Raw genomic sequence first — 144,179 nt, forward strand, 5'->3', positions numbered from 1 at the left:
TCCTAGCTTGTAGTTTGGCACAGGTTTCCGTCTGTGGTGACCAAAGCAGTGCCAGAACTCAAAATATTACAGCTCTCAAGTCCATCACAGCTGTATGTTACACTTGGTCTTGTAGTTACTGTCATTGTTTACAGGAGAGACAGTTATTCCCAATGCATAGATTTCAGTATAAGATCATTGAGAACTGCTTTAAACTCAGGTGGAAAAAAGAGAGTTCTTTAAATGACCATCTACAAAGATAAAGGATAGGCCAAAACATATATTGAATGTAGCAGCAGATGCATGTGTTAGTGTGCGCGTGAGAGAGAAATCCAGAATTATGATGACTGGGAATATGAAATCTCCTCCTCCCTCCCCTGCCCCAGTTAAAAGGGGAAGGATATCCTGAGAGATGCTTAATGTACAAGACAATGAGCAGAGTATAATTCCATTACTGTAAAGCAGAATGGTGACCATTCCAAAATCTTCTCAGAAAAATACATTTGCAGAGTGGCATTGTTATGGAAGTTCGGACATGGTCTGGCACTTTCAGAGATGAAGAAACTCCTCCTCTCCCCACTTCCACACCCCATTCTTCTTTTCTCCCCAGGAATACACAGGCACACACAAAAGCAGGCCTGTGTATTCCCTCATGTGTGAATGCACCCATCTCCTGTCTTCCTGTCAGCATCAGCATGGCCATAATGTTCAGATATGCTTAAGGAGAAAATGGCGGCTGTAAGTGAAAGGAAGGGAGACAGCCCCCACTACAATATATTCATTGTTTCCCAGAAGACTCCCCTGATCAAGTTTCTGGCCACATGTACACTGTACATTTAAAGCACTAATGAATTATGGGAGCTGTAGTTTGTTAAGGGTGCTGAGAGTTGCTGTGAGACCCTTATTCTGCTTCCACAGCTACAATTCTCAAAGGGATTTAACCATCAATCCCTTGTTATAGCGAACTGTGGGAATTGTAGCTCTGTGAGGGGAATAGGGGTCTCCTAGCAACTCTCAGCAAACTACAGTTCTCACACAAAAATTGGGGGGTTCCATGGCAGTTTAAAGTGGTATCAGAGCACTGTAAGCGTAAACTGCTTGTTTTCCTTAAGGCACACCTACGTGGCAGCAGGCTGCACACAGCTGAAAGCATAGGAAGCATTCATAGAAAGCCTCATGTGAAGACTTGTTAGCTAGAGAGAGAGCAGAATCTGCCAAGTTTGTTTTCTGTCTGTTTCTCGTTTTCCAAGTCTCAAATTCGGTTCTGCCCATTTCCACATCAGCTTGTGTGGTTTTTTAAAGTCCTTACCGAAATTCACCAGCGTTTTAGTACAAGTTGCAGTTTAGGTATGCAGTTTTCATGGCAATATATGGAAAAAACAATACATGAATTACTTGAGTGGAGAATGGCATTGTAAAATTTGGAGAAGTGCAAATTTCAAAGGGTAGCTGAATTTCGCTTCACGTGTTGTTTTGGGAAGTACAAATTAGGTAAGTATGAGTTAAAATATGATCCGAATCTCCACCCCACCCCACCCCTACTATCATTTATGAATAAAGGGGAAGGGGGCAATGCTAATGGTTCATTGGATTCTAAAACATGGATGTAATATAGCTGGTATCCGGTAGGTTCATTGAACTGGAGTCTGAAAGCAATGGGCTAGAAGGGAATGGACTAACTCAAGGATGACAATGCTGAGATGTTGTTGATGTGAAGCCTAGTAGAGGCTTGGTGTTACGTAGGCCCTTGAGATACTCTTAACCATCATGCTTACAGTCTTGGGGTGCCCTTAGATCTATCTTTGCTTCTGGATTCTCAGTTGACACCATTGACAAGGAGAGCCATAATTTAGATCTGTCCATTGTGTACATTATGCAACCCTTTCTCTCAGCCTAAATTCCTCATCTGTAAATGAATCTACTACTTACTCCCCCCCCCCAAAACACCACCTCAGGGGCTGTTGTCGAAGGCAAATGTAATGGTTGGAGAGACATATAAATGCCACTCAAAGATTGTGATACCCTGAATATTATTGTTTAGCTCTGGCTGGGTCCTTCTACAGATATCCTGGTATATATTTAGGGTATGTGTGATATTTAGGAAATGCTTTTGCCAAACTGAATGAGCCCTGATGACAGAAAAACAGCAAACAGTCTTGGATGGTTAGTCCTCTTTGTAGATTAATTGTGAACTTGGGAGGTCCATAAAGATCAACTTCCAAAGGAAGTGATGTGTTTTGTCCACATACGAGAAAATACAGCGGGGACTGAAATGTTGTGATCCTTCCCGCACAGATTGCATCTGTGTATCTGAAGAAGTGTGCATGCACACAAAAGCTTATACCCAGAACAAACTTAGTTGGTCTCTAAGGTGCTACTGGACAATTTTTTAATTTTTTGATATATTTTGACTGTGTCAGACCAACGTGGCTACCTACCTGAATGCAGACATTGGTTAGATGTGTAGAAAGAGCTTATGCAGACGTCAATTGCCCCGTACTCTCCAACAGACAGAGAGCACTCATGCAATGTGTCAATGAGCCTGCCTCCTCCATTGGAATGAACAATGAAGAATCAGTGGATGGGTCAGTTGTAGCCACATGTTGGAACTCTGGTGTGTTCAAGCATGGCTTCAGTTCGATCAATATGTATTTGACAAAACTTGCATGAAACACATCTCAAGCCGAGTTTATCTGACACTGATCACTTCGCTTCGTTGACCCATTCTTAAATAACTGGTGTCTACACCTGGAAGCAGCTTGTTTCAAATACACAGAAGATGGTCCCAGCGTTGCTGTAAGCTCCAGCATGCATATCTAGAATGTTTACATATGTCTGATGTGCAACCAGGAAACTACACAAGGGAAAGAGATTAGAATTCAACTGAAACTCTCCAAACCTTGAATGTTTGAAGTGGGAATTAAAAATCTGCAGCATGTATCCGAAGTTTCCATCTGGATAAGAGAGGTATCCAATATGAAAGAGATCTTCTCCACACAGATGGATACCAGCACAAGAAAAGTCATGGACTTCTTATCGCTCAGAAAGTAATCCATATTCTACCAGACACAAATGATTTCTATCACAGAAGGACTGCTGGACACACACATTCAAATTCTGCATGTTCATAATTTTCAGTGAAGGCCGTTCTGTGAAATACATGGGTGAACATTCAATCCCACAAACTCTGCTTAGAGCTAATGAAACTTCGGACATGAATTTTGGTGTTTTAAGCATACCTAAACTTTGAATGTTTAGTTCCAATGAAATGAACACTCCAGTGCAGTTAGTTTTGTACCTGGATCTGATGTACTGTATTCTTTCCAATTGTTCTACTGATGATTTGATTCTTAAGATTTTAATCGCTGAAAAATTTATGTTGGTCACATTCGAATCTTTACTGTAAGCTACTTTGAACAGATTGTTGTAAAAACAGGATATAAATTGCTAAATGAATATTATAGCACCCAAACTACCCAACCTAATTAGCTATAACAGAGATAGACCAGACATTTTTATGTAATTAAAGGAGATACATATTTTTTCTAGGACTGCCATAATGATATACTGTTACTCTAAGGAAATGTTGTTGAGATCTTTTGCGATATTCTACATGCTTTCATTCCTGCACACTTTCTGCACTCTGCACAGGAAGGACATCACACTTTTGGAAATCATGAATATAAGTCATGAGTGCACTCTTTGTGAATGTGCAGGGAACAGCTTGCACAATTTTTATAAGCTTCCATATATTTAAAAACTTTGATCGTCACCATGAATGATATATATATATAGAAGCAGTTTAATGGTACAGTATAAATTCAAGAAATATACAGTTTTTAATAAATACCACTGTTTAATGAAGTATGGCTCCTCTGTTTCATATAACTACAGCCTGCTAGGAGTCCACAGAAAATTGATGGATGGGGGCCTTCCATGTAGATTTGATCAGCGTTCTACAATATAGCAGGGCCCATCTGCTGGTGTTCTTACAGATGGAACTTCATTAATGATTTCCCTATTCCAAACTTCCAGTTTCTAACTAGTATTTAATACAGAGCAGGCCAATGTGAAGCAGCCTGCCTACTTAAGTATGCAGCAAAATACCCCCCCCCCCTCCATCCCCTACGACTTTCTGCTTCCCTGTGGCTGAACGGGTTCCGGGAAACTTCTCTATGTGACTGCAAAACTGACTACACAGACACTGACATTCATATTACACATACAAGAACAACACTTGATTGTCTTAAGAAGTCGAGCGTCATTTCTATAGAAGTAGGGTTGCCACATTTCAAACAGTGGCAAAGTTGTTGAGCTATTTTTATATGGGATCAGCAAAAATGGCACTGTTGCCATGGGCTGCCATACATCCGGATTTCCCCAGACATTTGTCCAATTTCTGCCCAGACACTGCTGCCGACTGCAGTATTCCGGATATATGGCAACTCTAATAGAACATAGGCCTTGTTTTGAATAAGACCAGCCTTTCCTAGCTTGATGTCCTCTAGGCGTTTTGAACTACAGCTCTCATCCATCGCAGCCAGCATTGCCACTGGTCAGGGATGATGGCAGCACTGGTGTATGGTCCGTAGACTAAGGGGACTAGGCTAGACCCCTAAATGTTCCCCTAGCGCCTCCTTCCCAAAGCCCGGGAAGCTTCTGCCTGGTTTAGGGAGGGAAGCAATGCTCATGCACATGTCACACACATGTCCCCCTTTCCATCGCCCTTACAAGCTGGTGGCTCTGGCCCTAACTGTCCCCCTACAAAAAAATTCACCACATGCCACCAGATGGGAGTTATAGGCCAAAACATTAGAAGGGGTCAGGTTAGAGATGGCCATGGGCGTAGCCAGAGGGGAGCAGCTGCCACCCCTCAAAATCAAGTAAATAAATAAAAAATACTTAGCTGACCAATTGTATCACAATTCTGCCCCTGCCCAACAAAAGTCCTGCCTCCCCCAACATAAATCCTACGGAGATGGCTGAATTTGAAATGAACTTCTTCCAAGATGCACACTAGTAGAAGAGAGTCTGTTTTTATTCTGAATCTGAAACACAATTGCCTCTAATGGAAAGAATGCTAATCCAGGATCCAGCTAGAGAAGAGCAGATTTTCGTAGGTTTGTTTAAAAGATGAATTTGTGGTGACATCTTAAGGTCAATGTTGTCTTCTCTAGGCTAAGCATTTATGCTAAGTCTCATAGGTTCGCTCCCACCCCGTTTTTTTTGTTTGTTTACCAGCACAGAGACCTTGTGTGTGGTGGTTTTAAACAATCCTACTCTCGAGAAGCTATGAAACATTTACTTGATGCTCAGGGAGAGATTACCTTCAATATCTCCAGGAATTTTATCCACCTTTTTCTTGGGATGGCTCAAGTTTAAGTTAGTTAATCTTGGGTCCCACTGAAATAGCTATTTAGGACTCATTTCCTGTTGATTTCAGTGAGACCTGAGCGCAACTCACCAACGTTCCTAACCTGTACACACCCGCTTGGGTGTACACCCCATTTGAATGTAGTTCTGATTAGACATTTATGTGTGGTATTGAACTACTAGTCTTGATCAAATCACCTATGATCTAAGAAAGGTTGTCCACTGCTATTGACCCCATCACTGTGAAGCCCAAGATCTAGAGATCTCTGCAACAGTGTGTCCTCTCTTTGTTCATCCTATGTACACTTACCTGGGAGTATGCATCACTCAACTAAAAGTGACTTTCTTACGTGAGTAAACATGCACAGGATTAGGCAGCAAGTATCACAGCAGCTATTCCTGACCACCTAGCAGTTCGAAAGCACGTCAAAGTGCAAGTAGATAAATATCGGTACGTACCGCTCCGGCGGGAAGGTAAACGGCATTTCCATGCGCTGCTCTGGTTCGCAAGAAGCGGCTTAGTCATGCTGGCCACATGAAAAGCTGTCTGCAGACAAACGCCGGCTCCCTCGGCCAGTAGAGTGAGATGAGCGCCGCAACCCCAGAGACGTCCGCGACTGGACCTAACAGTCAGGGGTACCTGTACTTTTATCACAGCAGCTATAGGCTAATTCAGCCACTGGTTTTATTTGTATCCCATTCCATCCCAGTAAACAGTATGTGCTTGAATTTATTCACATAATTCCAGTTTATTTCTCTAATCAGAACTAGTGTCTGAAAGATCCACATTTTCTGATTCTGAACTTCCTTGTACAGGTAATTTTGTCCCTCAACTCTGTGTTATTTCACTTGATGCAGAAGATGAGGAGAATCTGAGACAAGTGAGCAGCAAGAAGAATCCAAGGAGCAAAATGCCAGGCATACTCACAAAAGTGTCAGATCTCTGTCCCTTTCCCCTATTTTCTTAAAAAGCTTTTGTGGCTATATGCACTGCCGGGTGCAGTGCTGATGAGACCCCCCACCCAACATCTTAACTGAGTCAGTGGCACATATATTAGCACATGCAAATGTTATGTAAATTCATGTCATGGGCCCGTGCCCACAGCTCTTTAAGCACCCAGCACCTCCCCAGTGCCGCAGCAAGTTGCAAGTGCTTTTCCATAATCACAATCCAAGAGTGTTGCTTGTTTAACAATCCAGTCAAATGCAGCTGCAATTCTATCATCGCTAACATTAATCTATACTTGAATCTGGGATCTTAAAGAGATTTATAGTACAATGAACTGTCTGCAACAGTATTATTATTATTAAATCTGCTGCAAGAAGTGTTCCACTAATCCTTCTGAAAAAGAAAATATTTCATTTTTTTATTAAAAAAATCCCCACATTTCCCCACATATATATAGCATGTTTACTTGTAAGTAAGCCTCACTGTGTTCCAAGTGTGTGTGCAGGATTATAAGTAAGAGAACTAGTACATAGTACTGCGCTATTTTATTTCACATGAAAACCATTTAACATGCCATTCCCTCACCTACAAACAGGGCCCTGTTCCTGAGATTATAAGGTATGGTACCTATAATCACTAACCATCTTTTTACAAGGAGATTGGGTCAAGGCTGAAACACAGAGGAGAAGATTTGCACCTCCACTATTGCCAATCCCTGAGTTTAACAGCAGGTGTCATGTCTGCACAGGTTTCTGTCGCACTGTAGAACACAGCAGTGGAATTGTCCCCCGTGGCAATTCGTTTTCAGCGTGCAAACGTGGCAATGTCTGCTCTCACAGCCCTGGCCAGGCGAAAGGCAGATACCATTAAACGAGAGGCAAAGAAGTCTTTAGAACGGAGGGGCTCTGGAGCATGTAAGCTCCCAAGCAAGTGAATTACTGCAGGCGGTGTATATGAAATCATTATATAAGGTAGCATGGCTACATCACGGCGGCACTGCAATTGAAGGCATTTGTATCACCCTTACTCCTCTGAATAAATTCAGATGACAGCTCCATTTCATTTCTTCATTCACTTTGGAGGCCAGATGGCATTAGAATCATTTACTTCACCTTGTTGTGTTTAATTACTACAATCAACACACTATTTTCCAAATTAATCATAACAAAGTAATTTCATTAGTAACACAGCAGGCTGCTGAATTATTAGCATCATAACAGTTTGCAAACAATTAAACTTTATTTGAACCTTAAAAATTTGCAGCGTGGAACATTATTGTAAGATCTAATGGCGGCAGAGTACAAACCCACGGTACAGAGCAAATAATCAAGCAAAATGCTGCATAAAATATGACTTACGAAACAGCTCTCTCAGTATTCCAAGGAACGCAAAGGAAATATAAGTAAACAATGAGAACAAAGCAATTAGCATATATTGCAACGTTTTCTTCTGTTTGAGACACATTAATGGGGGATTCTCCCACCCCCCCTAAAAAGGTTATGGTATTTGTCAAGATTTCAAAGCAAACATTTCACCCCTTTTATTTTGCAGGGTTATTCCAAGGCATGCCTACTTAAAAGGTGGGGATGCGGTACCTTTGAAATATCTTCATTTGCAATGTGTGTGTGTGTTTGCTAAATATATCACTTTATACTGCATGGGGGGGGAAGGTTATGGAAATAATAAAACTGCTGCTGTCTATATTCTCCTATCAATAGGAAAAATTGTCTGAAGATCTGTCATTCATCAGCTGGCTAAGGACTCCCTCTCCTGGATTTACATGAAAAGGGGAAGGGAGTCCTCCAAATATTTTAAGTCGCAAAAGATTCATCTGAGCGTCATGGTGGGGGATGGGTTTTCCCAGAAGCCCAATATGCTGTGAAAGTCTACTGCCATCTACTGGCAAACATTGGCAGTACAGAGAAGTCTATTTCTCCCCCTTCAGATCAGTGCTAAGCAGCACTGATGTAATTTCTGGTTTGTTTGACTAGCACTGCTTCTCGGGGATTTAAGCCAGCTCCTCCACTAACCTGAGGAAGCCTTTAGTCCTTTGGACTGGATTGGAAGACAATGCTTTGGCTTGTAAAGCAGACATGTTTGAATGCTCCCCACCCAGCCCCCGGGGAGGGAAATCTCGCAAACAAGAGAGTTGGATCCAGAAAAACAGCGCATGTCTACTTAGAAGTAAGCCCCTTTCTTTTTTCAATTTTTCAATTGATTTTCCAAAAGATTTTTTTAAACAAACAAACAAACATAAATCTCAACCGTATTAAACCAATCTTAGTGACATTGTTAAGTGACTTCCTCGTATCCCCCTAGTTGAATTCCAGTGTATATCATTTTAACAGTTTTCCAAAACCAATTTTCTTATAAAATTAACTTAATCACTTAACATCTTTCTGTCTTTCTATTTGAGTTCAGTGTGGGACTTGCTCCCTCATATGTGAGTGTAGCAAAGCGTACCAAGTTAGTCACGTTTAGGTCACAATTAGCTACTCACTTGTGACCATTCGTTTCGGTGGGAACATTTTTTTGCTTCTTTTTGGAACGATTCCGGAAGGGGGACTTTTTGCAAATATGTTCAGGAGTGAGAGCGCACAAAATCTTTTTCATGGTTTTGCAGGGGTTGCTCCCCCCCCCCCCGCATGGCTCGCACTCTCAGTTGGTTTTATGACATGTCTCAATGAGATGTTGGTACATCATTACACAATCCCTCTATTACTCAAATCCTGGTTTTCTGAGGATCATCTATAGGACTTACCGAGGAAAGGAAATGTGAAGACAACAGAACCAGAAAGAGGAAGAAAAGACGGTAATCTCCCCCCTCCCTTCAAAAAAAGAGGAAAAGCAAAGATTCACAATATTCAGGGTTGCTGGTGGGGGTTGTTGTTGAAAACTCTACAAAGGCACTGTATCTGGCATGAGGATATGTAAGAATGTATCCTAGAAAGTGCAACATAAAGCATCTATAATCAAAGACTGCTATCTATCTATATCTATCATCTATCTATCTATCTATCTATCTATCTATCTATCTATCATCTATCTATCTATCTATATCTATCATCTATCTATATCTATCTATCTATCTATCTACAGTGGTACCTCGCAAGACAAATGCCTCGCAAGACAAAAAACTCGCTATACGAAAGGGTTTTTTGTTTTTTGAGCTGCTTCGCAAGACGAATTTCCCTATGGGCTTGCTTCGCAAGATGGAAACGTCTTGCAAGTTTGTTTCCTTTTTCTTAACACTGTTAATACAGTTGCGACTTGACTTTGAGGAGCAACTCATAGAACGAGGTGTGGTAGCCTTTTTTGAGGTTTTTAAAGACTTTGGTGATTTTTGAAGCTTTTCCAAAACTTTCCCGACACCGTGCTTCGCAAGACGAAAAAAATCGCAAGACGGCAAAACTCGCGGAACGAATTAATTTCGTCTTGCGAGGCACCACTGTATCTATCTATCTATCTATCATCTATCTAATTTCACATCATATACAATTTTCTACCACAGTGTCGTCGACTTTTGCATTTTAAAAGAATGTGAAAATAATTAAAAATGTAAAATACCACTAAAGTAAAATGTACCATTAGGAAAAAGAAAGAAAGAAACCAGAGGAATATTTCACATCCAAGATCCTTTGCTGTGTATAAAACGTTGAAGCTTAATTTTTGGAGATGTCTTCTGCGTCACTTGTGTTGAAATGAATGCGAGACGGTCCAGAATCTCTTGTAGATTTCCCTGACATTCATTTCAGCTGCAGCTGCTGAGGATACATATCCTGTGTGTGATGCCCGTTTTGCAAAAGTATAACAAATGCCTGAATGCAACAGTTTTAAAAAATGACTCCAATGCAAAATAATTTGAGTCCTACAATAAGCAGAGATTTTCTTTTAAAAAAAGTTTAGCTTAACTTATACGTCAACACTCACAATAAACATTAAATATAAAAATACAGCATTAGAATCAATATGTAGAAGTGCAATATATTAGGGTTAATGCTCTTGCTAAAATCTAGGCAACTGCAGATCTGCATTGGCATATGTCTATGCCTGGCTTCACGTAATTTGTAGAATCCACCTAATAGAAAGAAAGAAAGAAAGAAAGAAAGAAAGAAAGAAAGAAAGAAAGAAAGAAAGAAAGAAAGAAGCCCACAGTTAATGCGTAAGAAAATACTCACACCACTTTGAAATGAATGGCAATCCTTGAATACTATACCTAGCACCAGTGAATTAGTTTTCCTCATGGATGCGGATGAGCACATGCAAAACTGCACAAACCAATCAGGCAGACATGGGCCTTTTGTTCTATGATCAGTCACCAACGATCCAGACTACAAAAACTAAAGGTAAGAAGACGCAGACAGAATGCTGTGTTTGTTCTGCATCATTTATCCGCAGCGTTCAGAATTTAAAAGAAAAGATAGGGCAGGGCCTTAATAAAATTCACAAGCCCCACCTTCCCCAATTTTAGCCAGATTGTGCCCATTACAGACTTCTAAAAACCATAGATCAGGAGGTCAGACACGAAAGGTAAGGGGGCTAGGTCACTTTGCTCTACTGTACTTATTTCCTCCAGGAACATAAATTCTGCCCATCCCTTGTATTGCTTGGCCAACAGTAGCCATTGATGGCAAGCTGGGAATCTCCCTATAAAAGCTCTTGTGGCAACTATCCCACCAATGCAGAATAACTTCCCTACATGGGGCCATCTGATTGGCTGCATTTGCCTTATCACGGAGTGAAACCCAGAGCTGAATTAATTTAAAACGGCAGAGTCCAGGAATAATCGGGAGCTGTTTTGCCTTGGGATAATAATATAAAGAGGAGAAACATTCACAGACAAGTGGTATTTGCGATTTGAAGCAAGCCATGACCCCAAGCTAGCGTTAGCATTACTGGCGAGGTAAAGAAATCCTAGGAAGCAGCACTTTCTGTTCTCTGAATGGCCTGAAAGCCATTCATATAAGACCATTCCTATAATATGGCATTTGGAAACATGGAAGCACCCTGACAGTATCATCATCATCATCAGGCTGTTGTGTATACGGAATGTGGCTAACAGAGCTTGCCATAATGGGAATTCTAAAGCAAAATAATAATAATTTTAAAAATCACTTTGACTGGATCACGCTCAGAATTTGCCTTAAGATAGTTCCAGGGCGTATATAGACACCACATTATTTGAGCCACCGTTTGCTGCACTGGGAGAGCAACCTCACCAACTTGTTCAAACAAATGGGTGTGTGTTTTTTTTCATACTGGTTTTACTCAGGAAAAAGCAGTTCTGAGTGTCTGAAGCAGAACCACAAGTGCACACAGCATCTGATGGGCTTTGTGCAGCAGCAGCACACGCCCCCCCCCCAACCTGGTGCCTTCCAGATATTTTGGACTACAACTCTCTTCAGCCACAGCCAGGCCTGCAGCAGTGGATATTTGCAGTCCAAAATATCTAGGCTACCACCTGATATCATAAAACCCCCTTTGCCCCCTGTCCCATCCTGGAAGCAGTTTTGTGCTCCTGGGTATGATATTGTTACAACTAGAAATATTAACACTAGTTCCTTTGAGAAGAAGTGGGGAATAGAATTATGATTACTGTTGTGGTTACCATTATTAGAATTAAAGTTTACTAAATTTACAGGTGATGCTTCTTCCTCTGTTTAAAAAGGGAACCTCTGTGGAAAATAAGGAGAAGGACAAGACTGGGTAGTGAATTAAGTGTTCAGCTTACTGGTCTGTATGCCACTTATGTTGTGGCAGAAAGAGCCTCAACCTGCAGAAAGAAAATCCATTGCGATTCCTGCTTCAATGTTACATCTGTAGGCACCCTCAAAAAACTGAGGCTGAAATATGGTGAGTCACCCGGGAAGGATGGTACGCATTGTGGAAGACTTATTTCCTCCCATTATACAATAGTTTATTTTATTTCACTTAAAACTACACTACGGGTCCATTTTTTATTTTGTTTTATTTGCTGCAGTCTTTATTAACAGAACTCCAGCGAAGATTCCTGGAAAAGAAATCTGTATGAAACAGAGAGCAAGGAACATATAAGCCATTACAGAAGATTGAATTAAAATGTACTTACCCGGGCCTCTCAAATATCATACATCTCCATTATGTAGGCTCTAGGCACCAAGCCAATGGTTCCTTTCATTTCTCCTACCCACCAGCCAAATCTACCGTACTCCTAATTGAAAACAATATGCAATATTAACCTTTAGTCTGATATAAATGCAATAGAGTTTTTGCATGTGACTCCTTAGGTTTCCTCCTTATATACAGTTACAAAAGCATGAATGGAAAATTAAAACATTAAGGAATTGCGTGTGTATGTGTTTCTGAAGCACTTGAAATGCAGTTAAGCAAAACAGGAAATTACATTTTTAAAGACTATCTGTTACTACGTCCTAGAGAGAGAGACAGCGAGAAAGAGAGACGAGAGAGAGAGAAATACTAACTACCTATAGCAAGCCAAAATTCACTCAATGAGCAATACAGAATGTGATTGTACTAATGTCTTGTTTTGTAGAGTTTGTATATACGTCTAGTTGTTGTTTTTAACAGTAATATCCAAACCATGCAGTCTTCACTGGCCTTATTTCATTCCTGGTTACCCAACTTTGCTTTTCCTCATTTAATGGTTCACCTTGAACTTGCTGGTTTCGCCTGCTTCGCTTCTCCCTGCTACTCTGAAGGAGAAATAAACCAATGATCTCTGGCTCAGTATTATGTCTAAATCAAGGATCGTGGCTCATTTCACGCCAAACACATCACGATCTGGAGCCATGGTTTGTTCTTGGCTTACTAACTGTGGTTGGAACAAAACATACTAAAAACCCAGGATTGGATGAACACAATACAAACCAAGAGATCATGGTTTGTGTCTCCCACACTCAAATGGGGAGCAAAGTGAGCAAGATCAGGAAATCATTAACTGTGGTTTACTGTATCGTGTGAACTGGGTCATTGTGTGTTGTGGGTTTTGGTTTGGTATTATCACTGGTATACTTATTATTATTATTATTTTGAAATACAGGTCATGAGGCTCATGGGGTGAATTCCCCTACAGCCAAGAGAGCCTTACTCTGCCTTCTTTTTACATTCTTTCACCCAAAACCGTATCAACAGCTGACATTTGAAAACTAATACTTTATAATAAGGTATGGAGATCAGCTGGGAGCCATTCAGTAACGCAGCCTTGAGCCGTAAAGAACCTTGGTTAGTTAAGTTCACATATATGCCAAGTTAAGTTGACGTAGAGGGGCGATGCTCCCCACACACACAGCCTCTATCCCTTCTCAGAATTCACCATTGCTTTATGCGGAAAATTCTATCACAGTTCTCATATGCCTGACAGGTGACTAATGCATTTTGGTATGAAATTTGCTTAGGCGTAGCGAGATAAATCTGGAACAAAACAAGTATATGATAGTTTAAGGAAATAATATTTTCCAAAAGCAATACCAAGTAAGAGCATTGTGGGATCCAAATTTAATTTCTGTCCCTCTGAGGTAAATATTGTTAAGATCAATCCTAACAGCAGCTCAATAACTTCCAGCTGCTGAAATTGCCCCTTCGTACGCTGCGTGGAGCAGGCAACAGTATGAAAACAGAGAGCTCATTCCAAAATCAGGCTGACAGTGACCACATGAGGGACGAGGAAAGGAGAAACGCAGAGAGACTTTGATATAGGAGAGAGAATCAACCTTCTGCTGCAAATGTAGAGAATTTCTGCAGAATAAAGTAAGCTGTTTTCTACCTGAATCTAAGCACTGGTGGCAGTCTGAATGGATTCCGGCATGTATGTGAGATGCAAATTTTACCTGTCCTTTTCTACAGATTATATGAAAAGGATCAAAATTATACCCAACCCTTACAGGGATTTCTTCAACAACCTGGTTCACTCATGCTATATATATTATCCCCAAAGCCCATAAACTTCCCACCCCAACTCCTCCATCTCTCATAAATGTACGTCTCCCAGTCACTTCCACCCATTAGCCTGGATTGTGCTGTTCAAACAATCCAAACTACACCTTGCTTCCTGAAATATGTCACACCTTTTTCTTTTCATTTTTCAAAGGGCTTCTCCTTAATTTATAATTTGACATTAACTGTTTAGTGTGAAAGCAGAATTTCTTCTGCAGGTAAATCAACAATGGCGGATCGTGGATCTGTCAAGTCTGAATCTGTCAAGATAAGATCCTGGTGCCTCTTTGTAAATTTAAAAATTTAGTGGGGTGGGGGAGAGAATCAATGAAATCAAGGCTATTAATGGCTACTCAGGTCGGTGGGTAGAGTGCAATGCTCAGATTCTGCTTTGGGGCTTCTTATGGGCATCTGGTTGGCTACTGTGGGAAGAGCATGTTGGAATAGATGGGCCATTGGCCTCATCCAGCAGGATCTTCCTTTGCTCTCAGATAAAAAGATGTACCGTATTTTTCATTCTATGAGACGCACCAGACCACAAGACGCACCTAGTTTTTGGAGGAGGAAAACAAGGGAAAAAAAAATATTCTGAATCTCAGAAGCCAGAACAGCAAGAGTGATTGCTGTGCAGTGAAAACAGCAATCCCTCTTGCTGTTCTGGCTTCTGGGATAGCTGCGCAGCCTGCATTCGCTCCATAAGACGCATGCACATTTCCCCCTTGCTTTTTAGGAGGGAAAAAGTGAGTCTTATAGAGCAAAAAATATGGTAATCTGGCTAGGATGTAGCCAGTGTGGTGTAGTGGTTAAGAGCGGTAGTCTCGTAATCTGGGGAACCAGGTTCGTGTCTCCGCTCCTCCACATGCAGCTGCTGGGTGACCTTGGGCTAGTCTCGCTTCTCTGAAGTCTCTCAGCCCCACTCACCTCACAGAGTGTTTGTTGTGGGGGAGGAAGGGAAAGGAGAATGTTAGCCGCTTTGAGACTCCTTAAAGGAAGTGAAAGGCGGGATATCAAATCCAAACTCCTCCTCCTCTTCTTCTTCTTCTTCTTCTTCTTCTTCTTCTTCTTCTTCTTCTACTACTATACAGGATGTCTTACACATCTTACACATGTGTAAGTGTGTGTATGGCTCTGTGTGCGTGCATGCGAGCCCACACAGTAATACCCTAACATAAACAAGATGGCAGAGTTTTCATGACGGACACAATCTTTTATTTTACGCCTAACTTCGCCTGGATATTAAAAACAAAGGCCATGAGATACGCTAAGCACATTAGTTTAACTGAGCACCTACAGCGAGAAGCATGCCCAGGCTCTGCTTCAAAAGCCCTGCACCTTCAGGGGAACAAGAGAAGTCCCAAGGAAGAAGTGGGATTTCCCCTTTGCCCACTGGAGTGAATGGTGCTGGTTCATCAGCACATACAGCAACCAGGCCAACGACTCTCCTGCTGCAGTTTCGAAACGATTGTTCTGGGGCCAAAACCCTTAAAGGCAAAGAGGAGCTTTGCCGCCGCACCAAGGGTTCAGATGTTCCAGCTGTGTGTGTGTGTTTAATAAACACATGTTTCATCCCACATTAGGCTGCTTAAATATACAATCCATGTCCCTGCAGACTTAAAGAGCGAGCAATCACTCACGGTGCCAGCCCTCACCTGTGCGGGAGGGAATGGTGCCAAGAAAGCTTTCCCAAAAAATAAGAGAAAGAAGAGAAAGTCGGGGGGGCACTTTCTGAACACTAGCCGCAGAAATCGTTCATAGATGGGGCAGGGAGCAAAACAACGTGAGGTTTGCGGAAGGCTGCTTTAGTTAAGTGATCATTAAAGGCTTTTACGACTAATGGCAGAGAATAAAAGCAGTCTCCTAAATTACAGAATGGAAATATCCCATGCAGACATTTCAGGAACTTGGAAATAACACGTATTTTGCGGTGGGCGGGCGGAGAGAAGGCTGCTTCAGAAGAATCCAATTAAATTAAATTTAAAACCAAATTTCTCCTCCTTTTCGAAAACAATTTCTAGCTGCTAGGAATATACAGTTTAATGCACTTGCATGAAGCTAAACCTGAAGATGAAGTGGCTGGTGATGCAACAGTCTAGTAAGCTAATTTATGGATTGGCTGCAGACATCGGCCCAGGAAGAGGCAGAAGCCTGCAACCCAGATGCTTTTATTTTATCATTACTATTCTTGGTATGAGCCTCACGAGCAACATGAATCCCAATTAGAGCATTTGTAGTATAAGCAAGTAGGAATGAAAACACAGGCCCCGCGTGTGTTGTGGGAAGGCCATATTTTAACCTTCGGCTGGAGTCGTTATTGCAGAGAGACCTCTTTCTAACCGGTTAATGTATTTACATCTCTCTCTTCTTTTTTTAAAAGAGTGCTTCTGACTTTCATATGCACACAAAAACCAATTTGATCCTGCTCTTAGAGCTCTGTTACAGATACATTACTTACAAGTGACTCTAAAGGTAATTGATTCGGGCTACTCTGAGAGTCATATATGCTAGTTATTGAACTAGCACGCACATATGGAATAAAAAGCCTTAACATTCACCTCCAGGGAAAATATAAGCATTAGGGCAATTCATATATTCTAGGTTCCCTGAAAACCAACAAGCTGCCATACATTTTGATTCACGGCTCGGGGGTCCTGCGTAAGTGGAAAAGCACATACGCTTGTGCAAGGCAGCCCCACCTTGTTCTCCTGTGCCACAAATCCCACTGTGAGGGTCTGTCGCGGGCAGGAATGCAGTGATGGTGAGCCAGCAAAGCTCTGTTGCACAATCAGAGATCAGCTCAATCTACTCCGGATTCAGCCATTTATTATTTGTACATCAACTCGGCATCAACAGCAAAATATGACTGACCGCATTATATCATAATGCAGGTAAGACGCATGTAGCCACTCCTTCATAACTAAATGCTAGGAGACAAAATAATTTATGCTATGGAACAGCTCCATCTCATTCAGGAGATTGCAAAGATTCTTGCAACACTGCCAACAGCAACGCTCTGTTCATTACAGGGAGGTCTCTCAAATTTAAAAGCCGGTCTTTATCCTACAGCCAGTGAACGACAGCATCAATCAGCAAATTATTTAATATTTGTGGGGAAACAGCACCGTGAGAGCCTGTTGTGTAAGCTGCTTATTTATACCTTATTCAGGTATGAATAAGCCTACTATCTGGTATTCCTCAGCATATGAAGGTGGAGTGTGTATTCTTCCCACCAGCTCCAGCTTGGGCAATTGACTCCACTTCAGAGAGACTGATAAAATAATGAAGAGTCCTTTAATCTGCAGGAAACCATTCCAGTCAATTTATAAGAAATATTGCATTCCTTTGTAGGATGTGTAATTATTTTCTATTAATCATGCGCTATAAAGCTACATGATGTGGTTATTCTGTTATCGCTAGGAAGAGGCCTGCAGTCAGCTCCTGACAATGTTAGGTAATTATGAACACAAAGCTTCTTTCTCTTTCTGTAGAAATGCTATCAAGATCCAGGAGCACTGTAATGCTTTATTGTATGAAAATAACACTCGGAAGAAATTAAAGAGCCACATAATGAATGGCTTAAAGGCAAATGTGTGCATGGCCGGGAAACGAGGAGGGAGGAAGAGAAGGCAGAAAAAAAATACTTTAAAATTTTGTGGAAGGAAAACTATAAAGGGACAACCAACAGTGACGTTTTCAAAATAAGCCATGCACCCAAATTTCATCTGGAACTATTAGCCATCCTTCCCGAAGCACTTAATGCAAGTATCTGGCTACCTGAAATTATAGCTGTGACTCAGAACACAGTTACAGCTGCTTAAATCACAGTGACATCTATTTATTGGTTTATTTAAAGATCAATTTATTTCTACACCTGCGGCTCAGCCCAAAAAAGGTTCCCAGAGCAGCTCACAAAGATCAGTAATCTGTCAGCCCTTGCTTATCATTAGACAGAAGACAGAAGGAAAGGATTGGGAGGAAAGCAAATTTAGGCCCTGGATCTTAAGTACAACCTTATACCTGGAATGGAAACAGTTCAAAAGAAGAGGAGGAGCCAAAGGTTGCTGGTCTTTGGGCAGAGCCAATAGGATGATCCTGCTTCCCTCCTCTTGCTCAGAGGCTGCCCAATGAAAAACGGCTGATGCAAGTGACAAGGGAGTTTTTAGCTGGCTTAAGTTGGTGTAGGATTTTGCCGCAAACTTCAGTACAATCAGAATCTCGCTAATATAACAGAACTAAATAAAAAAGCAACACTAACGGTAAAGTAGCTGAGAACTTTTAAAGAAAGAAATGGCATGTGCTTTTTTAGTATAATAGAAATTGCAGGTTTTCTACAATTACCACCCAAAAATAATAATAAAAAAATGGTTCAAATGGATGAATATGGGAAGATTTACGTAGCAACTCTTTAACATAAAAATAAAATGTGCACTTACTCCAACTAGGCAACAGAGACCCTGATCTTACTAAGGTTACCCAAGTAGATAAAATGAATTATCTGTGGAGAACTTGTCCCGGACGCACAAAATCCCATCATTTGCCTTCGTAATATGAATTTCCAGGGCCTTCTCTCTGCAGGCAGGTGTGAGGGTGTTTATAACAGCAAAATGCAGAACACGACATTTTATGTTACTAAGTTGCTGAAGTCACAAGTAGCTTAAGTTAATATACTCAGTTTGTGATTCAAACTATACTGTGGTTTGAAATGCATGGGAAAAGAGCTGCTGGGTGGACAGCCCTGACTTCCAGCCAAGGCACTGGTTTAGATTGCCTTTTCAAACTGTCTAACTCTTTGATGCTGTGACTCAAAGAGAGCTCATCAAAAGCTTTTTGATTATACAACCCTCTCACACCCGAGTATGAACTCGCCCATCAAAAACTTCCTAAACTTGAGATGCCCATGACAGAATACAGAGGTTCTGGCCTTCCCTTCTCCTTGTTTTGTAAACTTTCTACTTTAAACTTTTCTACTTCCAAGCATGAATCTCTGGTGGTACAGAGGACTGCTAAACAGTAGCATACCAGACACAGTGAGTTTGAATGGAATCTAAATGGCTAAGCTTGAGGTTGAAGCGATTTACAGCTACGATTCAAACTCATACAGGAGCCCCGGAAAAGTTGGTTGCTCTATTATTATTATTATTATTATTATTAAGAGCAGCGGAAACAGAGAGATCGCAACAACACAATTGAATCACTCCGTGGCTGAGTGGCACTGAAGTTTTAAACCAGGTCCAGGGGAAACCCTGTCCACTGACATGCACTAGATTCTGTGCTGAACTATTTTGATACAAAGTCATCCCAAGTCTAGATTGGATTTAGTAAAGCAACACATTAAGATCAACTCTAAGTATCTTTTTACAGTTTATAGAAGTATCTTTCTGCAACGTGTGATTTGTACACAGTTGTTTTTAACAAAGTTTCAAACCAGCAGTCAGTTCAATAGCACAGAAATATCAAATACTATCTATGTATATATTTAAAAAAAAAAGTTGATGAAATACGTAACCTACAGATATATTCCAGAGTAAGTGGATAATGGGCATTATATGATACAAAGCTGGATTTCTAGCTCTGATATAACTGGAAGTGAAAGACTGTAAACTATTTTAATAGATTTCTGTTTGCTTGCTGGACAAAGTTGCTGGTTAAGAGAAGGGTTTTGTTTTTCCCTAAAACTACTTTGGTCATTACTGTGTACTTCTACTACTACAAACAGGAAGACAATGTTGAGCGTATTTTCCGTTTATAAGCAAAAGCTCCAAAAAGATGTTCAAGCAGAGCTGAGCCTATACTTCATTTTTTAAGGACTGCTAGCCTTGTGGTGCATGGACATGTGCTGAATTAGAAACAGGAAATAAGCAGCGATAATAATCTCTGAACTACGGCACACATCATCCCAGTAAATGTTATTGATTGCTCTGAAAATAGGAGTGTATAAGTCTGGGTTGGCAGAATATCTGGCTATAAGGCTATATTCTGCCAGAATCCAGATTTGTGTTATAAAAATAATAAGGAGGGGCCTGCTAATATACTCAACATAATCATTTGCACCTGGCACATGAAATTATGCCATTCTACAACATGAAATTATCTCATAGCAAGATAGCTCACACCCTCCTTACTGCATAATGTGGGCCACAGTGTCCCTAACAAAGGCTTGGAGCAAAATGAAGACTTGCACATTTCTATCAAAAGTTTATGTTTAAAGCTGAAGAGTCCATGCTGCAGGTATTTTGGAGCATGCAGCTTGCGAAAAGAACAACAGGGTCTGGTACTAAGCAATCTTTTTCTAAATGAAAAGTTTTTTATTCCTAAAACGGTGTTATTTTAGGGTCCCCAAAACCTACATTTATATTCCTATTTTTATTCCTATTTTAAACCTGGTTTTAAAATTTAGCCAACAGTAGGGGAGAAAGTTTCCTTTAAAAATAAAAAAAAGTTAGTTACAATATTTCAAAAGTGAATACTGATCCTTCCCCCCTTGTTAGAATCCTCAGTACTGAAAACAACAAATTATATTATGAAGGTAGGAAACCACCTGAAGATTTTTTTTTCTTGCATAAAAGTCAGGATAAAGCAAACACAAAGTATTAACAAACAACACAACACTTTGTGGTACTGGGCATGAGATCAGAAACGTATGGGAGCCTGCGTGCAGTCAGAATGTGCCTATATAATATTGCTATTAAGTTTAAAATCAAAAAGATGATAGGGGAAGGAGGAGACTATAACCCTGCGAACTTTACACATACAGGAAATATATGTGAAAAAACAGAATATAAACCTCTGTACTACTAAAAAGCATTTAAGATCAGTCTTGTGCCCTGTTGCAGTTGCCACTGTTTGCAATAAGATATGAGAAACAAGATGCACAAACAAGAGTCAAAAGTTGAAGTGTGCGATCCATTTCAAAACCTATGTAAGATCCTACTGTTCTTAAAGTGAAGTTGTTTCCAAATATTTCTTTTAGGGAAGGGAGGAATTTGTCAAGACATGGTTAGGAAAAATAATTCTGTTGATCATATTTTAGGAACAACACCCACCCACAAAGTTGTTACTGGCAGAAGCACCAAAGGTATGTTTCGGCTCGTTTCATAACTGGTCTTGCTGTTATTTAAATTTCCTCTGCTGAAATGCTTTCTGCCTTCACATGTACTTTATCTTTCAGCTCACATTGCATTCTTCCCACAACATATAATACTTACCTTTAATTCCTTATCAGCAGAATAAGATTTCCTGAGGATTAATGTCAAGGGGGGCTGATATACGATCAGAAAGTAATAAGCAATAGCTGAGATCAAGCCAAAGTTGAAATTTATGACACCATTTTGGAACTGCAGACATTAGCGTCTCCCAACACCTGCATCTCTCATTTTCAACCACTAGATGGTGTAAAAAATGTTTCTTTAAAAAACAAAAAACTGCCAAAGAATCATCCAAGTGCCATAAAACTAAAGCACCAATTTAGAGGGTTAAGAAGCATTTGTTCAAATCCTTCAGCTTAAGAGGTTGTGGATTATATTTTACTGTGTTTATATTCTTAACAAACCCCTTCTCTGGCTGGTAACAGTCAGTTAGACCTTGAACAGTAGAGGCAGATTATTCCCTAGTGTTTTACTTTCCAAAGTTCCTGAATTCAATGCTGACTAGAGACCTTACTTTGCTGAAATAGCTGCAGTCAACAGCCAAAGGCGTGTTGAATTTTCATCAACTTTCTTTAGGGCAAATTCTGAACATAAAACATAGATCGGGAGCAGCTACAACTGATCAAAACCAAGGTGTAAACTTTTTCAGCAGGGGGCCGGTCCACTGTCCCTCAGACATTGTGGGGGGCCAGACTATATTTTGGAGAAAAAAATGAACAAATTCCTATGCCCCACAAATAACCCAGAGATCCATTTTAAATAAAAGCACACATTCTACTCATGTAAAAACACCAGGCAGGCCCCACAAATAACCCAGAGTTGCATTTTGAATAAAAGGACACATTCTACTGAAGTAAAAACACACTGGTTCCCAGACTGTCCGCAGGCTGGATTTACAAAGCGATTGGGCCGGATCTGGCCCCCGGGCCTTAGTTTGCCTACTCATGGTGTAGAAGATGATAGATAGATAGATAGATAGATAGATAGATAGATAGATAGATAGATGATAGATAGATAGATAGATGATAGATAGATAGATAGATAGATAGATAGATAGATAGATAGATAGACAGATGATAGATAGATGATACATAGGTAGGTAGGTAGGTAGGTAGGTAGGTAGGTAGGTAGGTAGATTAATCAAGATACTATATAGGATTGAAGGGAAAGAGAAGGCATGTTTGCTCCACCTTGTGTTTCTTTGCAAAGTGGAATGCTTTCAGTTCTGGGTCAAATGAACCACAAATTTGACTGGTGAAAATCAAGATGCGATTCCTTGTAGGAATGTTTAAAGAGCTGTAGCTGTTTAACATGTTAGTTAACACACTTAAGAGAAAAGTACAGTAAGACAGTGCTATAAAATAAAAGTGTAAGGCTGCAATAGTGCACCCTTTCTTGGGAATAAGCTCTGTTGGAATACAATGGGCCTTACTTCCAGAAAAGCATGGACAGGATTGCAGAGCATGGCCACATACCTGGAAGCTAGCTACTGCATTTAACAAAGCAAAAAGAGTGGCTTAGATATGCCAGGTCTGGATTTTGGGGAGCTAAATTCCTGCTGTGCCAAGGACTTAGAAGGTGGGCCTGGGAAAGAACCAGTTCCCCATCTGTAAAATGGGAATAAGGATGACCTAACTCTCATAGTGTTCTGAGGGCAGCTGTGAAACAGAGATATTGTAAATCATTATTATTAAGTTATTTTGTTACATCAATAACAAAGCAGAAGAGGTACACTTAGTTCTAATGAAACACATCTATTTAATTAGAGATACTTTGCACTTTACAGGCGTGGGAAAGGCATGGCAGGGTTGCCACTTTTGTTCTGGCAAAATACAGGGCAGGGCAGTTGGGAGGCATTTATTATTATTATTATCTGGTGCTGAAGTGACTTCAAAGCAATCTATTACAATATACTGCAGCCTATCACAATGGCCCCTCTGGAATTTATCTGTCTGTCTGTCTCTCTCACACACATACACACAAATTTGTAAATCTGTCTGTACTTGGCTACCCAGAACTTAAATACATGACCTTTCACACACCCTTTCAAAAATATACATTTGGAGAGGTTCCCTAACCTGGGGTGGGAGAGAGAGAGACGACATGAAATACAGGACAAAACTGTATCAATACAGGACGTAACATTTTACATTGAAATACGGGACAACCCTGTATTATACAGGAAGAGGTGGCAACCCTAGCAAGAGTATGCCATGAACACTGGCTTGCCAACTCTACAGACAGCAAGGATGGGGTTCAAGAAGCAATTGCTCAAAGTATTGCCAGGTATCCAGGCCACAGCCGTGGTTCATTGTCAGGGTTGCCCCTCTAGTTTCTGCAGAGCAAGAACTGAACATTTTCTGGAAAGGGGGCCTGCTCATTTGTGGAGGAATTGAGGGGGGAAACGAGTCTTAAGTGAGACTAACAACATAATTCCGTACACGGCTCAAAAATAAAGTCCTGTTGTGTTTGCAACTTAGAGGCGCTGTTACAGTGATCTACTTTCCAGAATAGTTCAATGTTGTAAGAATGAAATATTAGTCAGTTGCATACTGACGTTAATTCTGCCTCCTTCAGTAAATGCAAAGGGGAAATTGCACTTTTGCAGAGTGATTAACAGAAAAGAGAGGGAGGGGAAGCAATGTTGGGAAAGTCAACTGAATCTGTAAACACACACACACAGCCGCTGGTTACTGCTGAGGCCAAAAACTGTGATATGAAAACAATTCCAAAAATTCCGAGTTCAGCACGTGCAAGAACTGCCAAGGAAGAGGATGTAACGTGTACGCACACAGGAGTTGACAAAGCTAACTTTTACATGCAATTAAGTGCATTGTCTCCGAGGGAAGCAGAGATAAACATGCTTTAAAGACAATTCCTGTTGCACAATACCACTTCAGATGTGATTACATTCCATTGACAAAATAATTAATGGGCAAGGAACTTCTGACGGAACGTGAAGGATGTAAAGGAAATGCCAATTTCCTGACACCCTTGAAGGCCACACACTTTCTTTCTTTTTTCTTTACTTCAGCTATCTCCTCGTACCTATCTATTCTCGGTAGGATACAGTACCTTGCTGAGAATGTAGATAGCGTCTCCACGTTTGAATGTCAGCTCATCAGGAACATCACCGGTACAGTCCCACATACCTTGATAGAAATTAGCATAATCGGTTTTTTTACTGCCTGGGGAAGGAAGAGGTGAATACATTAGATTTGTCAGCATATGTGATCTGGGGTTTTGTTATCAAGGTTACGAATACACCACCGCTCAAAAAAAAACACCAAAGATCGACCGAGAAACATTTTCCAACTTTCTTTTCTGTCGTAGGAAACCCCCCCCCCCTTCGTCCTGTAAGTGCTATAGCAAGGATGAAAAACAAGTTCCATTTCTTGCAGTCGTCAAACATGTAGTCACATTTATTTATCTTTTTTTTTTAAAAAAAAAAAACAAGTTATTGCCATGGAGTTGCACATCACAGATCTGCTACTTTATTTCACGCAAGCAACTATGTGTTTTCCCATAGAATAAGGGTAAGATGGCTGCTGACATTAAGAAAACCTATGACAACAGGGCAAACCAAGCACTTTGCAGCTCTCCATGTCTTTCTCCTGAAAAAGACAAACTTCCCCTCTGAAAACTTCTCCCTTTTCTGAGGGCTAAAGCTGAAATATTGTCACGTCGGTAGAGCTAACCTTGCTGAAGTTGCATTTTAAAAAAATATTTGTGTCAGCACCAGCTTAGGACATTAAGTTCCGGCTAAATATGCAACACACACTACAGCCGTAAACTCATCCTTCTAAGAACATAAGCACAATGAATGTGCTGTGTTCAAACTGCCATACAGACCATTAACTGATTGATTATTTTAGCACTGTTTGCTCTGTAATGCCACCATAACACAGTAATAAATGCTTTGTCATATGCTTGCCATACAGAGAAGCACTTACTGGAGCACAGAAATTCCATGCGGTTGAAATACTTGGGAAGCTTCTGTGAACACAGGAAGCTATTTCCTGTTTGCGATTCTGTAAGAAGCGCATCGGCCGAGTTTAACACAGCAAGAATGCAAGAAGCCCCGATGAGGCAAGCGGGGAACATTATGCTCACAAGACCCACAACAGATGCGAGTGTGCTAATAATCTGCATCTTTCAATTCAGAGATAAGCACTCCAGATTTAATCAGATTAAGGGAACGCTGTCTTCATTTTGTTACAGATGCAACAAAACTGCCATACTGAGAATCACGAAAGCGATCCAGCGACACTTTCACGGTATTAGAACTCAAAAATCATTATTTATATCCCTCCACATACAATCGTGTATAATTAATGGTTATCACATCTGTAAAAAAAAAAAAAAAAGCCTCGCCAAATTTAAGCTGCGCACTGCATTTCAGAAAACAGGGAGGTTTTCTAATCATGACGGTGATCTACATTTAATCCCCTCCAGTATTAAGATGTCATAATAATATCTTCCAATGCTACATTCAGCTCAGCTCATGGAAAGTCATAGGCAGATGTTTCCCTGATCTGCATTCGACTCGAGGCAGCATTTCCATTTTCATCACGTGGCCTGAATTCTAAACAGAACCGGCTTAACTTCTGTTGTAAAACGCTAGAGGGCACTCGGGGCGGCAGTCTGCACAGTGAGTGGGATTGTGCATGCACCACTTATTTTTAGCCATTTCTTTTTTTCTCCGCCCCCCACCCCCATAAGCAATTTGCTTGTTCTGTGTTAAATACCTATATCATATTTCATTAGGATATTTTAATAGCTTATAAATGTAGGGGGGGGGGGAGAAATCTGATTTGTGGAATGTAGTTCCTATTCCCCGCCTCGCCAAAATTGTAAAATAAGAGTCTTAAAAATAAGGTGGTTGGGCTTGATAACGCCTGCATTTATTATCTTGCATTTAATCATTCCCAACAGGGTTCTAGAGCTGCTGCAATATGCCGTTGCTTTCCACACAAAATGTCTCACAGCGATGCACGCTTGCAAAAGCGTACGTACAAATTAACATCAAAAAGATAAAAACAACGCCAGTAACTAAAAATACTCAACCTAAAATATTTTAAGAAGGGAGAATCCTATCCTACTATAATAAGGTGAACACCAATACAGATAAGGGTATATCTGTATTGATAGATAATGAACAAGGGGTTTGATATCGAGATCAGTATCAACTAGTTCTTATCTGAAATCAGAATACAGAATCATAGAGCTACCCTGAGGGTCATCCAGTCCAACTAAATGTAAACTTGGCTCCATGAATGTAACAATATTATTAACTGCAGCTTTATCATTTTGAAATTTTTATTATTTTAAATTTGTTCTGCCCTTTATCATGATTTAAGGTGATTTTGGATACAGCCGTCAAATGCTTAATAATGATTTTTTAAAAAATCTTTTTTATCTTCAACATCGTACCCTTCTGTACAGAGATTGCAAGGCATTTACCTATTAAGAATGTAAAAAAATTGCTCTCAGTAAATTGAATTCTGACAGAGAGTTAGAATTCAGTGCCAAAACCGGAGACCAAAGCTGCTGTACAGTTATTTGGATTGTAGCCTTAACATTAACAGGATTTGACAGTGAAAACCTATGCTTGTCTACTCAAGAGGGCCAGAGTTCAGTGAGAATTACTCCCAGAGAAGTGTGTACAGGATCACAACCTTAGATATGAAAATAAGGTATGTGAAGAAACAACTTTTCCCCGCGTGCCTATCTAAAAGCCACATTTGTGCATGAGGGGACTGTAGACCAAGTAAGGTATTGCTTGTGATCAACACATGATGCCTGCTTGTTCAAGCCACACCGGTATACAAATAGAAAACTCTCTATATATTATTGTTGGAAGGTGGGGGGAGTTTTAATGTGAAAAACATCTTACATTCTTAAGTAAGGTTAGAACAAGTTCATGTCATGTGATCCGTAGTAAGGCCGAAATATTCTTTGCCAATTCACGACCCTACGTAACAAACAAACTTCTAGCATTACAAATTTAACCGTCCAGAGAGGATCAGAGGTCACTGCCGTACTAAAGTGTTAGTACCATTGCTTGAAATGAATTTCACGTCAGGGAATAATTATTATGGTGTTTTATTTCAAGGATATTGTATGAAACATACTTATATTTATAGGTTCGCTCATAAAAATTTAAGACCATGCTAACAAAGAAAAACAGTAATATTTCACGATGGGGGCAGGTCACTTTTTCAGCACAGAGACTGCTGGAAACATGAACTACGCTGTCTATTATTTATGTGCAATAGCCGTCATTTGCATAGAATTTGCATGACTGTCAGGGCACAGCTGTTGCAGAAACTGCCACTCTGGGACAATTGTACAATTTCTGACGTGGGAGTTAAAAGCTCTGAGGATGCTTTGTAAGTTACAATCACTTTGGAAAGATTAAAGTTTCAACTCCTTAAAGACTTAGCAAGTGGGGGGGGGGAATGTTTTGCCCCCATATATACACAAAGAGACTTGTGAGGAAGAGCTCAAAGCATTGTGGAGGGTAGTTGGTGAGGAAAAGGCAAGGGGAGTTCATGACCAAAGTTAATAAAATTATGTATAGTGAGGAGGGAGGGGAGAAAACTTTTTCATCCTCTCTCAAAGCTAGAGCAGAACCTGAAGCCAGAAAATGAAATGAACAGCAGGTTTAGGACAGGCAACAGAATGTCATCACTCGGACATCACACTAAACTGTAGTTTAGCATGAAAAGAATGAAGCATGGCATATGCTGGTCTCACGTGCTCCTCTGCTGTGCCTACAAGATGTTCACTACCGATTTAGATTAACCCTAGTTTGTTGTGTTGCCTGAACCTGACAAATGGTGCTTAATCTTAACTATGGTCTGTTAAAACAAGTTAACTTCAAACCATGGTTTATGAAGGTAGCTTGTCTAATCAAACAATAACTTAACATTAACCACGGCTTTTGGTGTTTGGAAAATAAGATGAACTGACGCTTACAGGACAGCTTGCTTGGGCGAAGCATTATCTAGACCTATTTCAATCTGGGTAACACCACAGGAAGACTATCGCTTTTATGCCCTGTTGCTGGAAGCTACTGTGGGAAACAAGACCCTGGATTAGGCTTTGATCTGATCCAGCAGGGCTTTCTAATGTGAGCAAAGAAAAGGTAATTTGGCCACATGTTGCAAGAAATATGTGCTAATCCCATCCTTTCCCACTGTCAAATCCCTTTGGACTGTTCCCAGTGCTATAGTTCACGTCAACAAAACCCAAATGTAAAGAAGAAATCCTAAAAGGTTCTCAAAATAATCCAGCTGCAAGGAATAGATTGCATTCAAGTTTGGGCCTACTACGCATGCCAGCACCTTTAATATTCTTCAACTTTGCGGGTTCTAGAAACAAACTTTTAACTTGAGAACTTGAGAGCTTTATCAGGATTCATTTGAACAAACATCCTGAACGTTGCATACAGAGCCTAGAAGTTAAGAGGCAATTGTGGTATGGCAGTTTCCCAGCATAGCCTTCATGAGAAAGGGATCGCATTGTATTATTAAAGTGATTTGTGTTCAAAGTTTACTAAGGATCTAAGCCCTAGGAGTCCAGGCATCTGACCATTGGGCCCATCCAACTCAATATTGTCTACACAACTCAATATCGTCCACCCTGATTGGTAGCAGCTCTGAAGGGTTTCAGGGAGGAGTCTTTCCCAGCCCAACTTGAAGATGCACCTTTACGAGGGAGTAAGCCCTGTCGAACTTGTTGTGACTTCCTTATGAGTAAACATGTATAGGAGAGGCTACAGTTTTAGAAAAGATTCTGGCACTCACTTTCTAATGGCTGAGAAACGGGGCTGGCCTACATCGCATTAATTTGGGAACGTGTCTGTTTACTGGAAAGCTTCCGTGATCCCGTTGCCAAGGTTACACTGAGAATTATGATTTTTTTTAATGCTTGTTTTGTAGTGGTCCACTCTGACAGCAACATCTGATGACTCACCCCCTTGTTTCCTGTGCACGGCAAACCCAAACCCAAACTGTCTACAACAACCTGCTCAGATAGCTTCCTGTGAGAGGCCGGAAATCAGGCCTGCTTCCTCTCCACACACTATATGAGGAAGGGCACAGTCAAGACGCTTCCTGAACACACTCCTCGTCCACCCTTTCTGTGACAGCAGTGGAAGAATGATGTGGAGCAAATATGACGAGAAAGATAACCCTAGGGCTCATTCCTTTGTAGGGCCCAGCTGCAACCCTGAGCCACTTGCTCAGCTGGTGTCTGGGGCGTAAAGAACTGTCCTGATAAGGGACAAGCTCTGGTTTTCGAAGTTAAAAACAACACTGAGCTCAAAGTGGCAAGAGAGTGAGCTCCCAAAGTAGAGGTTAAGTTGATTTTTAAGAGCGGCAAAGAAGGCTGCTCCTAACCCAAAGGCTTCATTTGCCGTGTCCAGTCCCCACCCTGCTCTCCCGAATGTAGTGCTAATTTGCACGGGGCAAGTTGCCAAGGCACAGCGGAGAGAGGCCATTCTTCACGGCACTTCATGTCCTTTTCTGATTATTTTATGCTGCCGTCACTTTTCCATTCTGCTGTCACCGAGCACCGGCATTTCTTAGCCCAGTTCATTTGCTTTCTGTGGTATAATCATATGCAATGAAGATATGCATGGCCAACATTTAAACAGGCTGCAGATCAATTAGTGGTCTTAAGTTTATCTGATTTTTATCAAAGAAGACAGAGCTGTGGGTCGATTGTCAGAGCCTGTGTCAAGACGACCTTTTCAGAGACGTCTACATTGCTGGTCCCCTGGGCAACTTGTTGTCCCCTGTTAGTCTCTGAATGACAGAAGTCTGTTCTGCTCAAGCACAAAGTATACACAGATGTCTATATTACATTCTTATAGGTTTGACAGGAACTGCATGTTGTATCTATAAACTGTCCTTTAGCAGTGACACTTCCTCAATGATGATAAGCTAATTTATGCAGCTAAATCTCCTTTGTGAAGAAATGAAAGCTAATTGAGTCATTACAAAGTAATTCAGGAAGGAATACCTTGTATAAATTGGCTTACTTTATAAATCCTTCTCAAGCGATTTTCATGCATCCTAAATGGTGCTATTCAGATTCCGCCGCCCCCCACCTTTCTCCTGCCATAAGAAATCAGTTAAACTTTCAGAAACTTCAAGGCTTTTTATCTGTGCCAAGGGCTGGGATGGGCGAGAGGCAAACGCCGGAAAGTAAACGTAAAGCAATGGAGGCAAAACACAGGCTGGGAATCCAAAAGGTACCTGAAGGATTGCTAAGGTTCTCTTGGCTCGGTTTCCTTGACTCTTCAGCCTTCACTGGCACTTTGGCCGGTGCTTCTTCTTCTTCTGCAGACACAAGCAATACGTTGAACAAACATGTTAGTCTACAGGAATTATAGCCCACGACAGTTTAGAAAATACAGAGTGTGGCTGAGGCGGCGTAAATTTTGCCTGTCAAGGAGGCCACAAAGTCAGCACACACAGCAGGGTTGAAATACGGTCAAGCACTTGGATGTCCCTCTTAAAAACAAACACCCCAGTTTTGAACTAGAAATATAACTCGAGTGGCTTTAGATCCAATCCTTGTCCTATGAAGGAAAGAGAAGGCGCCTTGAAGCGTCATTATCGCTGGTTGGCTTCTCTAGTTCCAACGCTGACACAGGTTTTTGATGTAATGAAGTTCCCCACAAGGCGATACTTCTCACATCGTTTTCACAACGCCACCATATTGCCATTAAGTTCGCCTTCATACAGTGAAAGCTAGTAGCATATCAAGGCCAAGTCATTTTCCCACCAGAAGCAGAGCTCACATAGCACCCTCTGCACTGAGGGAAAACCAATTCAGTGGACCAATTCAGACACTCATTCCTGACCCTTCTCTATTCCCCACACTGCCACGGCCCCATTGTGCTCCCTGAAGGAGGTTGCTTTAGCCTGCTATATGGCAGGGCCTATCCCGCATCAAGGAGACAGGCTTGAAAATCACAGTTCTCCCTGATAAAATCTAAGGTATCACCAGAAGCAACAAGGTTCACCACATAAAGAGTATGCAATTAAGTCAACATGAGCTAACATTTTCATTTCAAGAGGGAAAGCCTAAAAGCTTAATGGGTTCTAAGCAAACAAAAAACAAAGCAAAAGCGGTTGAAACTAATTTACTCTTTTTTGTGCCACTGATTCATACATTCTCAAAGCAATTTAGATGCTGCTAAACTATGGCCACATCCACACCATTTTAAGCATTTTATTCTATTTAACACGGCCCGATTGATTAAACATAACCACAGCAGAAATCCTAGAACTCAGAAAACAAAGCAGCAAGTATTCTGACCAAATAATAATAATAATAATAATAATAATAATAATAATAATAATAATAATAATTTATTATTTCTACGCCGCCCATCTGGCTGGGTCTCCCCAGCCACTCTGGGCAGCTTCCAACAGGTTAAAAATACATTAAAACATCAGTTATTAAAAACTTCCCTAAACATGGCTGCATCTTTACACCAAGCCTGAAACTCAATAAGGAAGGAGCCAACCATACCTTTAGGATGGTTTTAGCCAATGTGGTCCTCAGATGATGTTGTTGGACTCCAGCTCCCATCAGCCACAGCCAATATGGCCAATGCTTAAGGAAGAAGGAAGTGGTAGTCCAACAAAATATGGGGACACCGTGGCTGCTCTTGCATAAGCCTCAGCCTGGGATGCCAGGAGCAGTGTGCACACACCACACACATACCTAATGCTTCAGGGGTAAGAAGACCCCATCGTTCAGAAGTACCCCAATTACTTCAGATCACAAGGTTGCTTTAACTATCACTACAACCTCTGCACCCAGATTCATTTTGTTGAACCCTACGTACCCAACCACAGCTACCGAACACTGTCTCATGACACAACCCTACTCCTGGATTGACAGAGGATTAAAAAAAAAAAGTAAATTGGGTGACAGCATGTTGTTGACTTCTCATTTCAAACTGATGAATAGAGATTTTTAGCAGCCATGAGACCACTCATCTATTTAGACATGTTTCACACTTGTCAAATGCACGCAAGGCAGAGTACCAGTTCATAATACCTGCTCCACAACACCCCACGAAGAAGAAGAAGAAGAAGAAGAAGAAGAAGAAGAAGAAGAAGAAGAAGAGGAGGAGGAGGAGGAGGAGGAGGAGGAAGAGGAGTTTGGATTTGATATCCCGCTTTATCACTACCCGAAGGAGTCTCAAAGCAGCTAACATTCTCTTTTCCCTTCTTCCCCCACAACAAACACTCTGTGAGCTGAGTGGAGCTGAGAGACTTCAAAGAAGTGTGACCAGCCCAAGGTCACCCAGCAGCTGCATTTGGTGGAGCGGAGACATAAACCCGGTTCCCCAGATTACGAATCTACCGCTCTTAACCACTACACCACACTGGCTCTCAAGAGGCTGTTTATGTGCTGCTTACCCACAGAAAGTAGCAATTGTAGTTTGGATGTTAAGGGCACAGTTTACTCAACATAGCAGCTTTGTAGATCTCAATTCCACTATCCAACGTAGACAGATTTTATGTTGGAACAAGACTCCACAAGAAAGCCGGAATGGGTAGATTTGTTATGGAAACCATATTTAGACTGACATAGCACATTCAAGGTTCAGCTGGGGCCAATATGTTGTCCTGGGATTTGGAAATAAACCCATTTGCAATTGCCGTTCGGCCACAAAGCTCACTGGGTGGCCAAGGGCAAGCGAACAACTAGATAAGGATTTTGTACAGATAAAATGACATCATCACTTCATACAAGGGAAAGTGCCAGGGAAATGCCGAAGAGTGGATACAGTTTCCTGTTACCACACATTTTAGAAGGCTAAGTAGGAACACAAAGACAAGAAAAGAAATGTCTTTCTATATACTGTTAGGGGCACCAGGAGGCACTCTCATCCTATGGCTTACATCCAAGGAACAAACATGCCCTGTTAGTTATCTCTCCTTTCCACTGGGTATCACTGCTCCTAATTATGTTACACTGCATAAGCATCTGTTAATATGCAGCACACTGGAGGGAAAAAGCTTTTGCTAATAAACCCTATAAAACTATTCTACTGCGGTATCAAGGCCAACAGTTCTCACCAGCTTTAAGTTTCTCCAAAATTGGAGAGGGTAAAAACTTTTCCAATATTTGAATTTAACTAAGGAGACTAGTCTTTCAAAAATGCTGATCTAGCCCTCTCCTCCACTGCCCCAATTCACCCTAAATAATAATAATAATAATAATAATAATAATAATAATAATAATAATTTATTATTTATTATTTATACCCCGCCCATCTGGCTGAGTTTCCCCAGCCACTCTGGGCGGCTTCCAATCGAGTGTTAAAAACAATACAGCAGTAAATATTAAAAATAGGGCTGCCTTCAGATATCTTTTAAAGATAAGATAGCTACTTATTTCCTTCACATCTGAAGGGAGGGCGTTCCACAGGGCGGGCGCCACTACCGAGAAGGCCCTCTATCTGGTTCCCTGTAACCTCACTTCTCACAGTGAGGGAACCGTCAGAAGGTCCTCGGAGCTGGACCTCATTGTCCGGGCTGGACGAGAGGATTGGAGACGCTCCTTCAGGTATACTGGGCCAAGGCCATTTAGGGCTTTAAAGGTCAGCACCAACACTTTGAATTGTGCCTGGAAATGTACTGGGACCCAATGCAGATCTCTCAGGACCGGTGTTATGTGGTCCTGGCGGCCACTCCCAGTCACCGGTCTAGCTCCCGCATTCTGGATTAATTGCAGTTTCTGGGTCACCTTCAAAGGTAGCCCCACGTAGAGCACATTGCAGTAGTCCAAGCGGGAGATAACTAGAGCATGCACCACTCTGGCACGACAGTCCGCGGGCAGGTAGGGTCTCAGCCTGCGTACCAGCAACTTTTAAACAAATTAGTGCAGATTTCTCAGGTGTTAGATTCCAACTCGCCTCGCCCCTGCCAGAATGCTCAAAAATCAGGGATGATATGAGCTCAACATCCTGTAGGGGTCCCTCTCCCTGACATAGATGGTGATTTTCAGTTCAACACAAGGAACTGTAGATGACTACATAAAGGACAATGGGTCTCTTCCTATTTTATGAGAAAAATTATATGATCTAAATTTTGATAGAGGCTAGCAGATCATGGACTATGTTGCTTTTTTCATCAGATGCATGAATCCCATCTTCCTGGGTACAGTACTGTAGTTATAAACAGGGGAGCAAAACTACCATGAAAGACAAGTAGAAATATCTTATGACTATGGATGGGAAAAGAATTTGTTTGGTCCGCTTTCTGCAATAGACTAAACCCAATCTGATACTCCAGAATTTGCTTGCAGATTGGAATGTAGCTCCCAGCTGGATTGCAGACTTTTCCAGATTTTGCAATGCATTTTTGGCAGACCAAACAGGTATTTTATTTATTTAGTGCATAAACTGTATATACCACTTGGCTGTAGAAAAGAACTCAGAGTGGTATACAAGATGCATATTTTACTGGTGAATGTGCTGAGAAGCATCTATTTCATGCAAAAAGTGTGCACAAAATGCATATAATGGGACTGAATGACTGGAATGCTATGAATACAGTTAACTAAAATAAAAAGCAAAAATCATATCAGGTAGTTGTTGTTTTGTTAATGTCCCAAGTTAGCTTTCTAGAGCGTACTTCTGTCACGAGATCAGTTATGCCCAAGATAAAGATGTATTTGAAGTAAGCAATTCAGTTTAGATTCCCGTCAAAAGCTCTAGGATTCATTACTAAGATACCTCCATTAGCCCTTATTAATAACACGGCTAATCACAAACAAGCACTGTATTGTGCTACGCTAGCTAAGAGACACCATGTCATTGCACAATATTAATTAATACCTTAGATAACAACAGTTTGTGGGTTAATATATTCTACTCAATACTTTTAGCAACAGTAAACACAAACAGCTGAGCTATGCAGTAAAATCCATCAAGCAACGCAGATGGTTATAAGGTTTTCATTATGTGGTTTCCATAGCAATCATCTTGCAAATCTGGAAGATCCTAGCAAATAAGCAGCTTGTATTTACATGCCTTTCAGCTGCACTGTGGAAGTCTTCAACACATAGAGTTGCTATTCCGATAGCATTAGAAGGGTCATTGGGATAAATTTTGATCAGCCACTACTACTGCAAATTCTTAAGACAATTTCCCTTTGTAAGAAAAATGCATTGGTCAATAATTTCATGCCTGTAGTGTATAAGGGTGCATTTTTATTTGAAAGCTCAGTGTCATCTCAGCCACTTTAAGAAGTACTCATTTTTTTGTTTCAAAACTGATCATACTAGAGAAGGGAGAGCCTTCTCGGGAGTGGCACCCTAGCTTTGTAATTCCCTCCACTCTGAGATACAGCTGGCACAGATGTTGCTGAGTTAAAGATCTGGTCATTTGTCCAGATTCTGCTTTGCTGGAGCTCTGGGTAGTGCCTGAAAACAGAAGCGTGACCAAGACTGCCTCTCTCGTGTCCTCATTGAACAAACTGTTTGCATGGGCAACACTTCCAAGAGCTAACTGCAAAGACTTCTGGGGGTGGGTGGGGGAGAGCAGACAGGTGCTACCTTGGTAAATAAGTACAAAACCTTCTGAATTACATGAAAGGTGATACAGCAGGACACACCTAAATCTATTTTATGTCAGGTCCAATGCAACAGCAGCTATTTCATAGCTGCAGTTAAAAATATTGTGCTTGTTTACTCTCAAGTTGTAATTTTCTGGATGGCTGTTATGACAAAAGGCTATTGGAAAAGTGCTTTTGCTCGTCCTGTAAAAGAGTTGTAGAGGATATTATCCTCACTGTATCAGTAGCTTTTTACAAAAAAATCAAGTGTATTTAGGATAAAAGGATAAAATACTACAGATAAAAGCAAAAAACAGAATATTTAAAGCAATGAATAATGCAATGTAACTAAAATGCTCATCCAATAACATAATAATGAGGAGGAGTCCAACTCACCCCACTAAAAGATCAGTACCACCATAGAGGCCATTTTAGTTAGCCAAGGCCTAAATGAATAGAAATCTCTTAGTCTAGTGCCTAAACCCCAGCCTGTTTTCCTCAGGAGAGCATTCCACATTGTTCACTACATCAATTTTTACAAAGATCCTCATAACAAATATTTCTCACACCTACTGAGTTTCTGTAATTTTTGCTATTTGACCATGAAAACTATGTTGCTTTGCAATTATACCTCATTTGCATTGGCAGGCAGTTTATGAAGGACTAAATTTGTGGTTCGAATCCCAATGCTCTTGATGTTATGTTATGGCTAAACAAATACAAACTATCGCCCACAAGAAAGCCAGAGTCTCCTCATTCTTCCCTAATTTCCAAGGTAATAAAATACTTCCTCAATATTTCAGACATTGATTTCCCCTCTAAGGAAAGTTAAATTACATATATAAATATGTAACATTAAACCGCCATTTAGAATTAAGTTTCATTGCCACTCTTGTTTTGTGGATAAATTAACAAAAATTTAATCCTGTTAGTGTAAATAGATTTGAGAGTCCACTTAGTTACGTGTGTGTATATATATGTATATATATATATATATATATCAAACACATAAGCATCTACACAACATTTGTTTGATGTGTTCCGATTTAAGTGGGATTATTTCTAGGCTTGCATACTCTAACTGTTCAGAAACCAATGGTTTTATTTTGTGTACCTAAGTAAAAGGGACATTAAATTTTATCATCTTGTTTTAAAAAGGCCCTGAACGTGTTAGAGTTATAAATCTAGACACACACACACACTTATGGTTCTCTGTCTCTTTCATTTCCAAGGGGTAAAGAGGACGAGTGTGTGGCAAAATGTAGGAGGCTCAGGAAACACTAAACTTCAGAGTGACTGCCACAGCTCTCTGTGGGTGGCCAGAGATCTGCAACATTTCCATGGACAACTTAGACCATCAGCAGGCATGGTTAGTCTCAACTCCTGCTGGCTTCGCAGGGTGGCACATCTTTTGAAAAAGCAATCAGCGGGGCTTAGAATAAAGCATTTCCTGGCACTTCCTGAAATGATTTCCCCCTGTAAGACAGTAATTTGGTCCAACATAAGGAAAGCAGAGTTAATTAAACAAAGTCAAGAATAAGGTGACTGCTGAGAGAGGTCAGATGGGGTGGGTGGGTTGGATTAAAATAAGAAAAAAAATAAAGAAGAGGAAACCTGCCATGTAGTAATTATTTACCCATGAAACAGCTTTAGGTAAAATGCCTTTGTTCAGTTCTTCTATGTTGTACACACTTGAAGAAAGAAAGCACCCATAAAATTAAGTCAAAGCAAACACCTGTTCTTTGAGCACACTTCCCCTCTCCTCGTTTAATGCAAAAAAAATTGGAGAAGCAAATTCATGAAAAATGAAATTAGTCTTGACCTTACTACTTTCAGAAGACATCTCAGCATTTGCAGCAGCTTTTAAGAAATCTTGTAGAACTCATTATTTTATGCTGAACATCTCAGAGTTAAAGTGAACACTCATGTGAAAAATGTGAACTAAGCCGAAGAAAAAACAAATTGAAGTCCCTTTGGTTCCGATGATACAGAGAGGGAAGCACCATTTTTGAACTTCCTTATTAAAATCAAAAGTAAAATCATGTTAATAGCTTATAGTGAGCTCATGCCAAACAATTACAGTGGTACCTTGGTTTACAAACTTAATCCATTCTTAAACCAAAGCATTCTTAAACCAAGGCATGCGTTCCTATAGCAGCGGGGGACTCAATTTACAAATGAAACACACTCAACATGTTCTGCTTCCAAGGCAAAGTTCACAAACCAAAACACCTACTTCTGGGTTTGCAACATTCTTAATCCAAGTTGTTCATAAACTAAGCTGTTCTTAAACCAAGGTACCAGTGTAGTCTGTAGCAGTCTGTTGCAGCAAGCAACAAATTCTTGTGGCACCTTAAAGTCTGAACTAATTTATTGTGGCATTAGTCTAAAGCAGAAGGAAGAAGATGTACGCCCACACAAAATGGAAAACAGTTGCCTCTGTTATTGTTGGTGTGGACAACAAAATACATTCTGAGGCAAACAAGGACGTTAGAAGAGAGAATATATACTTATTGAAGCATACTGACAATTGAAAAGACCTGAGGCAACAGGTCTTTGCCTCGACTCTTTTTGAGCATCCTTATCAACACCTTCTGCTAGAGACAGACCAGCAAGACTGAGCTGAATAAAGAATGGCTCCTGTCTGAGTTCTAGAAAGACCACACATGGAAACAGATCAAGCCACAAAGAACTGGAGGTACCACAAGTAACACCGGGGACTCTCAGCTAGGTAAAGGTAAAGGTAAAGGTACCCCTGCCCGTACGGGCCAGTCTTGACAGACTCTAGGGTTGTGCGCCCATCTCACTCAAGAGGCCAGGGGCCAGCGCTGTCCGGAGACACTTCCGGGTCACGTGGCCAGCGTGACATCGCTGCTCTGGCGAGCCAGAGCCGCACACGGAAACGCCGTTTACCTTCCCGCTAGTAAGCGGTCCCTATTTATCTACTTGCACCCGGGAGTGCTTTCGAACTGCTAGGTTGGCAGGCGCTGGGACCGAACAACGGGAGCGCACCCCGCCGCGGGGATTCGAACTGCCGACCTTTCGATCGGCAAGCCCTAGGCACTGAGGCTTTTACCCACAGCGCCACCCGCGTCCCGCAACTCTCAGCTAACATGCACACAAATCCTAATCTAAACACTTCCTAAATCAATAGGGACCATAAACGCTTAACTTCAGAGGGCTGTGGAACTGCCTGAATGGCAAAAGGCAATTAAGCAGATCTCTGAATCATTGTTAAAAGAAGTTCCAAAATGCCTGCATGTAATGGCCGATTCTAGTACTATGGATACTTTCAGACACTTTTTTAAAGCACACGATGCTTAGCTGTAGTACAGGTTGGGTTTCGATTTGACCTTTATAATGCCCTCTTGAGATAACTCCCTCTAACTTATTAGCTTCATCAGCTAAAGGTCATGAACACAGGGGTGATTATATGCACACAATTATAAGGGAGAATGTGGCGTAACAGCTTGTAACGAAACCTTAAAAGCAAAGTTCTTTTTACGCATTATGGAGATTTAAACAGAATTTTTCACAGGAATAAATAACATCACGGACAACCAAATCTCCACCAGGACCTACTTGGTCAAAGACTTGCACAGGCTTTGCTCACTTCAGATTGTGGCGATAATAGATAAGAGTGGTCATTCCACAAGGTGAACACACACAACATTTTCCTAAGCAGATTTCCTAAGCGCTTAGTGTGTTTGAGCAATGTTTTGTTCTTGCTGATATTTCCCACTTAGGTCAGTTATCTGAGTTGCAAATACACTGAGCAACCAAAAAGTCATTTTCATACATGCTTGGTCGGTCTCCGGCTGCAAACACGCTTTACATTTAAAGCACATCCCATCAAGAAAAACAAAGAATCATGGGTACTGTAGCATGTTAGGGGTGTTGGGAGTTGTAGCTCTGTAAACCAGAGTTCCCAGATTGTTTTGGGGGGGGGGGTTTGCAATAAAATAAAATAAAATAGCTCAGCCAAGAAGCTGCCTTATTCATATATTGCATTAGAGAAAATTTCAGTTCTGCCATCCAATCTGAACAGAGGTTCCTGTATCGTGATTTCACCTTTATAGATTCCATTACAGGGTCAGTATTCAGAGAACTGCGAAAACTAATTCTGCAAGTCTAAAGGGAGCTCTTGCACTCGTTTCCTTCCAACTGCAGCTCTGTCTCCTGTAGTCAATGCCACATGGCAAATCGCTCTGGAAGCTGACGCAACACTCTCAAGCAGTTTGTGACATGGCATAGAGATGGGCAATTCAGTCTTGTTGTTTTAACACTCATTGATCCAGTGCAAACACCTTTGGTGAGCCTAAGCAGGTCTTTGGATACTAGCCCAGGATATGCAAGCACAGCGTAGTCATTCTCCTTCTTGCTTCCTAGAATGCCTCCAGCTCATATTCCATATACCATTGGCTCCCGGTGCTTGGCATTTCAGCCAAATCTATATGGCATGATCAAAACTGGCAGCCGCAATTGCTGGATGCGCTGCCAAGCATTCCTTCTTGGGACTCAGTCCATTCACAAATCAGAAATGCAAACAGCATACGGTCATATATGTGCCAAGCCTCTGCATTTGTTAGGCTCATGGCGAGAGGAACCATTGATTTTTCATACAGATAGATGAATTCCCTACTGGATGCCTGCCAAACCGCAAACTATAAAGAGTCCGCCATCTCAGTAATGTTTTGCCTCAACTTTAAACTAACTTTGGCCCAACTTCTCAAACATCTGTTTCCCTTGATGCCTGGCATTTGCAATCCACACTCCTAATGTGTAGACGAAGCGACTGCAAATGTGGACTTCTGTGTGCACTTTGCGGCAAGGCAGAGTGTATAAATAAATGAGAAGGTTCTGTGGGTGGTGGGACTCCACACACACACACACACACACACACACACACACACACACTGCAGCCCTTGTACCTGCAAGTAATCAGTGTGTTGGCACAAACAGATTGGCACCTGTCCAAAATGGCTTACCATTTAAAATAGCGGACATCAAGCAGGTGGAAACCGTAAGGCAAAAGGAGGAACAAAATGGCTCTTATTAATTTTAACTGCTCCTCTCACAAACAGCTACTCCCAAAGATTTATGACCAGCGATTTTTCACATGTTTAGAATCACCTGGGTCAAGCCCATATGTTTCGATTTTTTAAAGTGTTTTGAAACCCTGACAGAAGACAGCATTCTACCTTGGACCTGCAAAGAACACAAGAACACTGGAAGTCAAAACCCCTTTTAACTGAAATGCATTCTACAGGTTCAAAACAAAAGGGCATGAATCCAATGGATCCATAAAGAAACAAGGCGTATATAAAATGTAGTTCAAATGTTAGGGTTAACTCCTGACCTCTGGGTGTCATTCACACATGGCAACACAAAGCAAAGCACAACAAGTTCTGCTTGACTATGGACTGAAAACTAAATTATTCACCCCTGTGTCTCCACATCATACCCTATACTCAGATTTGCAGCAATTTAGAAATGTTTGCTCACCAAGTAATTCAACAGATTTACATTACGAACTATAAGCTTCATGCTAAAATATAGCTAAGAATGACAAGGGCAAATAGTTTTCATCAATATATGGCCAAGCACGCCCCCATGCACACGCACACACACACACAAAAGCCTGCAATAAAAAGTTGCCCTACTTTAAGAACAATTTGTCATACACAATATTCTGTGCCTTAAGCATAATATTAGCAGAAACTAATCATGTCATGTGACATCTCCCACACACATCTATCGGGAGGGAGGGATCTTGATTTAAGAGTCATTCATGGAAACTAAATATCTCTAATTGTGACAAATGTGACGGCAACATAGATTGCATCAGAATGAGCCACTGTACCTCCTACTTTGTGAATAATTTGTGTGTTTAGAACACTGGATTTTGTTTCCTGTTCTTTGGGTAGATTCATTTCTGAATTCAGGGGAGAGAGAAACCCAAAGCAAGTTGTTTCAGTGTGACTTACTACAGTAAAGGAAACACAATGCAGCTTTTTGGAATGGTTCCACAGGAAAGGTCTGGTTCCCAGATGTTTCTCTCCTAGCCGCTTTAGCCATTTTAAGTAACTAATGTTTATGCATTCCCTGCACAGACAGCACAGGGACAAGAGATTCAACCAGAGAGATCATTTGCCATACTTTCATTCAGTGTCAATATAATTAGACACCGCTGCCGTTTTCTGCCTGCTTGAAATTGGCATCACCACGTCCTACAAATTAGCTTGCCCCCCCCTGCCCGGTTTGTACTAAAAAAGTCCAGTTTATAAACTAGCTAAAGGTTGACTCAACAAAAGCAAGAAGTAAGAATACATCATCGACAGCAAAAGAGCTGCTGGCCAGCACTCGACAATAATTTCAGTCTAAATTCTTCTGCAACCCAGTCTTGTGATCCCCATCTGAACCCACATACTAAGAACATATGCTTGCACTATACCATCCCAGTTGTGGAGGCAAGACACATATCCACAGAAAAGGGGTATCTTTTCTTTCTCTTACAGCACAAGTTCAGGTATCTGCCAAGTGGTTCCTGCCACTTTAAAACATGCAACTCTTTGTGGTGGAGCAAAAATTGCACTGCTGTGTTATTAGGTAGCGGCTATTCCCCTTCAGACTATTTCCAGCACTTGAAAAGCCATTAGCTTAATCTAACCCTTTTTGTGTTTACTGTCCCCTAGAAAGGCACTTAGCAATTTCCTTCCCAGCGGATCCCTTAAGCTGCCTCCCCTTCACAGACATACAAAAGGAAAAAAACCTGAAGCAGAGAGCTTCTAAAATATCAGGTGTACATTCTCATTCCTCCCTGCATGCATACTGAAAGACATGGCAAGTGGTGATGCCACGATCTGCAGAGAGCTAAACGACAGAAGTGGACTGTGGTGGTTTTAAGGCTTCGGGTATGGCAGTGTTGAGTATGCTAATCTAGATGGGCCCATGGTCTGATTCAGTACAGAACAGGATCCTATCTTAATCATTTGTTGATTTTATGCACCACCCTTCCTCCCTATGGACCCCAGGGCTTAGTATTATGGATTCGGGAACACTCTGTGGGGCTAGCTTTTTTGGCGGTAGCTTTGTTCAAGGTGCTCTTTCATGTGCCTCCTGTCACTCAAATTTGTCACCTCCTGTCCTCCAGTGTTTTGTTTAGGTAAGGTGCTAACTGTACCCATGCAATAGATCCCTGATGTGGGTTTTCTCATTGGTTTAATAAAGCAAGAGTGGGGAAATTTTTTGGCTCCATGGGCCACATCATGAGCAGGATTGGCCTCACAGGCCAAATCTGACAGGTCAGCAGGGTTGCCAAAATCCCCTCTGCAGCTTTGCAAAGGAAGGCTGGTTCAAAGAGCATTTTGCTCGGTTTCTCCTTTAAATGGGTGAGCAGCAGCACTGGTGCACCCCACCCACTTAAAGGAAAAGAGATTAAATTCTGCTGCCTAGGCTGTGCAGTCCTGTTCCCTGCTTGGAACAGGGTGGCACATACTATACATGATTTAACCCTGCCTTCCTCTTATTCCATGACAGCTAAGCTTACTCAGGAGTATTCAGTGAGGTAGTATGTCAAAGGCTTTTCAGAAATCTAAGCGCATGCCAAGTTAATTGCCTCTATCTATGTGCTTGCTGGCACTCTCAAGGAACTCTAAAAAGTTTATGAGACATGACTTGCCCTTGCAAAAGCCATGCTGGTTCTGCTTGGGCAAGACTTGTTCTTCTACATGCTTGGTAATTCTGTCTTTGAACAATGCTTTCCACCAGTTTCAACAAAAATATATTGCTTGGTCTTTGTTTTAATTTTTTTTAAGTCTGATATTCTGGAGCACTAATGTTCAAGTTTAAGACTGTTTCGTTGCATTGCTTCTTAATCACAAGACAGCTTTGCTTGCATATGGAGAAATATTCTATTTTGGGCACATAGTGTGCCAAAGCTATTCATGAATAAACAAAGTGTTGTTAATGTGTAACATGAAGCCAGCTGTCAAAAATGTAGTCAACAGTGAAAAGGCTTCAATATAAGGAAAATTACTTTTGTCTCTCTAGAATGACAAGATTCTCCAACTTGGGATTCTCCCCCCTCAATAAAACAGCCAACTTCTGTCACACAGCATTCACATCATATTGGTTTTACAAATCTATAGTGTCAAAAATGTTTTCGCGTTGGTCCATTCGAAGCAGTAAAAAGGATGACTGATCAGAACGAGTAATAAGCAATCTTATTTTAATAGGAAGCAAATGTGTGGGAATATGATGCTTGATCGTTTCTCTTTTTTTACGGTTCCTTCAAAAGTTGAACTGCATGCTTATGAAGAAACCTCTCTTTTTATTGTGCAAGGGGATCGCTTTCAAAAATTACAGGAAATAAGTATTACCAAAATGCTTTAAAATGATAAAAAGCTAAATGGTGTTAATTTGAACATTAAAATGCTCGTCTGCAGACAAAAGCTGCTTATGCAGGGGTCTTCCCCCTAACCATTCAGAGGTCATGCAGAATGGCCACGAGTAGCTCACCTTGCTGCTCCTCCCCATAGTGGCGTTGCTCTAGTTTCTGGTTGCTCTAGGAACAACACTGCTTTGGGGAAGGGCTGCTGCAACATCCTCCCACATGGCCTGGGGAGGTCAACTGAGCAGCACATGGCAGCTCCCATGCATCAGTAAAAATGCAAATTGGGAAACCAGAATCCTGAAAAAGTTTCACACAACAACTGTGTATGCAGTGTTAAGTAGCTAGATTCCGTTCTAAAAGGGAAAAGCTTAAAGCTATCCTGCCATGTAAGGAATTGTATTGGAAAAGCAATATGATCCTTGTTCTGGATATTAATAATTGGGGTGGGGTGGGGGATAACAAGCCACTATTACTCAGCCTAACCCACCTCACAGGGGATGTGGGTGGCACTGTGGTCTAAACCACTGAGCCTCTTGGGCTTGCCGATCAGAAGGTCGGCGGTTCGAATCCCCGCAATGGGGTGAGCTCCCATTGCTGGGTCCCAGCTCCTGCCAACCTAGCAGTTTGAAAGCACTCTAGTGCAAGTAGATAAATAGGTACCACTCCGGCGGGAAGGTAAATGGCGTTTCCGTGCGCTGCTCTAGTTTCAGTGTTCCGTTGCACCAGAAGCGGCTTAGTCGTGCTGGCCACATGATCCAGAAAATCTGTCTGCGGACAAACGCCGGCTCCCTCAGCCTGTAAAGCGAGATGAGCACCACAACCCCAGTGTCATCTGCGACTGGTCTTAACTGTCAGGTGTCCTTTACCTTTACCTTTTTAATCCACCTTCCAGTGTTATTGTAAGGGTGAACTGGAATAAGGGGACATAAGCAACCATGAGCTCCTTGGTCAGTAGCCGGGGGGGGGGGGGGAGTTGGATGAGATGATCCTCAGGGTCCCTTCTAAATTGTATGATTCTATTATTCTAAGCTACGTCACAAAGGTTTTTTGGATACTACAAAAAGCACAAGAAATGCGGTTTATTGTATCACAAGTTAGGAAAAGCTACTTTTTTTCAGGGGGTAGGATGATTATGCCATTGCATCACTTGGCAGCAAGATGCTTTGGAGCCAAACACGCTTATGGACTGAAGCTGCAAATGTCACAGGTTTTATTACATTTGTGACTGATACCAAAGTCCAATTATTGCTGACATTTGGGGTTTGGGGCTGAAATCTTGCAAAGGTCAGTGTGAACAGTGAAGTAATACTCCCTTGGAACATTTCTTAAAAGGAAAGCTGAACGGGACTCCCCCAGGCATAGAGCAGCTTATGATGGCTACTCTGTGTATTACTTAGCAAAACCCAGGACAAAAGCGATAGGATATAATCTGCAACAAATGGGGCAATTATTGTATTATCTGAGCAAGCAGTTCAAATTATACATGTTGGGAGAAGGGCAAATCTTGGGACGATCGCCGCAAGTAGAAAATCAAATCTGAGTCTGTGCTGTGTTTTACAGTTTAATTGTAATGCTTTTTATTCAATATTTAAACAGAACATTGAGTGCTTTAGGTGGAAGAGATGCTTTTAAGTACACCTAGGGGGCTTTAACATGCCTGGTGTAATGTTCTCCCCTTAAAGGACAGACACCTCACCCCACCCAAAACTCCCGTCTCAATATGCAACATCACAATTTGTTTCGAAAAGTTCTATCCCAAAACAGGTTTGCTGTGTAAATGTGGGGTGGGGCTGCTGTTCAAAAAGGGAAGGAATCCATTTGGCATGGCCAGTGCTCCCTCCGATGCATTAAGTAAGTTGCACAGTTCTTTGAATCCAGGCCAAAACAAGCTATGTTGCGTCAAGACTGGAGTCTGTGCTTCAATATTCAATTTCTTTGCAAGCCTTTTAACCCAGCGTAATTCAATTCCATCCAAGAGAATGTCCTTTTTAACTTTCCTTAACAAAACCTAAGAACATCAGAAGAGACTGCTAGATGAGGCCAGTGGTCCATCTAGTCCAGCCTCACCGTGGCCAACCAGATGCTTAAGAGAAGCCTGCAATGCAAGGCCTGAGCACAACAGCACTCTGCCCACCTGCAATTCCCAGCAACTGGAATATGGCCTCTGACAGTGGAGGTATGACATGGCCGTTGTGGCTCTCAGCTACTGATAACCTTATCCTTCTTGGGCTTGTTGAATCTTCTTCTGAAGACATTCAAGTTAGTGGCCATCACTGTCTCCTGTGGGAGCGAGTTCTATCATTTAACTATGTGCTGCATGAAATAGCACATTGTTTCACTCTGCCCCAAATCTACCAATATTCAGCTGCATTGGATGCCCACGAGTTCTAATACTATATAAGAGATGGAGAAGAACTTTTCTCTATCCACTTTCTCTATGCTGTGTATAATTTTGTAAACGTCTATCATGTCACCTCTTTCTTGCCTTTTCTCTAAACTAAAAAAATACTCAAATGCTGCAGCCTTTCCTCCTAGGGGAGCGGCTCCAACTCGTTGCTTGTTTTACCCTAAACCAGCCTTTCTCAACCTGTTGTTGAACTACAACTCCCATCACCCCTAGCTAGCAAGGCCAGAACTCAGGGTTGATGGGAGTTGTAGTCCAACAACATCTGGGGACCCACAGGTTGAGAACCGCTGCCCTAACTGGAACTGGGCACACTTTGTACTTTCTGAGATGTTAAGCAGAGGGAACTCAGCTGACTGCAGGTACACCAACTCTGTGGAGGAAGCAAACACCTGACCACAAAGCAAAACCTGGAAGGAAATGAAATTATGCCTCCTAATTCTCTAAAAACTGAGAAAAGGCTCAGAGCAGCCCAAATGCAGTCTGCTTGCAAATTACTGGTGTTAGTCCAAGTGAGCTCAAGGGAACTCTGGAATGCAACTTTGGCTGAGAAGCAGAGGCAGCCCAGAATCCTGGTGCTGTTGAGAATAATATTAGTCAACTGCAATAAATTTACTCTGTTACCAGAAAATAAATTAGTCATCTTCCCCCTTGTAAAAACAGATTTATGGCGCAAGGTATCAATAGATTAGTCTCCCCTAAGCAATAAACAGCTCCTTACTTAGCAAGAGAATTGCAACACAATCCTATGCAAGTCTATTCAGAAGTCCCATTGAGTTCTGTGGCATTTACTCCCAGGTAAGTGTGTAAGGACTGAGGACTTATCAATCTACAAGACAAGCTAAAGATTTTAACGAACCAACAAACTGGTACTATGCATCAGTCTGAAACTATTCTGCTCTATTCAAGGAAAACAATCGTTTCTACAGAACATCCTGGTATTATTAGAAAGAACCATAATATCTGGAAAATGTGGCACAACTCTGGGTTCTCTCTAGTGCTGAGTACCCATGTTTTAAAAAATGAATTGAAAGATTCCCCCACCTCCTTGTTTTGGCAGGAGGCTATCTTTGAAATCTATATTCCATTCTCAGCCAAGCTTGGTGCAAAAGTATGACTTAGCTGTGATGAAGGTGACAGGGAGAGTGTCATTTTGTAAAAAATAATAATGATGGCCCTTTTTACCTTTTACCTGGGTTAAGTGGGCCAATACTCATTGCTTTAAACCTACTTTAAAGAGCTAGAGAAGTTCAAAAGTAATGTGCACAGGACAACAGCATGGTCAATTATAGTAGAAGGGTGAGACTAAAGGAAGCAAGTCAAAATTAAATTAATGTCAATATGGATGCTAGGATCAAACATTAGGAAGAACTTCCTGGTGGTCCAAGTTGTTTGACAGTGGAACAGTCTGCCTTAGAAGGCGCTGTGCCCTTGGTTAGAAGTTTTTAAGGCGGATGGCTACCTATCAAGAGTGCTGTAGTAGTGAGTTTCCTGCACTGGCAAGGATTTGGTTGGACTAGATAACCTTTTGAGGTCATTCTTTGATTCTGCAAGAAAGTGAGGAAGATGCAAGACACCTGCCACCACGAGAACTGCAGTAGTGATTGGACAATTGAGGAAAGACAGGGCAAATGCCCCTGTGAGGAATGGGTACTAACAGTAATGGAAAATCATGTCCAAAAAACATGGAGTAAATTTGCACGTGATGTTTGACAGCACCAGCCCAAATTGCTTACATTTGGGTAAATTTTATTCAGTCTTGAAGCTTGTTGAATGTAATGTGGTATATGTAAAATACTGTGTATTTTTTCACATCCACTTCCATAATTGATCAGGGATTTACTTTAATAAATCTGCCTCCCATTATACCTGGCATTTATTTATTTTTTCACTGTTTCTGAATTAGAGCTAGTTTTGTAAATTGGACCTAATACTCCTCCTGTTAGGCCAACAGCTGGCATTAACTTTTCAAACTTTGCACAGTCTCTTAAGTGATACATATCATGTCAATAAATAGTTTAATATCTGTCTTACTTGGCAATACTGGAGGGAAAGGATCAGTGCTCAACCCATATCCTATTGGATAGCATGACTTAATTATGCCTTCTTTTGATATTTTTCAAAGTTCAACCATTCCAAAACAGTCCCAAAGCTTCATATTACCCAACAGCTCTTTCCTTTCAAACTGTGCATTACTGCCTTGTGGTCAGTGGTGAGAATTCTGGGCTCTGCCTATCTTGAAACTTTCCCCAAAATAAGTTAAGCATCTCTAATGCAAAGATTAATCTTAATAATTGATACATTCCAACCATTGGGTAGATTTCAAATTTGCAACATTCCCTGTATTATTATTGTTGTTGTTGTTGTTGTTGTTGCTGAATTTATATTCTGTCCTATACCCAGGGGTCTGTTTGAGATCTGTTACTGTGTTTCTCATTAACCAAGTTTTAAAATGAGCTAACATAGCAGCACACCACTTGATAACCTGCTGATGCAAAGTCTACAATAGTTTTCAGTCTGTGTCTTTCCTTATGCACTGAACTTATTACAGCTATATTTTCTAGAGAACCAAAATATCTGAAACACATCAGATGGAAGTAATTTTTATTTACCAACTTACCTTCTGATAGCATTCTTTTATTCTAGAGCAGGCATGGCCAAACTTGGCCCTCCAGGTGTTTTGAGACTACAATCCCCATCATCCCTGACCACTGGTCCTGTTAGCTAGGGATGATGGGAGTTGTAGTCCCAAAACATCTGGAGGGCCAAGTTTGGCCAAGCCTGTTCTAGAGCTATACCCCCCACTCCCCATTACATTTACAGTAATAAGTGTTGCAGTTCTCTGTATTCAAGATCTCTTTAAACTGCAGAAGGAGGACAGCTCATTTCCATGTATTTACATCCCTACAGACCATGTCCTGCCACTTTCTTCTTACAGGGTAAAGTTCAGCACTAGGTGCCAAAAGGAAGGTTTGAATGAGATTTACATCTGGGTGTCAAGATGCAGAAAAACTTTTCCATAACTGAAAAATCCAGAGAAGAAATCATGGCACGATCAGATTCATGCTGCATGCAAATAGAAAAAAAGTCAAGCCAAACCCCACAAGTACCTTTGTTGACAGTTCCTCTCTACAACCCCAGAAATCAAACCAAAACACACACTCACATCCTGTGCTTATATGCAGGGATTATGAGATCATAGTATGAGGGAACATACTGATAAAAACAGAGAGTGTGAAGAAAAATGGTTAACGCAAGTGACACAGCGAATAAAGTGGGGAGGAATGAGTGACTGCGTTGGTGAGACAAAGCTGTAAGGCACGTCAACGTTTTAATTAAAAAATTATGTAGCAGAGATGATGCTAATGAGCCAATAATCTCAAGAGACCATTTCTACAATTCCTGTCTAGTTTCAATGCCCTTATTAGCCCGAAGTGAATAGTTCTTTTTTTAAACCTAGTAGAAAACAAGCCTACCACACTTCTTTAAATACCACAAGCGTCTGGCATTAATCATGGAAGACCATGTGGAACTGAGGCTGACACACTATGACTCACCTAAGACCAGACAGTTGAGCTTGGTTCAGGTCTGCCATAGCCAAGAACTATCTGCTAGAATCAATTCTTTCCACCAACCCCTTCTGTCCCTTCAGAGATGTACACGGCATCTCCACTATGCAACCCAGGCTCTCCCCACCCCAATACCTGGGAGTTCTTCATAAATATCTTCGTCTGGCTCTGTGCTTGGTTGTTGAGAAGGAACGCCACTTTCCTCAATGTCATCATATTCTTCTTCATCCTCCTCAAGAATATCTTCAGATCCCATGTCTGTTCAGAAGAATGCAAGAGCTATTCAACAGGTACCCACCCAGTGAACACAGCCATAAGGAATGCGAAAGAAAAGCAAAATAATTCTGATGCTTCCATTTTAAATCCAAGGAAATTCAATGCCCCAGTTCTAGCTTATTAAGAGATGCCTCTGAAATACAGATGTGACTGTTTTTATTTAGCTAGCACCAGCTGAATAAAAACAGACACATCTTTATTTCAGTGCAATTTAACTCAGTAGCATGTCCTCAGCTTATTACGATGTATATTTCTTTGGAAGCAAGTCCAACCGAGTCTAGGAGAACTTATACCCAAGTGCGCAAAGGATTCCTTATTCACACTCACACAGAAAGCTGAAAACAGAAAACGTGTTACACAAAAATGGCCACAATGAAACTCCAAGATCAATAAACAGAAAATCTATTAGAAAGCGATAACGATTGGAATTCCAACATGCACTGTAAACAAAGGCTCTTTTCAACAACTGGCTCACCTCGTATTGCGTGTCTCAACGTCCGCACCCATTCCCCAGCTTCCTTGGAAGTAGCAGCTGTGAACTGTTCAAAAAGTTGATTTTACTAGTAGGAATCATGAGCATAAAAATACAGCCAGCACGGTATCAGGAATGAAAAGAAAGTAACATTCTTGTCACTTCTTCAAGGCACCATTAGCAATTCTTTACATGTCTTCTGGTACTTTTCTTGCAAGGATGCTTCTTATAATGTACAGTTAATTTTGACAAATTTACGTAATTGAAGCAGAGGATGATGGATTTGGAACTCTGATCAGCAGCTGGCAGCTGTGCAGAAAAAAAAGCTGCTTCTCTTCATCAATGTCAAAAGCAGGACTGATGAACAAAATTCGCCCTTGACAATTAGAAGACACCCATGAATTTCTTTAGACTGCTGGGTACAGTTTTCTTAAAAATGTTCTTGTCAGATTCCAACACAGTACCTGACAACTTAATTAACTGGCTTTCAACTGCAATCTCAGATATTTAAAACTTATTAAACTTACATTCCACACTGATGCCTAGCTGATAGATCTTGAATCACATAGCTGATATGTGCCTTTAACTTACATTTCCTTCCCCGTCCTCTAAGCAATACAAGATATGTTGAACATTTGGGGGTTTTATATATATATTAATATTATATTATATATATTTTTTATATATATATATATATATATATATATATATATATATATATATGCTTTCGTAGATTTTCACGGGTATAGGTATGCAGGTTTTGGTGTCCTCGGGTGTCTTCCCGTGTAAAAGTTGGGGTGTCTAGGCGACGTTTCGACGAGGTCTCACTCGTCATCTTCAGGCTGGTGCTTTCGGCTTCTTGTTACTGGAACAGAGCAGGATCTCAGTGTTTGAGTTCCTATAAATACTGTTGAGGGGTGTGGTGTATAGCCTCCAATGTTCTGGGCCGAGAGGAAGTTCCCAGGCTAGTGTGCCTTTTCTTCTTTTGTTCCTTAGTTGCTTGAGGGATATCTTGAGTGATTTCTTGAGTGATATCCTGAGTACCACTTAGGTGGGTCATTAGGTGTGGATTAGTTGCTAAAGCCTTTGTGTCTTGACCTCTTGAACTTTGTGAAGAGTTTTTCTGAGAAGATGGCTGTAGTTGTGCTCTGGCTTGGCTTCGTGTATAGGGGCGAGCTGTGGTTTTGTGGCCTGTGCCAGCCAGATCTGTGTAGGGATTGCAGGGGGGTGCAGCATCCGGAGGTGCCACCATGGTTTGGCTACTGGATGGTGTCTGTAATTTATCTGTGGAGAGGGTCTGGGTTTGGGTCTGGTGTGGTTGATTGGTGATGGCGTTCTGTGTGCCTCTGGATCTGGTGTCAGTTTTTGTGGGGAGGGCTAATTTCCAGATGTCTGGCAAGCGGGATGTGTCGTCACGCTTGTTCATGTTGTGAGGGTGTTTCTCTATCTCGATGGCTTCCATGATTATTCTCTTGTGGTGATGTTCCATGTTAGAGAGCAATTTGGAATCTGCAAAATTAATTTCGTGTCCTGTTTCTTTCATGTGTTGGAAAAGAGAGGAAGTTTTTTCTTCTTTTTTGACGGCATTCTTGTGTTCTGCGATACGTGCATTTATTCGTCTGTTTGTTTGTCCAATGTACGTGGCTGGGCAGACTTTGCAGGGTATTTCATAGACCCCTTGGTTTTCCAACTGGATTTTATCCTTGGGGTTTCTGAGGATATTGGCTATCTTTTGGTTGGCGCAAAAGGCTGTTTTGATATTGTGTTTATGGAGGATTTTGCTAATTTTATCTGTAGTGCCCTTGATATAAGGAAGGAGGGCCATGCCATTGTTTTCTTCTGTGTCTTGGTTTTTGGGGGGTGTTTCTTTTTGGATTAGCTTCGTAACCCTGTTTTGCTGGTATCCATTGGCAATTAACACATTTGAGAGATTCTGTAACTCAGTTGTCAAGTGGTCTTTGTCAGCCAGGCGTTTGGTTCTGGAGATGAGAGTCTTGGCTACGGAGTTTATTTGTGCAGGGTGGTGGTGTGATTGTGCATGTAAGTAGCGGTTGGTGTGTGTTTTTTTCCGGTAGATAGCAAAACAGGGTTACGAAGCTAATCCAAAAAATACCAGCAAAACAGGGTTACGAAGCTAATCCAAAAAGAAACACCCCCCAAAAACCAAGACACAGAAGAAAACAATGGCATGGCCCTCCTTCCTTATATCAAGGGCACTACAGATAAAATTAGCAAAATCCTCCATAAACACAATATCAAAACAGCCTTTTGCGCCAACCAAAAGATAGCCAATATCCTCAGAAACCCCAAGGATAAAATCCAGTTGGAAAACCAAGGGGTCTATGAAATACCCTGCAAAGTCTGCCCAGCCACGTACATTGGACAAACAAACAGACGAATAAATGCACGTATCGCAGAACACAAGAATGCCGTCAAAAAAGAAGAAAAAACTTCCTCTCTTTTCCAACACATGAAAGAAACAGGACACGAAATTAATTTTGCAGATTCCAAATTGCTCTCTAACATGGAACATCACCACAAGAGAATAATCATGGAAGCCATCGAGATAGAGAAACACCCTCACAACATGAACAAGCGTGACGACACATCCCGCTTGCCAGACATCTGGAAATTAGCCCTCCCCACAAAAACTGACACCAGATCCAGAGGCACACAGAACGCCATCACCAATCAACCACACCAGACCCAAACCCAGACCCTCTCCACAGATAAATTACAGACACCATCCAGTAGCCAAACCATGATGGCACCTCCGGATGCTGCACCCCCCTGCAATCCCTACACAGATCTGGCTGGCACAGGCCACAAAACCACAGCTCGCCCCTATACACGAAGCCAAGCCAGAGCACAACTACAGCCATCTTCTCAGAAAAACTCTTCACAAAGTTCAAGAGGTCAAGACACAAAGGCTTTAGCAACTAATCCACACCTAATGACCCACCTAAGTGGTACTCAGGATATCACTCAAGAAATCACTCAAGATATCCCTCAAGCAACTAAGGAACAAAAGAAGAAAAGGCACACTAGCCTGGGAACTTCCTCTCGGCCCAGAACATTGGAGGCTATACACCACACCCCTCAACAGTATTTATAGGAACTCAAACACTGAGATCCTGCTCTGTTCCAGTAACAAGAAGCCGAAAGCACCAGCCTGAAGATGACGAGTGAGACCTCGTCGAAACGTCGCCTAGACACCCCAACTTTTACACGGGAAGACACCCGAGGACACCAAAACCTGCATATATATATATATATATATTTGCTTTCGTAGATTTTCACGGGTATAGGTATGCAGGTTTTGGTGTCCTCGGGTGTCTTCCCGTGTAAAAGTTGGGGTGTCTAGGCGACGTTTCGACGAGGTCTCACTCGTCATCTTCAGGCTGGTGCTTTCGGCTTCTTGTTACTGGAACAGAGCAGGATCTCAGTGTTTGAGTTCCTATAAATACTGTTGAGGGGTGTGGTGTATAGCCTCCAATGTTCTGGGCCGAGAGGAAGTTCCCAGGCTAGTGTGCCTTTTCTTCTTTTGTTCCTTAGTTGCTTGAGGGATATCTTGAGTGATTTCTTGAGTGATATCCTGAGTACCACTTAGGTGGGTCATTAGGTGTGGATTAGTTGCTAAAGCCTTTGTGTCTTGACCTCTTGAACTTTGTGAAGAGTTTTTCTGAGAAGATGGCTGTAGTTGTGCTCTGGCTTGGCTTCGTGTATAGGGGCGAGCTGTGGTTTTGTGGCCTGTGCCAGCCAGATCTGTGTAGGGATTGCAGGGGGGTGCAGCATCCGGAGGTGCCATCATGGTTTGGCTACTGGATGGTGTCTGTAATTTATCTGTGGAGAGGGTCTGGGTTTGGGTCTGGTGTGGTTGATTGGTGATGGCGTTCTGTGTGCCTCTGGATCTGGTGTCAGTTTTTGTGGGGAGGGCTAATTTCCAGATGTCTGGCAAGCGGGATGTGTCGTCACGCTTGTTCATGTTGTGAGGGTGTTTCTCTATCTCGATGGCTTCCATGATTATTCTCTTGTGGTGATGTTCCATGTTAGAGAGCAATTTGGAATCTGCAAAATTAATTTCGTGTCCTGTTTCTTTCATGTGTTGGAAAAGAGAGGAAGTTTTTTCTTCTTTTTTGACGGCATTCTTGTGTTCTGCGATACGTGCATTTATTCGTCTGTTTGTTTGTCCAATGTACGTGGCTGGGCAGACTTTGCAGGGTATTTCATAGACCCCTTGGTTTTCCAACTGGATTTTATCCTTGGGGTTTCTGAGGATATTGGCTATCTTTTGGTTGGCGCAAAAGGCTGTTTTGATATTGTGTTTATGGAGGATTTTGCTAATTTTATCTGTAGTGCCCTTGATATAAGGAAGGAGGGCCATGCCATTGTTTTCTTCTGTGTCTTGGTTTTTGGGGGGTGTTTCTTTTTGGATTAGCTTCGTAACCCTGTTTTGCTGGTATTTTTTGGATTAGCTTCGTAACCCTGTTTTGCTATCTACCGGAAAAAAACACACACCAACCGCTACTTACATGCACAATCACACCACCACCCTGCACAAATAAACTCCGTAGCCAAGACTCTCATCTCCAGAACCAAACGCCTGGCTGACAAAGACCACTTGACAACTGAGTTACAGAATCTCTCAAATGTGTTAATTGCCAATGGATACCAGCAAAACAGGGTTACGAAGCTAATCCAAAAAGAAACACCCCCCAAAAACCAAGACACAGAAGAAAACAATGGCATGGCCCTCCTTCCTTATATCAAGGGCACTACAGATAAAATTAGCAAAATCCTCCATAAACACAATATCAAAACAGCCTTTTGCGCCAACCAAAAGATAGCCAATATCCTCAGAAACCCCAAGGATAAAATCCAGTTGGAAAACCAAGGGGTCTATGAAATACCCTGCAAAGTCTGCCCAGCCACGTACATTGGACAAACAAACAGACGAATAAATGCACGTATCGCAGAACACAAGAATGCCGTCAAAAAAGAAGAAAAAACTTCCTCTCTTTTCCAACACATGAAAGAAACAGGACACGAAATTAATTTTGCAGATTCCAAATTGCTCTCTAACATGGAACATCACCACAAGAGAATAATCATGGAAGCCATCGAGATAGAGAAACACCCTCACAACATGAACAAGCGTGACGACACATCCCGCTTGCCAGACATCTGGAAATTAGCCCTCCCCACAAAAACTGACACCAGATCCAGAGGCACACAGAACGCCATCACCAATCAACCACACCAGACCCAAACCCAGACCCTCTCCACAGATAAATTACAGACACCATCCAGTAGCCAAACCATGATGGCACCTCCGGATGCTGCACCCCCCTGCAATCCCTACACAGATCTGGCTGGCACAGGCCACAAAACCACAGCTCGCCCCTATACACGAAGCCAAGCCAGAGCACAACTACAGCCATCTTCTCAGAAAAACTCTTCACAAAGTTCAAGAGGTCAAGACACAAAGGCTTTAGCAACTAATCCACACCTAATGACCCACCTAAGTGGTACTCAGGATATCACTCAAGAAATCACTCAAGATATCCCTCAAGCAACTAAGGAACAAAAGAAGAAAAGGCACACTAGCCTGGGAACTTCCTCTCGGCCCAGAACATTGGAGGCTATACACCACACCCCTCAACAGTATTTATAGGAACTCAAACACTGAGATCCTGCTCTGTTCCAGTAACAAGAAGCCGAAAGCACCAGCCTGAAGATGACGAGTGAGACCTCGTCGAAACGTCGCCTAGACACCCCAACTTTTACACGGGAAGACACCCGAGGACACCAAAACCTGCATATATATATATATATATATACACACACACACACACACACACATTATTATTCATCCAAGAGCAGACCTATTAGATAATAGATATTTAAATATAAGCTGTGAAATGGAACAGCAGATAAAAATGGTATATTGGTTGTTCTTATCCAAAAAGATAGTATAATGTTTAATCTATTCATATACATATATATATGAATGAATGTACAAGGTAAGCGAATCAAGAGTTACTTTTCCTTGAACATGTCAGGAGTTGTTTTATTGAAATGTTAATGTCTTCATAACTGGAACAGTAACAGTTTTTATCAATTTAATTTCAAGATGACATAGGAAGTCCAACCTGATAAATGCGTTTATCAGGAGCAGCGATTTCAAAACAGCAATCTTTCTTTCCATCCTTCCGAAGGGTATTATTCATTCTGACGGTGTAGCCATCTATAGCAAATTCACCTTTCTGTTGTTTGTCTGTCGTAGATAAAAAGCAAAGATAGAACTTCATTTGCAACGCTGAACGTGAATGGCACGGCAGGTTATCATTTATTCAGATTTTGTTTTCCATTTCATGAATATTCGAGAGAATAGGTTAGACGTTATTAGCCGAATGGTTTAGGTGATGCTATGAGTGATTAAAAAAAAGAAAAACCTCTCCTTTAAAGAGAAAGTACAAACAAAGCACATTTTTATGAAAGCTGCCTACAGAATCCCCCAGGATGATACTTACAGATGGTCACATTTAGTGAGAAGTACATGCAATGATTTCTGTACCCAGGGAGAACCAAGAACTGGAACATGGAACTTGCAAGACAAGTGAATCATAAATCAGTGTCTCTTTCTGGTTCAGTAGCCACTGGAAAAATCTGTCCAGTGAAGAAGAACTTACTGATCTCCTTGGTACATCTGCCCCACTATTGCATCTCAAAAAAGAAGAAGTGAACTTCAGAGGCTGTTAACAACATCTGTAAAAGGGGGTTCTTCACCTACTGACCAATGTGGAGGAATCTAAAGGAGCCTGCAAAATGCTCAGCTTATTCTGACTTCTTCTGAAACAACCCAAAAGCCAAGGAGCAGCATACACAACCATTTCAAGATAAAGGTACCCTCAGGACAAACAGAAAATTGGTTTGGAGACCTCTTTGCATAGCCTTCTTAACATATTAAGCTATGGTCTGGGGAAAAGGGTGAACACTAAACAGGGTTGAAGTATACTGACCACCCTGCTATTTCGATAAAAGCAAAGCAAGCTAGGAAACTTCTGAGAAAGCTCTCACAAATTTGAATATCTATCAGTATAATGTTCAGGGCCTACACGTGCAAAGTACACTGGGGAGAAACAAAGAAGCATTGTGCACATTATTCTAAGCCAAACCATGGCTTAGCACAAACATGCAAGCTGCTAACGAGACTGAGGCCACATTGCACTCCTATGAGGTAAACCAGCCCATGGTTTAGCACATTGTCCAAACCCACCTAAGCTTGCGGTTTGTCCTGCTCTAGAGAAACCATGAGCTCTGGCCAACGTTTGTTCTATGGCTTACCATTTGTGGCTTTTCAAACCAAACCATTGCTGAGCTCAGAGCAGCCCTGCAGCAGTAGGACCAAAGAAGGAGCAATGCAGCAGGGATCTCTCTGGGAAGTCATGGATTGGCTTAGCGCTACAATACTAACCAGGTCAATGAGTGAACCAGTACGTTTCCGAGCACAATTCAAAGTGTTGGTGCTGACCTTTAAACCCCTAAACGGCCTCAGCCTAGTATACCTGAAGGAGCGTCTCCACCCTCATCGTTCAGCCCGGACACTGAGGTCCAGCTCCGAGGGCCTTCTGAAGGTTCCCTCACTGTGAGAAGCAAAGTTACAGGGACCCAGGCAGAGGGCCTTCTCGGTAGTGGCACCCGCCCTGTGGAACGCCCTCCCATCAGATGTCAAAGAAATAAACAACTATACGACATTTAGAAGACATCTGAAGGCAGCCCTGTTTATGGAAGTTTTTAATGGCTGATGTTTTAATGTATTTTTAATCTTTTGTTGGAAGCCACCCAGAGTGGCTGGGGAAACCCAGCCAGATGGGCGGGGTAGAAATTAATAATAATAATAATAATAATAACCAATATACATAAGCTAACTGTCCTGCATTTTGCAACAACACCATGCAAACCATTCCTGGGTCTAAATAATCAAAAGCAAAACATTTTAACATGCATCAGGAAATAAATAATCTCCATTAAACTTGTGGCATGCCCATGTTGTACTAGCTCCAATTGACTAGAGGAATAGTTAGAACTGTTCTTTTGCTGTAATTCACCAGCAAGTTTCCATGAGACCTAATGCCTGGTGCCAAATCCTCAATATCCCCCTTTTCTTTAAAATCAGCACATTTCTAGACCTCTTATGAGGGTTCTGATCATACCTTTGAAAATGTGCAAAGTCTTACAAAGCTCCCAATTGCCACTCATTCACGCATATTCTGCAAATGCTCGTATATCTATTTCAGAATAAAACCGCAAAATGGTCAGTGATATAGGCGAAAGAGTGCCTATATTCTTGACTTGAATAATTTGCGTTGAGCATAGAATCCAAAGTCTGTTAGTGGAGATTATTATCAGCCTAAGGCGTAACTGAACTAGTAAAGTGTACAGATTGAAGAAGTAGCAAATGTGGCACCGCAGGTCTGTATCAGGGAGGATTACAGATTATATCTCAGACTAAGGAGGCAGGGAGAGAATTTTGCTGCCTAAGAGGTGAATGGATATACAGGACAGCTCTTCACAATAGAGGAAGGCCGAAGAGTTGACCATTCCATTTCTAGAAATGATAACCTGGGATGCCATTAATATAACGTGAGAAAGTAAACCAGAGCCTGCTATATATATCTCCTCTTGCAAGAACTAAGAATCATTTAACAAAATAGGAAGCATTTTTTTAAAAAGTTGTCAATAGGGTTTTTTCCACACAATCAAAACCATGTTGTGTGTAGCCAGGGGATGTCACTAGGGTAAACCGCATAGCTAAATTCAAAGTAAACTAAACACAAAGAGGGTTAGATAAAGTCATGAGTGACAGGGTCACCAGTGGCTACCAGACTGGATGGCTAAGGAATACAAACATGCTCAGAGTCACCCCAAATACCTACAAGTACAAGAAGCTGGAAGGAATGAGGGAAGTTGCCCTGAGACTTCTCTTACATTTCCTCAGACGTAAATGGTGCTGCCTACTACCAGAAACAGCTGTTTTGTCCTTAAGGTAAGAGCATCTACTGGCAAGCATCCGATAGAGCTAAGCTTGATTTACTGGCAACGGTATTCACATACAAAGCATGCTCAGTCTTCTTACAGAAGTTCATTGATAGGTAAAAAGGTAAAGGACCCCTGGACGGTTAAGTCCAGTCAAAGGTGACAATGGGGTTGTTGTACTGATCTCGCTTTTAGGCTGAGGGAGCTGATGTTTGTCCACAGACAGCTTTCCGGTATTGTAGCCAGCATGACTAAACCGCTTCTGGCGCAACGGAACACCAAAATGGAACCAGAGCGCACGGAAACACTGTTTACCTTCCCACCACAATGGTACCTCTTTATCTACTTGCACTGGTATGCTTTCGAACTGCTAGGTTGGCAGGAGCTGGGACAGAGCAGCAGGAGTTCACCCCATTGCAGGGATTCGAACTGCCGACCTTCTGATCGGCAAGCCCAAGAGGCTCAGTGGTTTAGACCACAGCGCCACCCACGTCCCTAAAGTTCATTGATAATACATTGGACATGAAGCAAAACTCAAAGCAATTATTATCTACAAAACCTTCATGGCATGCCTGGAAAACGTTCAGGAAAGGGCTCTTTTCCTTTCCAATGGATATAATTTAATTATATTTTGCAGAGGGCTGATACAGCAAGAGTTTGCATGCAAATATGCTTTCTCTCCTCTGTGTGTGTGTCTTTGCTCAGAATTGCTGTTTCTTCACTCACACATAGATGGAGGGGAGATCTGTCACAGGGCTAGGTGCCATATCATCCAAAACCAGTTTGAAGTCCATACAGTGATATCGGTTTCATAATTTTTGACCTGGCAATATGTCACAAATCATGATGTGTGTGCGTGCGCATGCGCTATCCAAAAATCACAATGCAGGGGGGAAAAACACAAAACCAGCAGGTGCCTCTCCATAGCTCCATTCTTATTTCAGACATTGAGATATATCAGTTTATCGTGATGTTTAGCTGTTGATATATTGAGATGTTGAAAACCAGATATTGCCCAGCCCTAACTGTCACCTTCCAAACCCTGGAAGCCTCTCCCTTTCAAGAAATTCGAGAGACACCTTGAACTACAGTGGTACCTTGGGTTACATATGCTTCAGGTTACATACGCTTCAGGTTACAGACTCCGCTAACCCAGAAATAGTGCTTCAGGTTAAGAACTTTGCTTCAGGATAAGAACAGAAATCGTGCTCTGGCGGCGCAGCAGCAGCAGGAGGCCCCATTAGCTAAAGTGGTGCTTCAGGTTAAGAACGGACCTCTGGAACGAATTAAGTACTTAACCCGAGGTACCACTGTATTTCCTAACTATTAGCTCCATTGACAAAACATCTACTAGTCAATCTGGACCATTAACAACAAAACGTATGGCCAGCCAGCAGCTATAACAATAATTACTTGTAAACAGAATTAAATGGTGCTGCTAACATTCTTGCAATGGCCTTTGAAAACAAATTTTGCAATCATACTGCCTTCCTAATAAGACTCACAGTGGAATCCTACTAAAGATTCATCTTCAAGCTGCAAGTAGTTCCAATTCAGCCGAGAATCATTAGAAATTCAAAAAGCAGTTAACCATTTTCTGTAATAAAAAGTTCAGTAGATCTGGGTTCTTTTCTACCTCAAGGGAAACTCCGATGCTATAATTATGAATCAAATTTATTTTTCTGCCTCTGAATGTAGCCCTAAACATTTTTTAACAGGCAGTACTGTAAGGGCATTCTCCGAAACACCTGCTGCAGATAGAAGGGAAATGGACCTGTGCTGAAACAAGGGAATGTCTTTCACTTTTCACGGTAGCATCAGTCACTAGTTTGAGCCTTCTTAATTGCTTTTCTTCAGTCTTACTTGAACTCTGCTTATGTCACAAGGCAACCTCAATGAGGAGGACAGATCTACAGGTCATGCCTAAATAACATGAGTTCTCTGCCATGTATGATTGTTAAAAAACAGATTTCCTTAACTTCACAATCTAAACTGTCTGCTCAGACAGTGCTTCTGCAATTAGTGCTACTGCAGTTGTTAAAAAACATCCTTGAGCTAAAGGATGTTTGCCAAGTGCCAGATTTGGTATTTCCTGAACGAGACTTCTGCACAAGAGACACAAAGAGTGTTAGCATAGCAAACATCTCAGAAAAGGAACAGCTGGCCTTTAATATTAATTAATTTGATGTTTACACTGCACACACACAGATGCACGCACACACATTTCTGGAGGTGTCCCCTTCATCAAGTCTATGTCTAAATACACAACAGAACTCCTAGAAGACAACACTCCTTTCCCATGTATGTTTAGTTTGCTGCGTATATCAGTCCACCGTGGGTATATAACTACAGTAAGCCTCTCGCACAGCTATAAGCAAAACTGCCCATTCTCAGAATTTTGTAGCAATTTAGAAGCAGAATGTATTGGTGTGCATACTAATGTCAGCTTTCGGGGTGGCCTTAATTTTGCAGCACACCTCATGGCATATCTATGAAGAGTCTCTCTCTCCCTCAAACTTTTGTATAGCAACTAGTGTGTCTTGGTGTACAAGTAACTTCTAGGGCTTCAAGCAAAAACCATTTGGAGGCACACTCCCCAATAATTTCAACAACATGTGTACCAAGTACAGTGGTGCCTCGGGTTAAGTACTTAATTAGTTCCAGAGGTCCGTTCTTAACCTGAAACTGTTCTTAAGCTGAAGCACCACTTTAGCTAATGGGGCCTCCTGCTGCTGCCGCGCTGCCAGAGCACGATTTCTGTTCTCATCCTGAAGCAAAGTTCTTAACCCGAGGTACTATTTCTGGGTTAGCGGAGTCTGTAACCTGAAGCATATGTAACCTGAAGCGTATGTAACCCGAGGTACCACTGTATGCTCAAAGCAGTGGGGTGGCAGTTCCTGGGCAGGCTGGCTATATTGCACTTGTGAAAACCACAGATAAAGCCAGCAAGAAAATGCTGGCAACAGGCTACAATGGAGGCAGGTGGCTCCTGGCTGCCATTACAGTGGTGCCTCGCAAGACGAATGCCTCACAAAACGAAAAAGTTTTCCGTTTTTGAGTCGTTCCGCAAGACGAATTTCCCTATGGGCTTGCTTCGCAAGAAGAAAGCCCATAGGGAAATCTCCGGGGACCTCTTTTAAATGCTGGCGGTGGGGAGCAAAGCCTTTCGCCCCCCTCCGGCCTTCAGAAGAGGTCCAGGAAGGCCGGCGGGGGCCGAAAGGCTTTGCTCCCCACCGCCAGCATTTTAAAAGCGGTCCGGGATAGCAGGGAATTGCGCTGCGCTTTCCCGCTATCCCAGACTGCTTTTAAAATGCTGGCCGTCGGGAGCAAAGACTTTCGCCCACCGCCGGCCTTCAGAAGAGGTCCTGGACTTCTCCGCTGTCCCGGGGCAATCTTAAAATGCTGGCGGGCAGCAGCGAAGCCTTCGTTGCCGACCCCCAGCATTTTAAAAGCCCCCGGGACAGTGGAGACTTCGCTGCCGCCCGCCAGCATTTTAAAATCGCCCTGGGACAGCGGAGGCTTCGCTGCCACGCGCCAGCATTTTCAAATCGCTTCTCCGCTGTCCCGGGGAGACTTCTCCGCTGTCCCGGGGGCTTTTAAAATGCTGGCAGTTGGCAGCAAAGCCCTCCTGTCCCCGGAGCTTGCGGGGCGGGAGGTGGGGAGAAGGGCTTTTCTTGCCACCGCCAGCCTTTAGAACAGCCTTCTGAAGGCTGGCGGTGGGAAGAAAAGCCCCCCCCCCCAGCCTTCAGAAGAGGTCGGGGGACAGACTGTCCCCGGACCTGGTCTGAAGGCGGTTTCCATAGGAACACATTGATTGATTTTCAATGCATTCCTATGGGAAACCGTGCTTCGCAAGACGAAAAACTCGCAAGAAGAAAAAACTTGCGGAACGAATTAATTTCGTCTTGCGAGGCACCACTGTATTAGTTATTAAGAAAGGAAATAGTGAGATGCAGGAGGAATTGCAAGAGACTGAAGTACTTGGAAGAGAACCAGGGAGCACTAGATGGCACAATGGGCACTGCTCACTTTGGTGGAAGTTGCCAGTGTGCACATGCCAACTCATAAATAAGAACTGCCTCCAGTTTTTTAACTACTGCAACCAGCCATCTTTCATCTGACTTCTCTGAAATTCAGAAAACATCTGCCCCTCACCCAAGAGATCTTCTCTACCAAATTTCACAATTATAGGTCAAACCACTTTTGGAAGGGGTTATATAATAAACAGCAATTTTAACATGGAATGAAATACATCCTAAGTATAGAGGTGTTCCCACAATGCAAACTGTTCTGCCTTGCAAATTCAAGATTGTCATTAATTTCATCTGGAACTAAATTGAGACAAGAAGATGGTAAACAGGTATGAAACTTCAAAACCACTTACGGAGGGGAGGAGAGAAGAAGAAACAACAAAGGAAACTAAGTGGGGATAATGCTAAGGCATCTTGAAAACTGATCAAAGTTTGGGGGGGGGGGGAGGACCTATCTGAAATTCCAAAGGAAAGAACAGAAGAGATAAGACAACATATAGCAGATACAGTACATTCACGCCATCTGGAAACACAGAGACCATTATACAAAGGCCATGAATGTTGCACGGGAATCCGGAATGCCTCAAAACAACAGGGCGACCCTAGAGGTCTGCAAACAGTCAACCGCATTGCACTGGTTTCTAAGATAAACCACAAATTTTTACAATACCTTTGTCACTTCCATAATAGTAGAAGACTGTTGGAGTCAGAGCACACCACCGCTTTTGCCACTCAAAGCCAAGAAAGCTGTGGTCTGCAATTAACACAATCTATATTAGATGGGCATTCTACACAAAATTCAGTAACACACTTCATATCTGTTTCCATTAAAGATTTTCTTTTTTTAAGGATGGAACTGACTTCTCAATTAAAAAGCAGAAATGTAATGTTGGAACAAAAAATTTTAAGCAGTGCAAATAAACAGTAATATAGGCTTTATTATTTCTACTGTATTTTTGTTAGTCAAAATAGGGGTATATAGGTAAGTATATGTGCTAGTATGATTTTTTTTGTGTTTGGTGGTGGGGGGGGGGGGAGAGGAGAGAGAGAGATTTTCTTAGGACTTTCCCCCTTTCCTTGAAGTATCAGTAGGTGGTTGAAGAATGGCAAAACTTTAGACAAGGAAAGACTAGCTATTTTTCAACTTCCAGCATAGTGAGTTAATAGTTCCAAGTACATCCCACCAAACTTTTCTTGAACTTTAAACACTGGCCCAGCTCAGTCTTGCTTTACAGCAATCTTGTATGACGGAGGGACTACAATGCATCCCCTTCAGAAGTCTAAAATTTGAAGAGGCAGGTTATACAAATTTGTGCAACTTCATATCATTTCCAACTTAAATTTTGCTTCTGCAGCTTGTAAGGTCTTAAATCCATAAGGGTGGGGGGCTCTTTTCTTAAAATAATTACATCCAGCAGTGCAATCTGCAGAATTATGCTTGGTCCTCTCTGCACTTCAATAGCAATACCTGCTGAATTTGGGAGTTAGTCTAGCTACAAAAGGGAATGTAATTCTTACAATATATAATTGTGTTTCTTCAAATTAATGGGTTCTGTCTTAAATGATATCATTCGCTTTAACTGTTGTCTAGAATAGATCACATGCCGTTTCAGACACAGATTTATAAAAACATTTAAAGATGTGCCTAGCATAGAGCAGGGGTGCCAACTTGAATAAAATATTGAAGGGACCCAGATAGGCCCTGCCCTGCATAATTGACAAGGCACACACACACACCATTTGAATGGCAATGCCCATTCTTGGCCCCTAGGAGTTGGCTCCTATGGGGAAGAGCATAGGAATCTCTTAGGACTGGCTAAAATTCTCACTGTGACCTGGCACCCTGCCCCCGCCCTCACTGTAAGACTTCACAGCCCATGCTGGTTCTTGAAAGTCATGAGCTGTGGGAAGAGGCAGAAGGAAAGAGAGGTTTTTTAACATTGTAACAGGACTGCGATGATCCAAAATAGCACATTCAGTCCCATGTTGACTGCAGTGCTCCACATCTTCATGCTGTTCATCAAATTCCACCCATTTTTAAAGGTCTCTTTATAGCACCCTCAAAAATAGCCACACACTTTTCAGGACTCTCCAAAGAAAGCCACTCATCTCATGGTTTTAGTCTTCTGAATACTTCTTGCTATTCCACTAGCTAAGAGTTCTTCCCACCTGTGCTACCAGTGACAGCAGTTGCAATGGGGAGCGGGAGAGAGAAGCCATAATTTAACTTTTCCAAAGCTGCTTACCTTTTCTGCGTTTTTCCAGGTACCCGGATTTTAAAACACACTGAAGGTCTTGTGCCGCAACTGGAAGGAACTGATTCCCTGAAAAAAAGAGAAAAAGTAGTGGGTAGTATTTTTTAAAAGCATTGGCAAATCGTTATCAAACAGGGGGAAATATAACCACTAGTTATTAGTGAATGTTCAGTATATTTGTAGACATGGATCAGTCCCACTTTTAAGCCAAGATGGTGAGGCTTATAAGTGTGAAATTGTTGTATTCTATTCCCTCTTCCAGGCAGCCCTCCTTCTGTGGCTTGGGAGTAATTTCCTGTGTTTTAGGAGGAGAGACACTTGGTTAGGAGCACTCAAGCACTTTCCTCAAGCAGCAGTGCTATTGTGGGAGACAGCATTCATAACACCAGTTCCAAAAATAGCCTAGAACAGATACTAGTTACTACACAGATTGGTGAAGTAAAGAGTGCATCTGAGCATACCTGTCTTTTACTATAACCCAGGTCCACAAATACAAAATTAAACACATCCCCAAGTCTTATCAACAACTGGGGTGAATCCTATACTGATGTTTAATTTTAGAGACAGCTGGCATTTTTCTTGCTACAGAAAAAATACGTAAAACATCCTTTCATAGAGTGTTTTCACTCGGCATTATTTTAGAAAAAAAAATTTTTTTAAAGGAATGAAAGAAATTAGCTTATGAATAGCACCAAATTAGGGAAGATTTAAGCAATCAATTAATTGACACCAATTTTTTCCCCATCGTGACAGCTCTAAATAATAGTCCTTTGAAGATTTGTTACATCAGTAACGTTAATTACACCTTAAGATTTAAGATAACATACACTATGAATTATTCTTGACATCTTTTATTAGTACTTAAAATCATCTTTCCTATACCAGGCATTGATGGACACCTGCCAGTTGTCAATTTATACCGCTAGGGTGCTCCAGTAGTCAGCAGAATTGAGACAGAACTCTTGAAAGCACACATTTCCCCTCATTATTTTTTTAAAGCTTTACCATTTTACCATTGGTTGCCTCTTTGCTACACTTCAACAAATAGTGCAAATAATTAAACAGTAATTAATTTTCTCCCTTTAGTTCCCATATGCTCCTTTTTCTACATCGCAGTAGTTAAGAGAGGCATTGCATGGATTTTAAAGGATCAGATGGAGTGCAACTGCAAAGCAGGCAATTACCCAACTGTCAGCAAATTACAATGATCACCAAGAGCTCTTGGCATCCAGATCCAGGTTGGCATTGGGCAACATGAATAATCATTTCCCAGCATGACACTCTAGGCAATCATGTCATTCACAGCATTGTCTGCATGCTTTTGGGTTACTGGAGAGAAGTTTCATCATCAACATGGAAAAGACTGGGGAGTCTCTGGTTATGTCATCTGGCAAAGAGAGCAAGGACTTCTTTGCAAAATCTGCTTAAATCAAACCTCATGGCTTCTTGTTTCCAATAATAATAATAATAATAATAATTTATTATTTATACCCCGCCCATCTGGCTGGGCCTCCCCAGCCACTCTGGGCGGCTTCCATAAAAACCAAGGCATTGTAGCAGTGCTGCTATAGCAGGCTAGCCATATATTCAAGCTGGTACTGCCATAATACATTACCTTTCATATCTTCTTTCCTTAACGCCCCTACTCCAATGAAAAAGTGCAATATTTTCCCCCTTCTGCTATGAGGGACAAGTTGAATAACTTCCCACAGTTATGAACCATCAACACCTTGTTGCTTAATACTGCCAATAACAGCAAAGTTTCATTTGTGTATTGGTAATGCACTATTTATTTTGACAGGGTTCCACAAGTGGCTAAGCTTTTCCTAGTGGCCACGCACATAAGTAGTCAAATGACCAGTTGCATTTTTATTTATTTTTTGTGCTAGCCAAAGGCCACTGCAACATCCAAAGAAGGAAGGGGGGGCGGAACAGCAGTCGCTACATTTGCAGTAAAACCATGATCAAATCCACCAAAATTTCTTGTTACCCAGAATAAGAAGTAATTCTCAAATTAAATGTGCAAATTAGATCTCAGAGCCTCTTTTGCAACTGACCGCTAGTCCATCCAGTTCTTTCCTCCTAATCTTCCTAGCTGCCAGGGCATAGAGAGCCACCTTATAAGTCACAGAGAGATCAGTATCACTCAGCAGCCATTTCACCCTGCAAATGAGGACGGTAAATTTCTCCTTCATCCCTACCCGTCAGGTAGCAAAAACTGACTGGTCTGAGATTACTTTCATCAGCATATGACTCCTCCTGCTCTTTTAAAGGCTGGCCGTGGGCTCTCTCCTTGTTTAAACGAGGATCAAATGAAAGCAAAGTACCGTATTTTTCACTCTATAAGACGCACCAGACCACAAGACGCACCTAATTTTTGGAGGAGGAAAACAAGGAAAAAAATATTCTGAATCTCAGAAGCCAGAACAGCAAGAGGGATCGCTGCGCAGTGAATGCAGCCGTCCCTCTTGCTGTTCTGGCTTCTGGGATAGCTGCGCAGCCTGTATTCACTCCATAAGACGCACACACATTTCCCCTTACTTTTTAGGAGGGGAAAAGTGAGTCTTATAGAGCAAAAAATACGGTAAGTCTTCCTTCATCAAATGTACTGTAAAGAAAGGGAAAAAGCAAGGTTTGTGTTTTTCCCGTTTCCCATTTGCAACTTTTGTGACATACCTCGGGATGCAAACGGGATCCGTTCCGGAGCCCCATTCGCATCCCAAAGCAAACGTAGAATCATAGAATCATAGAATCATAGAATTGGAAGAGACCACAAGGGCCATCGAGTCCAACCCCCTGCCAAGCAGGAAACACCATCAGAGCACTCCTGACATATGGTTGTCAAGCCTCTGCTTAAAGACCTCCAAAGAAGGAGACTCCACCACACTCCTTGGCAGCAAATTCCACTGTCGAACAGCTCTTACTGTCAGGAAGTTCTTCCTAATGTTTAGGTGGAATCTTCTTTCTTGTAGTTTGGATCCATTGCTCCGTGTCCGCTTCTCTGGAGCAGCAGAAAACAGCCTTTCTCCCTCCTCTATGTGACATCCTTTTATATATTTGTACATGGTTATCATATCACCACTTAACCTCCTCTTCTCCAGGCTAAACATGCCCAGCTCCCTTAGCCGTTCCTCATAAGGCATCGTTTCCAGGCCTTTGACCATTTTGGTTGCCCTCCTCTGGACACGTTCGAGTTTGTCAGTGTCCTTCTTGAACTGTGGTGCCCAGAACTGGACACAGTACTCCAGGTGAGGTCTGACGTAACCCGCGTCTGCACGTGCTGCGTTTCGGCGCTTCCGCGCATGCGCATAACATCATTTTGAGCGTCTGCGCAACCCTAAAATATTCATCCCGAAGCGTATTTATCCCGAGGTATAACTGTACTACAATACTTTCTGAAGGCTTAGGGCAGGTCACAGCATAAACATACAAAATACATAATAAAAACAAGAACAGAAGAAGTCAATAACCCCCCCCCTCCGATGACGCATTTAAAAGGACATAGAATATTAATCAGCCAAAGACCTGGTTGAAGATTTTTATTTTATTTTTTTGCCTGACGCCTAAAGATGTTTAATGAAGGGCCCAGGCGAGCCTCCCTGGGGAGAGCATTCCACACACAGAGCTATTAAAACACGTGATGTCCGATGGCTAAATCTTATAGGAGTCCATTTTCCCCTTCTTAAATAATCATATCCTTTGTAAAGCAAATATATACTCATTTGCCATGCTACTTTAAAATGGTTGATTCTGGGGCGAAAGTGCATGGCAGTGTTTTATCTGGACTGTGTAGCCCATATGCCAACTTTAGTTGAAAATAAATATGACACCTCTAAGATCAAAAGGGGGACTTGTAGCAGCTGACAATCTTAAATCTAGCATGGCTAGAGGATGAAAAAATAATATGTCTGTAAGCTCCTATAATACCCACGACAAACTCATTAATATGAACGATGTTTGCTTCACAAGGCACACTATACACAGCACAAGGGATGCCGTCTTCATTTTGAGAAGCAAATCAGTAATCAATATTTGTAGAAGCAAGCTAATCCTTTGTAAAATCACTGGTTTAGTGATTGAAGAGTTTGCTCCATCTACACAGTTAATCCCTCTTCATCTGTTTGAGCCCTCTATTTATTTCAGCCACTTACAATGGTAGCTGTGTCAGATTAATACATCTCCACATGCTAAACATGCCTTGACAACTGACAAAAGCTTACTACTGTCAGGATAATCTCTACAAACACGGGGATTTTTCTTAGCGAGCCAGAAGGCAACATCCAGAAATCAAATGTTTGCAAAGGGTCTTAACTTCAAGTGACATGGCCTGCTCCCACATCACCAGTTACAGTAACCACCTTACCACTGAATCTTTTTCTAGCCCTCGTGGACATTTTTTCTTTAAACTGGAAAGATGTGAAACTGCTTAAGTCATAGGAAGATTTTTTATTTTTTTACCAAAGCAAATACTTCATATAAGAGATGGGCCTCCAGATGAACTCTCATCAATCCCAACCTCTCCAGCCAATCCACTTGGAGGTAATGGGAGTTATCTGGAGGGCAACACATAGATGACTGGTTTACGGCATGTAAAAAACTTTCTAACTATGTATGTCAGGGGGTTGGACTAGATGACCCTTGGGATCCCTTCCAACTTGGCAATTCTATGATTCTATTGAGGGACAACCTTAAAAAGAACAGAACAACCACCAAAACTAAACTAAAACCCTGCAAGTTTGCCACCAACAGAATTCATGCAAACGATGCCTGCAACATTTGACCTACTTCTTTTCCTTGAGAAACCTGGCATGGCAAAAGTTATTTCAAGATAATGGCACTTGTTCTAGATTAAAGATCGCCCGGTAAAACAAAACAGCATAAACTCCTGAGCTGAGGATGGACCCTAAGGAGAGAGGCTGCAAACTGCCACAAAAAGGAAGCAAACCAAGAACTCCTGCAAAATAAAAATGCATTGCAAATTCATTCAAGAGTCGAAAACCATGTCAGATTAAAGCAAACACATTAGGTCAGTGTTTCTCAAACTTGGGTCCCCAACTGTCAGTGGACTACAACTCCCATCATCCCTTTCTAGCAGGACCGGTGGTCAAGGATGATGGGATAATGTAGGCCAACAACAGCTGGGGACCAAAGTTTGAGAAACACTGCTTTAGGTACTTGCAAAGCATGGGGATTGTATGTTAAGGCACCAAGGTGACGCGAACACATTCCACAGACATATTGTATAGCGCTTGCTTACAAATGAGCTTCCATGCTTGTACACTTTCCCTTGGTCCTCCAGCCCTAACCTTCCTGCTCTGCAGGTGTGGAGCATCTCATGTGGATGTCCATGGTTGGAAGAGTGGCCAGTCAGCACACCAACCCTCTGCTATCCTGATGTGCTTTCGTTTGGGCTACAGAGATCGGCATAGGTGAGATGAGCACACAAGACCGAGGGCAGGCAGCCATTGGGGCTCTCTACATCACGAAGTGACACACCAGCGAGTCTTAACCCTCCTCTGAAACCTAGAGTTCTTTTCCTCGGTTTTTGGAAAGAACTTCGTTGCATGATGTGAATGGGGTGGCGGGGAGTAAAAGCAAAGTTTATCATCTTTACAGATCTATAAATATTGCTGTTGGGATGTGTGTGGTTTTTTTGTGGGCTTCTTTCTCCCCCCTCCACATTTTTACACAATTCTCTCTTCCAATTTCTGGCCATATTACAACCAGAAGCAGCTCACCCAGTGAGGCGAAGATGTACTCATAGCTCCTTGCAGCAGGAGCACCACTGCCACTTACTGGATTGGCTCCTCCAGTGAGCCCTTGCACACCCAACCTCACCACCTCATGAGACACTATGGGCTCTGCCCCAATGCCAGAACAGAAAAGTGGAGCAGAGCAACAAAGGAGAATTCTGAAATCCTGAGGTACCTCAGATTGCTAATTATCCTAACAGGGATGGCTAATCTGTGGGTCTCACTATGTTACTGGCCTCCAACTCCCATCAGCCTCAGCCAGAGCAGTCAGTCAGACCTGTATTCCAACAACATCTGGGAGGACCACAGATTGGCCACCTCACCCCTGTTCTAGAAGATTCTCTTCTTTCACCCAAAATATCCCACCATTTACACAAATGACCTCAACTCTGATATGGGCACTGTTAAGGAAGTGGAAGCAACTGACAAACAATGTGTGGCCCGCACAGCAATTGTATGTTATTTGAGCAGCCTTGTACCTGGCGTTCCTCAGGAATTCTAAGAAACACCTCCCCCAAAAATGGCACCCAATAGTAACCAAACACAGATGAAAACCTGCTCCTTGCTCTCAGGAGCCATTGTGCGAAATTTAGTTACATTATCTGAAGAAGTGTCCAAAAGCATAGCAAACAGACAACTTTCCAAGATATATAGTACATACATACACATATAGACACACAGAGACAGAGAGTTTTACTATTTTCACATGAATACAAGCAACAAGTAGAAGATTAAGAAAAATGTTAAAAGACTAGCAAGGTTTAATTCTGTGACTTGGAGAAACGTAAGGTGCCCATAAAATGTGTGTTCCATCTCCTTTTAACATGACTCCTATATAAGGGAGTTTCAGTCTTGCTGATGACTTATGGGTTTTTACATAGCTCTACCAGACAGATGTTCATGCTTAAGGCCTGGCTGTAAGACGGAAAGAGGGGAAACAGCTGGAATGAGCAGCAAGCACCAGCAAGCCAAGTGACAAAATAGAATGCTGAAATCCTGAGGCAAACCGCAAGCAAGAGGAAAACACCATCTGAAGGATTGTTTGAGGGTGCCTGCTATTCTAGAAATTTATCTCTTCCCCTCGTCCATCCAAGTTACACAAGCATTCACACCTGCCTCCTCCTCTCCTAATAAAACCGGCCATTAGAAATGCCGAAGCCGGAACATCTATGTTTCCCCCTTCTGGTTCGCTGTTTCCATATGGCGATAAGGATATGAAACAGAACCCAGCACATGAAACCATGTCCAAAGCCTTCATGAAAAACAAACAGTTTACACGTTGGAAGAACTTGCTCAAGTTAGTATCAAGAGAAATGTGCAGAATGAATGCTGGACGCTGAATATCCCGGCTACATTTAACAACATTACGTGTGCCAAGAGCATGGAAAAGATGAGCATCCTTTTCAGCTCCTGGGAGATTGCTAAATGCTGCATATATTTTTATATCCCCCCCCCCTCTCCCTTGTGCAAGCAGAAGGAACAAAAAATATTTGTTTAATATGCACAGATACTCAGGATCCCCATTCTGAGCAAAGTATGAACTTCGTACTAATTGCAAGCAGGTTTTTTATATTCTTCAGTACACTAGTTTTTGGTACATAACTATATTTAAGTACCAAATAAGAATATTGCTAAGGTTTCAAAGCCATCAATTATTAACTGGGATTCCCCAAGTCCTACTGTTGTGCCGATGTTTGCCATCCTGATGCACCTGAAACTTTCTCAATCTTCTAATAAGGATCAGAAGTGAAGTCACCTGTTGGTCCTAGTCCAACATCCTGTTCCCACAGTGGCTAACCACATGCCTATGGGGTGCCCCAAAGCAGGACCTGACTGCAGCAGCCCTCTGGCCAGTTGTGACTCCCAGCAAATAGCCATCCAGGTTAGTGGCCATTGCAACATCAACTGGAAGCAAATTGCCACGACCTTATAATCATATCTCAGCAGAAAAATAGAGTTGGAAGGGACCCCATGGATCATCTAGTTCAGGGGTCAGCAACCTTTTTCAGCCATGGGCCGGTCCACCATCTCTCAGAACATGTGGGGGGGCCAGACTATATTTTGGGGAAAAAATATGAACGAATTTCTATGCCCCACAAATAACCCAGAGATGCGTTTTAAATAAAAGCACACATTCTACTCATGTAAAAACACAAGGCAGGTCCCACAAATAACCCACAGGTGCATTTTAAAGAAAAGGACACATTCTACTCATGTAAAAACACACTGATTCCCGGACCGTCCGCGGGCCGGATTGAGAAGGCAATTGAGCCGGATCCAGCCCCCGGGCCTTAGTTTGCCTACCCCTGATCTAGTCCAACTCCCTGCAATGCATGCATATGCACCCACATGGCGATCAAACCAATGACATTGGTGTCAAAAATAAAATTAAAAAATGAATGAAAAATGCAAACATGGTTGAGCAGGAATTCAATCCTGAAAGCACCACATATTACACACTATTCACTATTTAGACTGCTCAGAAGTAAGTCTACTGATTTCAGTGGGACTACGGTAACTCCCAGCTAAGTAGGATGGCAGCCTTAACCACGTATAACTTTCCCTGAATATGTGCCCACTAAACAGAACCATTTAATATCCATTTCAGTGGTTGGTAGTCAGGTATTCTTTTCCTCAATGTCAGAACTTCTTACGCAAAAGTTGGCACTTGAATTTGCTGGCTTTTGTCTTCTTTCCACACCTCTTCTTTCCTTTTTGTTTCATGTGCATGAAACTATAAGCTGTTGTTTGAATTTGAAAACTGCCGTAAGTGCATTGGAAGACAATATATAAATATGAGTAAAGGAAGGAAGAACAAGCAGTGTGAGAAGTCCTTGCTTCCCAGATCCCCAAAGGACCTCAGAAGAGACCTGATAAGCACTTTTCCCTTTGTCAATCAAGAAAAAAATCTGGCTGACTAAGCGGTTTTTGTGCTTTCCCCCTTACCACCTCTGCAAGATGCCATAAGGCAGAGAATCCTGGGTTAAAAGGACAGAATTCCATTTTTATGAATGGAAACTGAGGGGGGGGGGCAGAGTTACCTAACTCAAAATAGGCGTACAACTGTAAAGTCCTCCCTTCTTTTCACACAACAGACAAAGGCCAAACAGGTTTTCTATAAGTGGCAACATATACATTATCAAAATAAAATATTCCCCAAGGCTCGATTACTGCACGTTCAGAGTTAAGCAAAGAGGGGTTTTTTTACTGAGTGAACTAAAGCAAAGTCATCATTCTCGAGGCAAAGGAGGGAAATTCTAGCAAGATGCAGAGCCCTTGAAACTAGCACTAAAATTAGCAGATACTAAAGGCATGATTAGATGACCACTTACAAGACAGCAGTTTCGTTGTACTGAATAGGAGAATACCACTATATATTGCAATATGCAATATGACCCTTCAGAGTCATTTATGCTATAATTTGCTGCTCCATATCGCCGTACATTTTATTAAACTCTCAAAATGCTTCATTTTTTTGCCCAAAGATCAAAATGCATTTGCATTATTTATCTATTCCCCATCCCGCACACAAAGCATCCACTCTTCCTGGGCTTTTTTTTTTTTTCATTTTCTCAGCAAAATAATAACTCTTTGGACCTTGCAGGCAGCCAAGTATCAGGCTTTAACCATCTGTCAACTGGCTTGGATTCAGCAAGCATGCTCCCATAGTTTGGGCTCTAATTGTGTTTAATGCTGCACTAATTATTTCAATGGGGAATAATCTTGTACAGTCAAAGTTGACTCATTTTATAAACTGGAAGCTCCTCAGCTATAAATTGGCAGGTCTCATCCTTCATTTCTCCTAAGCGTTGTGCCAAGGGGGAATAAGTATATGGTTGCTCTGTGACCAAATGTCATGTGCTGGGCAGAAACATTGATCCTGGCTATTAATCACTCCACAAGCCCTCCCAGTAATCAAAGGGCACAGCTGCAGTGATATATGACCAATGTCAAAGCAGAAAGCCCTTTACAAGACTGCATGCCTACCAGCTGATGGCCAGTATGTAGTACAGTGTGCACACTAGCCAGCCCAAAATGCCCAGGCTAATTAATCACCACCTCTAACTGTTCATACTATCACTAAACACCTTTATTGGCTGAATTATCTGAGGATTCTTACCCCGTAATTGCTTAGGTCTGGAAGCTATGAACCTTCTCACCTGGATACACAGAGCTGACTATTACCTGCTCTGGACCACCCCCTGGCCTTTCATTCTCTCCTCGGAAGAGTTTGCTGACCCAGCAGTGAACCAGTGACGAGGAGAAAATTGGATACCTTTCCAGCCGATCTTGGGATGGTTCAGTTTATTGGGAGAACTAAATAATGCCGGAGAGGTGGGGACGGGGGGAAATAACTGGATCAGCTTTAAAAATCTACTCATTGGGACTTCTATTCTCAAGGGGCATGAATGCCAAATGCAGAAGTCAGAAGTCCCAACTTGAATTAAATATCGTGGGGGCCCAGGTAAGCCCTACCCCACATAACTGATCACATGACACAGTGCACACACACTATTTGAATGTGAATTCCCATCATCTATGTGGAGGCCCAGCCCTCTCAGATATTTTATTGTGGGGACCAAAGCCCCCACTGCCCCCAGGAGTTGACTATGTTTTTTAAAATCTGAAAGCCAAAGAAATGAAGATTACAACGAATGCATCGATTCAGGCCAGAATCTGTCTGCCAGAACCAACTCAAGGCATCAGCACCCGCACTAAAGACTAAATGACTTCCACAATGCTAGTTATCGCTTGCTGCAGATCTGGAGAAGGGCTGTAGCTCAGTGGTAGAGCATCAGGTCCAATTCCCTGTTATATCCAGAAAGGAATGGTAGAGAACCCTGACTGAAACCCTGGAGGGCTACTGTCAATCAATCTGGATGATACTGAGCCAAATGGACTCAATGGTTTGACTCAGTATAAGGCCCAACATTTACAGAATTAAAAATACTAGATTCTTTTCATAGCATCTCCCTTTGAATGCACTTGGGTTTATATGGAGCAACTACTGGTTCCATTTTAGCAGACCTAAAGGGAATTGTGACAATGACCCAACAATTTGAAACCCATGGTTCTTATTCATTTCCTGTTACGTGATATTTGACAACTAGCAAACGAATCAATTCAGTTTTGAATGAATCACAACGTACAGCTCCTCATGAAACCAAAATTCAGGACACCGGTTATGGATACCTTAAGAGCCATGGTAATCAATGAAGAGACTGTTTTGGAAGCAAACAACAGGGGGAGGCAAACAGCATTCTGGAGAGAGTTGAAGGCATTACCTTTGATGCTTGTGGTATACACACTTATTGTTATGGCCCCACTATCATCTCTGGTCAAAATAGAACACACATAAATTGTTTTTTCTTCAATATTGTTTCCAGCATGCCTGCGCAATCGGAAGCCGCGCCTTGGTTTCTGCACATATCGGAAGTCAGAAAGACTTCCAGAACGCATTCTGTTTGAAAACCAAGATACAGTGGTGCCTCGCAAGACGAAAAGAATCCGTTCCGCGATTCTCTTCGTCTAGCGGTTTTTTCGTCTTGCGAAGCAAGCCCATTGACAGCTTAGCGGATTAGCGCTACAGCGGTCTAGCGGCTTTCAGCGATCAGCTGTTAAGCGGCTTATCAGCGGAACAGCTGATAAGCGGCTTAGCGCCTTAGGAAAAGGGGGGGAAGCGAAAAAACCCCGCGGGGACTCGCAAGATTTTTTCGTCTTGCAAAGCAACCCCATAGGGAAATTCATTTTGCGAAATTCGTTTTGTGAAGCGCCTCCAAAACGGAAAACCCTTTCGTCTAGCGGGTTTTCCATCTTGCGAGGCGTTCGTCTTGTGGGGCACCACTATATGACTGTACAGAACTGTAACTGCACTTGCAGTAAGGGTTGAGCTTTTCTTCTGCTCAAAACCAATGTACTGAGCTGAAGTGAAAGCAGGCCACAAATAACCACATTCAAACACAGATTTTGGCACTGCAGACAAGGATTTTTAACAGACTAACACCATTGTTGAGGGAGGGGGAGGGATGATGGTGCAACGAGGAGCCACAGCACTGTCCCTTCTCAAACCCTGCAGTGTAGAAAGTGGCAGCACTTTATTTTCCCCTTGTTGACATTAGAAGGGGCTCAGAGAGAAATAAACCAGGCATATCATGGGTAAAGGTAGACCGGAAGTTACAAGAAAGGAAGTAGCACATATACAGTAGTACCTCGCAAGATGAATGCCTCGCAAGACAACTCGCTAGACGAAAGGGTTTTTTGTTTTTTGAGCTGCTTCGCAAGACGATTTTCCCTATGGGCTTGCTTCGCAAGACGGAAACGTCTTGCAAGTTTGTTTCCTTTTTCTTAACACCGTTAATACAGTTGCGACTTGACTTCGAGGAGCAACTCATAGCAAGCGGTGTGGTAGCCTTTTTTGAGGTTTTTAAAGACTTTGGTATTTTTGAAGCTTTTCCAAAACTTTCCCGACACCGTGCTTCGCAAGACGAAAAAAATCGCAAGACGACAAAACTCACGGAACGAATTAATTTCGTCTTGCGAGGCACCACTGTACCCGTATTTTTCGCTCTATAAGACGCACCAGACCACAAGACACACCTAGTTTTTGGAGGAGGAAAACAAGAAAAAAAATATTCTGAATCTCAGAAGCCAGAACAGCAAGAGGGATCGCTGCGCAGCGAAAGCAGCAATCCCTCTTGCTGTTCTGGCTTCTAGGATAGCTGTGCAGCCTGCATTCGCTCCATAAGACGCACACACATATCCCCTTACTTTTTAGGAGGGGAAAAGGGATCTATAAGAGTCTATAAGGTACATACTGTACCTACCATTCATGGACCCAAAGCCCAAAATATGGAGAACCACTGGCCTGTGACCCAGTTGTGGCCCACAGTGAGCTGTAGAGTTGGAAGGGACCCGAGGGTCATCTAATCCAAACCCTTGCAGTGCAGGAATCTCAACTAAAGCATCCATGGCAGATGGCCATCCAACCTCTGCTTAAAAACCTCCAAGGAAGGAGAGTCCACAACCTCCCGAGGGAGACCGTTCCACTGTCAATCAGAGCTGCAATTAATTGATTAGTGTGTTGTGTAGTGTAGTCCCCCTCCCCTTTAATGCACTTTTGCTGCTTCTGTCTTCCTTTCTAGGCAGCAATTCAACAGGTTAAGCCATTTCTGGTATGAAAATACAATGATGGAAAAAACTTCATCATGACCGTACTCTCTATTGTGTTATGCCATGCCCTGCAAGGCAGCCATTTTGTGACCGGCACTCCCGATCACTCTCTAGAAATTCAAAATGTGACCCTTGGTTGAAAAAGGCTGGTGACTCCCTGGGCCTAAACTTACTGGCAACGACTCTCCAGGAAGAGCTGACCCAAGACATTTTGGCACCAATGGCAGATCCCAAAATGGCGTTCTCTTCCCTGCCAGGAAAGAAGGGGTCAGGGAAATTATTATTATTATTATTATTATTATTATTATTATTATTAATAATAATAATACAGAATAAAAAAGTGATAAAATATCAAACATTAAAAACTTCCCTAAACAGTGCTGCCTTCAGATGTCTTCTAAAAGTCAGAAAGTTGTTTATTTCCTTGACATCCGATGGGAGGGCATTCCACAGGGCAGGTGCCACTGCCAAGAAGGCCCTCTGCTTGGTTCACTTCTAGCAATGAGGGAACCACCAGAAGGCCCTTGGAGCTGGACCTCGGTGTTTGGACTGAACAATGGGGGTGGAGACGCTCCTTCAGGTATACAGTGGTGCCTCGCAAGACGAAATCAATTCGTTCCGTAGGTATTTTCGTCTTGCGATTTTTTCGTCTTGCGAAGCACGGTTTCAGAAAAGTTTTGGAAAAGCTTCAAAAATCACCAAAGTCTTCAAAAACCTCAAAAAAGGCTACCACACCGCGTGCTATGAGTTGCTCCTCGAAGTCAAGTCGCAACTGTATTAACGGTTTTAAGAAAAAGTAAACAAACTTGCAAGACGTTTCCGTCTTGCGAAGCAAGCCCATAGGGAAATTCGTCTTGCGAAGCAACTCAAAAAACCAAAAACCCTTTCGTCTTGCGAGTTTTCCGTCTTGTGAGGCATTCGTCTTGCGAGGTACCACTGTACTGGGCTGAGGTTGTTTAGGGCTTTAAAGGTCAGCATCAACACTTTGAATTGTGCTCAGGAATGTACTGGGAGCCAATGTAGGTCTTTCCGGACCAGTGTAATATGGTCCCAGTCTCCAGGTTACTGAGCAAAGGGCTTTCCCCTTTACTGCTTCCTGATGCTTTTAACTGGAGAGGCCAGAGGTTAAACCTTAGACCCTTTGGAATGTACAGCATGTGCTAGGTACGTTCATTTCAGGCATGAATTTTACCCGCAATCCTTGGCATTTAAAGCACCTCTTCTAAGGCAGCCACTACCAGGAGAATGAGGAAACTTAGCATGGGGGGGGGGCGGAGCATGAGGAACCTTTCCCCAACCATTTGTAGGTATCGAGAAAAGATTTCAGAACCTCAAACTTTAATGAAAGCTGAAAACTACTTTTCAGCAATCTGACAGAGAATTCGAAGAAGAAGGTTTTTTTAGATAGATTACCTGGCGACAAAAAGTGCTTTGAGATCTTCGCACCCAAAGTAGGAAGTGCTTTTAAGACAATTAAATTATTTCGCTTCGGGCTCTGTCTTTTCAATTTGAGCTAATGACACCATTTAAGGATGGTCCATTTAACTGAGGGTCTTTTGCGAGGCAGACAGACAGAAGGCAATCTGGAAGTGTTTGGTAGGATTTTTCCATATTTCAGAATTTAATACTGAAAGGTTTCCATCAAATTCTCCCATTCAAACATTCATCACCAGAATGAAAGTATAATCTCACAAGATAAATGTGTGGCGGGTTTTAAAGAAGTTTCTCCCACATTTTTTTTCCCTTCCCTCAAAAAGGAATCAATTTCATCCTAATGGCAATTATGGCACTGTGGAGTAATAACAGTATCAAGTTGGCTCAGTCTTTCCTCCTGCCTCTAGAGTGCGCCCAAATCACTCCTATTACTTCTGGCTTCAAGACCAAATTTCCTGTTTCTACTCTATCAACATGTATATTAGTTTAGAGTTTCTAGAAGAGAAAGAGACTGCCAGGCCTGTGCCAGGCATTTACCATAGGATACATACCCTCCAACATTTCTCTGATGAAAATAGTAATAATATTCAATAATACTAAAATAATTAATAATAATAATAATAATAATACTTTTACTATTTATACCCTGCCCATCTGAGTGGGTCGCCCCAGTCACTGTGGGCAGCTTCTAATATATATAAAAACAGAATAAAACATTAAACATTTAAAAAACCTTCCCTATATAGACATACCTTGGAAGTTGAACAGAATCTGTTCCGGAAGTCTATTCGACTTCCAAAACGCTGAACTTCCAAGCCGCAGCTTCCGATTGGCAGCAGGAGCGTCCCGCAGCCAATCGGAAGCCACGCCAGACATTCGGCTTCCAAAAATCATTCGAAAACCGGAGCAATCGCTTCTGGTTTTCAATTATTCGGGAGCCGAAATGTTTGAGTTTACAGGCGTTTGGCTTCCGAGGTTCCACTGTAAAGGACTGCCTTCAGGCGGCTCAGGGGTCGGAAAACTCCATACCCTCCAACATTTCTCCAATGTAAACAGGGATGCCCTAAGGAAAAGCGGGACATTCTGGGATCGAATCAGAAACTGGGACTGCTTCTGTAAATCCAGGACTGTCCCGGGAAAATAAGGACACTTGGAGGGTCTGAGGACAGTGACAATTATACGCTTCTTCAAAGCACTTCTGTTGCATCTGCTCTTCCGATTATCTGGGAATCCAAATAGACGCATCATCATCAGGGTGTTTCGCATCCGCACACAGCGCAGTGGAAAACCTAGGCCCCATGTGCCCTGTTCCCAAATGTTGTTCCTTGCTTCAGAGCACAACAGCCCTGCTCTGAAATGCATAAAGAGCTCCACCGTCCATTAAGGTTTACTTGCTTTTTCCCCCCTACCTGCAAACACCACACTGTTCCTTTCTTGTAACTGCTGAGGAAAAACAAGCATACGTAGCAATTTCATGAGCACATCGCATCACCCACAGCATTGCGAATACAACAGAGCAGCTATTAAGCAGAAGTCCAGATTAAGATGAAAGAGAAGATGAGGTGTTTTTTCCTGTCAGCAGTGGGAGAGCCCTGCTGCTAGTATGTGCCGCGCTACATCATTGCCAGCATCTGCCTGCTCATGTAAAAACATGAAAGTTGCTGATTCTGAGGCAGGCTGAAATTAAAATGTGTTTCTCCCCCACACACACACGCACACACAATTCACCAATACCTCCAACTGCATCATGACTCCACTCTGGTCTCGATTCAACTTGATTAACGCTTGGTGTTTTCACTTTGCAGTGATTAAAAAAATAGGTTTGCTCAGGATGCAAAGACTCTCATTTAAAATACCAGAGATGATGCAGTTCCAGGTGTCATTCAGTTACTATTGGGATGTGCCAAATTTGAAAAATTGGAAGTGCATATACTTACACACAGAAGGCAAGGAGCCATTGCGGTATAGCAGTTTAAGAGTGCTGGACTAGGACCTGGAAGACAAGGGTTCAAATCCCCACTCAGACATGAAGCTCACTAAGTAACCTTGGGCCAGTCACTGGCTCTAATAGGATTTGTTGTGAGAATAAAATAGGAGGGGTGCAAAGCATGTATGCCACCTTGAGCTCCTTGAAGGAAAGGTAGGCTATAAATCAAATAAACAAATGAATAACCTCCTGCAGATATGGCCACGGCTGCTTAAAGGAAAGCCAGTCCCACCCTCCAACATGGACAAGGCATGGCATAGCATGGCATCAGAGGGCATTCAGTAATGTAAACTGCTACTTTTCTGCGTTGCACTACTTTCAAACATGGCACAGTTTGATAAAGAATCCCACTGCCATTTGGGGCTGTTGGATGCTCCTGATTCCCCCATGTACAGCTAGTGCCACATCCTCATATGAAGTAGCACATTCAGTAGCTTCAGAGTCTTTGGCGGTTGCCATCAAAACGTACAGAAGTGCTTAAAGGGATCACAAGTTACAAAGTAAGTGAAAACCTCAAGGTTAATGACAATTACAAAAATACAGCAGGGAGCTCCTTAGGATGAACGTGATCGAACACCATTCGCATGAGAACATAATGTGATTTTGCTGAAGGAGATACCAAGATCCACCCAAATCTGCCTTCTCCAACCTCACACCGTCCAGATGTTTGGGAATGCAGCTCCCATCAGCCCTGGACATCTGCAGGGCACCAGGTTAGCAAGGCTGACCTAGTACATCATCCTGTCTTCAACAGCCAGCCAGAGGCCTCTGGGAACTAACAAGATGATTGTGAGTATGATAGCAGTTCCCTGTTTGTCCACAGCATCTGGCATTCAGAAATATGGTGCCTCCGTTTATGGAGTCTTCATTTAGTTATCATAGCTAATAGCTGTTGATAGACCCACCCTCCATGAACGTATCTAACCCTTTTTGATGTCATCTAAGCCAGTGGCCATCACCACATATTGTGGTAATGAATGCCATAAGTCAATTATGTGTTGTGTGACAAGTGCTTCCTTTTCTCAGTTCTAAACCTTCTGCCAACTGACTTCATTAAATGGTGCTGAATTCTAGCATTGTGTGAGAGACTCCCAATTTCTTACCAAACATTTTCTTCACGGCAATCGTTGTTTCATAAAATTTTGACTATGCTTTCCCTTATTTTACTTTTTTAAAAATACGAACGAAAAAAGGTCCAAATGCCTTTCCTCGAAGGAGACCGGAATGCAAATAAAAACCAGATGGCATTAATGGAAGTCAGCAGAACAGAGCAGAAAAGTGATTCCTGACAAAAATAACCACAAAGGAATATATAAGAGCATTGCAAAGGTTTACAGTAGGCGTACCAGTCCACCTACCTGGATGGATTGAACAATGACTTTTTGCATAAGGAACTATAACTTGTCCCAGCCAAGTGGAATTTTATTATTTATTATGACATTTATATCCTTTTCTTACTTTGGTGAAATTCAACACCCAACTCAAGTGTTTTCATGGGTTGCTATTTTAACTTCATATTAAAGTCTTGAAAATTAAAAAATAAGATAAAAAAACCAGTACTAACTTGTAAGCATAATTGTAAAATTCTATTGTGTGTTATATAAACTAGTGACATGCCCATCAATCGGCAGGAGGGGTGGTACCTGCAGTACGGTGCAGCTTGCCATTTTAGAAAATGGATTTTCCAAACGGCAGAGCGATAGGATTGGTCAAATGCTGTCCAAAAGCAATTCTGCTCCTCCAGAGACTTTCTCTTATTACTTTTCCCTAGGGGGGTGGGTCAAAAGAGGGGCATGCCTTACACACACACACACACACACACACACACACACACACACACACACACATATTTCCAACAGCCACTGAACTTACTAGGAGTTCACCATGCTGTTTCCGTTTTATATCTCCAGGCAAGGCAAGGCTGCCTTCCCCAGAGGAGCCATCCTTTCCTCCATTTTGCTCTCCCTGTCACCCAGTAGCTTCTCTGCTCATCTCCGGATAAACCCAGTGGCTATTCTGTTTCAGGTGGCATTTGGGGACGCAGGAGGAAGGTGAGCTAATCTCACTAAAGCTGTCATAATAAATGGAATGAAATATGCGTTAGAAAGCTCTGCCTTTGAAGGTCTGGAAACGACAAGAGGCCTCATGAACACACCTGTATACACGTTTGTGCATGCCTACCCAGACAGCCACCTCTTTCACAGCAACACTATTCAAATGTCTGAAGAAAGGCCCAGGGTTTGCTCCCCTGGCACAGATAGTCAGCACTGTCAAAACTGACATTGTGCAAGAAGTGGTTCCCGATTCAGGGCTAGGAAGGATGTTTGAGGCCCCAGAAACTGTACACACACCCCTTTTCCTCCCACATGTGGTTCATAATCCAAAAGATGGTGCATTAATGCAATTCTGCCGATGTATCATCCTTGTTCGTTCAGGGAAACTGTCCTCTGAAGAGAACAAAACAAACAACTCAAATCTGAAATCTTCAGTCATTTTTGCTCGCAAAAGACAAGGTGGGTTATCTTATGCAGCCTGAAAGGCATTTCCAAGATGGAACAAAGTGTGCTTAGGTCGCTGTTCAGAAAATCAAGTTTTACTGATTGTTAATGAAACTGAAAAGTCTAATTAGCAAGACTAGGGGATTTAACCTCAGCATTTTGGCCAAATACCAAGTTGGTTAATTACACCTTCCTAGCCAAAAAAAACCCCTTTGTCACTTTAATTAGATAGGCTATTCCTCATTTCCTGGCTTTAAAATGTTCTCGTGGGTTCACAGTACCACTGCGACAGCTTCCTAAGTTCTACCCAAGAGGCAGCTGCGTTTGATGTTAACACAATGATAATATATCTAGATCACAGATTATATGCTAGGAAGCACTTCAAAATATCAGTATCATGTTAACTGTGTTGCATTGAAAAACTCTGAAGAAATAACTCACTAAAACACATACAGCTACCCACATTCCACAAAGCGAAACCTAATTGGTGCCCAAGTGCATATGTGGGAACCCCTCAAAGGAAAAGTTCTTTTGTGAATCAGAGAAGCAGGGAGGCGGGGGAAGCTTCTCTGAATTATGCTACGTAAGCTCCTTTCAAAGAGGTAGAAAAAAAATCAACCAGCTAATTTTATAAAGCACTTCAGCATACAGTAATAGCACTTCAGTTTTAATACTGCATTGTTATAACTATAAACAAAGATGAAAAAAAACCTTTCACATTGTTGACTAGCAAATAATTTTGCACGCCATTAAAATGCTATGATCTATGCATCTCTTACCGGTATTCAAAGTCTAGCATGACAGTTCTCATTTTCTTTTTAGTAAAATTAGTAAAGCTGAAATAGTTCACATCAATGCTAAAATATATGTCAGAAAGACATGTAAAGCTAGAGAGATGTGCCTAACATTCTACCGTGCAAAAAGAAAACTGACCGGCTGCATAATCCTGCACACGCCTGCTCAGACATGTCCCATTGAGTTCAATAGGGTTTTACTCCCAGATACGTGCATTGCAGACTATATCGGCTCCATACCGTGTGTGTGTGGGTTTGTGTTACCCTACAAAGGGGTTTGGAAATACACCAGTCCTCTTTAGCCACATAAAGACGTCTGTATTAGTGATGTACTCTGACAACAATTCCAATAAATTAGTATTTTAAGTGGACTCTTATATATTTAATCCTGTCTTTATTCCTGTGGCTGCAATTTGTTTTCACTGTTTTTAATATGGAATTTTAAATTGTAATCTGCCCTGTGAGCTGCTGGTGAAGGAGGAGAAATAAACAAAATAATAATATTTACAATGGTTTCATGTAAAGCAAAACTCCTGTCAGATATTGCAGAGCCATAGTAATGTACAGAATTACTTCACTATTTTAACTTTGGAAATCTTAAACATTTTTTAAAAATACACTGGGGGGGTGTTCTATAGATTCCTAAATTTTCAATACTAAAATCTAAAATCAAAGATTCAAGTCCTATAGTAAAAGTAATAATCTCTCCCTTACCAATACTGTTTTAAATATCACAACAATATGAATATACACCCCATGTGACAACGCACTCCTTGTTCTGTTATAATAGAATTATTAAGAAAAATCACAGTGGCCGAAAAGAAAATTCTTCCAAAAGATCTGACTATGAATACACCGAAAGTCAGAACACAGCTGAGGAGTGAAGAAAGCCATAAAGCTATAAAAACCAGTGTGCGATTTCCTGGTCTGGCTTCTTGAGGTCATAAAACTCAAAGCATCTTTCCCAAACCCTCTTCACTCAGTTGTGCCTTAACTATTTGGGTTATAAATACTTTTCATCTCCTGACACGTTTTTTTCCCAGAGGCTCCATTTCCTGTGGAAATTGTAAATTCTTTACATATTACCATAATAACCAAACACATAGACGCAGTATTATTATGGTCAAAGAGAACTGAAGTGCTCCGCGAGATAACACACATGGGTATTAAAAGCCTTATTCTGAGTGGGAAAGGTTAATATCTGAGAAAAGCTGTTTCAAACTGTGATGAGAACGCATCATTTTGACTTTGCCGGTAAAACATAGCGCGTTATAAACTCGGCAGCTAGAAACGCACGGCCTCAACGCTCTGTCTGCAAACATCTTCACCCCAACCATTTTTTCCCCCAGCAACAATGCAACCACTAGAAATCTACAAAGGACAAATACAAAATTGGTTGTAGACTCTTATGGAACAACTAAGGCATCGTTTGCCTGTCAGGAAACAATAAAGCATTATTCCACCATCACAAAAAAAGGGGTTTGGGGGGGGGGGGAGAGAGAAAGACCCATTGGAGACAGTATAGTTCTGTCGGTTGTGCAAATGTGCAGTTGCTAAGAGGCAAATATGCCCCTTGTAATCAAATAGCCCAGCTCAGCACTGCTGCTGGCTTGGGGCGAAAAGCAAATTCCACCAGCCACAAACTTAGAAACAGTCTTGAATTATTTGTTGCTGACCGCTGGCTGAACTCTGTCCTGATGAGCATCATCACCATTAGCCACTTCTCAGCGTATTCTATCACCCAATGGCAACAGCAGCATGCTACAGCTCAGGCTACGAGAAATTGATCAAACAGGGTAATGAGACTATTTCTTCACGGAGGTTATTTTAAATGAATATAAATATTTTCTTTCTACATAATTTGCCACAAAAGGTCACCCAGCTCCCCGCGATTCTAAAGAAAAATGCGGCAGAATTTCCTATCTGAGTGAAACAAACCATTTCCGTGGATTTTCCTTTTTTCTTTTCTTTTTTTTAATGGACGGTGGCATAAATCTTAATGGTCTGGCAGCATCCTATACAATTGATTAGAGGAAACATTTAAGCTGCACGTTTTAGTTACAGCTGAAAAGATATGATGCAATTTCAGAAAGGATGTATAACCAATCACGACTTGCTGATTATAAACCTTCCACAGAGGAACGTTGCTGTTTTTTGCTGAACAGCCTAAACTTTAACGCGCACAAATTGAACACATGGGCTGGGATCCAAATAGCCTTGCACAATGTTGCATATATGTGCTCCCTTTCCCCTTGCAGCCCCTCCAAAAGCTGCTCCGGTGTGGCCATATGGGACATATTGAGAATCAGCAACCCCTCCACACACAAGCTGGGTCCACACAGTGCTGCTTTCCATTGATGCATGAGAAGGTTTGGATCCCAGTACCGTCATTAGGCTGAACGCACCTAGAATTATTACGATAAAATATCCGAGTACGGGTTAGCGGGTTTTTATGGGATCCCTTCTTCATAATGAATTTTGCATCCCTGCTACTGAATGCGAGTTTAATTCACTTACCGTCCAGGTCCATTTTAAGCTTTGGCAAGCTACAAAGTGAAGGCGAAACCCTTCTTCCAAGTCTTGAGTGTAATTCTCAAGTATGATTTTTCAGCAGTCTCTCTCTGCAGAATTACCATTAAATATTGCACATAATCAGAGTGCTTCACCGACTGCAGCAAGGAAATACACGCAGTGACGAAATATATCCGAATGAAAGCTGTTGCTTAGGGTTTAAGGAAGAGCGTTAAGTGTAGCCTATAATGAAACTTACCCTTTCATTAAGTGCTTTGATAAAACAGATATCGGGATTCTCACACACACACACACACACACACACACCCCCAATACTGGCGTAATTTTAAAAGAGGAAATAACAATGAAGAATTTGAATGAAGAGAGAGACTATACTTTTATAGTACATGCAAGCTGCATTGTGCTTTATAATTCCAATTCTTGAAAATTATCTAATGCATATATATTAAAGGGAGGATGCGCCAGCTAAGGCACAGATGGCTAACCTCTGCATTCTTGGGAGCCGGTCTATTTCTGAAGGGGCCAGAAATCCTTCATAGGTTGCCAGGCTCTAGAGCAGGCATAGGCAAACTCCGGCACTCCAGATGTTTGAGACTACAATTCCCATTATCCCTGGCCACTGCTCCTGTTAGCTAGGGATGATGGGAATTGTAGTCCCAAACATCTGGAGGGCCGGAGTTTGCCTATGCCTGCTCTAGAGGTACAGGCTACCTGCTTTTTGAGCACATGCACACAGGTAAATTGGGGGCACCATGTGTAGACTACACTGAGGTCTTCAATGGACAATCTCCTGCAAGTACCCCACTATCTGTAGGAGACAGCTACTACCAGAAAGAGGGCCAACTTTGTGTTGCCCCCAAATTCTCCCTATCTTACTGTTTTTCGGCTGCTTTAAAATACCTTTTTTAAAAGGTATTGTTCTGTGCTGCTTTTGTGATCTTGTAGCCTTTCTGTGTCTTACGTTTTGTTTCTTATGTATGTGCATTGCTGCAGCGTAGTGGAGGCAGTTTTCCCACTTCGCCACTTCTTTGCTTGAAATGTGACCAGGAGGCCCCATTAATGTCTTTCTGTACATGCCCTCTAAAAGCAATGTTCAGCTCAGGCAGAACTACACCACGGTTTCACTGTATGTTTAGGAAACTTAACAAATCAGGATTAACGCTGGCGGCAGTTAAGTGTTATGTCCCTCATCCATTACAGAAATTTTCAGTATCTGGAGCATCACTGTCTACCGATGCAAAATGAACACATAGACTATAAAAAGTATTCTCCAGAATGATCAAGCATAATTTCCATTATCAGTATAGATAACTCCAGAAGGGTTAATTTTCTCTGCTGAAGCATCGGAATAATTGTGGAACCTGAACTTCTTAGAAGCAAACTACAGGCGAACAATATAATATCCTCCCAAAATGTCTCCAGTACAGTACTGAATTCTCAACGTGTCCACAAGTGGGATGAAAAGTGCATACAATTACCAATTAAAATCAATAGTACAGGAAAATTAGCAGCCACTAGCAGAAGAACTCTAATCAACTGCCTAGCCATTTGACAAAGTCCATTGCAACAGCAAAGGAGCCATCACAACTTCAAGTGCCAATGAGCCAGATGGCATTACTGGAAAAATTATGCCCACAGACTGGCAGCCTGATCCTGTGATCACTGCCCAAGGGAAGTAGTAATGAAAACAATGAATAGTTAGATGTGATAGAGTAAATCAATTATCACCAACTCTCTGCAGCCTTCCCCCCCCCCCCAAAGATTACTTTAGAAACTTCTTTCTCCTAACTATCAAGCACCTGTTTAGGTGAACAGGTTCTCATCCATTCTGATGACAAGTTAACTGCCAATGGAAATGGAATGGAATGAGATATAATGTTTTTTTGTGATTGACAATGCAGCATCTCCTAATTTGGTAGCTGGCAATTATTGGGATTAGTTGAATGTATTTCTAAGCACTGCCATGAAAAGCTTCCTACAGGCATTGGAAATATGTGCGCCGTGAAGCTGAATTTTGTGCTCTACTTACAGAGTTGTTTGGCAAGAAATCACTGAGAAAACTCAAAAGCAAGCAAGCTTCTGCATTATGGCTTTGGAGACAAGGCCTGTGGCCTCCCCTATTCCCATCCCTCGCAAGACAATGGGGGGGTTAATATCCTACTGGGGCCAATGGGAACCTTGTTCAAGCATAATTGCCGTATGGGGGAACGATCTCATTGAGATCACAGCTTAACCTTCCTCCAACGCTAAAATCTCAATGAAGATTCTCCTCCACTCCAATAGGAGGCTTTAAAAAATCCCAATTCCTATGGCAGAGAAAGGGGTATGTCAGCAATCTCTGTGTATGAACAGATGACCATGAAAGCAAGTGAATACGCACTTTTAGCTTTGGTCTCATATGCTACTGATACGTGACTCCTGGAAGTTTAGCTGTAATGGAATGAGGCCCTCAGGCTGGAAAAAGTTCCCCACGCACAGGGACCCAGCATGCAGAAAGCTATTTCATTGCACAGCTGAAACTACCTAAACTCCTCATAAGAATATAAGAGCAGCTCTGCTGGATGAGGCCATAGGACCATCTGATCCAGCATTCTGTTATCACAATGGCCTGTCGGATGTCAATGGGATGCCCACAAGCAGCCTACACAATTAAGGCTGAAATACAATCTGAAGCAGAAAAGGGAACACTAGACAAGTGTGACACCCTTTCTCCATTACTTTTCCAAGAAACAAGACATGATACACAGTGTTGTTTTTGAGTCTCTTTCCTAACTTCTTGCAAAAAGCAAAAAGCCAAGCAACGATAATACCACTGATTCCCTGAAACATCACTCACTTTAAGACATTTTTTAGTGTGTCAGACGAGGCTGGTCGCAAGTTCTACCACTCACATGCTGCTATAAAGCCCATAGCCAACTATTTGCAATGAAACATGATGGCCTTGCATAGGGACTGCAAAGGAAACCGAGAAGCGGTGCGGTGTGATGCATCGAAGTGAAATACAAACGAAGCGGTGAGAAGCAATGAAAGATGTCTCAAACAACTGAAGTTTAAAATTTAGCAGTCTTAAACTAGGAGGAGGAGGATTTGGCCAACAATGGCCAAAAGGGTACAGAACATGTTTTTACCCTTAGAAGCTTGGCGATACAAGGCAGAAGGAAAACTCTGGAGAAGTCAAAAATGCAAGGTGGCTGAAAGCCAGTATAGATCCTTGATGGCAAGAAAAAAAGATGGCAGAAAAGTGTTCGTGAAAACAAGTTACAATCTAATAGGGGTCAAAAATTCCATAGAGAAAATAGTGAACTAGGAATCAACCCAGTACGCCTTCCTCCACAGTGCTATGTAACACAGCCCTAAACCTGAATTGTGCTTTATTATGATTACAACTCCTACAGGACTGAGAACCTGTGGCTGTCCATTAGCTCAGTGCCAGTGTAAGGGTAGTTGGCACCCTAGGAGAGCTCTGAGTCACTGCCCCTCTTCACTCATATTATAACCCTCTGCACATGGTAAGAAAAAGCACACTTTCTGCTTGTCCCACATCCTCTAGAGCAGTGTTCCCCAACCTTGGGCCTCCAGCTGTTTTTGGACTATAATTCCCATCATCCTTGACCACTGGTCTTGCTAGCGAGGGATGATGGGAGTTGTAGTCCAAAAATAGCTGGAGGCCCAAGGTTGGGGAACACTGCTCTAGAGTAGGCATCCCCAACCTGCGGCCCTCCAGATGTTTTCGCCTACAACTCCCATGATCCCTAGCTAACAGGACCAGTGGTCAGGAATGATGGGAATTGTAGTCCAAAAATCTGAAGGGCCAAAGGTTGAGGAAGCCTGCTCTAGAGGAGCTGAGGCTCATCTCAGATTAAGTCAAGGTGCGGGGGAGAAAGTCAATACAGTGGTACCTCGGGTTACATACGCTTCAGGTTACATACGCTTCAGGTTACAGACCCCGCTAACCCAGAAATAGTGCTTCAGGTTAAGAACTTTGTTTCAGGATAAGAACAGAAATCGTGCTCTGGCGGCGCAGCAGCAGCAGGAGGCCCCATTAGCTAAAGTGGTGCTTCAGGTTAAGAACAGTTTCAGGTTAAGAACGGACCTCCGGAACGAATTAAGTACTTAACCCAAGGTACCACTGTATAAAGGAGATAGCTATACTCAGCATCAATTCCTGCAAGTGCGGAAAGAGGAAGGAAAGGGTGCGACAATCATGAAACCTGCTACTACTTATTGTTATTATTTATTAAATTTGTAAACCACTCGATGCCCCATACATAGTTGCAACTGTAGTGTATACATGCATTTCTCTGTGCAGTCATCGGCACACATATGACTGAGTTGAGCTTAGACCAGCTTGCATGTAAGAGAAAAGTTTGCCGTGTAAAACTGCTGCAGTTTCTCCCTGCTTAAACATTAAATGATCCTGCCGGTTATAAATCTATAGACGTGTTTGCATTTCAATATTTTTTTGGGGGGGGGGAGAAGGGAGGGGAAATAGCCCGTCTCTTTTCAAGAAAACAGCAATGCTAACAATGTATTGCAAATAAAACCACACCCCTTAGCTTTTCTGATTTCCAAGTATATCAAAGGAATGGTTATAGCACTATCAAGTCAAGGTCTATTCCTCACCACAGACGTATTAAGAAAAACAACGAACGCGCAACACTGTTGTACTATACAAGATCCTGTCGTTTGTTTTGCAAGAAACCCGGTCGTCAATAAGTTGTTGTTTTTTTTTAAAAAAAATCCTATTCAAAAATCAATTATCTGGAGTCTTTTGTATAGAGAAGTACCACACCTTTCAGACAACTGGTATTAATGAGCAGGCATGACTATAGAATCTCCATCCGTTTTTCTGACAAAGCGGCAACTACTCCAGCCTCTCATTGAAATTCCATTAATCTGGTGCAGCCGGCTCCAGTGTGAAAATCAAAACTCCATCTAACCCTTTATCAGTTCACAATAACCTACCAGTGAACTCTGCCTGTTAGCATATAGCAAGTTATGATTTGCCTATCAATCAGGCTGCGAGCCAATAAAATAAAAGCCGGCCAGGAACAGGGTGTCTGGCGAGAATTCTGCATCTTGCTTTATTCCGAGGCCTGTTCCCTGGCAGTTCTTTCCACCTTCCCCTCGTCTTGCTAAACCTCTTTCTCTAAGGTGTCTGGGACTCTGCACGCTTCTCCTCCCGTGCAATTTAATTGCTGCCGGCAATCAAGACAGAGCATCACTGAAGTGCGCTTGAATTTCATTAGAAGATATAACTTATGCCACTTTACTACAGTACCTAATAAACCATAAAAGAAACCCAAACACATATGGCTGGAGGGAATAACTGGAAAATTAGGTGGGCATTGGGGAATGGGATGAACTTTTGAACCAAGGAAATGGTGGGGTGGGGGTTATTTGTTAGAAAACAAAGTGGGGGTGGGGTTTGAGGAGGCAGACTTTAAATACATATAGAGATATGGAGGGGGCAGAGGGTTGATATTTTCAAGCCGTACAGAAATTTATCGACATAATAAAACAAACACATGTTTATAGCTTATATAATCGATCAACGTTTGGATCCCGAGTTCATGTCGAACACTTGGCGACAACCGAAAGGACAAAACAACTTCATCAGATTTGACAAAAAGGCCTTTTGATGACCTGGGCTAACTCAGTTATACTGTAGTTACTGTTAAAAATAATTACCTTCTTTCTAATTAATGCACACTGTTAGTCAAAGGTCAGACAAAAAAGCAGGATTTTTTTTTCCATACGACAATGTACCTACAGTCCTGCAAGCAGATTTTTGCTACACATTCTCAATTATCTTTCGACAAAACCCCACAGTCAAATCAAAAGTTGATTTATTTATTTGTTTAAAAAAACCTTGAAAATGGTGCTTTAATTCTTTAGGCATGCTATAATTACTGAGTGTAGTGGTTTCCATTTAAATGGAGAAAAACAGTTTACTGGGACATATAGCGATTTCATTCTTCTCAATAAGTGTTATTGCAATATTAACACCCATTTCTGAATATGAATATTTTAGGTGTGCACAATCACATGGAGATACTGAAACAAAGTTTGTGCATTTAAAAACACTGAATGCCAACAAAAGCACAAACAACTGAAACAAGTCTGAAGAGAAACAATGGGCTCAATTTGGTGGAAGTTGACCTTAAATGTAACTCCTTTCTCTGTACACAGAAGCCTTCGAGATCTGCTGGCTACGTAGAGATAAATACAGATTTGCTTATTTTAACTTACGGAGCAGATATCAAAATGTCTGACATAGAGCAAAGCGAGCACAATTTGCACCAGAGAAGGATAAATCTGATATTTAACCAAGGAACAACAGCAAAATTCATAATTGCTTAGTTTGTATATCACAACAAACCATAGTCTCAAATTATGGTTTAACTTGAATGAGCAGTATGCTTGTGCACACTGCTCAAATGCACCTGCTACACATCCTCCCCCAGTTGTAAACAAACCATGGAGCAGCTCACTTAGCATTACAAACTGATCAGCGCTTACACTTAGTTTCTCTCCCAAAAAAACCCCACCACCCTAAGCAGAAACCAATACTAAAACAGCCACTCCACAATTGGTTGCCCAAACTAGGAGAGGAAGGCGCAAAGGGGACGTTGCATGTTTACTTTTCATTTAATAACCAATGATGTTTTTAATGTCTGCTTCTCCTTAGGATGCTGATGTACACCACCCCAAATTTTTATTTTTTTTAACTGAAAGACGGCATTAAAAAAATTCAAAAATAAATAAATAAAATCAGCAACAAAGTTGGAAACTTCTCAGATAACCCGCACATTCATATCGGTGGTACTTAATGCTTGAGCGTCAGCACCGTCGAATTCGCTTCCGCAAACAAAAACGGTTGTCCATTTTTAAACTAGCAAGGAGAAAACGCTTCTCGCAACCTCTTCGTTATGCCCAGTGCGCAGTAAGCCATAGGCAGAAAACAGCTGCATATTTTGTTACGATATAAACCACTTCTGTCTTTGCGCCGTTTAACGCCAGGGGGAGAGGGGGGAGAGATTTATCTAAAAATTGCATAGAATCCGTTTTGCCAACAAATATAAAAGGGGTAGTCAAAAGCTAAAGGTTATTTTATTGCTGGTTTTTACTTTACTGTAGAGCAAGTTGAATTCTGCAGAAGAGAACTCCGTTTGCAGAGTTCTATAAATGTAAAGATCCTGTTTTCTGAATCAGTTGTTAGAATGTGCATCACTTATGCACATATTTGACTTATCCCTGTTCTGCAATAGATATAATTTTATACCTCATAAAAGCAATATATGTTTCCAAAGGGAATAATCTGAAAATCATAAAATGTGGAGTAGCATGTTGCAGGGAAGCATTATTTTCAAACAGCAATTGAGTTGGAGCTACACAGTTTGATCATCATATGACAGAAAGGAAGAAAAAGTTGCTCGCTTCCAAGTCTAAAATTCGGAACAACTAATTAGTATACACTTTTATGTGCATGCAAATTGTGATCTATCAACACTGTCAACTAGCAGAAAGAGATAGCTGCAAACAATGATGCAATAATCCCCATAGAACATTCACTTGTTCTTATCTTCAAAAATGTAAGAATGATTAAAATTTGATATATAATAAACTTGAACTGGGAGGGAGTACTGTTCAAATGTAAGCACCAAAAATTGTTTGATCGAGAAACGCCAGTACATTAATGGGAAGACACACCATAAGAACAATTAATTTAATATTTTATGAACTCGCTCTGTTTCAAGTGTGCCACATGCAAAAAACAAAAATCCATCAAATGAATTCTCTTTCATTATTTATACACTAAATAAAACAAGTACAATAAAATTAAGGAAGAATCTGATGCTGAATTAAGAAGAGATTTGTCCTAAAGAAAAGAAATCCGAGTGTATCAGTTGCTGATTCATTTGTGCGAGGGCAGGGAGGAAAAACTAAGAGATCTGTTTTGGTTACTGAAACAAACAAGCAAGTGTGCATTTTTTAAAAATCCCACTGTATCTTATTTTTAGCCACTAGAGAGAGCTCTTCAGTTCCTTAAGGGTCTTGTGAAGGTAAGGAACAGGACCCACATGGTTCGCTGCTCATCTGTTTCCCAAGAATTGCACCAGCTCAGAGACACTGGCTGCCAACGAAACTCCCAAATCACTGTGATTATGGTACCTTGAGACAAAGAGAACCACTTACCATCAGAGGGGCCTTCATCCTCTTTATCACAGCGGTCAGATGCTACAGAGATATTGTCAGGAGGCACAGGGCAAGGGCCTTCACGCTCTTCCCCATCTTCAAGTTCTCCTGCACAAACCAAAATATTTATCAGGAGTTAAAACAGGCTCCTTTCAGTTTAATTATACACATATTCATCACGAGCTGAATTTCAAAGTAAAGCATGACCAAAAAACCCCCAACCCAAATCCAACAGTAAGCTTTCCCCTTGATCCAGTTACCTCAGAAGCATAGTTGAGATAAAAGTTACAGTAAAGAACAGGGCTGCCAACTTGAATAAAAATGGGGGAGGGGGACCAGGTAAGCCTCACCCCACAAAATTAATCACAAGATGTGGTACACATACACCATTTGAATGACAATGCCCAACAACTTGGGGCGGGGGGCTCAAATATTTTATTGGAGGGGGCAATAGGAATCGGCTCCTGTGGTAAGGTTACCAGATTTTTTTCAATGAATGCGGGGACACTTTTCAACTTCAGTCAGAATGATAGGATTTCGCAAGGGGACTGATTTGGAAATCTGGGGGCTGTCCCCGGGAAACGGGGGATATCTCGTAACCTTATCCTATGGTAAAGAATGAGAAAGAAGAGTTGGATCCAAAGTAAAGTTAGCTGAGCTTAAAATCATAAAACGTGATGTTCAAATCATGGTTACCATTCCATTAATTTCAATCTTAGTTGAAATCCCCACTCAGCCATGAAATTCACTGGGTAACCTGGGGCCAGTTACTTTCTCTACCTCACAGGGTTGTGAAGATAAAATGGGGAGGAGGACGATAGCTCTATACACCACCTTGCAGGAAAGGAGATATAAATGCAAAAATAAACTCAACTTTACTTTGGATCCAACATGAAGTGTTTGAATGAGGAACGGCTTGTCAGCACTATCTAGCTACAGATTCCATTAACTACCATAATATCCCTTCCAGCAGAAACCCAATGCAATAATTCATTTATTAACTGGGGGCGGGGGGGGGAGGACCATGTTTTATTAGCTACACAGCAATATGTGCTTAAACGTAACATTTGATTTAGTGCTTTCTCTGACCATTCCAGCATAACAGCCACGCAACGCTGACATGCCATTGGTTGAACAATGTAGTCAGGTTTCCCTGTAGTAAACATTCGTTTGCTGCGGCAGCAAATCTTGGGCCATGTGTGGTATGACATACTTGTGACATGAACGCTTCATCACCCATCCACCTGCCGGTTCAACCTATATCTATCATGCCATCACTCAGTCCACTTTTCAGCAGCCTTGCGGTACAGTAAATGCCACATGCCAAACTCAGCATAGATCCACTCAACACATGCACTCACATAACACCCACTTGGTCATATGAATGGGCCCTTTAGCCTCTGCTGCTTGTCAAATCCATGGCTACTTGAACATTCGCTACACAGTGTTGATTTGCAACAATAACCAACTAAAGTGTGTTGCACTGAGCCCTATTACTATTAGGAGCAGAGAGGTTGCACAAGGGATTTAAAAACTTCTCTTCAGATGTTGTAAAATAAATGTAAAATGCCCTCCATGAAATATTCGCCTCCTAAAGCATTTTTTTTTTTTTAGGAAGGGCAGAACACAAAATAATAATTAGTGTCCAAATTCCACAGCAATTTAAATCCTGAACAACTGCTATTTGTCTAGCTCACCTTGTGCTTCCCCAAAAGCTACAACTCCCAGGGCTTCTTTGTAATCTGGATGTGTCTTAGCTGAATCCTCCACAATGTACAGAATCAAAATAATTGCAACTATTTCTGGCTAACGCATGAGTGCGCCTTCTGAGTATCTTTCAGGCCCTGGAACGCTGATGAAAGCAACATTTACAGCTTACAGAAAGAACAGAATATCCCCATGTGTTTGAAAAATGCAGTCTCGTTAATCCAAAATCTCTAAACTGAAGTTTCAAAGTGTTTCTTACATACATTATAATACTCTGTGAATTTGAATCATTAAGGAATGATGAAAACAGGAAAGATAAAGTAACAGAGGTTTGCTCAACCTCATTTTGTCACAGAGTTGTGAACACAGACCACAGCCAGTGTGGAATCACAGAAACCTCTCTGTCGTAAATGGGAAGCAAGCCAAGCAAAGGCCAGATCACATGGCAATTTCTTTCTAATTTTAAGGTCCACCAGCAGGGATCCACAAATCCCCAACCCCATAGGCAATTATTCGTACCTACGGGACCGCCTCTCCTGGTATGCCCCACGGGGGACCTCAAGGTCCATAAATAGCAACACCCTAGTGGTCCTGGGCCCTAAGGAAGTTAGATTAGCTTCAACCAGAGCCAGGGCCTTTTCAACACTGGCTCCGGTCTGGTGGAACACTCTGCCTCATGAGACCAGGGCCCTGCAGGATCTGATTTCTTTACGCAGGGCCTGTAAGGGAGAGTTGTTCCGCCTGACCTTTGGCTTGGAGCCAATTTGATTCCCTCCCCCTCTTTCTTTTTCCTTTCTCCTCCTGTGATGAGGCTGCATTTTAATATTTTAATGTTGTATTTTAATCTTGTTTTTAAGTTGTATTCATTCAACTTGTTTTTATTGTTGCTTGTTAGCTGCCCTGAGCCCAGCCTTGGCTGGTGAGGACGGGGTATAAATAATAATAATAATAATAATAATAATAATAATAATAATCCACTATTGATAACTTACTTAAGGAAGGGATCTCTGTACTAGATCATGAAGACCAATGATAAGGGCGGGCAGCCACAGAACTTTAGGAAGAGGGAAAGTGCAACGGCCTCACTTTGTGTTGCTAGAGTCTTACAACACCGACTCTAATCACGACCAGCTGCAGCCCAAACTCCAGTCTTTCGGGTGACTATCCTAGGAAGTGTGCATGCATATGTAATAAACGTGTATGCATATGTAATTAATATCAATATTCAACACATATTTGAAGAAAGTATTCAAGCCACATTACATGCACTTTGCTGATGACCCCAGAATCAAATATTCCAATTGAATACTTTGGGGTGGGGAGTCAAAAATTTTACACAGAACATAAAATTAACACAGAGCACTTCTTATGTCATGTATACTAAATATGTCAAAGATTATTATTAATAATAATAATTTATTTATACCCCACCCATCCGGCTGGGTTTCCCCAGCCACTCTGGGCGGCTCCCAACAGATTAAAAACAGAATAAAACATCAAATATTAAAAACTTTCCTAAACAGGTCCCAATCAATTTATTAGAGCATTGGAAAAATGTCTAGCCCACATCACTGACACCATGCCAGCCCACAGTGTTGTACTGCCATGCCACTCAACAGCTGATGGATACCAAGGGAGAACTGAAAGGAAAGACATGGGAGAATGGGGTAGAAAAGAGAAGGGACCGAAACAGGGAGAACAAGCTAAAATAACGAGGAGGACACCCATCCTTTCCCTCGTGGCTACTTCCTCATATTCTTGGAGGAACAGCAACTGGGCTCAGAATCCAGCTCTCCCCTCAAGCTCCTGCAGCTGACATGAGAGATTTGGTTCAGAGTGCTGCTCTCCTGTTCCTCCAGTACATTGGTAGTAGAACCATCCACAAAGAAAGAGGCAAGAGTCCAGTGTGGTGTAGTGGTTAAGAGCGGTAGTCTCGTAATCTGGTGAACTGGGTTCGCTTCCCCGTTCCTCCACATGCAGCTGCTGGGTGACCTTGGGCTAGTCACACTTCTCTGAAGCCTCTCAGCCTCACTCACCTCACAGAGTGTTTGTTGTGGGGGACGAAGGGAAAGGAGAATGTTAGCCACTTTGAGACTCCTTAGGGTAGTGATAAAGTGGGATATCAAATCCAAACTCCTCCTCCTCCTCCTCCTCCTCCTTCCATTTCAGCCTGTTCGCTTCCTCATTTCTTCTGCTGTTCTTCCCTACTAGAAACCTCGTCCACTACCCCACTTTTCTGTGCCTTCCCCCATCATGGCGCCTCTTGTGCATCTCTCCCAGGAGGATGAGATTCTGGCAGCATCCTTCGTGGGAGGCGGAGCCCAGTGTGAAAGCACAAGCCTGAGAAATGGGAAGCATAAGGTACCCAACTACAAGATTGGCGATGGAAAAGGCCACTCCTACCCTAGGAGTTGAAGATAATGGCTGGAGGTTAACCCGAGCCTAGACTGTGGACTCCCAACTATCAGCAAAGTTTATTTCTTTTTCATTTCCATGTGATAACGCAAATGGTCATATGGAACTAGTTTTCCCTTCCCTCCCTCTCGTTGATGGGAACCAACCGTGGCAGAAAACTCTTGATTTCATGCCCTGCTTGTGGTCTTCCCAGAGGGATCCAGTTATCCACCGTGGGAAGCAGGATGCTAGACTAGATGGGCCTTTGGCCTGATCCAGCCAAGCTCTTCTCACGGTCCTCATTTGGAAGTTGTATACATACTGGAGAGTTTGGGTTCGGCACAGAATTTTATTATATGTTTTATGGAGGGCAGACGCATCCCCGGTTACATTTCTCAATGTTGTGAGGAAAGTAGCACGAGGAATATATATATATATATATATATATATATATATATATATATATATAGTACTCAAAGCCTCCAAGATTTGTGGAAAGGCATTAAAAAGCACCAGATGTCTATATCTGCTAAGTCTGTCCATTTAAAAAGCCAACGTTAAGTGGGCTGCTTCCTCCTCAAAAGATTTAGACAAGATATACAGCATACTTAAAACTAAACCAAACATACCAATGCACTCTTTCATGCAACAAAAAGAAATGAGCTTTTCCTATAACAAAAAAAAAGTGTTATAAGAGCCAAACAAAGAGTTCATGTGATGAAGGATGCAACGCAGTTCACTTTAATATGTCCATATTTCCTCTTTAAAAAACAAAAACAAAACTCGTGTTACATATATACACACACACACATATATACACACACACATTCATAGGCCTAGCCCTACGGCCAACACTCTACAGCTTGTCAAAGGGAACCACATTTGAAACAATGAATGTTGTGCCTTCGTTCGGTCAGAGAAGTCACTCTTGAGCTTCTCAACCAATAATAATAATAATAATAATAATAATAATAATAATAATAATTGTCCCCCTGACAGGTGCCTTGTGTCTACTAGCATACCTGGGAGGGGGAAGGAAATCAATAAAGCAAAGCGTTCAGTTGGTATCTATGTAATAGAAAACTAAACTACAAAGGAACAAGAAGCATCAGGTAAATGTATCCAATACAATTTGCAGGCATAATTGAAAGCATTACAGCCTAATCAGACATCTAAAAGCAAGGCATGTTCAAACGAAATGTCTATAGACTCATTAGCGGGCAGCCATTCCATTATAATCATGCATAATGTCAGCGATGCCTTGAGCCTGTGCCAATGACAACAGCATAAATTTTGCATCTCATTTCTGCAGTCATAAAATTAATGATCAGTTTAAAAATACTTCTTTATAAAAAGTTATTACACAAAGAAAAAGCACGAATGTGTCCCTGTGACATAGCCAGGAGGATAATTAAGAGGCTAATGCTCATTAATATGGTTTCCCCAGAACAACCTTTGATTTATCCTAGAACTTTAAAAAAAAAGTTTCATTAATTAAACACATTTAATGGTTACCGGAAAAAATACACTGTTCGTATTTTCTTTCTTTTCTGTGATTTAATCACTTATGTTTTGAGGGTAGGATGCTTTAATTTGCTCACAATATGACACACGGTACCTGACCCTTCTTTATTAAATAGCATCTTTTTTCATTTATAGTATTATTTGCTTATTGATCCTAACAGATAATGGTGTTGGACTAAATACGGGAAGCTAGTCACTTAACTCCATTGTTAATGGAATTCCCAGTTATCGCAATAAAGATGTCAGATTGACTTTGCATCAGCTTCATATCAAGGAATCGGTATTTTATAGTGTCTTATATGTTTTCTAACACAAGTGAACTTTCTTCCGCCTATGCTCTCCACAACAAGCAGAGTGTTTTGACATCATCAATATTTCCTTCTGTCACAAAGCCCACAATAAAGGAGCCATCAACATATATTTCAGTCAATACGTTTGAAGCAAACTGTTGCTGCTCTGAGAATCCACCCCGCCTCTCAGATCCCTAGACGTATGTACAGTGTTCACTATCTAACGAACCCATGGTCTCAAATTGCTCAGTTCCATCTCTAAAAAGTCTCTTCATCTTCTGCTATATCACATTCCATTAGGAATTAAGCTGATCATTTATCCCACAACCAAACACCTTCCGCAGTGCTCTTAGCAAATTAACCAGTTGTGTATCTAATCATATACATTTTAGACCCTTTAGTTCCTAATTTCATTTCTTTTTTTAAAAAAATATATATTTCTGCTATTTTAAAAACAAATAGCTATACAGTGGTACCTCGGGTTACATACGCTTCAGGTTACAGACTCCGCTAACCCAGAAATAGTACCTCAGGTTAATAACTTTGCTTCAGTATGAGAACAGAAATCGTGCTCTGGCAGCACAGCAGCAGCGGGAGGCCCCATTAGTTAAAGTGGTGCTTCAGGTTAAGAACAGTTTCAGGTTAAGAACAGACGTCCAGAACGAATTAAGTACTTAACCCAAGGTACCACTGTACTTGTCTTTCATGGTAGTTTGGCACCCCTGTTTATAACTACAGTGGTACCTCAGGTTAAGAACTTAATTCGTTCTGGAGGTCCGGTCTTAACCTGAAACTGTTGTTAACCTGAGGTACCACTTTAGCTAATGGGGCCTCCTGCTGTCGCCAGGCCGCCGGAGTGCGATTTCTGTTCTCATCCTGAGGTAAAGTTCTTAACCCACTCATTTGTGGTGCTTTGGCCTGTATATTATTTAGATGTGTTCCCCACAAAAGGGAAGTCCAGGTTTTGAACTTAAGGAGCAATTCCCTTACCACCAATAACAGTAAAGGACATATGCATGTATGAAGCTCCTTACACAGAGTCAAGATTGTTGGCCCATCTTGCCCAGCAAGGACATTGTTAGAGGGTAGACTCTACCCTCTAAGTGCAAGCCTTGGGTCTTCTGCAGAGCACCCGGAATCCCCTGCTTTTAAAGCATAATTTCCCTAGTATTACCATTATCTGGTAGGAGGTGACTGGGTGTGTCATAAGGCAGAGTGCTGATGAACCCCCAGCCACTCATTGTCTTAATTTGCCCAGGGGCTTATGCCCAGACTCCTTCAAGTACAGAGCAAGTACAGGGGGGTGCTAGTAGTGCAGTGGAGAGTGTTGTTGTTGTTTATTAAATTGCTGTTGTTTATTAAATTTCTATACCGCCCTTCATCCGAGGGTCACAGGGCAGTTTACAATACAGTCGTACCTTCGAAGTCGGATGGAATCCATTCCAGAAGTGCGTTTGACTTCCAAAATGCTCAGAAGCCAAAGCGCAGCTTCTGATTGGCTGCAGGACGTTCCTGCAGCCAATCGGAAGCCCTGTCAGATCTTCGGGTTCCAAAGAACGTTTGCCAACTGGAACACTCACTTCCGGGTTTGCGGCGTTCGGAAGCCAAAACGTCCAAGTACCAAGGCATTCGTGGTCCAAGGTACAACTGCACAAAAGTACAAACCATAAGGTAATGGGACCCCTGACCATTAGGTCCAGTCGTGACCGATTCTGGGGTTGTGGCGCTCATCTCGCTCTATAGGCCGAGGGAGCCAGCATACAGCTTCCGGATCATGTGGCCAGCATGACTAAGCCACTTCTGGCGAACCAGAGCAGCGCACGGAAACGCCGTTTACCTTCCCACCAGAGTGGTACCTATTTATCTACTTGCACTTTGACATGCTTTCGAACTGCTAGGTTGGCAAGAGCAGGGACCGAGCAACAGGAGCTCACCCCATCGCAGGGATTCGAACCGCGACCTTCTGATCGGCAAGTCCTAGGCTCTGTGGTTTAACCCACAGCGCCACCTGCGTCCCTTATACAAACCATGGTAACAAACAAAAGCAATAACCCTGACACACACACACAGTTTAAAAGGCCATAGATGGTTTAATTAGCCAAAGGCCTTGGAAGAAGAGGAATGCTGTTGCCTGGTGCCTAAAGATATGTAATGAAGGCGCCAGGCGAGCTTCCCTGGGGAGAGCATTCCACAAATGGGACGCCACCACAGAAAATGCCTGTTCTCATGTCACCGCCCTCTGGACCTCTCGCAGAGGAAGCACACGAAGAAGGGTCTCAGACGATGATCGCAGGGTCCCGATCGGTTCATATGGAGAGAGGCGGTCCTTGTGATATTTCAGTCCTGACCCAGTTCTTGCTATTTGGAAACGAACCGAAAGCCCCACTCTCAAACAGAACTCGCATCTATGCTTCTATGGACTAGGATCAATTTTAAATAATTTCCTCATTAGTATTTGTTATGCAATATTGATTTTACTCTTTTTTTCTTTCTTTTAAAAAGCGCTGTGCTTGAACCAGGCAAAATAGTATTTTACACATAGTAAAGTTAGGGTTTTTAATGTGGTGCTTTTATCCTAATTCTGCCATCGTTGCAGTCCTGCACTGGGAACTGGAAGTAACTTTTGTGTGGATGTTATGTGCGCTTGTAAACAAAAAACATATTTTCTGTTTCAGATATGTGCCACTTACAATACTGGCACCAATCCATGCTAAACGTTTCTATTTGCAAGCTGCCCTGAACATACCCCTGTTGAAGGCTGGCATACAAATGCTAAAAATAAAATAAACTCTTATTATGTCCTGGCTAGGATCCCCATGTTATTGCAGGTTAGCAGAGAACCTACTGTAGTTTCATATACTTTTTTTTTTTTCCTCCTGCTGTGACGCTCATGCTACCATTCACAGTCAGTAGGTCATGACCTCATGAATTAGCATCGTGAAAATAGGGCCATTTCAAATTCAGAACAGGCCACTGTAACAGCCTGCTTTTAATGAAACCATAAAGGTCTATTTCAATACATGCACTAGGCGATTATAGGCAAACCACGTTGGAGTTTCCCATTTCATCATTTCAGATCTTGTTCCCACATATAAAAAACTAAAAGTACAATATTGGCAAACGCAAGAAGCAATTTCTTTTGCTTAACACCAACACCAGTCAGGGAAACAAAATCTGCATTAATATGTTTGTGCTATATCACAAACTTCTAGACAATAAAGAATTTCTATTTTGAACATATTCAATTTCTGCTGAAACGTCTATTTAAAACTTGGGGTTCATTTAAAGAGCTGGGGGTTCACCTTAGAAAGGCAATATTAATTTCTAAAGGAAACAATCCTTTTTTAAAATTTGGAATGTAATGATTAGTTTGGTTGTTCTTGTAGTGGTGTGTCTTTCCCTGTTTTTAACAACACAAAAAGTTCACAAAAGGAAAATCCTGCAAGCTGTCCTCTTTTTCCTCCAGCAGGGGGAGCTAGCATCCTCATCCATGAAAAAGTCAACATGCACAAACAGTGTGAACTCTGGACCCTTGAATTTTGGGATTTTAAATTGTACAACAGTACACTGAATAAAACCGGAGATCAGTTTAAAAGCCTACCAGTGAGCAAGATTTCTATGCCACGTACAAATGAGTAGTCATATCCTTACCTCTTTCAGGAAAGTCTTGTGGGTAGCTGCAGAAGAGGAAGTGGGGGATGGGAAAGAAAGGATAATGTAAGTATTTGGACAGTCTTAAGGCAACTTATTTTAAAAACGAGAACAAATACAACAGACAGAAAAACCAACAAGAGACACTGAATATTTTAACGCTAAGTGAAACTATCAAGGGAATATTTTACTAGCTTCAAGATGCCCTTCAAGATATTAAATTAAAGGTTTGCACGTTTTACACGATTTGCATGTTTACAGGAGCAAACAGAGACTGTATCTGGTTGGGATGCATGCAATCTCCAACTTTAAGATCAATATATTAATCTGGAAAACTGATAGGTGTTTAAGTACAGCTCTGCAAAATACCTATTGACAGATAAGAAAGATTAGGTAAATCAAATGACCAAGAAAATCAATTAAGTTAAACTTGGCAAGAACATTTTGAGCACAAAAGAGTGAAGGTGCGAGTATCGGTAAAACTAATGAAATACAAAGAAGGAGCACAAGAAAACAACAACAGAAAATGCCATTAAGCCACTTATGTGAGCGGAGAATAAGGCCAGGAGGAGTAAGCCCATGTGGTGCCCCTCCAGATGTTGCCAGACTACAACTCCCATCAGCCTCAGCTAGCATGGCCAATGGTCAGGGATTATGCGAGCTGTAGTCCAACATCAGTGCAACATCTGAAATGCAACAATCTGGATGGAAGAGTAATGAGTAATGGAGCTTCAGAACTGATCTAACTTCTGTGATCGTTTGAAGCCTCAACGTGCACTGCTTAGAAACCAGGGTGTTTATATTGCTGATATAGATAAAAAAATAAAATGAACGACTGAAGCACCAAGAACTTGTAGCTGTTGTTATCGCAACAAGCAGCCTGTGGAGATCCACAGCGGTTTGGTACTCATATGGGGCACGGTCTGTTCAAGATGCATTTGATCATCTTAGATTTCAAACCACGGGATATCTGACCAGTAAATCCTTTAACAGGCCAACAAATATTTGCATACGCGGATCAGGCAGTGCTTTTTTTTCTGGGGGGATGCAGATTTTGTGAATCTAAGTTTGGTCTCATTGAGGGCCAGTATTGCAATATGAGTAGGAAAATCCGAGTACCACTAAACATTTCTTTTAAAAGAAAAAAAGCACTAAGATCAGGACAGATCAAAACACTGCGCACTAAATCCAATATTGCCCTTTTATACAATTCGCTGAGGGATAAATTCCTCTATTCATTTCAAGGGGGTGGTGGTTCACAGTTCCATGGGATGAGGTCAAAATTAGATAACTGTTGGCTGGTGTAGACAAGTTTGTTACCTCCAGGGGAGATTTATATGCACTAGCAATGAGAAAGTTATGGGCTACTTTTTTTAGCCAGAACAGACACACACCGGGGGGGGGGGGAGAGAGAGAGAGAGAGAGAGAGAAACACACAAGATTTGGGAAACTTTACTGTCCTAAGCTCTAATAGCTTGCAACTCTGAAAACTGATATGTTTTAACTTACTATCTGATTGTCTTGGGGGCTTGTGCATTTTTGTGTTTGATATGTTTTATAACAACAATTGACTATAAACAATAACGATCTGACTGATTTAATATTGGGGATCGTTCAGTTGGTTAGAGCACAGTGCTGATAATACCAGCGTTGCAGGCTCATTCCCTTTATAGGACAGCTGCAGATTCCTGAATTGCATTGGGCAGAGTATCTTCCAACCCTACAATTGCATAATTCTATGATCTCTGTGTCCTCACTTCAGTCCTTGAAGAGTGTTGGCTCTGGCTTGTAATTAAGCAATTAAGACATGCTTACCAGTGCTAAATGTTACACTGGCTGCAACTCATCAAAACTTTTCTTTGCTAAAGTATTATATGCACAGACAAATCTCTCACAGCAACTTACACTGACAAATTATATTCACAAGAATCACTGCACAGATTCACAAGAATCTCTCTACTGCCCAGTTCACACAACCATTTCTCCAGGCCGCCATAAAGAATTACATGGAGTCAGTAAGCAAGGTTTACGTGTAAACTAGCCTGCAGGAATAGTACAAAGTAGGTCAAAGTTTTCTGTACAGAGCAAGTTCATTTCAAATGCTGGTCTGTTTACACAGAAACCACAGCAATCTCACTCCATTCTTCTGCAATTCTTCATTTTCCATGAAACAATTATTCACAGGTTGGGTAGTGTGCCATGATTTCTCTTATTAGGTAAATAATCTGTCTGGGTCAACCAAGAGCTCTGGTATTTCTAAGTTCAGAGACTGGGTGCACCGATTCGGCAGCATGCTGGTCTCTATAAGTCCACAAAACTGACAAGCACTGGCAGAAGACCATGATAAGCTATTCCATCCAGACTGCAGACTTCCTACACTGAACCTCAGAGTTGCCGGAGGGGGAGGGAACTCAGGCCACTGCTATTTAGATGTGCATTTGCATTCTAGTTTAAGAAATTTAAAGGCACATTCCTTTCACATTTTCCCATCTCTCTTTTTTTTTTTATGCAAACAAAATACCATGGCCTGCTCTGAGATGCCAAAGAAATGCAAGCAACCCAACCACATGCACAAACAACTGCAAGGAAAGCTCCCCCCCAAAAAAAATCCTCAAAAGAACCCAAGAGGGACAGAAATGCTTCACTCTTATTACTCATCAGGACGGAAAGCCATAAAAAGGTAGTGCAGTTCTTTCCTTTCCCCAGTACAGACTTGTATTTTAACAACTCACCTGCTAGCCACAGGCAACTAGGAATTCCATAAAGGTGAGTGAACAAGTCTGTTGGGGTGAGATGGAGCTCAGCATCAGTCCTCTGCCTGTCCGCTTGGTTTCCATGCTAGCTGCGAAGGAAGAAAAGCCTCCACAGCCAGTACAGAAACACAACTGGAGGGGAGCTTGTCCTCCTCCTCCATCACTCTGCTTAGTGCAAGACAGCTTTCCTCTTTTTTTAACTAACCTACTGAGAAGAAGCAGCCTGTGTTTCTGGCCTGGCTGCAGAACAAAAGACTCTTCTGTGCCGAACTTTTCACAACAAGCAAGAAACAACCACATCGCAGTAGCCTGGCCACGTGGCATGTCCCAAAGTGGACCAGCATAATCGAAACCATTTAAATGGCAAGGATCTGGAATTGATAGGCCATGTTCACACATAATGGTGAGCCAAAGTTTCTGGCTAATCATGGTTTACTGTGATGTAAACCATGTGATCATCATCCGAGGCTCTTCTTTGTGTGCTCCCACTATAGGAGTTTCAGGGGGTGGCAACATGAGAATGGGTGTTTCAGGCCTGGTACCATTTTTATCTTTTTTCAGGCATGAATCTGGGCTTTACTACCTTAATTTGAAGGGTAGCACTGCAGCTTATTTTAGCAGGGAAGGATCAGTAATTGTATTTTTAGGTTTTTATCAGTTGTTCTTAACTGGTTTTAAAGTATACAGCTTTGGGTTACTCTCAGGGCCAGATTTAGGTCTGACGAGGCCCTAAGCTACTGAAGGTAATGGGGCCCTTTATGTGTCCAGCTGTCCTTTGTCAACAACAAATTACCGCTGTTTTTTGTGTTGAATATATGCTATATGGTACTTTATGGACCTAATAGGTATCTGAAGCCATTTGCACATGCAGAATGTAGGCACCCTATATATAGAAATGAGCAAACCAGTGATATTTTAAGGAGCAGGGTAGCAGGTGGGGCCCATTACTTACATCATAGGAACCTACACAACACAAAACACTGTTGCTGTATGTAGGTTTTATTTTATTTGTTTTTTATCTTATATTTTGGAAATGTACATCCAGGGGTTTTTTTCCCTTTACATTTTTTGGGGGCCCACTCCTAAGCTATAGCTTGTTTAGCTGATACAGAAATCCGGCACTGTGTTACTCTGTGAGAAAAGCGACTCACAAATATAGGAAGTAATAATAAGAATTGTAAGAGAGCAATATGATACTGAACTGTACTTGATCGCTTCCACTTAGCTCCTGGCACAAGTGGGAGGGGGCAACCAGGAAGCCTTGGCTTGCTGTTCTCTAACAAGTCACTATCCATAAGCCAACAACAAACCATGGTTTATAGCTGGCTAGCAACCATGGCTTGATAGAGAGCAACAAACCATGAGCCAGAGGCGTGAAGATGGAGGAGTGAAGAGGGAATTACTCAGCAGCATGCACTAGTATTCCACTCATTCACAACAAACCATGACAATCCAGAAATTCTGGCTTACAGTTCTAACTAAACACTGCCATTGGGTGCCCTCTTTCAGCCTCAGTTTTTCCACTGTTAAAACGTGAAGAAATAATAATAATGATAGGTTTGATGCAGGGATAATTCACTTTCTGCACTAAATGCACAGCATACATGCATAATTGCTTACTTGGACTTGATGTCTTTTATCTTCTTAATCAGAGCATCCCTCTTTTCCTTTGCTCTTTTGGATAAATTCTCTCCTTTTAGGGTATCCAATATAAATGTGTCGACATCTAAATCATGAAAGAATAAAAGGAGAGAGAGATGAGTCAAAAGAAGAAATGATAATTCTCAGAAGATAAATACCTCTATTATGGCTTTTTTCATAAGGCAATAATATCCAAACTATCTAATGGAATTACTTTATCAGTCCCAGGCATAATATAATTGAAAGATATTTCAAACTCTAAATTGGATAGATTTGTTCAATGCTGTGCTTATGCTTAGCACAGCAAATGCTGTTTTGACACTTGCCATCATTAAATGAACAAGAACCCAACAAGTTTTAATAAACTGTCAAAGTGTGTAAAATATATATACACCCCATTACTTGAGAAATAAAAGCTAGAAGACAATAAACTGTTCTAATGCATATATGATTGAGCAAGATCAAACATCATTTGGCACTTTCATTAACAAAAGCCCATTTTCAGAAGTGACCGTAGACTTATGATGTCTTCCTCTGGGTTAAAGCTGGCCCCAATTTTGAAAGCATGTGGGTAAAAGTGTCACATTAAAACTAGTCAATAATCTCAAAGACATCGACAGTATAATTCTATGGACAGAAGATATGACACCAGAAAACTTAATATTTGAGAAACGAACCTATATTTTAAGTTTCACTGGATTTTGATAATTAAAAACATGGAAATAACATTTAACTTCACACGTAGAACAAACTATGCAGTTTACATTTTTGCATTTTGTTTTGTTTTGTAATCCCCTTTGCAAATGATTAAATACCCTCCAACATCTAAATGCTTTGTAGTATTTTACTATGAGAATTGGGGAGGGGGGGTTGCTCTGAGGGTGGGGAGGTCAGCATACTAACAAGTCCCCTTAGGAAAGACAACCATTTAAGCACAGTAAGAGGAAATTTGGAAGAATATGTTGAGGAAAGTGGTCTTAAGTGGGACAGGGGTGGAATCAAAATTTAAATCCCAAACCTGACTAGTTAGAATGGCGGGGGGGGGGGGGGATTAGAATGGTCTTGAGGAAACTGAGCACCACTTTCTTAAATGCAAAAACATAAACCCAAGTTTACATACTCTTAGATGTACCCATCTAAGTTTCCCTGACAGGTAACTGGAAGAAAAGCCAGAAGGACAAGATAACCAGGCCCACTGTTAATTAAAAAAGAAGCTAATTGAGCAGCAAGTATATAAAAAATACCCCATGCCATTTTTATTACAGATCTGACACTTACATCAAATTTATAGCAAAGACAATTGAACTATGTTTCAGATACTGTAGGCTATTTCAAGAATGTCAGTGGTCTCCTTTTCTCTCTCTCACTCTCTTAACTTCAATGTATCTAGCCTCATTTCAATACTGTTTTAATAGATGGTAATTGCAAAGGTAATCAGCTTAAATGATATCCACATAATGGTTATGTCTTATTCAGTTATCCAGAATCCGTCTGTGATGAACATTCATTTCACTAATGTTCAGAATGGAAATGAAGCACTATAAGAATTCAATCTTTATGTCCGAGAACTAAATGTAGAAAATATCATATTCTACCTTGGCTAGATTGCCTTAACAGAGAGCATGGGCATAAGAAATAAGGAGGGTGGTTACCATTCTTTTAATTGTGGTCGCTAAATCAGTTTTATAGGATGAGACGGATCATCCATATTCAAGATCCGCAACCTTGCCAACCTTCTCATTTTGTAAAACTTACTCCTCCTCCTCCCCCAAAAAACTTTTGACCACTGTCTTGAAAGTAAACTGGCACATGACAACATAGAAGTTGGCTATCCCTGATCTAACCATATAGGTTTGCCAAAGAATATATACAACTGTACTCACTGGACACAACACAACAGAGAGTTCGGCAAGATCAGTGAATAGGGTTTCCAGCTGTTGTTGGACAACAGTTCCCATCATCCCTGAGCACTGATCCTGCTACCTAGGGATGATGGGAGTTGTAGTCCAACAACAGCTGGAGACCCTGGTTTGGGAAACCCTGTACGAGATGTTCCTTGGGATCCCTTCAACCTCTTTCATTCTATGATTCTATTATTCTAAGACTGCTTTGGAGATTAATAAGCAAATCTTAAATGAGAGCTATTCAAACCTATGTAATTCAATTCCAAATAATGTGCTTTTTGTACAAACACTAGTATGTTGTCTTTGAACTTTGGATGAGGGGTGGTCTATTATTTTAGATGAAGATTATGATTATAGCCCTTGGCGCAGTTATGCAAAAGTAGATGATAGTGGTTATTTCTTCAGTAAAGTCTCAAAGACCAGATACATGTAAGCCCTTCATGTGGGTGCACTGATGTATGCAAAATTAGTTGAGGTAGAGAAAACAAGATGAGGCTCACAAGCCATCCCACGACCTGCAAGACTTCCTTGGAAGTCCAAAAGCATGTGCTATCTAATCTCTATTCTTACTGCAAATACTCCACTGAAGCACTACAATCTGACTTATTCGGCTAAATATTTCTTTCTTTCCCCATCCTCACTAGCCCTAACCCATTCACTTTTCTCACAACTATTTTAGGCAAGAATCTGTATGGGCATATCCAAGGGACCGTCGTCACTGAACAAACGTTTAAAGGTTGCAGTTGTCCAACCTGGAAATATCTGGTCCAACAGCCTAATGGCCTATCATCCAGAAGGGTTATAATATATTACAACCCCACAAAAACTAGCCCTGGAACAAAGAAACTGGAGGCTTGTTTGCAGCCACTTATCACCAGCACCCCTTAACTTGTTTCAGCTTCTGATTTATCAAGAAGAAACTAATCCACTAATATGTCATTACATCTTGGGTTAATTAGTCATGTAAACAAGGCCAGAGTCAGCAGCAGTACATAGAAAGGCCAGGAGAGGTGCCCATCACCTCAATGCAGGGCGTTGCTATCTCAATCTTTTTCATATTGATACAGGCTGCCTCAGCAAGTCAGAAACACATACAGTGGTACCTCGGGTTACATACGCTTCAGGTTACAGACTCTGCTAACCCAGAAGCAGTACCTTGGGTTAAGAACTTTACTTTAGGATGAGAACAGAAATCGTGCTTTGGTGGTGCGGCGGCAGCAGGAGCCCCCATTAGCTAAAGTGGTGCTTCAGGTTAAGAACAGTTTCAGGTTAAGAACGGACCTCCGGAACGAATTAAGTACTTAACCCAAGGTACCACTGTATCCCAAAGAACCAGAGCATAACGCTCTGCCTAGTGGAAGATGAGCAGAAGAAACTCCAAATACATTGGTTTTCTTATGTCTTTAAAACCAGCAGGAAGTGCCTTCCTGGCCAGATCCATTTGGCAGATGCCCTACAATCAAAAAAGTTGCCACCTAATCATATTTTTAGGAGTTAAAAAGAGTTTTCAGGAGTTTCTCTCTTTTTAATTCAGGTCAACCAACAAAATAATAGCTGGATGGAATCTTAATTGGTCTAGGCTCACCTGGAATGTAACATTAACATTAACACACACCCCACACACAGTTTTAAAAGTGGTAGATTAGCCACGGGCCAGGGAGAAGAGGAATGTTTTTGTCTGACAAGCCTCTCTGTGGAGAGAATTCCACAAACAGGGAACCACCGCAGAAAAGGCCCCCAGAAATGAACTGGCAGCCAGCCCAGTACTGGTGTTCTATGCTTAAACTATCTTGCCCAGTAAGCAACTAGGTCACTGAACTCTGCACCAGCTGAAGTTTTTTGAACTGTCTTCAGAGGTAGCCCCACATATAAACGTACAGTGGTGCCTCGCAAGACGAAAAGAATCCGTTCCGCGAGTCTCTTCGTCTTGCGGTTTTTTCGTCTTGCGAAGCAAGCCCATTAGCGGCTTAGCGGATCAGCTGATAAGCGGCTTAGCGGGTCAGCTGTTAAGCGGCTTAGCAGATCAGCTGATAAGCGGCTTAGCGGGTCAGCTGTTAAGCGGCTTAGCGGATCAGCTGATAAGCGGCTTAGCGGCTTGGGAAAAAGGGGGGGGGAAGGGAAAAAAACCTGCAAGAACTCGCAAGACATTTTCGTCTTGCGAAGCAAGCCCATAGGAAATTCGTTTTGCGAAGCACCTCCAAAACGGAAAACCCTTTCGTCTAGCGGGTTTTCCGTCTTGCGAGGCATTTGTCTTGCGGGGCACCACTGTACTGCAGTAATCCAAACAAGAGGTTATCAGAGCATAGACAACACAAGTTAGGCTATCCCTGTCCAGATAGGGGCACAATGGGCCACCAATGGAAGCTGATGAAGGCACCTCGCACCACCGAGGCCACCTGAACCTGAGGCGACAGCAATGGGTCCAAAAGTACCAAGGTGCGTACCCACTCCTTCAGAGGGAGTGTAACTCCATCAAGAGCAGGCAACCTCCCACCCATGTGTAACTGCAGTCTCATTTTTAAGCAGCTAAGATTAACGATGTATTCCTTGGTGTTTTATTCTCACCTTGTAAAATAGATTCCCTTTCTCTAGTCCAGGCATCCCCAAACTGGGCCCTCCAGATGTTTTGGACTACACCTCCCATCATCCCTAGCTAACAGGACCAGTGGTCAGGGATGATGGGAATTGTATTCCCAAAACATCTGGAGGGCCGAGTTTGGGGGTGCCTGCTCTAGTCTTAGGAATGTATATATGCATACACACATCCTACACCTTTACGCTCGAACTCAGGACGAAAGGGAGAAACGTGCTAAGAGGAAGGCACGTTTAGCAAACCCTCACCATGATCAACTCCCGCCCGGGAAACCTATGTCCCCACTGTGGAAGGATGCGTGGATCCACACGTCACTTACGGACTCAATGTTTAGACCGTGTTCATGGAAGTTAATCTTACTCGGCTACGAGCGATTGCCAAAGAAGAAGCTATGTAGGTTGTTGATGGGAGACCCTGCATTTGTAAGCTTATGCTGCAATAAGTTAATTAGACTTTAATTGAGGCGCTTACAGGACCATTTGTCTTTGTATTCCTGCTCACTCTGAAAGAGGTTATTTAAACAAGTTGACTCTTAACCCCGTACATATTTACACAGAAAGTCCCACTGAGTTCAACAGACTGTCCATTCAGGTAAATGGGTATAAAATTGTATCATTAGGAATTGGGGAGGGGGACACAGGTTCTTCATCCCAGGCAGAAAGAAAAATCACAAACACAAAAAGGCCACTGCCTGGGACAGGAGAAACTGGGAGTTTATTCCAAAGTTTCTTGAAAGGGAGTAAAAGAAGAACTTTATAGCGGAAGTTGTAGGTTACCAGTCACAAGATGCATTTGTCAAGATAAGCGATGCAAATTTCAACAAGGAAGAGACATTCAGAGTGTATATCGGGCAACACAGGAAATGCAGTATAGTACAGAACTGTTCTCCCATTTGTCAGATGCATGAAAATGTAAGCAAATATGTGGACTTCATAGGCCTCTTTCATTTGGTTAAAGAGGAAGCTTCTAAATTTTGGACTTCTCCATTTAGTTCACTCCACCACCCTGCATTCACACATAAAAGCTGATTGTGATATTGGGGGGCGGCGGGAGTCAGGAAGCTGGCTGGACACATTGAAGCACTTTAGTTCCTCAAATAAACACTCTTAACTATGCTTTGCAATTCTGGGGGGACGCAGGGGTATGCATATCCCTAAACATTTTGTGAATCTTTGTACTTTTGTCCATTTACTACCTTTATTTTTTGCGATTTGAACTATAAAATGGTGGTTTTCTTGAGTCAAACATTTTTTAAAAGAAAAAAGCACTGCATATTTGTATATGCATAATTTAACAATTTGCCCAACAGCTTCCAACCTGTTCCTCCCTTTCCCAGGAGGCTTTTCTAGCAAAACTCCTGGATCGTATTATTACCTACACTTCTCCCATTTTCTTTTCTCTCCCCTAGCTGGAAAACTCTATTCCCAGTAAGTTTTTCTTTCCCCCTATCCGGCTTACAGAGCACCAGTCCCATCTTCCTGCCACATCGCCCCCTCCCCGAGACTTCCCTTACCCTCCTCCCTGTAACTCCACTTCACTCTACCCTTCGCTCCAGAGAAACTTCTACCGCAGCCGCAAACCCGCGTCGAATCTTTCTCAGGCGCGCGGGGCATCCTTACCTGCAAGAAGGCTGCTAACCTCCTCGGGGATGGCGGGGGAGCCGTGCATGATGCGCCAGGTGGTCGCGCGCAAGAGGCAGCTGTTCGGCAGCTCCGTCAGGGAAAGACAACGGCCCCGCCCACTTTGCCCGGCTCCGGGAAGTTCAGTCAAGGAAACCACAGGCGGCAAGGCGGAGGGCGTGGCTACACTACTCTAACCCCGGGGGTGCCCCGCCTATTAGGTCGGTCTGCGCATGCTCATTCAGCCGTCCGCTTGTGTTACACTCAGTCACGACTTCCTCGTCTGCGATGGTCACAGGCGCCGCCTTGCGCGGCCGGGCAAGCCCGGGGGGGGGGGGGGACGTGACCCTCAGCCGATGCCGGGCGCCATTTTAAAAGAGGGCAAAACCCATTCCCGCAGGTGTTGGGGTTAAGTCCCGAGCGTTCCAAAATCAAAAATGGCGCCTTAAGCGCCTCGGCGCTATTGGACACAGCGATCGGAATAGGACACGCGGGAAGCGTCTGCTGCGGTTGGCTGAGCGTGGCGTTGTTTTTGTTTCGTTGACACTTTCGGCCGCCATTTGGCGTCCTCTTCATTTCCCTTTCCCATCCCGCCTGGGTCACGACCCCGGACTCGAGGCAGGGAGATGCGTTTACAGTGCCGTGCTGGGGGATTTCCTGGGTAAAAAAAATGAACGGAGAAGAGAATCCTGAGGCTCCTTTTCCCTTATTTTGCTTCCAGGAAGAATTTTTAGAGGTTTTTTCCCCACCACTGTCATTCTGCTAAAAAAAAGACTTACTTTGCACACAAAATATAACTGCTTTCTTTGGATTCTCTTAGAACGAAACATATATATATGCTGTGGTTGGCATCCATCTGTCTCAAGAGACAATGGAGTATGCCTCGGGGGTGAAGTCCAACTGCTGCACTAGAACCACCAAAGTAACCTCCCTGGAGTGCAAGCCCAGGCAGTAAGTATGGAGGTCCTTGGCTGCCCAGAGCAATGCGTTTGGCACCAGCTGGGCTGTAGGGGTTGCATAAAGGAGTTGTGCAAGGCGCCATCCAACCATTTTAGGGACTCCACTCCAGATTTGTGTAGGGTTTACTCCTTAAGCCTTTACATCTCCCGAAGATATCACACAAGGCAGCAGATGTTTAGGATCAGAGTTTACCTTCCCAGGTTGAAGTGCCCCACCTGCCCCTATAAAAAAATAAATAAATTCGCAACTTACACTCCTGGTCTGAGAGCTAGAAAGAAGGGATCCTTGACAAAAGCTTAAAGATCTTTTCCCCCCTAACTCATAAATAGCATGTGTAAGGAGTTCTTGTGGTGTCTTGTTTGTGGAAACTAGAACTTAAACACTGTATAAATTCAGGGGTGGGGGAACTGCCCTCCTAGATGTTAATCTACTCCTGGCTCCTATCAGCCCCAGCCAGCATAGCCAATAGTGCAGAGAGATGGAAGGTATAGTTCAGTGACATCTGGAGTGCTACAGTTTCCTCACTCTTCCTTAGTTTTAATTCCTCCCTGCATGTTCCATTCAATTTCTGAGGCCTCCATTTTCCTTCTGTTGCATTATCTCTGTGAGGCCCAGTGGGCAACTACTAGGTGCAGGGGCTTTTTGGCTGGAGCGGCTCTGTGTGATGCTTGGCTGAGATTCAGCAGGTCCTACACCCTTTTAAGGCATCTAGTTAAAGCACAGCTGTTCATAAAAGGCATTTGGTCGAATGCTTCTCTGTTATTTTAATACTCTTTCCTGTGGTGGTTGTGCTTCATGATAAGCTGTTTGAAGTGTGGTTATTTTTATGCTGAATTATTTGAAATTTGATCATCTTCATGTTATGAGGTGTTCTGTAAGCTGGCTTGAGCTCAGTTAGGTTTTAAAAGAAAGTGGAATATAAGGTTTCTTAAATACCTAAATTAATTGTGATTTTATTTGGGAGGTATGAAACAACACACACAAGGGTTTTTAGGTATTATTTTGATTCTGGTATGTAACAAACAATAAACAGCAACATACTAATGATGGAATAACAATGAACTGCATCCTTTGTTTATTAAGTTATGAATTGTCTCGTACTTCAAAATAGCAAAAAGACACCAAAACTGAATAAGCATGCCCACTGATTAATCTGTTGATTAAGTGGTTAGCAGACAAGTTGTTTTAGGTAAAGTTTTGCAAAATTATTTTACGGAAATAATTGTCAATGTATATACTGTATCTTTATTGTTTTAAAATAGATACATTTATGCCAGGAAAGCGAAACAACCAACCGACAAACATACAATCAAATAAACAAACTATAAATTGACAAACAGACAGTAGCAATATATGAAACAACACAATTCTTATAACTAACATCCTTTGTACTCCCAATGAGGTGAACGATTGTAAAACTTGTAAAACAAGAAATTTAAAATGACTTCCATTTAGTCTCACTGTACTTTATCTGTTGATTATCTTATACCACACAGTTACATATTTCTTACATAGTTTCTGTTAACTTCCCTACAAACTTATATTTATACAATGCAAGGTTCAGTCTAATTCTGGCAAGAAGTTTCCTTTTATACCGTAATTTTTAAAGTATTCTTTAAAAATTCTCCAGTCCTTATAAACTGTTTTGTTTTGTTTGGCCTCTTATCCTTCCTGTCATCTTTGCTAGGTGCAGGTATTCTACCATTAGGATTTGCCAATCCTCCGTGAAGGGACTGTGGGTATGCAGTTTTTATTTCCAAAGGTTGAACCACAGGAATGACGGGATGTCATGTAAGGCTGAAGTCAGCTCATCCCTAGTTAGCAAAAAATAAAAATCCTCATGCAATTTGGCAAGTAAAACCATATGAGACAATTGAATAGCAACCCCTTTACAAAGATTTAAAAGCTATGAGATCATTGAGTCTAGAAGTGAAGTCACCTTTTTGGTGGAAGAAGACCTACAGCTTATGTTTTACATTTTAAAAAACCAGGCCTTTACCCTAAGTCAGTGTTTCCCAACCGGTGTTCCGCGGCACACTAGTGTGCCGTGAGACCTTGCCTGGTGTGCCGTGGGAGGGAGGCGGGAGAGGCGGGGCGGCGGCGGCATCTCCTGCTGGATGCAAATCCAAACATGGCGGGCGCCTCCCTCGCTCCTTTGTAGGCGGACCATCGAGAGAGAAAGAAAAGGAGGCGAAAGAGCGAGAGAAGGCGCCTGCGCGGAAAGAGGAGCGAGCAGTGCGCCTGCGCGCCGCGGCGCCCGAGATCGCTTCTCCCCACCGCCCCTTGCTTCAAAAGAGGTCCGGGGACAGCGGGAAGCGCTTCGCGCTGCCCCCGGACCTCTTTTGAAGCAAGGGTTTGCGGGGAGAAGCGATCTCCCCGCAGCCCCTTGCTTCAAAAGAGGTCCGGGGGCAGCGGGAAGCGCAGCACTTCTTCCCCGCTGCCCCCGGACCTCTTTTGAAGCAAGGGGCTGCGGGGAGATCGCTTCTCCCAGTGCTCCGAAGCGGGGCGGGGGGCGGGAACACCTGCCCCAGCCGCCCCGCTTCGGAACGCTGCTCCGAAGCGGGGCGGGGGGGCGGGAACCTCTCCCCCCGCCGCCGGGCATCGGAACGATGCCCCGATGCCGGGCGGTGGGGCGGGAACCTCTCCCCCCACCGCCGGGCATCGGAACGATGCCCCGATGCCGGGCGGTGGGGCGGGAACCTCTCCCCCCGCCGCCCGGCATCGGAACGATGCCCCGATGCCGGGCGGTGGGGCGGGAACCTCGCACCCCGCCGCCGGGCATCGGAACGAGGTCCTGGACCTCTTCTGAAGGCAGGCGGGGGCAAAATCTTAAAATGCTGGCGGGCGGGAGCGAAGCGTTCGCTGCCGACCCCCAGCATTTTAAAATCTCCTCGGGGCAGCGGAGACTTCGCTCCCGCCCGCCAGCATTTTAAAATCGCCCCGGGACAGCAGGGGCTTTTAAAATGCTGGCGGTCGGCAGCAAAGCCCTCCTGTCCCCGGAGCTTGCGGGGCGGGAGGTGGGAAGAAGGGCTTTTCTTCCCACCGCCAGCCTTCAGAACAGCCTTCTGAAGGCTGGCAGTGGGAAGAAAAGCCCTTGTTCCCCCCCCCCCAGCCTTCAGAAGAGGTCGGGGGACAGACTGTCCCCGGACCTGGTCTGAAGGCGGTTTCCCTAGGAACGCATTAATTGATTTTCAATGCATTCCTATGGGAAACCGTGCATCGCAAGACGAAAAACTCGCAAGACGAAGAGACTTGCGGAACGAATTAATTTCGTCTTGCGAGGCACCACTGTACTTTTTATATAGGCAATATAGGCACAGAGTTAAATTTTTTAACATTTTCTAATGGTGGTGTGCCTCGAGATTTTTTTCATGAAACAAGTGTGCCTTTGCCCAAAAAAGGTTGGGAAATACTGCCCTAAGTATCCACAATTTAAAAGAACCAACTAATGGGACTGGAGAATGCTTGACACCTTGAGTGTCCTTGGTAGCAAGACAGGAATGGATGACTCAGTATGAAGAAGCCCTTTATCCCAAATACCTTTGGCAGCAAGAGATGGAGATTTTCAGCCTGAATAAGCCCATTATTCAATTATTTGGCACTTATGTGGTGCTTTATATTGGAAGTCCTAGTCCAAAAGATCTGGAGGGTATCAGTTTTGGGGGAAGCTGATCTAGAGGTCCACAGTTCTCTGCCTTGGGTATAATAATAGGTCCTGAGGTGGGAGGGTGGATTTAGCTGGAGAGGATTTTGAGAGGGGAAACGGTTGGCAGAAAGGATTAACAATTTCCCACATCATTCATTCTGATGGCAGTCTCCAGCAGCTTTTTATAATTATAATATATAAAAAAATAAACCTTGGGAAGGAAGTTATGTGAAAACCCCATGTAACATGCAGTTTGGCACAGTAATGAAAATCAAAGTTCTTCACTTCATGGGTTATGCCCTAGTATCTCTTCCACTTTTTATCTTTAATTAGACAGGAAAGCTATTTTAGATAGCAGTAGTATTTTATTATCCATTTTATTGCTGGCTTAACCAACATTCAAGCAGTTAAGTAACTGGCCCGTATAATGTCATACAATAATGGTAGCTGTGGGTTATAGTGATTTTATATTTGTGTTAATTGTTAATAAATGCCTATTCTTTCTGCCTAGGGAATATTTCTATTGTGTTTGTGTCTCCCTCCAATTGTTATAATGGCTATTAATGCGTACTTTAGGTTACACATTTCCATCAAAAGACTCTGGAAGCACGCTGTATGTACATAATAGACTAACAAGGAAATGGTATCCATTCCAGTGACTTTGACCTTTGGGGCTAATCTTAATCCCACTTTATTCTTTTAGTTTAATTTACTGTTTGGTCTCTCCTCAGAAACCAATTTAGGGTGTCACTTGAACTAACAAATACTATTTATATTGAAATTACTTTCCCTGTTGACATTATTATAACTGTTAGCTGCATGAGAGAAGGTGATCTGAAGTCAATTGAAAATACTCCAATAAAAAGCAAGCACGTTGTCTTAAATGGTTTGTGGATCACGGCCCAACAACTCCAACAACAATGCAGTCAAGCTAAAATGGGGTGAGTTAAAAGAACTATATTGCCATGAAAGTTCATGAAAACAAATTGTCTTAAATCCATTAAGTCTCTCTTAACTCGCTTGTAGATTAGCAGCCTCAGCCTAAGGGTGCCTCCAAATAACTCCTAACACATTAGCACCTTTCAACTGGGGAAAACTAATAAGCATACAATTCCCATCTGGCAATCCGAGGTGCTTTGAGATTTGCGCTGTGGTGTATTCTCTGATTCTCTGTCCTGACACTTTCAGGTTTTGGTTTGTAGGCAGCAGCTGTGGGAAAGACTCTTGACAGCACAGCCTTGTCACTTGCATATTCACCACTGAATACACAAACGATGTGGCAACTCCTTAGCTCAGGAATGGGTAACCTTTGGCCCTCCAAATGTTGCACTACAATTCCCATCATCCCTCACCATTGACTGTGGGGTGCAGGCATCTGAAAGGTCATAGGTTTCCCATCCCGTTCAACCTATGAGAATTTATGCTTGTGTTTTTGCATTACCACTCATGTGTTACATGAACATAGCTATGGGGTTAGTCTTGGCAGTGTGGATAACGTTGCTCTTTGAGTCATCACTCTATGTTCACACCTGACTTGTGTTTGGCCTCTATCTTAGCTAGTTTCCCAGCATGCTTTGCTGTACTGCTACAACACCACAATTTGCTGTCTTCCCCAAATGTCACTTGTAATGCCACTTCTCACAGCGCAGTTACCCATAGAATTTGGTCCAGCTGTACATTTTCTTTCAGTCTTCCGCCCTGACGGTTGAACCCAATGCCCACTTTAAGACTGTTATGCAAATAAAAATAAAAGTCTGGATCGTGCTTTTTCTCCTCTTGACAACATATATGAAAAACACTCGAGGGGACAGATATTCTGTCCCTATTTCCTTAAACATATTTCCTAAAGTTCTTTTTTTAGAAATAGAATACCAGAGGGAGAGATGCTTTCTGTGATTTGAATTCTTTTGGCTTAAACCACGTAGGCAGAACACAATTTTTCAACAAGCCTGGAGAAGTCTAGATGTAAGGAGATATCGCCTTCTAAATAAAGTAAGGCTAGGTGGGAGGAGGAATCCTTAAAGATGTATACATTTGCATCTGTTAAGAAATAAACTTTTGTTCTTAAAAATGTGATGTCAAAGGTTGGAGCAATTACTACAGCCAAATCTATCTGCTATCTTTTAGAGTTCAAATCTTAGAAGCCTAAGGGCAGTCCAAAATTGCACATTGTTATTTTAGTTTTGCATAATAGGACAGAGCAATCTACTGATCCAGTTGCATCTTGCGAAACGTGCACTCAATAACTTGGGGAATTCAAGAATTACCTAACTTTTCCTGTTGTTTTGTATAGCAAAAGATGTATCTGAATTTCCTTACAACAGATTAAGAAAGAAGTGAAGTCCTGCTACTTATGTTATATGTTCTACCAATACAAGGTTATAACCAACATTTGTCATACTCAAAGTTGCTCCATTGAAATTAATAGATGTGGCTAACATAGATCTGTTAATTTCAATGGGGCTATCTATTCTACTAGTGGTGTAGTGGTTAGAATGTTGGACTAAGACCTGGGAGACCAGGGTTCAAATCTCTACCCAGCCATGACTTTGGGCCACTCATTGTCTCTGGTGACCTCCAAATTTTGTGGGTTTTATCACAAGCCTGCTCACCCAGGGTTGGAATTAGTTGTGTAATGAACTATCTTTTAGCAGCCCTGTTTTCAAAATATATTTATACCTCCAATTTATCTTAATTGTGTAATAGCTTCTGAAGCTGTCTGACTTTCTGCCAACTATTTTGTCTGTTCTTTTTCCTTGTTATCTAATGACTTGGAAACTAATGTATGTAATTATTTAGCATTGCCTCCAGGTAAGATTCTTTCCTCTGCCAACCATGAGGTTTTTTTATAGGCTTTAATAATCATGGCTTACACAAATTCTGCCTTGCAGGCATAAATTAAAACAAAAGAAGCAAAATGTTCCAAATCATGAAATCTTCACCTGTGTTTTAAATTACGTCCCCTCATTATTACATGTACCTGCCTACAGTACATTCAGCTAAAAACTGAAGGCCAAACACACTGGGGAAAAGGACTATTGCTCATTCTGCTAGGAGCTGGCAGAAGTGGGGTAAACATTACACAAATCTGGAGTGTTGTCCCTAAGGCAGTTGGATGGCGCTTTGCACACCTCCTTCCTGCAACTCTTGCAGCCAAGCTGGTGCCAAACCCATTGCTCTGCTTTCCTTTGGACCACATCAATGAGGCTGAGAGGGGGGTCTTGTTTTCTGGGCAGCCCAGGACCTCCATACACACTGCCCAGGCTTGTGTCCCAGGAAGGTGCCTTTAGCGCTGCTAATGCAGCGGTTTGACTTCACCCCCAGAGGCGTACTCCATTGTCTCTTGAGACAGATGAATGCCAACAACAGCCTGCAGTGGTTCACAGCATTGACACCCCAAGAGGGTCTTGCTTCTCCCATAGCCACAGCCTTGGCTCCCAGCTTCCCAGCCTTCATTCTGCCATCTTCTACCTTCTAGCTTACATAACTACCAGAGGGTTGAGGGAAGGGGAACCACCCATTTTCTGTCTGCCACAGAGCCACTTCCTTTGTTATCTTAATGGCCCATACTTAGAGGCCTTTGACCTCACCAGGAAGCTAGCCTGGCTATTCCAGGAATTGAATCTGTGCTGGATCCAGGAATCAGAAGGGTCTCAGGCATCAGCCTATCCACCCCCAAACGCATAACAATATAAAGGGCTCTTGCAGAGCAGAGGTCTCTGCTCCACACACATTAGCAGCATATCCATTTTGAGCCTTCTGTAAATAAAATTTGGATTGCAGGATTTAGAGGCTGCTTCAAAACCATTACATCACTCTTAAAGGACCTCGCCCCGCCCCCCCCGCCCCCCCCCCCGGTATTTATGGGATTTGACCAGCATAGCATGGGGGGGATTTCAGAAAAGCAGCAAAATATCTGGGATTTGGGGAATGAATACTTGAAAAACCTTCCTCAAGTTAGTATTCTTTTTGGGGGGGGAGGGTCTCTTTTCCCTTTTCATTTCCTACTCTCAAATATGCTTGCTGTTAGCAGTAATGCATAAAGATGCCATCATAAAAATTCAAATGAACGAGGAGTTCAAACTGTGTGGATCCAGTGCTCTCACTGGGCACATGCGAATGAAGACCTTGAGACCCTCACAAATAGAATTCTGCTTAGAGTGCGAGAGATGCAGGAATAATGTTCTAGACATCTTTCTGCTTGTAAGGGTGACACCATCATGTGCCCTCTTTTGAATGATGCTCCGCTATATAAAATATTGTGCTGAACAAGGTATATTTTTTTGCTTCTGACAGACCACGCATCCATTCCTGTTTTATCAAAGCATGGTGTGTGATTGAACTTCACCTCAGAGAACAGCTTAAGCTACAAATTATTACTTTGTGAAATTGGGGGAAGCTTGGCAAAACTCTACATGCAAATTTAGCCTTATTTATAAACTCTCTAATGGGATGTCACGTGTTTTACAGTGAGACTGTTCAATTAATAAAAGAGCTTTCCTCAGCACCTATTTTCTGAAGCAGTGTCCATATGCTATAGTCTAAAAGGCTAAAGGTTTTCAAACACATTTACTGACAGCCTGCTGAGCAAAAACAAACACTTGCCAAAACTAATATTTTGCCACTTTTTTCTGCAGGCTCTTAAATTTTTATTGAAAGTTGAATATGAAATGTGATAATTCATCCTTATTTGTTTGGTCAAAGTTTGTGAGGAGATTGTGTGATTTCTACTTTTTTTGCCCATTCATTCATTGTGATTTGTTTGCAGGGAGGTTATACAAGGTTATACAATATGCAAGGTTATATATGCAGGGAGGTTATACAAGGTCACAGCAAGCATGTTTTTATCCACATTTTCAAGTGCATTTTCTCAACACTTTTCTTACTGCAAATAGTCCAATTTGGGCGAGTAAGAGGGTGTTGTTGCACTAGAGCACCAAATTGGCTTTAATTGCACAGCCTGAATTTCTCAGGATGTGGCTGAATCCAGTTCTACATCCTATTACTTCAACAACCTCACTGCAAGTTTATGGTCTGTATCCCCCAAATCCATAGCAATCTGTCAAGGAGCTGTCCGGCAAGTATAGGTCATCCACAGGACAGGAAAGAACTTGGGACATGGAATGCAATTAGCTTTTATTCACAGAAAGTAAACAACATAGCAGAGTTCCTCTGTCTCATCTTACCTAGCTGAAGATGTAGCTGGGACTGACCACTGGCCCTGCCTTCCCCCTCTAGCCTCTCACTCTGGATCTCTCCCAAGCAGATGCAGACTGTGGCAAGGGGCTACACTCTTTTGGGGGGCCTGTCTGGCCCATTGCTCAGCAACGTGCAGGACTCTTCTCAAGTGGGGTGTCAGGAGAGGAGGAGATCCAACAGGACCGGGACTGTCTAGCTGTTGGGCAGCTGAGGCAACCTCTGACTCCTCTCTGTCTGAGTCCGTGCTCACATTAACTCTCTAAGCACTCAGCCCCGTCCTAGAAGGATCTCCTTTTTTAAACCCCCTTTGATGACTCAACTCTCCTGCACCTAGCATCTCCCATCTTGTCCCTTCTGCAGACTGGTCCCCCATGTCCCACCACCATTTTCCTGGGTCTAAGTCATCTTCTGCGTCATCCCTGGGGGGCACTTGGATGGACAGTGCCCACCACTCTTCCTTGTCCATCCAGACCCTGACACAAACTTTCACCATTGCTATCTTCACGTATATTCATATACATAGGCATGAAATTAACTCTCCATATTGTTCTACCCAAGATATACTTTCGAGTCTCATGAATTTCACAGTGGAGTCCTGTGTGTTTGCCTGACAATAAATACATGATGATTGGTCTTGAGAGGGGAAAGAGGTCTCTGGAAGCCAATTTCCAGTCCTGTGTAACTTTTGTACTACCTCTGTTGCATCTGTTTCTCTAACAAAATCATATAACTGTTTGTGGAAGGAAAACACTCACAAATTGGGTTCTTCGGTTCACAGAAGCTTATTCTGTCCACAGAGTGACTGCACTGGATCCTGCTCAATGTCAGGAAACAACTGTATTTTTCTATTGACATAATAATATGTATTCATAAAAAGTGCTTGGAAGCTAGGGTTTATAAGGAAGAAAATACAAAAGAAATGAAATTGTGGTCTAAAGCAGTGGTGATTTAAAGGGCAGCCTGCGAGCTTAGTCTAGCTCCGATGCTATTTCCTCAGGAGGGTCCATTGGCAACTGTTTAATTTAAAAGGATTGCGCACAGCGCTCCAGAATTGTGAAGCTCTTTTTGATAAATAGAGCTGGCTTTATGATCAAGGCTAGCCATCGATGAAGAGGCCAGTTTGAATAACAAAATGTGCTCCTGGGCCCTGGACCAGTGCTTGGAGGATACTGGCCCATGAGGATGGAAAAGGTGGCCAACTCTGCTCTAAAGTGCAATTGCAACTAATAGACAGACTAAAGCTTCAAACACTTCATTGTGGTGCTACATCTATCACAATCCAGTATGGCACCAAGTTTATCATTTCAATTATTTGTAATGAAAGCATATTACTTTCAGTATTGCTTTCAATATTGCTTTCAAGTTTAGTGCCAGTCTGTCATGGGGCCCAAAGTCAGATTTTTCAACATTTCCCGTCATTCATTCATTACATTAATTAATGTAAATGCAACTCCCATGCCCTGAAGCCAGATCTCCCTCTAAAGGAAGGCAATGGCAGATTTCCCATTGACCTCAGTGGAAGCAGGTTTAGGTCCATAATTCTCATATATATTATTCTTTAAAGAGGCATAATCAGAAATGTTCCATTATGTGTGAAGTATTACATGTGGCTGTACAGCACAATAACCATAATTAATTGCATTAATGGTGCAGATATTGTTCTGCTAATTAATTTCTATGTTCCTGCTATGATGGAGGAAGGCAGAGTACCTCCGTGTGAATTCTGTAACTCTGGAAGGAGACAAATGTGGGTAATATTTCAATTCAATTTCCTCCGTTTTGCAAACTTAGTATTTTGTGATACACTGATCTATGGGTGTACAAATGCAAGAGAAGCAGGGCCGGCTCTATCATTAGGCAGAATGAAGTAACTACCTCAGGCTGCAGATGCTGGGGAGAAGCAGCAGCTGCAGCTCCCTGTCTTTTCTTCCTGGGCACACCAACTATACCTTCAGTTAAAGGACAGACAGGACAGCACATACTGCATGGCCAATCCTACACCCCAAAAACTGCCCTCAGGTGTGTGGGAGAACAGGACCCCGTTGCTAGTATTGAAGATTCAACTTCCAGTCCAGTCAGTGTCTGCACACAGAAGGGTGGGCATGTCGCCTTGTCCTTCACCACAGGCAGCAAAATCTCTTGAACCAGCTCTGAATGGAAGCTATTAAGTTTGCAATGGAGAAGGGAGACACACAAAATAAGTGTTCTGCTGTTTTGTACTCTTTTCTATATCAGCGATTATTAAAACTTTGTTATATTTCAGACCACTACTCTGAGAAAGGTTTGTCCACAGACAGCTTTCCGGGTCATGTGCCCAGCATGACTAAACTGCTTCTAGTGCAACAGAACACCGTCATGGAAACCAGAGCACAGGAAAACACAGTTTACCTTCCTGCCACAGTGGTACCTATTTCTCTACTTGCACTGGCTTTCGAACTGCTAGGTTGGCAGGAGCTGGGACAGAGCAATGGGACCTCACCCTGTCATGGGGATTTGAACCGCCGACCTTCTGATCAGCAAGCCCAAGAGGCTCAGTGGTTTAGGCCACATCCCGGAGGACCACATTCAACCTCCAGGTGTGAAGTTCCCCTGCCCTGGTTTAAGAGAGCAGTGTGATGTAGGATGTAGACTTGGAGTACTGTCCTTCAGCTTACAACACCTAGGCCAAAAGTGGCTTTGGGTTGGGCTGTTTCTCCTGAGCCGAAGCTCCTGATAAATAAAACAGGAATATCATCATCAGAGTTGTCCTAAGGTTAACGGAGATAACTCTTATCAAGAACTTCGTACACAGAAGTGCTAAAGATAACGATGCAAGCAATCTTGTGGAAATAATTAATAAATAAAACCAACAAGTGAAGCAGGGCAAGTAAACTTGTTCTGAGCTGCTTGATCAGCATGTTTTCAGACTGGCAATAATAATATTTTTTCCCTGGAAAGACATATTTCATCCAAGGGGCTCAGGACATTTAAGTAATTAAACCACTCATATTTCTGTGAACTATGTGTTCATTAGGATTAGCATTTACAAATGCATGTCAAGAATAGGTTTGGCAGCTGCCGTCGAACCCCCCCCCCCCCCCACGCTGCAATACTCTGATACGAAAAGCTGCATCTAGTGACGAATGAGTCCATTCCACATTACCCATTTTGCATTGAGAGTTGCCAATTCCAGTGGGAATTGGGGAGAGACAGAAGGATTCTGTGCGAGGGGGGAAAGGCTGAGGGGCTGTAACTCAGAAGGTTGCTTGCAGAAGTTCCTGGGTTCAGTCTCTGGCATTTTTAGGTAGGGACGGGGAGGAGTGCTATTTAAAACCTGAAGGGTTGCCACCAGTCTGTGGCAGAATGGGGAACTTGTAGCTCTCCAGACCGGTGTTTCCCAAACTTGGGTCTCCAGTTATTGGACTACAGTTCCCATCATCCCTAACCACTTGTCCTGCTAGCTAGTGATGATGGGAGTTGTAGTCCAATAACAGCTGAAGACTCAAGTTTGGGAAACTCTGCTCCAGTTGTTTCTGGTCCACAACTCCCACCATTGCAGGACCAGGCGTCGGGTTCCCTATACCCCAACCCATGCAAATAAGAGACCAACGAGGCTTGTTTTTTGGGTCAAAACAGGCCACAACTTTATTGAATGCAAATGAAAGAGGTTTGGCTTGGGCATGGGGCAATCAAAATACTTCCAGCCCACCTGCTGGAAGTGACGCATGGTCAGTCCAGACGGGGGTTCCTAAGACTTCCTTAGGATGTAGGGTGACCCCCCACAGGGACCATTGCCCTGGCCCCGCCTGGCCCCATGGACATGACCACTCCCCCCAGATCCTTTAACAGGATACCCCAGCGTTTGAAGGGGCAGGCAGAGACTACAGCCTCCCCTCCTTCCAAAACAAAGGATTGCCCCAATGCCCAACCCAGTGGTGACAATTGCTATGAGGTAGGCAAAACCACCAGGTCGGTGCCAATTAGCCCATTGGGCAAATTCCTACCCAGCCCCTTAAAGAACAGCGATCACAGTAGCCACAGCAAAATCATTGACTATCAGCTTAAACAGAGGGTGGGTGGGCAGGGGGAAATTTTGGAAACTCTGCTCCAGATGTTTCTTTTCCACAGCTCCCACCATTCTTGGCCTTTGGCCATGTTGGCTGGGGCTGATGGGAGCTCGACTCCAATGACTTCTAGAGAATCACAGGTGTCCCACCCCCCGGACACTACTGAGGTATGTGTACCAGTCGTCTAAGGCAGCTTCCTTTGTTCAGGAGATATTCCCTTGTACCCCAGCAAAGGTGTGCTTGGTGTCATCTACCAGCTTATATTTGTAACCTAAGGAGAACTGTGTGACCTTCTCGATTTGTTATGCTGTTCTTCCCACTTAAGAAACAAAATAGCATGCTTCTCTAAACTGAGATCTAAGCTCATGGCAAATGGTTCAGACATCTCTTTTTCTTTAATTAAATTGCATACAAACAAAACAACGTGGAAATAAGAAAGCCCCGCTCTCTCAGGCTTGGTTTTCCACCTGCAAAATGGGCATATTCATCCTGTACTTCAGAACACTGTTGTCCGAATGAATAAGAAAACAATGTTATAAAATGTTACCAAGCAGATAAATAAAACCCAACATATACTTAGAACGCAGCTGTCAAATAACACTACAGTTTTAAGTATACCAGATTATTATTTACATCTATCTTTACAAGCCATATGAAGATATATGTTGCATTACTGCACACAAAAATAGCTCATTTGCTTCCATTGCTTCTCTCTTTGCTGACCAAAGGAAAGCCCAAACCATTATGTATAATGGTGCTATCATCATAGATTTATGAGAGAAGTAAATAATCCCTTTTGACTGATTTAAGGTTCCATGTACTCAGGCTAAATGCTCTCTCTTTAACCAGATGTTATTTTTCTCAGGCCCAAGTGACATTATCATACAGCCACTCCCCAATTCTGCACTGCTTAATTAAAAAAGAAAGTAACCCAACATAAGCATTTTATCCAGATAGCTAAAAATTTATTGAGACAAATGTTTGACCTGCATTTCACATCCTGCATTGGTATCAGCCCAGTTCGCATTTGGGCTGTGTACACATTAACCTGCTTGTAGCACAAAAACATGGTTTTTCTCAATCCAGAATCATTCATGCTCACCTCTTCAAAATGCTTCTTTCAATCTAGATTGATTCCGGATCCTGTCGTCCACAAAGCTGGGTGTGGTTCCTTGCTATGCATTTGCAAACTCTCCCCTTGATTAGGCTATCCATGCCTTTTCTTCCCTGCACCTGCCCCAGGTGAGTGAAGAAGGAGGAGATAAATGGTTTCTTGGTATACACTCACCATCAATGTCAATGGGCAAGTGTGGATAATTTTAAAGATAATATTTTAGTTTCCTGTTAATTACATTGCTTTGAATGTGTACTTTTTATTTGACTGTGTTCAGTATTGTTTTATTCTGGATTGTTTTACTGGATGTTTTAATGTGTTATAAACCACTCTGAGATTTTCCCCCCTTAAAAATATAAAGCAGTCTAGAAATGAATAATAATAATAATATACACACTTAAGCTTTGCACAGAATTATCACAGACTTTACTTATTGCACATTATGGTGATTTGACCCCAGTGCATCTAAGGAAACAGTCTCCATTCCATGGAAGCTTATGCCACAATAAAACGGCTAGTCTTTCAAGTGCCACAAAACTCTCTGTTGTTCTTTCTGCAACAGACTAGCACAGCTACCCCTCTGGAAGTCATTTAGAGTCATGTTTCATTTCACGTTAGAATGTATACACATGTAATATAAAGTAGCAAGTTGTTATTTCTCAAAGGCTTAACCACACAGGAATATATAAATGTGAGTATTTTAGCCTCTGGAAATAGGGGAAAATGCAGGGGCTAAATGTCAGATTAATATTTTCCAGCTTAGGCAGTTTATAGACCTTAAAACTGCTTGCAGATTCTAAAACAAATGTTTACTCAGCCATCCTTTAAAAACTTCTTTTTTCTGATTTACTGAATCAATTGATAAAAATGGGGGTTGGGGGAACTTGAACAGCCATAATTCAACTTTCCTGATAAAGGTGGGTGGGGTGTTTTGTTCGATGTCTGCAATGCTACCTTTGCAGTCCTTCATAACTGTCTGTTCCTGTCTGCTTTTATCCACTGACTGTATTGAGCATCTGATTTCTCATAGCCATTTTACAAGTTGTAGTATGTGAAGGATGACAGGCCTATTCACAGAAGTCCATTTCACACAAATATGAGCTGAGACTATCCAGTCCGTCTGGTATACTTCATTCTTTTGGAACAGACATGGGAAAACATGTTTTGTTTTTTAAATGGCTGGCACACATCTTGCAAAAAGTGCCGTGAGTGCCAGTACAAAATGGCTGCCATGGGCAGCAAAAAAAATATCCATCTCCTATTTTCTTCATGCTATTCACTGTCCATAGTTCTTAAATTGCTTTTGGGGTTTGCTCTTCTCTGTCTTAGGGTATTCCTGGGTGGATGATTTTAAGGTTCAGACACATTGATATAGTGTCTACTATCTGCAAACCTCAGAGAGATGGTGGAGATCACTGCCAGTTCAAAGGTCAGGCTGAGAACTGGCAAGATTACCAGCAAACCCAATCCCAACAGTAAAACAGTAACTTGGTGCAAATTCCTGATGCTACTTGGAATCTAAGTGACACTTTCCATTAACAGCTGCTGGTGCCAATCATATTGCTCTGCTTTCCTTTGGACCACATCAGCAAGCCCAAGAAGGGGGTCTTATTGTCAGGGCAGCTCAGGACGTCCATCCGCACTGCTCAGACTTGTGCCCTGGGGAATTCACTTTGGTGCTGCTAGTACAGCGGTTTGACTTCACCCCCTGAGGCATACTCCATAGTCTCTCGAGACAGACGGAGGCCAACAACAACAAAAACATCAATTCTTCAGTTGATTTCAGTGGCGTAGCGTGGGTTGTCAGCACCCGGGGCAAGGCAAGTAATTTGCGCCCCCTAACCCTAACCCCCAGATGTTGCGGCCAGTGCGGCCGGGCCCCCCCTGCACCCCCCACGCTACGCCACTGGTTGATTTTTAACTGTATTTTTACTGTTTCTCACAACCCTTAGTGCTCTGTTTTGTTTTGTTGTGTGCTGCTTTGAGGTCCATTTTGATTAAAAGCAGTGTACAAGAATGCAAATAAAATAAATGCCCCTGAAATTTTCACAAATACTCATGAATAAGTGTATTCAGTACCAAGATGGTGCTGAACACACTTTCTCTCTAGCCTTTTCTTCCCAATACTCATTTACATCAATGCCATTGAGCAGAAACTAAAAGGGTTTCTTGAAATACATTGCCATGTCTACAGATGATTTCAATTTATACAGCTATCTTTTTAAAATTCCAGGAGCACTGACAACAAAATATAGTAAGGGTCAAAGAAAGTAGACTGCATTCTATGCAAATCTTTTGTGATACTTCCTTGTGATCCTCAGACGTGCAAATATTTTCTAACAGCACAGAGTGTGTTGTGCAGGAGATATTTATGGTTCTTTTCAATGGAATTAGGACCTGATGAATTGTAACATTATACTAGAAACACAGCTGTGATATATGTGAGTGTGTGTGTGTGTGTGTGTGTTAGGCTGTACTGTACAAGGGATACCACTTCAAAACATAAAATTTTTACTGACATCTTTCTCATACATTCGACGTTCACAACCCACAAATGCCCATGCTGTAAATTTGCAAGTCACATTAATGTGGCAGTAAAATTTAGTGATCTGAAAGCTGCACTTGTAAAATATTTATGAATCCAAATGATTGTCACTGGGAGAAACTGTTCAGTCAGCTCCCTTGCCCAGCACATTCTATCCTTGCCTGGGCTCTCCCTCCCTCCGCAGGTTATTATAGCTCAGCAAGTCCACAGCATGACGAAGGCACAACATTAGGCCGGAAAATTCAAAGAACAAACCGTTGTTTTAGAGCAGAGCTTTCCAAACTTTTCACATTGGTGACACACTTTTTAAACATGCATCATTTTACAACACAGTAATTCAGTTTTACCAGCAAACCAAACATTCAACAAACCCCTTTCCAGCCCTGGGAGGGAGTGTTCGCGCAGCTGTCTCCACCGAGTGTAGGATTCATTAGCTGAGATTCGGTATCTGAGTGTTTCTCATTCGAGATGGTTGATTTGGTTCCCTTCATTGCTGTTTAGAGTGCTTCTCTGTAATTGCCATAGATCTAGTTTTCCACGTACTTCTTTACATGCCCCCTGAGTTCAACGCACCCCTTCTGTCACCTTTGACTTAACCTTGCACTGGGATGAAGGCTAGAGCTCCAGCCCTATATAAACTTACCAAGCAGCACCTCAGACAACTAAATAAATAGGCCTTACTTCTGAGAAAACATGCATCAAATTGTTCTGCACATGCATATAATTGCATTTGAAATATTCCATTACCCATGCTCTACCCCTGCTTACTTTTCCTCCTCTGTAATGGTAAAGGTAAAGGGACCCCTGACCATTAGGTCCAGTCGCGGACGACTCTGGGGTTGCGGCGCTCATCTTGCTTTATTGGCCAAGGGAACCTGCTTACAGCTTCCAGGTCATGTGGCCAGCATGACTAAGCCGCTTCTGGCAAACCAGAGCAGTGCACGGAAACGCCGTTTACCTTCCCGCCAGAGTGGTACCTATTTATCTACTTGCACTTTGATGTGCTTTTGAACTGCTAGGTTGGCAGGAGCAGGGACCGAGCAATGGGAGCTCACCCCGTCGCGGGGATTTGAACTGCCAACCTTCTGATCAGCAAGTCCTAGGCTCTGTGGTTTAACCCACAGCGCCACCCAACTTAGTGTCCTCTAGATGTTTTGGACTACAACTCACCTCATCTCTCACCATGGAACATTCTGGCTGGATGAATATTGTTCGGTTGCTCTATTATCTCACCCAACAGGTGAATCTGCAAAAGTAAACAACATTTAAGAAGGGGGCAAACTTCCCACATTAAGCATATCGAAAGCTGGTCTTCTGCATTCCCCCCAAGATCACAGTCCATCACATCAAGAGGGCAGTTTTCTCTGCTTGCAGAGCAACCGTTGACCTCTCTGTCTCCCTAAATGCCGCTGCAGAAAATGTTGTTAATTTATAAAGGACTGGAATGAGACGACACAAAGTACAAATCTTATTTTTATGAGATTGTTCCCTCCGGACAGATCCATAAGGCTGAGCTACAGTGCAAGCATCCCTAATAAAGGAGAGAGAAGATGTGCCTTTCAAATAGCACTCAATATGGCCGGTGTGGTGTAATGGTTAAGAGCGGTAGACTCGTAATCTGGTGAACTGGGTTCGTGTCTCCGCTCCTCCACATGCAGCTGCTAGGTGACCTTGGGCTAGTCACACTTCTTTGAAGTCTCTCAGCCCCACTCACCTCACAGAGTGTTTGTTGTGGGGGAGGAAGAGAAAGGAGAATGTTGGCCACTTTGAGACTCCTTAGGGTAGTGATAAAATGGGATATCAAATCCAATCTCTTCTTCTTCTTCTTCTTCTTCTTCTTCTTCTTCTTCTTCTTCTTCTTCTTGTTGACACCCCTGTCTGAAAGTGCCTTAAAATATCAAAAAGGCTGGTCTTCCTTGTGTCCCACAGCACATCAAATCCATGACCACCTGCTTATAGGCAATTAAATATATTGGGTTGTATCCAGACTGAGCTAGTTACAATTACATCCCATTGATTTCAAAGGGATCTAAGTTCAACTAACTTAAAGCACAATCCTATGCATGTGCACTCACAACTAAGCCCTATGGAGATCAATGTAATGATCTCTGGCAATCAAGCAAGCAAGCCCCAATAAGAAGTAATGACTCCCAGCAAGTTTATGTACGTTTATTTACAAAAAAAACACACCCAGAGCCCGGCTTCTCACCTGCTCACTTTTATGTTTGTTGGTCAGTCTGAAGTTTTGCCCCTTTCACCTTTCTCCCCTTGCCCTTCTGTTGCCATCTGATTTTATCCAAATGCCTAGAAAGGGGACTGAGAGACTGACATCCCATCTCCTCCCCACTCTCACTCGACACAGCCTCAGACCTCTGCTTATCTGCTGATTGCCTAGCAATGCTCTGGCTGCCTTCCAACTCTTCCTCTTCTTAAGAGCTAATAGAGTCTTCCCCGTGAATTGGGGTTGGACAATACTTTCTCGATTCTGTCAGCCAATTCTCATCTGCAGAGTTGATCCCTCGTTCACTTAGTTCAGTCTCTGAGTCTAACTCATCCCCTGTGCTCTGGGGGGGCCATGTTCCTGACAATCAATGAGACTAACTCCTAAAATGTGTTTTGGACTGCAGTCTTTGGATCCAACCCATGGTGTCCACCCCTGACAAGGGCATGATCCAGGAAAAAGTACTCCTAGTGAAAACAATGGAATGAGACTTGGCCACGACTAGCTCAGGTTAATTTTTGTTTATTTAAAGTAATTTCTGGACTGCTTTCCAGTTAAAAATAAATCTGAGGATAGTTTACAACAATAAAAGAGGAGTAATCGCTGTATCAATAAAATACAACAATAAAACAGGGGGGGGGGAATCACAATTAGAATACTACGGTCATTGAAAGCTGGCATAAATGTTGGGAAATGCTTCTGCAAAAAGATATATTTTTTGGTCAATGACAGAAACAGATGGAATATCATTTCAAAGTTTGTCCCAGGTAGAGAGAAGGCCCATTTCTGTGTCACCACAAGATGCTTTCTCTAAAAAAATTAGGGACTGATCAATCTGCATGGTGGAAAGCCTTAGATTGTGTGTGTATTTTCTAATACTTATCACTCACTGACAGCACTTGGATTCGCAGAGTGTGTGACCATCACAAAATCTAAACAGTAGCTCCTCTGCAAGGCTTCATTTTAAAGTGCCATCTGGGGTGAATTAGGCTGCTATTCAGACCGTGGTGCTTCTGCAGATGGCGAGGTGTAAATGTGTTTTACAGGAATGGTAGATTATGTTCTCATGATGTCTGCCGCTTTTATTAGGCGCTGAAGCACCAGAATTCCAGAAAACACGAGGAATGACAAAAAAAGAAGAAAAGAAAATGCCTTCTGAGCTTAAATTACAGCCACATCTAACGAATGGAGAGGTGCTTTCATTTTACCGGGGCATTTCTTTTCAACTCCTGCAGGTTACGTGGGCCCCACGATCATAGTAAGCATAAGCTCCAAAGGTATCCCAAGAGATATCATTAGTCACATATTACATCCTTTTCTAATTTGTACACTTACTTGGTCGCAAGATTTCACAGGACTGCTGAAACCTCCAGAATTTCACAATTCCCTCAGCAATCTACAATAGCCCCTTAGTCTGAACGACATGTATTATTTCCTCGGCGAACGTGTGATGCAGGCGGGTTACTAAAAGATTTATGATAAGGAAGCCGAGAAGTTTTATTTCCAACCTAATTGAATACATCATTGCTTTGTGTTCTAAAAAGGGTGCATTGATGTATGGCACCCTCTCCATGCCCGCCTGCTGAAAGAAAGCTTCACTCCATGACAGAATGCAGATTTTGATAGGAAAGTTATGGGCGCTAAGAAGTGTGCTTCAGAATCAGGATTACAATGTGTAAATCACAACACAGAATAACTCTTACAGCAACGGAAGAATTTCATTTAAAACAACGCCAGCGTTTTTTACGGGTGAAAACCTGTCTGAGTGGCAACGTGAAAGACTCTCAGGCTGAAACTAGGCATGATTATGTTAGACCCACTTGTAAGTTGCAAATAGGGTGGCCTGGTTATCTGAGCAAAAGGAGCGCAGAGCTTTCCCCCTCCTTAGCTCACCTCTGGCAACCTGATGTACTAACTCCATTATTTGGAGCAAGCCCAGATTGGGGGCAGAGTGTCTGGAGCAACAGACTGAGGCTGTGTACACATTACTATCTGGAAACACAGCAAGGCTTTTCCCTCTTGCTGCACTTCAAATCACACTTGTACTTTGGCGTACATATCAGTACGGTTGGATGTGTTTTTCAAGTCACCCTGTTTGTCCACACCAGTGGGCAGAGAGGGTATGTGGGTGCCTTCATATGGTTTACATTTTCAAATGTAACGCTCGTTTGGAGGAAAACCCATCAAAACACAGTGTTTCTCAAGAAACTACAGGATAGATGTGAATTGTGGGCAATGTTGTGTGTACATTCACAGACCAGCAGGGAGGAAAGGAAGGCACAGGAAGATGGAGGGGTCAGATCCCCAGGCCCCTTAAATCAGACACCACCACCTAGAGCCAGCATGGTATAGTGGTTAAGAGCGGTAGACTTGTAATCTGGGGAACTGGGTTCGCGTCTCTGCTCCTCCACATGCAGCTGCTGGGTGACCTTGGGCCAGTCACACTTCTCTGAAGTCTCTCAGCCCCACTCACCTCACAGAGTGTTTGTTGTGGGGGAGGAAGGGAAAGGAGAATGTTAGCCGCTTTGAGACTCCTTCAGGTAGTGATAAAGCAGGGTATCAAATCCAAACTCCTCCTCCTCCTCCTCCTCCTCCTCCTCCTCTTCTTCTTCTTCTTTCTCCCATTAAGACAGACCCAGGTTTAAACTCTGTCGCATCTGTATTATGATCCCCTATGTAAATGTGACAAGGTGCCAGAGATTCTGTTACACATCCACACCTATTTCTATTGCATATCAGTAGAAGGGGAAATGTAATTTGCAGACACTGATCCTTTTTACAGATGACTATTTTGAAATAGGGGGCGCGGGTGGCGCTGTGGGTTAAAGCCTCAGCGCCTAGGGCTTCCGATTGTAAGGTCGGCGGTTCGAATCCCCGCGGCGGGGTGCGCTCCCGTTGCTCGGTCCCAGCGCTTGCCAACCTAGCAGTTCGAAAGCACCCCCGGGTGCAAGTAGATAAATAGGGACCGCTTACTAGCGGGAAGGTAAACGGCGTTTCCGTGTGCTGCGCTGGTGCTGGCTCGTCAGAGCAGCGATGTCACGCTGGCCACGTGACCCGGAAGTGTCTCCGGACAGCGCTGGCCCCCGGCCTCTTAAGTGAGATGAGCGCACAACCCTAGAGTCTGTCAAGACTGGCCCGTACGGGCAGGGGTACCTTTACCTTTACCTTATTTTGAAATAGATATTTGGATTCACTACAGTGGAGGACGGGCAATAAGAAGCAGGAAAGGAGGAGACGGCTAAAGCAGCTTGCATATCAAGAAAAGATAATTACCGCCTTTCTCTGAATTAGAAATGAACATCACTTGACAACGAGTGACTTTAATGTACACGCATGGATATATATATATTTGGATTTCCCATCGGAACAAAAACTGCCTTTTAAATTCTTCTCAGTCAAGTTTGGCGTGACAAACTTGTTTGATGGGCACTGGGGACCTAAAGCAAGCTTCCAGGGGGAAAGGAACCATCACTCATGCTTCATTGGATTTCTATGACAGAATGATCAAATTCTGCAGAACCTGGCATAAGCACATCATTATCAAGCCCCTGCTTGAGCATTTCTTAACCGATCACAGAGACTGAGGTCCTTGGTGGCTCCTGTTTTCTGGCACTGTTTGTAGTTATTTGACCTTTTCTCGGTGGATAATCCACACAAAAAGCCCTAATTACTTCCCCAGCTTTGAGCAGTCCGGCAGTGTGAATAATCAATGACACTGATTTAGGAATTGCACAATCAGACACTATGGTGTTTAAAGCACATTTTTTTCCATTGACCTGCCACAGACATAGGACAATAGCAAACAGGAAAGCTGCTGCTGTAATCACAAGCTGACCAGGTGACCTTGAGGGTCGGACACTGATTATTGGGCCCTTGTTTCAGGCAATGTCATTATACGGAACATATTTTTGATTTTAAGATGGCTCATCAGATGTCAAGGCAGGGAAATCGGATATTGGCGGGGGTGGGGTGGGGATAATAATAATAAGAGGCATGGGTGCCGGAGCCATCTGGTAACAACTATTTGCCAATGGTAACACAATGGTGCTGCAAGAAACACTTCAGGAAGGTTTGTTTTGCTTTAACTTTGGGTGGAAGACAACTCCCACTCTGTTCCTTTCTTTGTAATAACCAAATTAAAACCATTGCAATAACTGTATTTAATTTCTCTGTGCCAAATGCTTTGCAAGTCTTTTTCATTTATCCTCACAGCAACCCTCAGACTGACGTTAGGCTGAGGAATTTGCCAAAGGCTGCCCAGGGACTCTCGTGGTCAAGCATTTTATTATGTATATAATTAAACCTGGGATTTTGATAGAACAATGCAAATCAGGAAGCAGGTCTTCCTGCAGACAGGTTTGACAGTTAGCTGAGCAGTCTTTGTTGCGAAGACCAGACAGAGAGTTCACTCCTCAGCTTTTCTTTTCCTCCCCTCATATCTAAATCACTTTTGTCATTAACTATGGAAGGGACGCGGGTTGCGCTGTGGGTAAAAACCTCAGTGCCTAGGACTTGCTGATCGCATGGTCGGCGGTTCGAATCCCCGCGGTGGGGTGCGCTCCCGCTGCTCGGTCCCAGCGCCTGCCCACCTAGCAGTTCGAAAGCACCCCCGGGTGCAAGTAGATAAATAGGGACCGCTTACCAGTGGGAAGGTAAACGGCGTTCCATGTGCTGCGCTGGCTCGCCAGATGCAGCTTTGTCACGCTGGCCACGTGACCCGGAAGTGTCTGCGGACAGCGCTGGCTCCCAGCCTTTAGAGTGAGATGAGCGCACAACCCTAGAGTCTGTCAAGACTGGCCCGTACGGGCAGGGGTACCTTTACCTTATATGGAGGTAAAAGTTCACAGGTATCGGAACCTGTCGTGCTAGTTCTGGTCTTGAATTGCCCTGGACTTGGCAGGAATGGACAGCAGCAGCTTCTGAATCATGAGTTTCATCGAAAAGAACACTTGCCTTGGTTTCCAGAAGCAGTTTTTCTATCTTGAAGAACAAATTTCCCTTCAATATTGTTGTTGTTGTTTAGTCATTTAGTCGTGTCCAACTCTTCGTGACCCTATGGACCAGAGCACGCCAGGCACTCCTGTCTTCCACTGCCTCCCGCAGTTTGGTCAAACTCATGCTGGTAGCTTCGAGAACACCCTTCAATGACAGGGGTTTATATTCTTGGTGCCGGTATCTCTTCCAATCTCTTTTGCAAAAGACCTTTCTTTTTAAGTGCCAGGTTTTGCACGTAACTATCACAGGGAGCAGTGGCACAGAACACGAGCCCTGGAGGCTGAATGCAGCCTGCCAAACCTTTCTCTGTGTCTCTCGGGACTCTCGCCAAGTCATGTTCCCCACCAGCCCTTCTCCCCACACTCCTTGAGAGCTTCTGCCTGGCTAAAATGTTTCCTTGAAATGTGACAAACCCTCCAACATTTCTCCAATGAAAATAGGGAAGTCCTATTTAATAATAATAATAATAATAATAATAATAATAATAATAATAATAATACCCTGCCACTATAGAAGGCTTCCAACATGTATAAAAACATAATAAAACATTAAATATCAAAAAAACTTCCCTATACAGGGCTGCCTTCAGATGTCTTCTAAAGGCTGCATGGTTATCTCCTTGGTTTGCATGGTAAGGACAACAACAGAATTCGACGGAGAGAGGAAGCAGAACCTGACGGAGAGGCAAAGCAAGAAACCCAACGAAGGAACAAACATGTAGTACCTCAGGTGCAGGCTGCTTAAATAGCCAGGGGGCAGATCCAAGAGAAGCCTTCCCACTCCATCGGCTCCACCAAGTCCCAGCCTGCATCCCCATTTGCATGAAAATAGGGACATCCTAAGGAAAAGCAGGACATTCCGGGATCAAATCAGAAACCAGAACAGCTTCAGTAAATCCAGTACTGTTCCTGGAAAATAAGGGCACTTGGAGGGTCTTCAAAGGAGCCCAAAGTTGCTTCTTTGTGATGTGGCCAAAGGGAAGACGTGTCACCAAAAAAGAGGAAACAGGTTTGCATTGAAGTTGCATGTGCCAATTTATATCTACAGCTGCAGATCTGGAATTCATTGCTATCCAAATACAGTTCTTCTCATAGCGAGGAAGACTCTCACCCAACTGACCTGTGTGCCTGCTCAGTTGGCTGTTGGTGGGCAGCTTCCAGGCCCCTGCTCTCCCCTCTTCTGACTCTTTTATCTTTAAGCCAGACTTCAATAGAGAACCGTCCTCTGCTGCGATACTGCCTCTTGGTTGCCTGAATAAAGGATGAGGGTGTAGCAGTCTCAGACTTCTTCATGGTTGGAATGCATCCCATTGTGCAAAGTCACCTCCATGGCTCTGACCACTTGTGCCTCTGGCCCCACCCAAAAGGTTGCCCACAAAGGAATGCAGCTCTTGGGCTGAAAAAACTCCCCCCCCCCCCACACCACAACATGGAGGTTATCTGTGCCACCCAAATCCCTTGCTACTGTAATGCCTCGCAGATATCTGGCTGCAATTGCACTGGATTTTCCCAGTATTCACTTCTCCTTGTCAAGGATATGAGCGTAGATTTTCTTTTTCCTTCACAGAACATAATGTAGTATCTTGCAGTCAGCACACAACAAATAAATAAATACTCTCTCTGTGTGTGTGTGTGTGTGTGTGTGTGTGTGCGCGCGCACACACACACACACACACACGCGCACATGTGATGCTGTGAAAAATGAGGAAAGGGAACCAAAGAGCATAATTCAAGCAAAAATAACCCTTTGGGAGATAATACATGTTGGGGGGAAATTGTGGAGCAAGATTTAAAGGTCTCTAACCAGCTATAGTTTGATGCTACTCTCAGGAGGCAAATAACCTAATTTTTTAGTTATCTTGGCGCACCATGTGAGCCATATTTCTAAGATAAAGACATTAGTCCCCAAAGTATTCACTCTCTTTAATGTGATATTTCCCTATAATTTTGAACAAAGGCCTTTTCACTATCAAGAATGCAAAGAGAAACATGCATTGAGCTATGTTTTAGAGATTCTACATTCTCTGTAGGGTTTCAGGAAACTGACACTCCTTTCCATACTTTATCTTCCACGATTCCCCCAAGGCTCCTGTGTGTCCTACAGAAAATGGCAATCGATCTTGCGCAAGAGCAATCGAGATAGAAATTAACTTGAGCTCAGTTCAAAAGTTGTGCTTCGATTTGTCAGCTGAGAGCTTCCTTCCTGTCCCGTCGCTGAACCCCCTGGAAAAGGGATCATAAACTCTCTGAAAGTAGGAGCTGGCTGGGTAAAAACACATGGGAACAGTGCACTTATCATGGCTGCCATGCCAAGGGCCAAACTAAGCAACGAGGATTTGGAAACACTTGACCCAGACCCTGAAGCCCACTGTCCTGTGAGGTGTGTGGCCTGGAGAGAGTTTGGTCCCCTGTCCTGAGGTTTCCCCATCCTTGATATAGGTCCTGCCTGAAGATGCTTAGGCAAATTTGTTTCCTTGTATCTAAAAGGTGTGCCTAGATCTTGTCATATTTGCCAGAGCCAATATATCAGCTGGGTAGCTCAGTTGGTTGGAGCGTGGTGCTGATAACACCAAGGTTGCAGGCTTGATCCAGCTGCATATT

At 42.4% G+C, this 144,179-nt stretch overlaps 1 protein-coding gene across 1 annotated transcript; it reads right to left on the minus strand.

Annotated features, from left to right (window-relative positions):
• Window positions 1-7,517: 7,517 nt before the first annotated feature.
• SKAP2 (src kinase associated phosphoprotein 2) lies at window positions 7,518-117,036 on the minus strand. The gene is made up of 13 exons (XM_028750247.2): window positions 116,854-117,036; window positions 110,717-110,822; window positions 106,344-106,369; window positions 96,778-96,885; window positions 66,402-66,479; window positions 64,826-64,909; window positions 57,238-57,362; window positions 51,089-51,152; window positions 50,473-50,595; window positions 30,642-30,725; window positions 24,451-24,563; window positions 12,390-12,491; window positions 7,518-10,379 (listed from the first exon to the last, which is right to left on the minus strand). Exons 1-12 carry the CDS (start codon window positions 116,900-116,902, stop codon window positions 12,399-12,401), a joined length of 1,053 nt encoding a protein of 350 aa, XP_028606080.2. The 5' UTR covers window positions 116,903-117,036; the 3' UTR covers window positions 7,518-10,379; window positions 12,390-12,398.
• Window positions 117,037-144,179: the final 27,143 nt, after the last annotated feature.

This window comes from Podarcis muralis, chromosome 12 (assembly GCF_964188315.1).
Source record: "Podarcis muralis chromosome 12, rPodMur119.hap1.1, whole genome shotgun sequence".
Classification (NCBI taxonomy): Eukaryota; Metazoa; Chordata; class Lepidosauria; order Squamata; family Lacertidae; genus Podarcis; species Podarcis muralis.

What these genes read in the sequence shown, in the direction of transcription:
- SKAP2 (XM_028750247.2), bottom strand. Translation starts at nt 116,902, where the DNA reads ATGCACGGCTCCCCCGCCATCCCCGAGGAGGTTAGCAGCCTTCTTGCA. An exon ending in GGATGAAGGCCCCTCTGATG is followed by an intron (nt 66,480 to 96,777) that starts GTAAGTGGTTCT and finishes TCTTTTTTTCAG; the next exon opens with GGAATCAGTTCCTTCCAGTT. An exon ending in CTGATAAACGCATTTATCAG is followed by an intron (nt 51,153 to 57,237) that starts GTTGGACTTCCT and finishes CTTTTTGAACAG; the next exon opens with TTCACAGCTGCTACTTCCAA.